This window comes from Alligator mississippiensis, chromosome 2, assembly GCF_030867095.1.
Source record: "Alligator mississippiensis isolate rAllMis1 chromosome 2, rAllMis1, whole genome shotgun sequence".
Taxonomy (NCBI): domain Eukaryota; kingdom Metazoa; phylum Chordata; order Crocodylia; family Alligatoridae; genus Alligator; species Alligator mississippiensis.
Window position 1 is genome coordinate 165,344,263 of NC_081825.1, and position 144,179 is coordinate 165,488,441.

The 144,179-nt window shown below is 45.2% G+C and overlaps 2 protein-coding genes across 8 annotated transcripts; both read right to left on the reverse strand.

The window, feature by feature from the left end:
- Positions 1-14,369: 14,369 nt before the first annotated feature.
- On the reverse strand, positions 14,370-37,077 carry EPGN (epithelial mitogen). 2 transcript variants are annotated; one of them, XM_014611562.3, is made up of 5 exons: positions 35,290-37,077; positions 34,660-34,749; positions 23,624-23,741; positions 22,603-22,755; positions 14,371-22,197 (listed from the first exon to the last, which is right to left on the reverse strand). In XM_014611562.3, exons 1-5 carry the CDS (start codon positions 35,324-35,326, stop codon positions 22,143-22,145), a joined length of 453 nt encoding a protein of 150 aa, XP_014467048.1. In that variant the 5' UTR covers positions 35,327-37,077; the 3' UTR covers positions 14,371-22,142. The 2 variants fall into 2 exon arrangements, with proteins under 2 accessions (XP_019349044.1, XP_014467048.1); XM_019493499.2 differs by having other exon boundaries at positions 14,370-22,755.
- Positions 37,078-39,492: 2,415 nt separating this feature from the next.
- Positions 39,493-106,620, reverse strand: MTHFD2L (methylenetetrahydrofolate dehydrogenase (NADP+ dependent) 2 like). 6 transcript variants are annotated; one of them, XM_059722360.1, is made up of 9 exons: positions 106,011-106,619; positions 91,526-91,710; positions 89,766-89,888; positions 78,313-78,465; positions 77,584-77,691; positions 65,377-65,469; positions 57,300-57,425; positions 42,755-42,838; positions 41,568-41,652 (listed from the first exon to the last, which is right to left on the reverse strand). In XM_059722360.1, exons 1-8 carry the CDS (start codon positions 106,136-106,138, stop codon positions 42,792-42,794), a joined length of 963 nt encoding a protein of 320 aa, XP_059578343.1. In that variant the 5' UTR covers positions 106,139-106,619; the 3' UTR covers positions 41,568-41,652; positions 42,755-42,791. The 6 variants fall into 6 exon arrangements, 4 of the variants coding, with proteins under 4 accessions (XP_014467046.1, XP_019349085.1, XP_059578343.1 ...); XR_009459954.1 differs by lacking the exon at positions 42,755-42,838 and adding an exon at positions 55,025-55,110 and having other exon boundaries at positions 41,570-41,652; XM_014611560.3 differs by lacking the exon at positions 42,755-42,838 and having other exon boundaries at positions 39,493-41,652; positions 106,011-106,616.
- Positions 106,621-144,179: the final 37,559 nt, after the last annotated feature.

Below are 144,179 nucleotides of genomic sequence, written 5' to 3' on the forward strand. Positions count from 1 at the left end.
AGGGACCTCGTGAGATCATCAGGTCCAGCCGCCTGCTGTGCTCAGGAAAGACTGCTGGGGTCAAGCAGCCCCAGCAAGGTATGCGTCCAGTCTCCATTTGATGATCTCCAGGGTAGGTGCCTGCACCACTCCTGCTGGGAGTCTATTCCAGAGTGTGGTCACAAGGTAGAGGGAGAGACAGAGAGAAACTCAAAAGTCTCTGGGCAAATAATGCTGAAAATCTGACATAAACCCATAAAAGAAATGGAATTAAAGCTTAAGCTAACCCCACTGCAGGGAAACGTTCCCCCCAAAAACTGTGGATGGAAGAATGTTCCACACACAACTCAAATGAGCAGCTCCATTTTGGGAGTCTCTGTAGCTCAATGCAGCAGTGGAAAATTGAGGCCGGACTATGGGGACTGAAGCTTTTACTACAGTGTTGGAGACAGAGGCCTGCGAGTTTCACAAGAGCATTCCAGGCAACCCGGAGCTGCTTCTGGGTTTAGACTCTCATTCACATGAGCAATGGGAATGGCATTGCTCACCCCATGCTGACAGAGGGCGGGAACAATTAGCTTTTCTCCTCTCATCAAAAGACTCTATTAAGGTTGGTTGTGAAAGCGCTGCACAAGCAAGCAGCTTTAAAACCACTTTATTAATTTAATAACACCCTGAAACTCCCCCTGTGGTTTAGTGATGATGGCAGGGGTGAGAAATATGAGAAGTGAGGGGAGAAAGGGTGAAGAGCTTTCCATCTCTGAAGTGACTGGCTGTGCTAAGGGCCAAGGGAGACAGTTACATCAGTAGTGTCAAAAGACCAGCTCCTGGACAACATGCACTGAGCACTGAAGGAGGGGTTTATCTTAGTTCTGCTGATGAAAATGGTTAGATAAGAGCCAGGTATTTTTAAATCCATGTTACCATAGTATCCAAGTATCTTTAATGCATTTAATTTCACTGAGGGTGCGTCTACACATGCATTTGAGCTGAGATCAGTTTACTTGCAAGTAAACTACTCGCGAATAAATGCTCCCAGGCAGGTGCCTATACATCCATGGACATGGGCACAGATTTGCTGCTCCTAACAGCAAACTACTCCCACTTCCTGCAACCCTGCAATGGGCTCCTGCTGCCACCAAGGGGAGCTTGAGGCTCTGGCTGCAACTGCCAGCAGCCAGTAGTCATTTTGAAAAGCCAGCCCCACTCTCTGCTCCCTGTCCAGCTACTTCCCTGGCTAGGAGCAGCATGCACAATACAGGGGTAGCATGTAGCAGCTGTCTTGTAGCTGCCTCTGCCTCCCCATGCCATGGCTGGTCTAGCCCCTGCCCCTGGCAGTAACATCCAGGGTCCTGGGCTCCTGCTGGCCACTGCACTGGCCCTGCTGGTCCGCCACATCCACTGCCATCTGGGCCTTACCAGCTCCCCCCCACACAGTAACTGCCTCCCTGGCCACATGACACTATCCCAGGGCCTCTGGCACTGTGCAGCTGACACGTGGACCCCGTCCTGCTGGCCAGACCCCCACAGGGATGCCAACAATGGGCTGCTGGATGGCACCCCTGGGGCCACCCTTGCCCTTCTAATAGATCAAAGGAGGTGATGCTCCCCCTCTATGCAGCACTGGTCAGGCCACAGTTGGAGTACTGTGTCCAGTTTTGGGCACCGCACCTCAAGAGGGACACGGGGAATCTTTAGAGGGTCCAGAGGAGGGCCACTCGCATGATTAGTGGCCTTCGTGATAGACCCTACGGGGGGGAGGTTGAGAGAGCTGGATCTCTTCAGCCTTCACAAGAGACGGCTGAGGGGAGATCTTGTGGCCGCCTATAAATTTATTAGGGGAGGACAACGGGGAATAGGGGAAGTGCTGTTTACTAAGGCGCCCCAGGGAGTGACTAGGAATAATGGGTGTAAACTAGTTGAGAGTAGATTTAGGTTAGATATTAGGAAGAAATTTTTCACAGTAAGGGTGGCCAGGATCTGGAATGGGCTTCCAAGAGAGGTAGTGCTATCACCTAGCTTGGAGGTCTTCAAGAAGAGGCTAGATAGTCACCTGGCTGGGGTCATCTGACCTCGGTCCTCTTTCCTGCCAGGGGCCTGGGGTCGGACACGATGATCCATTGTGGTTCCTTCCGACTCTACAATCTATGAATCTTTTGGGCCTCCAGCCCTGACACATCTGAGCCCACCAAGCTAGCCAGGACTGGTAGCTGCACATTGTCCAGCACACCTGGGACAACAGACAGTGGCTGGAGGCATTTGGGATGACCCGGGCCACCTTCCTGGACCTCCTGGAGCACCTCTGCCTGCACCTGGAGTGGCAGGACACTGCCTTATGGCCATCCCTCCCTGCAGACACCCAGCTGGCCCTTGCCCTGCTGAAGCTAGCCACACCTGCCAGCCTCCAAAATGTGGGCCATCCCTTTGGCGTGGGCAAGGCCATTGCCAGGCAAGTTGTCTTGGACATTCTGGCCACACAGTGCTCTCGGTGCACAACCCCCTGGCGGTAGAGGTGGGGTTTGTGCCCTGGGATTCCCCCAGTGCTGCGGGGCCCTGGAAAAGACCCACATCCCTATCACCTGCCTGCCCCACAGTAACTGCCCTTACTATAACCAGAGAGGATTTCACTCGGTTGTGCTCCAGGCCATCATTGACCACCATGACGCCTTCACCAATGTGAGTACTGGCTAGTTGGGCAATGCCCATGATGCCCTCATGTTTCAGAACTCCACCCTGCCATCCCTGGTGCAAAACAGGTGCTTGACACCAGGGGTGCCAGATCTGCAGCTCGGCACCGTGGTAGTCCCGCCTCTCCTCATTGGGGACCCCATCTACCCACTCCTCCCCTGGCCTATGCAGCCCTACACTGGCCAGGTGGATCTCTGCCAGGCCCACTTTAACCAGTGCCTGGGCCACACCCACGCCCTGGTGGAGTGTGCCTTTAGCTGCCTCGAAGGGATGCTGGCGCACCCTCACTGCCTGCTTCATGCTCACTGAGGGCAACTTCCCCTAGGTCATCGTTGAAGCCTGTATGCTGCATAACATCTGTGAGGACCAAGGGGAGCTCTTTTGTGAGGCCTGGGTGGAGGTGTGGTGGATGGAGGACGCCTGGCAGCGGGAACACCAATTGCAGCAGCACTAACAGTGGCGCCCCTCCCCTCCCCTCCCAGCAAGGCCCCAGGTGAGCTGCACACCCACTAGTGGGGCCAGGGTACCAGGTGCGAGAGGCACTCCCCACTGTAGCTCACCTGGATAGCAACCAACCGACCCCCCCACACACACACTCACCCCCAGCACCATACTTATTTTAGACATATCTCAGAACAACAGTTTTTATTCCCCTCACATCAAACAGAACCCCCTCCCCCCCAACAAACAGAGCCCTCTCCCCCCTCCCTCCCCAACAATAGAGTCCTTCCACCACCCAGCCCACCCACCACCAGTAAAACAGCCTCTTCCCTGTGCAAACTATTTTCAAGTGAAGTGCTGTGGTTGTGTGCATGCTCTCCCAGCATGGGCAGCTGTAAGGGCAGAGCAGGGATAGATGGCCAGGACTCTAGCCTCTGGCTGTTCCCCCGTGAGCATGCATTCTGCAGCAAGCCGGGGTGTGGGGGGGAGCTGACCCGGGGCAATGGTGGCTGTTGGTCCCTGGCACAGGCAGCTCTCCCTCTGGTCTGCCCAGTCATGTCTTTGGCATGCCATCTGTTCTGCCAAGTAATCCTCCGCCTGCCGACTCCATGTGTCTACTATACAGTCCTCTAACGCCATCACCAACCAGTCCAGGAGCATGTTCTAGAGGGTCCTGTCCTGGGTCCTCCTGTGCCAGAGCCAGTGCATCTGAAGGGCATGGCCTATGGACGGCAGTGGCCCTGAGACTGCATCCCACCTGCCAACAGTGGCCTCTCCCCTGCATGCAGCTTCATGGCCTGCAGAGCCATGAGAAAGAAGCTGTTTGCGTGAATTTCTGAGATAAGATGCTCTGTACCAGGGCCCATGCCCTGCCTAGCCTCAGATCACGGGTCAGGCATGCACAGGTGCCCATGAACCATGGTAAATTGGGCAGGAAGGCCCAGGCCCTGATCCAGCTGGCCACCAGCTGAGCCCCCTGTCCCTGCTCGCTCCCCTGGGGCTAGTGGATTGCTGGGTGTTGGCCATTGGCAGCCTGCCTCCTCTACTCTGTTCCCAGGGCAGTACAGGGGGGCCTCTCTGGGGATGCATCCTGGGGCCAGCCCCCCCACAGCCATGCTGCACCCTGAGCATGCCCCTGCTACACGTGTCCCGGGAGCAGCACGAGGAGCTGTTTGTGCGGACTGGACTGAGGGGTGCCTGACCCACTACACCCTGCTGCTGTTGATGGCCATGTTGCTGTAGGTGCACCTGCACACCTAGCATGGGATCCTGATCTTCCATGGTGCAGCAGGCAAGCCCACACTACCCCACAACCTAGGGGACTACCTGTGGCTGTGTTACATGCCCCTGCCCACTGCAGCAAAGAAAGACATTGCCACTGGCATTGATGCATTCCTTGGCATGTGAGAGGCCTGTCCTCACCTAGCTTCAGGGGCACAAACTGCTCAAAAAAGTTTTGCGCTTTCTCTCACCTCTGTGTGTGCTGTGCGGGGGAAACCCGGGTGGATTTGTTGGATGGTGGGGCATGGCGTGCGGGTGCCTGGAGGAGCTGGTGGTGCTGGTGGCCAGCAGTGACAAGCTTTGGCTGGAATGATATAGTTGGAGATAGTCCTGCTTTGAGCAGGGGGATGGACTAGATAACCTCAAGAGGTCCGTCCAACTCTAATTCTCTGTGATTCTCTGTGATTCTGTGATAATAAATACATGCTTTATGCCCCAAGGATTTTACAGGGTGCAGACAGAAGTTACATTTGTAATACATGTTGGCCCCCTGAAAGCACTGCAGGACATGGCTGCAGACTGATTTTAAAGTGGCCATTCATACGGCAAAATAACCCTCATCAAATGAGGGATCAGAAGAAGGCACTCCACTTTGGAGCACCTTTGGAGTTAATTTGTTGCATGATTGGGGCAGGGCTACATCAGCCCAGCTTCACTTCTGGGATTGTCTACAGCAAGGGAGTGGGGAGTAGGGAGGGGAAGCAAGCTGTGGACTGGGGTTTGCCTGACCTTAGATGGAGGTGGGGTGGGTGGATTGGAGACCCCCACCTCATGCCCCCCCCCAAGCTTCCCCCCTCCAGCTCAGGCCAGATAATCCCAGTCTGCAGCTTGCTCCCCCTCTGCCCCCTGCCCTCCTGCAGACAACACTAGAGCTGAGAGTTGGGGTGGGGGGCAACTCCTTGCCCTCCCCCCTGACCCAACAGGCAAACATTTAACTCATCATGACACTTTATGTAATATGCCATGAGTTAGAGCAGGGGCCTGCATGTCTGTTGGTGCAGGGAATACAGGTTCAGAGCACACTATGTCGTAAACCACATCAGCTACGTCAGAGCCCACTTAGAAGAGGCAGTGGAATGCACACTAAAATTGGATATTTTGCATTATGGAGACAGAATGTATTTTATTACATTTTTATTATGGATTTGCATGCCAGTGAACTGTAAAAACATAGTAAAAATTCTTTGGCATAGCACAAACTAAATACAAGTGGCATCAGATACTCAAAGTGCCTTTTTCTTATCTATAGTATTCATTTTCTTTTTTGTCAGTGAATATAATTTACTAGTGCGTAGGTTGAGAGCATGGTTTCATACATAAGTATAGTAGTATTTGCATTTTTAGGTTTCCTGAAACAAGTTAATATTTAACAGACAAATTGGTCTCTGACCCTGCATGATAAGAGGAGTTAGCAAAGGCACACAGGGCTACACATATTTTAAAGCTTGTTTATTAAAATGTTCTGGATCAATATGGACTTTGGCATGTTTGTTATTTTTTCATCTGCCTGGAAGTAGAAACTGCAAGTAGTTTGATAGAGGGGCTCAAATATGACTTAGTTGTGCTGTAAATACCAGTATATGAAGTCATATTCAGAATTTCACTGTAGCGGCTGAGGTATGAAAAAAGGGCAAGGATCAGGTCTTCAACTCACATAAATTGGAGTAATTCCACTTAAGTCAGTGGGCCAGACCTGCAGATAGTACAAACAGAGGTAGGTCCATGGAAGTCCCTGGAGCCATGCCTATTTGTACAGGCTGCAGGATCTGGACAATGTATACTCGAGGGTCTGTTTTCTTCTTTCTGTAACAGGATGAAGAATACCATCAAAAACCTGTGCTAGAAAAGATACTTTTTTTCACTAGAACAGATGCTTTTTTCACACTGATCCCAAATAAGTCCTCACATGGATATGAAGAACACGAATTTGTAAGTGCAATAGTAGGATACAGCAACCTTTCTTCATAACATGTTATGGAGCGAAACCCATGAAACTGTACAAAGGTCCAAACTCTGGTGGCTACAATTACATCAGATAAGACTTTACTCTGTTGAAACTGGAACTTATTGGACAATTAGATTCCACTCCAGTGAGTAAAGGAGGCACAATTTGGCCTAAAGCAACTGATTCCTTTAGATGTCTCCAGACTGCAAGAATAACACAGATAATTTTTCAGGAAGGGTCTGATTCAGAGTCAAATTAAGTTGATGGAATGACCGTGTTGATTTTAACAGGCTTTGTCCAAATAGTGTCCAGAAGTGGACACATTTCTCTGACTGATTCATTTTTTTGCCCACTTATATTCACTTAGATGTTTTCTTTTATTGACAGTATTGAATAGCACATTTCCTTGTGTATTGAATAGCACATTCCCTTCCCTTTGCCATTTGCATTTGATATAGATTTTATATACTTTACCAAAAGTTTGGTAAGATTTTAAAAAATTTCAGCCTATATTTTCAAAGGTATTTAGCTTTGTAACTCACATTGATTTTCTCAGTATGGGCCTAATTTGGTCCCCACTGAAGACAAAAAGGAGCTTTATATTTGTCTCCAGTGGGACCAGAGTCAGGACAATGCTGAGGCCCTCACATTCCTAATCAAAAAACCCTCCATAAAAATGTAATTTAAATAACTAGACTCCACAAATACCTACTTATTAAAAGCAGAACAAATCAAACGCAACAAAACAAAAGCTTAACTTGGAATCAAGATTTCAAAACCACCTATCGTTATCCATGCTGCAGTTTACCTCTACGTGAATGCAAGCCCTGAAGTAATCAGAAGATAGCATCAGGGCAGCTGCCCTCTTGTACTGGGACAGAGGTTTCCCTTTATTACAGCAAGCAGAGGGGAGACAAAACTAGTGGAAACTTGCCCAGGAGTCAGAGTAGTGAAGGAATTAGGAACTATATAACCTGTTTTGTCCTTCTTGCCAATCCTAGGAAGCCTCTCTGTTTTTTGTTCCAACAGGGAATGGCTGGGCTCGTGCAAAGGGGATGTGTAGGGTTCACTGCTGAAACAAGGCTTCTCTGTAGTATTCCCCCACTGCTTACCCATGGGGATTTCCTTGTGGCAAAAGGTGAAACTACTTGCCATTGGAAGGGTTGGGCTGCGGCCTCAGTGGCAGGCAGCCAGAAGAAAATGGTTCTGAAAAGAAGCTGCTGGGCCTCAGTGGGGTTCAACACAGTGACCCTCAAGGCCCTCACAGTTGCCCTGATATCCATGGGATTTCTTTGTGCTGTGTTCAGAGGGTCACATATTGTTTCCACTCTCTTTGGAATGATTAGGAAGAAACACTTCTGGCACTTGCTGGCTCCTGCACTTTTTTTTATGCATCAAGGAGCACCTGGCCCTTAGAGAATATTTTTTGCTGCTGTAATCTTGATGGAAAAGCAGTTAGAGATGGAGGGAGGAATTTTAAGGGTTATATTGGGAAGTGCCTGAGGGGAGAGAACATTTTGCTTACGTACATTCAGAAATGGCTGAATGGGATAGCCACAAGTGTGTGATGATGAAAATGCCAAGAAAAGTACTGGTACTAACAGGGGGTGGAGGGAGCAGTTGGGGAAAGGGAACAGAATTTCCTGTTTTCAGACTCAACTTTCACTGCACTCATACTTTCTATAAGCTGGTTCATTTGAGACTCTGTGTGTGTGTGTGCGTGTGTGCGTGCGCACACGCACGCGCGTATGTGTCTGTGTGGTGGGAGCTGTTCTGCGGCACAGACAAACTCTCCATCAGTGGTTTGTGCATAGCTACATTCACAAAAATAGCTTAAACTGTAACTTCTCTGGAAAATGAGGAACAACTACATTTTAGCCTAGACTTGTTAGATGAATACTGTACACTACACAAATCAGAGCCAAATTGTGGGTGAAGGAAGCAAGCTTCTTGCAACTGGTGTAAATCATCTCAATGACATCTCACTGACCTCAGTGGACCTATCTTGATTGACACCGAAGTGAGAAGATGGTTCTAGAACTTTATTTGCCCCTTAGCGCTCCATGACCTTAGCAATACAGGGTTAGCCCTAAAGTGATTGTTGTGGAAGGCTTGTTAAGAATGGATCCATATCAACCAGCAGTCTGCACTCAGTTCATCCCTCTCAGGGAATGTTTTCCCTGGCTGGTTTTAAAATCCAGTTTTGCTTTTTGGCCTAAGTTCCATTTTGGACATACAGTAGCAACCCTTATTACTGAGAACAACATGGCTATTACAAGGATTTTAACAGATAATACTGTGCCTGTTACAGCTACAGGACATAAAAGATCTTATGTGGGGATGCAGTCTTGATCCTGACTTTAGCAGGGGCATATAGCCCCAGTTAAATGCATACAGTGATGCCTGCTGAGCAGTCACAAAATAATGTAGAACTTTTAACACAGTAATTTTCCGAGTTGGAACAAGGAGTCATGCTACAGAGATCCTGCATCACTTAGGCCAAGCCAAGACAATCACTCTTTGTGCATTTTAGCTAGAGCACCTGTGCTCCAGACTGCATCAGGAGCTTCACTTTTGCCCTTGCTGTGTCTATACCAAAGAGCTTGAGAAATGTTTTCCTTCCTTGCCCCTTGTTGCTGAAGTACCAGGGAAGCGTTACAGCATAGTGCACAGGTTAACCACCAAGCCAGAAGCTTAAGCCACAGAAACCTGGTCAGAGCAGGTTATGGTGGTAATCCCACATATAATCTATTCTAGTTTTCCAGCAGGTAGTGGAGTAGATGGAGAGCTATTACAATGACAGACAGGAACAAAGAACTTCTGAAAAGCATAAATGCCATCAAGTCCCCTGAATCCTGCTCCTTAGAGCATCCCTCAGACACAAACAAGAATGCTGAAATATCCTTGAGAGACAGGAGGGGAGATTGACAGTGAAGTCAGCAAAAACCCTATCCCAATTGACTTACCTGGCCTGTAATTCAAGGAACACATTGTCACCCATCCTCCATGGCATGCAACTGACTTGCCTCCACCCACCCTGCCCCACATATAATTTGGCTAGTGCCAGTTCATCCAGGATTGTCTTGCTCTCAGAGCAGGGACCCATTAGAAGTCATGGATCCTCCCTGTTACATAAAGCTGCAGTAGCTGCCTGAGCAATCATCTCATCTATTTGCTGCCTAGCAAGCTTTAAACTCTGAACTACTATCTATTGGGAATGTTCCCTGGAATGTTTGTCATATTCAAATGTTCCCTGGGCCAGATCACTCAGTCAGCACAATAGTTTAGTAACATGCAGTTTCTTATGGTATGAGCTATAACAATAGGCTGCAAACACACTTGATGTCTACGTAGATCACAAAAAATTGCTTTGCCTGTGTTAATTGCAGACTTCCAAAAAGCAAGGCCATTTCTCCTGCCATTTATTCCTGTATGCCTCAAAATTAGCTAGTGAGAAATACTGTAACCATGATGGTTCAGGAAATGTAAGGATTTTTTTGTAAAATGGTATTTACTTGCATACCATGCATGCCTTCCCTTCTCACCACCCCAATATTACCCATCCAAAATTGGGTTGCATGTCTTAAATGGACAAGCTGACCTTTCTGCCCAAAATAGAAGTATGGTGACACTCTAAAATGGCTCCTGCTTCTTTTCCTTCTCTTAACTCCAGCAGCCATGTGGAGGGAGGATCAGAGTGCAGCAGGGGCAGATCTGAGAAAGCAGGAATGGCAGGGGAGGGGGGCAGGAAGGCAGCGGGGCAGTTGCATCCTACATCCTAGTGATACTTGCTCCACCTGAAGTTAAAACCAACTGCCAGGCTGCAGTAGTGGCTTTTGTGTTCAGACAATACTGAGGGAGTCATTTGACTTCATGGCGCATTATAACCTGTCTGATTCCTGCTAATTGCTCTTCACTTCAAAGATGTTAACGCCCATCTCTCCATTTAATGGTTCTGATGTTCTACTAATCAAGTTATTTCTTCACCAAATAATGAGTTATCAAGTTAACTAATCTAGTTATTTCTTCTTTCTTTTGCTATCTGTGAGCTATTTCTGGTCTCTCTTCTCCTATTTCACAGCCCTTCAGACTGCTTTCAGCTCTTTTTAAAATCCTAAATCTGCCCATGAAGTTCAGTCTTCCACAGCAGCTACAGTTTCAGCTTTTGGCTGAGCAACCAAGAACTGCTGTGAAAGGGTTAAAACTGTTTTTTGTTTTTTTGCCTGAGCAGGAAACAGAGGCTGAGCTGAAGATTAAGCTGTGTCCCTGTTCTGTGTGGCTTTAACTCTGGAAAAAACCTTTTCTTCATTCTATCTTGCCCAAAACAAGGTGTCTGTCTTAACTGGGGACATGCAGTATGCAAGAACATATTGTATCTTTTATTGAACGAAATCTGATGGTAACTTTCAAAATGAAAACCTGACTTTGCTGAGATCAGTAAGTTATATCAATCTCCATGTGTCATGTTCTTTCCTCTGATACAGTAACAGGGTCCAACTCAGCAGCCATTAACTTCATGGTAAGACTCTCATTGGCAATTGTACTGTGCTTCAGTTCAGTAAAACAGGTAGGCATGCACATAATTTTAAGTACATTGTTGCATCATATTTATTATATTGGGCATGTCTACATGTGCATGTATACTGCATTAAAGTCACTGCGCAGTAAGTTACTGCACAGTAAGTGGAAATAGGCTGGCATATGCACATGCAGGTATTAAAGCACAGTAAAACTGTGTGTGGTCTGACCTGGGACTAAAGTAAGTCCCAAGTCAGTCCACACACACAGTGTTATTGCACAGTAAGGCTTCTACACATGCGTTACTGCACAGTAACTAATTGGGCATAAATTTACACCCAAGTCGGTGTAAGTTGCCATAGTTACTGCACTTTAACACCGGCACATGTAGACGTGCACTTGTACTGTGCACTAATTTTAGATAATTTAGGTTACCTAAAATTTAGGTAAAGCTCCTTACTGTGTAGTAAATGTGTACATGTAGATGCACCCACTGAGTAGGATTTAAGATCTGTTTAGGTTCTTTGAATGACTAAAACTGAACCCAAGTTGTTTGAGCTATTTTTAAATGATACTGTCCATACCTACACAGCGAACTGAATATGACCTGTAGTGGCACCCGAAAGATGCTGTGCTGCTCTGCATAGGCTGTCCCCTTACCCTCAAGTAGGTTGTGTCTACACAAGACATTCACTCTGCAGTTGACTGATTAGCTGCACAGTAAATGTCTACACCTGCACCCCTATTAGGCTGCATTACAATTTACTTTGCAGTAGGAGAATACTTGTAAATGTAACATAGTACTTGTGAATAGTATTAATTGCATGTCTCATGCTCTGAATCTCACCATATCAAAAACTTGCAGAATATGTGAAATAGAAAATATTTCAGGCACTCTGAATGAAAGAATGAATTGTGTTCAGGAATCAGATAAATGAATGAGATGCCTCACAGACTCTATCATTTCCATGTGCCTAGGGAGCAGTGCAAACATTTGCAAAGTGCCATTAGGTGGGTTGGGCAACATGACTGTATCATGATATTTGCTGAGCTATAGAATGATATTATTGCAATTTTTGAACCAACACAAACTGATGACAACAAAGGCATCAGAGATAAAGCAAATTTCCGCTAGAAAACCAAATGTGATTTCAAATTGATTATTAACTTCATGATCACTGAATCTCTGTTAGGAATTACTCATCCATTGTCCAACAAACTTCAGAAGGTGAATGCTGACGTTGTGCAATGTTATAACCAAGTGAAAGTACCAGTTAGGATGTCTGAAGATAAAATGTTTAACTCAAAAGATGAATTTACCGAAATATTTAATAACGCTTAGTCAGTCATAACAAAATATGGCATTGAGGTAAAATTACCTTGACTTTTAGCCCTGCAGCAACACAGAGGGAGTGTTCCATGGGGCAGTGCTGAGGACTATCTTTGAATTAAAAACTATATCCCATCTTTGGACTTAATGATTCAGGGACTTACACAGAGATTTACATTGTATGGCAAACCTGTAACATCTAAGCATTTTAATACCTCATTTTTCAAGCCAGTATCCATTTGAACATCTTAGCTGTGATTTAGAAACATATGATGAAGACTTGTTAGGTAATGGAAATGTAATTTTGGCAAAATTTCAAATGTAAAAGGGGGAGGGCATGGGAAAAAAGAGAAGTGCCAAGCACAGCCATTGTTAGTCTAACACAGAGCTGTCCAACTGGCAAACTGCGGGCCAAGTGGCTAGCATTCAGCATGCAGGCCGCTGTAGCTGTCTCTTTGACTGCCATGTGGTGGGGGACAGTTCGGGGGGAAACTGCATGTCACTGACACTGCCTACACAGTGGCAGGAAGGGGCTGTGGGCCTCTTGGACAGCCTGTATGCAGGTGGTGCGGGAATGTGCACTGCCCATGTCGAGGTGGGGGGTACTGTCATGCTGGGACATGGATGGCCAGATCAAAGAGTCACTACAGCATTGAAGTGCCAATCAGATTTAGGATTCTGCGGTCGAAACAACTCACGAAGCGAGAGGTTCAGTCCAAAAGAGGGGTCTAGGAGTGAGCCAGGTCAAGAAGCCAAGGGATCAAACAGAGAGTGAAGTCCAGGTGTGAGTCAGGTCAAGAAGTCAGGAGATCAGGCAGAGTGAGATGTTTTTGAACAAGCTGGGGCAAAAAGCTGGGAGATCTAGCAGAGAGCAGAGGTAAGAAGCAAGCCAGAGGAAATGGCAAAACAGACTTGGGTCAGGTTGAGCCCTATTGCCCTGTTCTGGTTGAGGGGTTTGTCTGGGGAAGTGGAGACGCAGCTGACCCTGGCCAGGCATTCCAATGGCAGAGAGCAGATAGGCAGACAGATCCAGCCCGCAGATGGCCTGGGTACTGCACATCTGGCCCGCCGGCCAAAAAGGTTGAGCACTACTGATTTAGGTTCCAAAATCTTTGGGGCATGGACTGTCTTCTGAAAGGATCTTCTAAGGAAAGTGGTTGAGACGATGCACCTGCATCTCTTTAAAAATGAAATGATAAGTTTATGGAAGGGGTGATATGATAGGATAGGGAGTTCTTGCTTACCAGTCAGTGTGTGTGATATGGAGTCATGTGCCTGTAGTCCCCGGTTGGGGTATAAAGGAAAGTGGAAGGTAGAAGCTGGAAAGTGTCTAGTAATCCTATGACTCAGGGCTTTTGTTGTTTGAAAGTTGGAGGGGGAAGGGAAAGGTGAGAGGAGGGGAGTTTGCCTTCCTCTGCGGTATTGAGACATTGTCCCAACAGCTAAGTCTGAGAGGTCGGGGGCGGGAGTGGGTGGACTGATGTGCACTGGTACTCTTCCTGGTAAAGGAAAACCAAAAGGTTCCTGGTTAGAGGATTTTGCTTTCTGCTTATGAATATATCAGATTTGGGATCAGGAAGGAATTCTACCTGTAGGTGAGACTGACACAGACTGTGGTGGTATTTTGCCTTTCTTTTGTAGAGTGGACAGTCCTTTTCCTAGGAACTTCTGAGTATATATGAACCGACTACTTCACGGTTGTTGCATTGGTAGGGCATTGGCAACATCCCTATCTCCCCTGCTTTTACACACAGGCGGTTCTAGGATGCTTGATGGATATTATTCCTCATAGTTGTGGGTGAGAGTTTGAAGGGGCAATTTGGGTGATTCTTCGGGTTAATGACTGCCTTCAAACGTGGGGCTGGACTCGATGGCCCAGGAAGACCTGTCCAGTTCTGTATTCTAGTGGTCCTCTCATGGGATTCATGTAGCATCTACCACTGTGGGGCCTTAATCTTGGTTGGGACTAATAAATGCTGCCTTAATAATCCTTCTGTTATACATGCAGCTTCTGCAGAATCCACACTGAGCCAAGCACAGAGGCAGTCATCCTTGTCTCTGAGTGATGCATTAGTTGAGTGCCTTCAGCAGTGGCGAAGCGTAGGGGGTGCATAGGGATGCATGTGCACCCTCTGACAGGCCTCCCTCCCTGCTTAGGCAACAGGAAGGTGGGGCAGGCAGGAGCACTGTTGCCCCCCCTGCGAGCGCTGCTTGGGGACCCTCCCCCCCCCAGTTGCTGATTGGTTGCTGGGGAGGCATGTGCCCCCCCTAAGGTGGCACCAGTCGCCCATGGCCTTCAGGTTAATGAGGTAGATTCTTATACCACCTTCTCCTGCTTCACTAAGGAGAAGCAGGTCCATAGTCTACTTGTAGTACAAGATTCAGTTGCTGTCATGGTAATTAATGACTGTTTACCCAGAACTCTTGACACAAAACCAATTTTTTTTTCAACCTGCATTGTAAAGGAGTCCCAAAGTAATTTCCCCAGATTTATAGTACTGTAGGGACCTCTGCAGGTGCGAACTTTTACTATGAGCAAAGATAAAAACATGCTCTGAGTGTGATACAGTAGAATGCACAAATGTTATCGCAGTGACAAGAAACTGGGGACACAGGGACCAGGTAAAGGTCTGAGCTGCCAGGTACACCTGAGCCTGCTGAATATAGTGCTGTGTGGGAAGGATATGTACTTCTCTACTGCAGTATCTCTACATATTGGCAGCAATAGGGCTTCATGGATACTACTCAGGCCATACCAGTATTTGTGAATATATAAACAACATTGTCATTCTGTCTTCTGCTGCTGCTATTTTTAATGCTTATGTATTAAGGCAGTGGCTCTTTTTAGACTCAAGGTCCCCCTCAATTGATTCAAGTTCCCACTCAGAAAATGCCAGCTCTTAGTTTTCACTCCTTTTTTTGCCTACAGCAATTGTTCTGCTGCAAAAGAGTTCACAAGATCATGACAGGTTGGAATGCTTTTTGATGCTATGGATTCCTATTTGAAATCTCTGGACCTGTCATAGAATCATAGAAAATGAGGGTTGGAAGGGCCCTCAGGAGGTCATCTAGTCCAACTCCATGCTCAAAGCAGGACCATCCCTAACTAGATCATTCCAGCCGGGACTTTATCTCGTGAAACATGTTTACACACCTAACCATGCTAACGAGGTGTGGCACCTCACAGTACCCCTGAAAGGATCTCAAGGCTGCAGCACCCTGGGTAAGAATCACTGTATCAAAAGCTGGATTCAACCACCCTAATGCAATTTAAGCAGTTCTTTTCTCTATGAGTGGCTGCTGAAATCAGCAGAACTCTGTGAAGATTAGGGCTCAACTAAGGTGAATAAAAGGGGCTGGCTGCAGCTTCCAGCTTAGGTAGTTAAGTCATTCAACTGACAGTTCCGATGTATCATCCCAACTTATCATGATGACACTTTTCCCAGAAATGCAATACAGACAAATACAAATTTCGTAACATAGTGATATGGACCTCACATGACTAATTGCAAAAGGGACCTTTTGTCTTCCAGTGTGTTTTTACCATCAACAATGACCCTCTTACACCCTTTGTAAAATACTTCTTGAATGTTCTACTCCTGTTACATGTAATTAAAAAGAAAATTACTAGAAGTGCATGAAGATCCTGGCCAGGGTGATTGCCAAGGCCTCAGCAAGCCTGAATTCAACCTCTGTTCTTTACCTTGCCTCTGTGCTTCAGTTCTCCACCTCTATGATGGGGATCACAGCATTTGCCTGCCTCACAGGAATGATGTAAGGAGACATATACAAGAAACTAATGCCATTTTCTCACAAAGATGACCCACAATGTTTCTTACAGTGATCCTGTATATTTGTTGGATACAATTTCAAGCATGCAATACTTTGTAGACCATAACCACAGCCGAAAATAATATAGATGGAAAGATCTGAAAAAGACATAAAAAATTGCCAAGAGCTATTTGGCCTTCTGGGTACAATACTGAGTCATAAGCAGGAATAAAATTTCACAAACTGTTCTTAAAGTATCATGAGTCCCCGTTTAGATCAATGGAAAAGACTCCTGCTGGTTTCAATGCGAGTTACCTAAGAGCTTTATAATAATACACTTTCCGGTGTTCAAATAGCAAAAATAAAGTTGACTTATTCAGTAGGTACTGCAATAGCCAAAGCTGTAATAAGTAAATATCCAAAAAATAACTGAGTTTGGGATAGTATATCAACCCTCCTGTGACAGGGTATAATCAAACCTCAAATTTCAGGGACTTAGGAGAAAACTTTCTTGGAGGGGCAGGTTATTTTATACCTGCCTGCTGAGTACTTCTTGATAGCGTACTGGACTAGATGACCCTAATCTATTCTTGCATTTCCTACATCTCCAAAGTTTAAATTGCCTGAATGGGAAGCCACCTCACTGCAAATGAACAGAACATGCACTCAGGTCCAATGCATGCAGTTTCATCACATGGAGGAATACTGGGCACTCCAGTTGTGAATTAGGAATCAGCAATTATTCTATATATATAAAGGGCTTAGTCCGTCTGTCTGTGTATCTGTCTGTGTCTGTCTGTTCATAAGGCTCTTGGGGGGCATGGCTCCTGGGGGGTGGGGCTCCAGCCAGTGCTGCATCAAGAATGCCTGTCAAGAATGACAGGTGGGGCATGGCTCCAGTGGAGCGGGTCAGGCAGATGCGGAGCGAGGTGGGGGAGAGGGGGGGTGACGTGGGGCCGGATGCAGAGTGGGGAGAACGCAGAGTGGCGGTGGAGGGTGGCACATGGCTGCATGTGAAGCAGCAGCAGCGTGGGGCGGTGGCGGCCGCCGTGTCAAAGCTTTTCCCTTGCCCTGCTCCTGGGCGATGGCGGCAGCAGCACGGGGTGGTGGGTGGCAGTGCTCCATCCCTGCCCACCTCCACCACCCCACCATTTTTGATGGGCAATTTGCTAGTCCAAGAATAAAAGCCATGTTTCCCAGCACCAGCAATGTTTTCCATGGGTCTCTATCTGATTATCTTAAACCTACATCATATCTGGATTGGGAAAACTCTATGTCCCTGGCATGCTTCAGAGTTAAGTGGAAGTCACATACAGCACATTTACCCAACTGTAAACTTTTTAATCTTGAGAAGCATAAATATAAAAGTTATAAGAAACACATACCCACCAGGAAAGTTTAAGCAATAGGTGAGAGCAAAGATCACTGAGCTAGAGGAGGCTGGTACACGCTGGGCAGCTGGGACAATGGAGGAGGTGCAAGCCAGCTGGTTTGGAGGAGAAGCACCAAAGGGAGCTGTGCCACGCAGGACCCAGGGGACCAGAAATGCCACAGGTGCCCTATGCTCCTCTTTAGTTTCTGTTCTTTTCTTCCTGGTGCCTTGTCAGTGGGCCAGTACCTCAGCAAACACTCACTCAGTGGATGAGAGCTGTGTATACTGGCATTGGAGATGTCTGGACTTGCTTAATTTGGAAAGTGAAATTTTAATTCTGTCCCCTTTCATTCTGTCACAGAATGACTTCTGTATAGAAGGTGGGAATAGGGAAGGAAATGAAAGGGAAGAGGCTCTTTCAAGTCTTGCTGGTAACTACTTCCTCCCTTGCTGCCTGACAGCAATGCCTTGGTCTCACTTAGATTGCAGTGGAGTAGCAGAACCAGTTGAGCACTGCAGGTTGGCAGAAGCAAGTCAGAGAAAAGAGAAAGGGAGAATGATAGAAATGACTATCTGGAAAGGTAGAGATGTACCTTCCAGACTACCTAGATCGGTTTTTTCCCCAGAGCAGTTAGGGCAGAAGAATTCATGTTGAACATTATTAAGAGGAAGGACATAAAAATAGGAGAAGTGATCAGGAAGATGAGGGGGGAGGGGGATCCTCTGGGGAAAGTGCCTCACTCTATGTGTGTGTGGTAAGAAGTGTGTGTTTGCAGGGGGATGTGGGGGGATACTGAGTCGTCTGATGGATCTGGTGTTCAGAAGGTAAATTTTGGAGTGAATAACTGGCCAACCAGGTTGGTTGTTATTTTGCACTGTGAGTTCAGCAAACCTGGGAAGGGCACTGGTCAGCGCAGCCACCAAAGCAGAAGCATAGTACACCAGTGTCCATGTCAGGGCCCTGAATGCATGAACTAATGTGCCTCCTTCTGCTGATGGGATGATTTTTGAAGTGTAAGCATCTGTAGCAAGGACTCTACCAGCACATCATATTACTGTATGCAAATTTCATAGATTCATAGATTTCATAGACATTAGGGCTGCAAGGGACCTTGGAAATCCAGCCCCCTGTCTCAGGGGCAGGAAGTCAGGTCAAATGATCCCAGCAAGATAGGCGTCCAAATGTTTCTTAAAAGAGTCCAGAGTAGGGGCTTGCACCACTTCTGGAGGCAGTCTATTCCAGGCCTTGGGGGCTCGGGCAATAAAGAAATTTTTCCTTATGTCCAGCCTGAAACGGTCTTGGACGAGTTTGTGACTGCTTGACCTTGTCATCCCGTGGGATGCTCTGGTGAACAGGCGCTCCCTCAGATCCTGATGTACACCCTTTATATACTTATAGGGAGCCACTAAGTCACTCCCACCTGATTGAGGTAGGGGAGCAGACCCTGGTGTCCTGCCTAGAGTCAGGGCAGGTTATGTGAAGGAATTGCATTAGTTAGGCTGAAACACAAAACAGGAGGTCAGAGTATGCAGGCCCAGCATGGCTGACTCCGCAAAGGAATCCATCACACTGTGTACCTCTTTTGTAGGGACCCCAAGTCAACTGCTCAATGACACACCTGTATTAGGCACTACGGGAAGCTGGTGAAATGCCCTGGGTCAGAGGTAACAGCACCCTCTTCTCCCATGCCACCTGCTTCCTCCATGGAGCCTGCTCGTGGCTGTCACCCTCAACCACTGCCATGACCTGCGAGTTTGGGTTAGCTGTGCTTGGGCTCTAAGGAAGTCACAGCACTTGGTTGGCAAGGATGCACTCCTTGGAGGCCTAAGGGCCTTTCATGAAAAGGCAGTGGAAAAATACAGCAAGCACCTCCTCTCCTCATTTCTTCTCTTCCAGACCTGGGTCACCTGTATGCATAAACAGTTCATTTGTACTGAAATATTTATCCAGTTTCTTTAAAGGAACTTTTCTTCCCTTAGCAGAAGGCCTCAGATATTCTCCCCAGGCAGCTTCTCCAGGGCTGCCTGGCACCAGAGAGAAACCTGGAAAAGTACCTAACAATTTAGGTGTGCCCTGAGCACACCTACATTTCATGCCACAAAGTCTCCTTAGCCACCTCCCTGAGCATTTTGTTTATATGCTCAGTCACACCCACAAAACAAGAATTAAGTGTGCACATCTCTAGGCACAGAGAGGCCACCTAGGCACATAATGAGCCTCAAAAATTCCAACCAGGGTGTCTATACAGAGGTGGAACAAAATGTGTCTCTCTGTGTGTAAACTTTTTAGGATTATAAATTCCTAGTGACCAAACTACTAGCATCCCCCCAAAACATGGTGTACAAAAGCTGCATTACTGTAGGGTTATATTCTGGCAAACTGCCATTCAATGCACACAGATTATTCCTACCAGAAACATACATAATCTGCATAATTTGTACCTTGTGTGTACAGATCGCTGTCAGTAAGGAGAGATATTTTGATCCTTTGACCTACTGGAACACCTCCAATTTCTTGAGAGACTGATAGGAAATCCTCTCACTTGCTTTCTCTTGGCTGTGCATGAGGTTCTAGTAGGTGTTCAGTGCAGTAACCCATTTTTATATTTTTCACGCATGTGTGAAACCAGTGTATGTTGGCAAAGCCACTCAGGACTGAAAACTAAATACAGAAATTGCCCTTCAAAGCGTGGAAAAATAAAAAAAATAAACTAATACGTGAGAATATGGACAGTGAGAAAATTTGGTGAGTTTATCTTGAGAAAGAAGAGGACTGGTAGGTCAGGCAGATAGAATACCAAACCAATTCATCTTGAAAAATGTTCACTACAATACCTAGAGAAAATGGATGGCAAGGGAGATCAGTCCAGCTCCTTAATATTGTATTAATCCTTCTGTGAAGGACAGACTGGCTCATTTTTGCTGCTAAGGCACGTCTTACCAACCAGTGCATGCCATACTGTTATTGCATGCATTATCTGATTGTCTAGGAGTCCTAGTTATAGACCTTGACCACACTGGCTGCCTATATATGTGCTCAGAGGTGGAAGGAGTGTGTGTGTGGGGGGGGTGTTTAAATTAGAGTGGTTCCCAGACATCCGCTCTAATTAAAATGTTTCACCGTCACATGTCTTAAGCCCCACCACGTTTCACAATGGCTGCAGGGGTGCTTTAACTAAAGCTCATTTGACAAGGTTTAGTTAAAGCATCCCTGAGGCCATTTTGAAATGCAGGGACTTAATACACATGGTGGTTAGGCGGCACTGGAGCATTCTAATTAGAACTCAAATAAGCATATCTATAGGCAGCCTTTGTGCCAAGTGCTCTATCTCTAGGAGTACTTATGATAAAAGGCTCATTTCTGTTAAACTGGATGCTTTCATATGTACCTCATTCTTAGTATTAGCACTCTCAATAATGTTACAAAAAAACCCATAGCTTGCAGTCCTTGCTTAAAGGGAACACACATAAGTCAGCCCAGTTTTAAAACTGTGTACTTAATATTAGGCATCTAAATAGGGCTTTGTACATCATGATGGACATTTGATCATTTTAATTACTTTTTCTTAGAGGGGTCTAATAAAAGCTGTGAGCCAGGATTAGTGTGCAGCAGCTGAAATGAAAACCACTCTGAGTAATGTTCAGTATTATCAGCACCAACAATGTTCCAAATATCAATCAGAAGCTGTAAAGTCCCTTAATTGTCATGGTCTTCTGAACTCACTTTCTTCCCATAGATCAAGAACAAATCTCCTTGTCTGAAGACATGGCTTAAACCTACTGGTAGGGAAAGGAATCAAAGAAAAGGAGTAATATTACAGTGGGCAGTACAGAAAAGTATACATTCCCTTTCACAATTTTATCCTTTTTTAATGCTGATATTCTAGCCATTCCATGAGAAAGAAGCAAAATGTCTCTTCCCCCTGAGCAGAACTATATTAGTGAGTTCTGATAAGAAATTCCATTTCCACAGCAACAGGAGTCTATGCCTAGCACAATCAGATATCTCTATGCAAGGTGAGGTCTACCTGACAAGCCTGGCAATATGGTAAGTCGTTACAGGATGGAAGGGAAGGTCAAACATTGTCCACTATGAATAGTTAATTGATCCTTTTTTTGTTGTTGTCAAAACCAGAACCAACAATGCCCTGATATCTCATGGTCTGATATTTTATATTATTTTTCCATAACTGGATTATTTCTATTTTCCTTAGTTTAAATGATATCTTTTATGAATTATCCACTTCCCTTCTAAAGCTTTTTATGCTCTTGTCCATTGTGGCAACAGAAGTACAGATCATATTGCATTTAGCACCTGTAGTAGTTGTGTCAGACATTTCCTTTTGGCCCAGAGAATACTGGGAAAACAGAAGATGGCCAGATTGGTTTTTGCCTTCAGCAATGTGTGATATCTAGAACGCTGCTCCATCATTGAGATGTATTGTGCTTTTCCTTCAAAGAGAACATTTCCCAGTCAAACCATGAGAACTTGAAACGGCTGAAAGCATTTCAGAAAAACAGTCTTCCACCGCTAACAAATGAACTGGAACAGAGCAGTGGAAGACAGGAGGGTTTCTCAGATATTTTGACTCAGTCATATCATCCAACAACCTTTACTAAAGCAACAGAGTCGTTCTCCAACTTGAATGACGCCAGGCAGCTCTGCAGACATTCCACTGACATATCAACTATATTCAATTCCCAGTGTTTCAGGTCATCATTCAGGCTCTGGTACATGCTCGCATTGTGCTGGCACCAGTAGTTCTTTCAATTCAGAACCTCTACAGGCAAATTAGGAAAGGTCCCATGTCAGGCTCTCACAATGCCGTCTCCCCAATGCAGACTTTGTAAGGTGATTTTAACTTCCTGCATCTAAAATGGATAACATCATATGAATTTAAGCACATGCTTGTAGACCTGTAATATGCAAAGCAGAGCAAAATCCTGCTCATGGAAGCAATCACAAGGAAATCAGATTTGATGGATAGTTTCAAAACTATTTCATAGATTGATAAAGCATTTAAGTGATGTGTCAAGTCATACAATCAACAAGCAACAATGATAAACACAGATTTCTGATTCTCCTGCTCTAACATGTAGATAATCCTCACCACAATTCGTCACATTATTCAGAGGAATATAATGCAAAGATCACCTTTTTCAATTTTAAACCCTCTCCATGGAACTGGGCCATTGCTTTGAAGTATTCTCAATGATTTAGAAATGTTTACAACACTTCTCATTCTACAGAACATACCTCTACATTTTTCCCCATACCTCTTTCTAAAATAGCAGTAGATTACGCCAACAATCCCACTCAGTAACATTCCAACGCCAATTCCCACTGCAATGTAGTGCTCATAAGAATCAAGCGCAAAAGAATTTAATGTTAAGTGCTCACATCTCTCCCCATTGTAGCCTGCAAGGCACCTATAAGAAAAAAATAAAAGGCTGTTCAGGAAATCTTAAACATGCAACTGCTGTACAATACTTTAAAGTTTGGATAAGTTTTAATTGAGTTACCACTGAAATGAAGAAGTAAACTAACTCCGGATATGAACAGCCTGTCACGCAATCAGAAACCTTAATTTATGAAAGCTGCCAGATGTCTAGATGTGAAGACATCCCTAGCTAGTTTAGGGACTGGCAGCAGTCTTGATGTGGCAGCATGTTGAACAGCAAAGGTTAAGTATAGTCATTCTGAGGGTAGGTTTTGCAGCTTGTGCTGAGTTCCATCCTGGCTGACTGCTACCAGTACCTGAGCTTGCTAGTTTAAGGCTAGATTTGATATGCCTTCACTATGCTGAAGTCACAGCAGGGAGTGCAATACAGACACATCTTTCAAGAGGGAGGGTGCAAGCAAAGACACTTAGCTTTGGTGACCCCATGAGTGGTTCTAATGAGCATTAGAACCATGGTAGTGTTAGAGAACTCTGCAGTACAGCAGGCACAGGCCTGGCATAAAACCTGTCCCAGAACCAAGTATCCCTTTGGTATCACCACTTCCTTGATGCCTCTCAGGTGGGTCACTCATGAGTACACCCTCTCCACCCACTCCCACACACTGAAATGAGGCAGTGAAGCCTTCCACTCTTATGCTCTCAAGATCTCTGTCTCTGGTATGCATGTGAAACATGGCAGGAGGCACCATTGACTTCAGTTGAGCTGCCCACATGCTTAAATTAATGTTCCACTAAAGACCATCTGACACATGAGCACAATAATTACATATAACATAAAATATACAAGCTCATCTAACTGTTCTAAGAATGTGTATTTAAAAATGCCATTTATTTACTTGCATATGGGTTTCTTGAGTTCATTATGAAAAGCACAGAGACCATTAATACAATAACTGTGGTGTTCTTCAAGACAGGATTGCATAAGCTTCAGGAATACAGCTCCTTCTGTATACTCTATCGGAAAGGGAGAAATATGAAAATAACATTTGTAGAAATAAAATTATTTGAAAATATTATTACATACATCAATAAGGATTAAGTATTTGCAAATGAAAATACCACTGCATGCAAGCTTAATGTGATGTAAATATTGCTGACCATAGCAGAACAGAAATACCAGGATGCTTTAGTGTAGAGCCTTTTCAAACATGAGTTTTAAATAAAATATTTTTTCTAAATAAATGTTCATACACATAATTCACATCCTGAATGCCTAGGCTAGAGATAGACATTACACATAAACCTGTGTAAGTAATCAGAAACTGATTTAAGCCTGTAACACAGGGGTGGGCAAAATGCAGCCCGGGGGCCGGATGCAGCCTGCCAGGCCATTCTATCTGGCCTGCAGGGCCCTTAAAAAATTTAGAAAATTAATATTTATCTGCCCTGGGCTGCCTGTCATGTGGCCCTTGATGGCTTGCCAAAACTCAGTTAGCAGCCCTCTGCCCAAAATAATTGCCCACCCCTGCTGTAACAGAACAGATGTTCAGTGCACATAAACCAGTTTGAAAATGGCTGAAACCAGTCTGAGATAAACCTGACTGAATGTAGTATCAGACTTAACTGATTTGGATCAAACCAGTTTATGCAATGTCTGTCCCAGACCCCTTCCTGGTTTAACTTAAACCAGAGTCCTCCAGCATCCCAGATGCTTTGCAGCCCTAGACAAGTCTCTCTGGGCCACAGCAGAGCTGGCCCCTCCTCTCTGCTCCTTAGCTGGAGCTCCAGCAGAGACTGCAGGCACAGTAGCATCTGGCTGGCTTCCCCTTGCCCTGCCCCCGCCCACCCTGCTCAAGCAGGGATTCCCCCCCTCTCCTCTGCCAGAACATGGACCAGAGCCAGCACATGCTTTGCTAGCTAATGCTGAGAGGTGTCTGTGTAAGACAGACAGGATAGTGTCCACTTAGGGCTTTTTGGAGATAAAAGAAGAGCTTTAATTAATGAGAAAGGCTTTTGTTTTCTTGATGGGCTGATAAACACTGTGTAACTCCCTGATGTGCAAGTAAATGCTGTGTAACTCCCTGCTGGCTCTGCTGGTCAGGAGCAGCAAGGGGGTAGTGGGGAGAAACCCCTCCATAATCAGAGAGTCCTGCTGGGGCCTGGCCATGCCCCCCTCAGCTCAGCATTGTTGAAGGGGAGGGAGGGCCCCCGGTTTCTAGCCTGGGCCACTGTAGGCATGTACCTGCATTTCTTCAGTCCATAGGGGATGTCTGTGCAATTACAAACAGGTTCAGCCTGACTAGGTTACACTAACCTGCTTAGATTGAATCAATTCAGGCTCAGGCTTTTTGAATGTCTGCCCCTAGCCCTAAAACAATCCATAAGTACCTTAAGACATTAGGGTCTTAACAAGCCCAGGGACATATAGTTCAATCTCTCAGTCCACACTCCTAGTCTAACTTGGTAGGATTGTTTTTAATTAAAAAGAGAAAATGCTATTGTATTTTTTACTCCTATCTATCAGTGCATTGCAGTGGTAAAGCAAACAAAGCCTTTCTTCTCAGTTTCTGTATACTAATATTTGCCAAATGTTCAACCACAGCTCTTCAGCTTCCACCAATGGCAACCATTATTTTCCAGTGATCTCTCATCCATACACAAGTTATGATCAAAATTGCGTAACTTTGAAGAACAGACAGATCAGGTGCATCAGTCCAGCAGGGCTGTAGGTATGCTGCTGCCTTAAGATGCCTCAAATGACTAGCTGCTTGCTCCCAATAATGGTAATTCAAAATCTGCAATTGCACAAATTAGATTTCATAGACATTAGGGCTGGAAGGGACCTCATAAGATCATCAGGTCCAGCCCTCTGTCTAAGGGTTAGGAAGTCAGCTGTGGTCAAAGGATCCCAGCAAAATAGGCATCAAATGTTTCTTGAAAGTGTCCAGAGTAGGTGCTTGCATCACCTCTGGGGGGAGTCTATTCCAGGCCTTAAGGGCATGGACAGTACAGAAGTTTTTTCTTATGTCCAGCCTAATGGTGTTGCAGGAGTTTGTGACCATTGGACCTTGTCATCCCCTTGGGGTGCTCTGGTGAACAGGTGTTCCCCCAGGTCCTGATGCACACCCCTTATGTACTTATAGGCTGCCACCATATCACCCCTGAGCCTGTGCTTCTCCAAGCTGAAGAGTCCCATAGCTCGCAGCCTCTCCTCATAAGTCCTGTTCTCTTGCCCTCTGATCAGATGCCTGGCTCTTCTCTGGACTCTTTCAAGCTTCTCCACGTCCTTCCTAAATTGTGGAGCCCAGAAGTGGATGCAGTACTCCAGCTGCAGCCTCACCAAGGCTGAGTACAGTGGAAGGATGACATCTTAGGGCCAGTCTTAAGGATTTTTTGATCATTATCTATTGATACTACCCAATTGCCCATCAAGAATGATGGGGGGTGGGAGAAGGGCTGGGATGCAGTGCCACCACTTAACGCCCCATGCTGCCACTGTTCTGCCTCCTGCAGGGAGTGGGGTGGGGGAGCCCAGGCCAGCAGCGCTGGTCTTGCCTCCCCAACCCTCAGTCTGGTCCTTGACATGGCTTTGGAGTCATGGTGGTGCTCCCCCATGCTTAGAGCACTCTGATTGGCTGTTTCTGTCAGCACCCAGTGTGAATAAAGCATTACGGACAGACAGACAGGCAGACTTAGGTTTTTATAATGTTAGAATGGTAGAACTAGAGGCTAATAGGCCTGTGCCTTGGGATGTGGGCAAAGCAAAGGAAGGGAAGGCTCAGTGGCTTAGCAGTCAAAGGATATATATGCATTGCACTGGATTCACTTCCTGATTACAGGAGTCATTGATTGGGTGGAGTTATTTCCAGGGAATTGTTTTAGACATGTGTTTTGCAAGGGAAGTTTAGGTTAGATATTAGGAAAATTTTCTCACTAAGAGGGTAGTAAAGCATTGGAACAGGCTATCCAGAGAGGGTATGGAATCTCCATCCTTGGAGGTTTTTTTGACTTGGCTAGAAAAAGCCTTGGCTGGAATGATCTAGTTAGGGATGATTCTGTTTTGAACAGGGGGGTGGAACAGATGACCTTCTGAGGTCCCTTCCAACCCTAATTTTGTATGATTCTATGATTTTACATGGCTGACTGAGCTTTAAACTAAATATATAGCAGCACTGGCTTTCAGTTATGACCCCAAGAAAAGTGTCATCATAAACAGAGACAACAATTCAGCTTCAGAGTGACTAAGACATAGTACTGGTTTTTCAATGAACGGAAATCTTCTGTCTGAGTAAGTTCTGAGTCAATGCACAAGTGCAATATTTTTGCAGCCTGCATTCTTGGAGGCTATAGCTGAGATGTAAGTGCAATGTCCTCCTGACCCCTTGTGGTCAGTAAGCCCATGACATAATTCTCAAACATAACACTATTAACCCACATATCCTGACCAAATTCCAATTCGAGTCATTCTTCTCAGGCTGGCTAACTCCCTCCATGCTTTTGTGAATTCTTTCTTTTCTCTTCCTATTCTAAAATGCTCCAGAAGGCTATTTTGTGACAATAAATGGCTGCTGTCTTATGAAAGACAAACGTCTTCAGTTTAAGAATGAACATATAAAGGGCTAGATTCTGTCCCAGTTACTCAGTAAGCAGTATTTTTTTTTATGGGATCACTCCTGCCAAAGTCCAAGCTACTACTCAATATGTGTAAGGATAGTCGAATCTGCCTTCAAGTTTGTAAAGAGATTTGGAGTCTTTTAGGGAAAAGACTTATGTGCAGGCTCATATATATATATAGTATCTTATTCTTTGGTCTGTATGTGTGGCTTATTCTTCTCTTTCAGGAAACGTTACTGAGGTGGAAGGAATATACTTTATCTTAAAGTGACTCCATTTTGGGGGTGTGAGGAAGAGGGCTGGGAGAGGAGCGGTTCGGTGTTGACGTAACAACTTAAGCCAGTGGGCCTAAGCCTGAGGAAAATTTTGTCCCATTTTTTAGAGATTAGAGGGGGATATGTCCTATAAACCAAACCCAGGCTGACAGGGACTAGCCAAGCCATTAGATGCTGTCAGTGACAAAGTCTACTCTGCAACTTCGTTTTGCTCTACTAGCATGACCACGCACCTTGTTTTTGCCAGGACAGTTCTGTGTTAAACATCTGTCCTAGGCATCCCATCAGTTTGGGCAAATGAACACTTTTCCCCCCTTTTTAGTGGGATGCCTGGCATGTGTGCTTAACATTGGACCGTCTCAATGCAAATGGGATCGTTCCCAATGAGCGTCTCATGCATTGTGTCTTCCCTCCACCACGCCGTCTTTGTTAGTCTGCATCCCACCCCTCTTCTCAGCTCCCACAATTCAGCATGCTCAGCAGAAGCAGGAGCTCAGAGACAGCTGAGCATGTGAGAGAGCAGCAGGGGAACAGAGTGTTGTATTTCACACTCGGGGAAATAAGGTCGCCCAATCTTGCACCCTAGTCAGCCAAAAATCTCTGTCTTGTGTAGACAATGTACTCATCCTCTGGGTCACAGGCAGTGGCATAGTGATGCGCCCAGGTGCGTGAGAGACAGGGACAGTGGTGACTCCCCATTCCCACTGCACTGCTGGCATGATTGTGCAGATGGCAGCAGCAGCCCCCCACCCCATAAATTCGTGCCAAGAGCCCCAGTCATCCCACCCTGGTTATGCCACTGGTCTCAGGGGCACTTTTTATCACCCTATAGCAGCTCTTTGGGCTGACTTAGGAATTATATTGATTGGCTTCATCCAGAATGAGCTGGTCCCAGGCTTGCAGGCTGAAAAGACCATCAGCACAGAAGCCAGACTGTGGAGGACAGAAAAAAAAGAAAAAAATAGAGGGAATATATTCAGGTTTTCAAAAGAGGCCTGGAGCACCCACCCCTGGGGGAAAACATTTTGTAAGACAATGTGCTGTGTAAACAGAGGAATCAGAGGCACAAGAACCATGATATGTTCATGTTTTCTTCCAACTCTTCATTCAAACACTAATTCAGAGAAACTACAACACAGTGCGGCAACAGACACACATGAAGGTCATGCCTGTGCTGTCTTCTTGTCCATCACTGAGATTCAAGCCCTGGGTACTTAAATCAAACTCAACCCACAAAATCAGCAGTTAGGCAGATTAGACTGCATAGAAGGATGTGCATAGAGACTGCTTCTCTCAGGCTCCCAGGACAGGGAGTTACAACAGTTAATCTCTGCCTTTGATTTTAAATTTCTTCTTATTTGACCACATGTACTTCATTCATATTGGGCACATAGGATAGCTGTGCTACTAGTGCGTATGTATTTATTTGTTAGATTTATATGCTATCTTCTGCCCCTCTCCCTTCCCTCAAAAGAATTGCCAGTCCTGTGCCGTGCCCCTATGCTGGGTGCTGCAGGCAGCTACCCAGGCCCAGCAGTATTTCACTTAAAACTGTGACATAGGATCCTATAATAATTCAAATACATAGAAAACAGATTATTAACATTTACAAATCTATGTATAAACCCCCTCTGAAATCTCCAGTTCTCTTTATCTAAACCGGTTTAAAAATTATCAGTTTTGGCCAAGAGGTGGCACCATCCCATTTTCCTATCATCATACTAAACCTGTCAAACATTAGTGCACCTACTGCTTTCCATATAGTGAAAAGTACAAAATTGATGCATCACACCTATTATTGTTATTTTAAATACATTTAAAACAGGAATAAAAACATGGATAAGAAATATTTTGAGACAAAGCTTGAAAAACAAAGTCTTGTAATTCAAGGGCCCAATATTAGACTTTCTCTCTCTTTCTCATTCTTTCACATGCATGCACACACACACACACACACCAATAGAAGATATGTCTAAATAAGGATGCAAGAACATGTTTTTATATCAAGATGGAAATATTAAAAGCACTAAATATTTGAAAATGAGGGACAATTGCATTAAAATAAATTTAATATCTGAAAAATACTTTCTAATCCAATACTATAATTATTATGCTAAGTTAAATATCATATTTCCTATTTGGATTTGGATTTAGGAAGACATCAGTATGCCCCTTAGATCATATAAAAAGACAATATTCAGTAAAGCACTGTATGTTTATCCATATGTGCATCACACAAAGAAAGAAATTTGGCAAAATCTAACAAGAAATCAGAAGGATGATAACTGGAGTAATGAACATGACAAAACTGACAAATTTTGCAGTGTGAGAAAGCCCAACAAATTTGCTATAAAAGAAAATAAGTGCCTCTGCTGAGCTGTTACCATGCATTACATTCTCTCCTGTGGCTAAAAGTACATGTCAACTCAAAAACTCATATTCATATAATATCCTGAAACATTTCAAGTGCCACAAGAGGTAGATTTGTTTAAATGAATTAAGAACACCCAAGATCAGCTTCAGACTGTAATGTCCTTATATGAAATTACATTTTTCAGGAATCCATAATTTCTTCTAAACTAACTTGGAATGCTATTGCTGGTAAGTACATCAAAGGACTCTTCCTTTTCAATACAACAGTTAGCTCATCAGGGTATTGTCCGAGTTAGGCTGTGTGTGTGTGAACAAACCAGCATCTCTGACTGTTCATGGACTAGGGCAGTTAACTCACCCATCACTGTTTCACTGAGAAGCTGGCATCGCCTCTGTCCCTTTCATGTCCCCCCAGCACTAGTAAGAGCAAAGATCTGTCCCTATTTCCACTCTGAAAAAAGCCAGTAAAACCCTTTAATGCCCCCTAAATTTGCTACCTGCAAATGCAGGTAGCAAATTTAAGCGGGATTACTTACTGCACAGTAATGAACGTGTAGACATGACTCAGGAGCAAGTTTGCTCCCTGGTCTGCCCTTCCACTAAGGGGTTGGCCTCAGGCTAGCCCCAGGGCTCTGGCCTAGGAGCCTCTCCTGCCCCAGAACTGGGTTGCCTCAGGTTTTAAAAACCTGTAACATTTTAAGCCCTGGGCCAGAAGGGAGCCTGAGGGTGCTCCAGGCTGTTTCCCCCAGGCAGGTTGCAGCCTAGCTTTGCCAGCCTGCCTGCACCCCAGCACTGCTGCCTGGCACCACAGTGCTGCACAGCTGCCAGACAGCACCGCCCAGGCCACCAGGGTGCTGCAGGCTGATGCAGCCTCCGGCCAGGTCTGTTAGCCCACAGGCCCAGCTGCAGGCAACTTCTGGCCAGAGGGCCAATGCCACCTGCCCACAGCCCACCCCCAGCAGCCTGTCCTGTGCCAGCAGGTACTGTGGGGCATTGCCTCTGCTGTACAATTGCCAGTCCTGTGCCGTGCCCCTATGCTGAGTGCTGCAGGCAGCTGCCCAGGCCCAGCAGAATATGGACAGCCATATGAGGGCTCAGAGAACTGGCGTGGATCTCTGTGGAGAACAGTGGATCACTGTGACCAACCACAATTATTGGCCCGGTAGTGCCTGTAAGTCCAGGCCCTTTATGTGGCAACTGACAGCCATCCTTATGCCTTGGGACCCAGTCTGCAGCTGTGCTGTCTACAGCAGCACAGGCAGTCTGACTGAGCCGCCGCCCCGGCCTGGCATCTTCAGTGACATGTCACTGGAGGAGGGCCCCTCAGGCATCCAGCACCCTGTCCTGCTGAGCTCCCTGGCTGTAGTCTCCACTAGCAGCTCAGGGAGCCCTGGCCAGCACCTGCCTCACCAACTTCTCAGCTCCACGGCCAGCCACAAGGCAGGGATAGCCATGACACCACCAGCTGCCAGCAGCGCCAGCTCCTCCCTGGGGGCAGGCCAAGCTGGATGTCTGCAGAGTGCATTGGATAGCCCAGAGCCACACACCATCACTGACAGCCAGGACAGAGCAGCCATGCCAGCCCTGGCCACGTGGTAAGGCCCACACTAGGGGGAGGGCCCTCCCTGTCCCTGCACCAACCCCAGCCCCTGCCCCCCATCCCTACCTGGCCCACCCACACTCCCCTGGCCCCAGATTTCCTCCACAGAGCACACAGGGAGGCAGGAGATAGTGCAGAACTTTACTGAGCAACCTGTGCTCCCACAGCTAAGTGGGCACAGGCTTCTCTCATGCCGAGGAACATGATGTTGGTGGTGATGGCCTCTTTGGCTGTGGGGGGCAGGAACATGTAGCATAACCACACGTAGCCCTCAAGGCAGCACCAGAGGTTGTGGGAAAGCCCAGACTTGCCCCCTGCACTGTTGTAGTTCAGGGTCCCATATCAGGTGCACAGGTATACCCAGGGAGACATGGCCATCAGCAGCAGCAGGATGTAGTGGGTCAGGCTCCCCTTGATCTGTGCAAACAGCTCCTTGTGCACTGCCCGTGATGCACAGCAGAGTCATGCTCAGAGCACAGTACCAGTGTACCAGGGGGCTGGTGCCAGGGCGCCTCCCCAGAGAGGCCCCCTATGGGGAGGGCATGGGTGTGGGCAGCTCCTTATCCCAGTTTTTTGGGAGCCCCACACCCGCCAAGACCAGGCACTACTGGTTGGGTGGCAGCACAGGACAGTGACTGGCCTGCAAGAGCAGAAGTGGGGGAGTGGGGTCTGAAGCTGCTAGGAGCCTGGCCTGTCCCAGTCTGGGAATGGGGTGAAGGAGGTAGGCTATCTGCAGCCAGCACTCAGAGGTCCACTGGTCCCAGGGGAGCAAGCAGAGGACGGGGGTCTTGGCTGGTGACTGCTTGGGGCCAGACCTGTCTGGCTGACTTACCATGGTCCCTGGGCACCCGTTCATGCCTGACCTCCAATCTAAGGCCAGGCAGCACACGGCCTCTGGTATGGAACATCTCATCAGATAAATGTTGCAAACTCTCACAAACAGCTTTTGTCTCATGGCTCCACAGGTCCTGCAGCTGCACACAGGGGAGGGACCACCCATGGCAGCTGGGATACAGCCTCAGGGTCACTGCCGCCCACAGTCGGGGCTTTGCAGATGTGCCAGCTCCACCAGAGACAGATGCAGGACCACCCTGTCACACAGACTAACAGAAGTTTAGGGCCGGAAAGGACCTTGTGAGATCATTGAGTCCAGCCCCCCCCTGCTCTGGGCAGGAAAGACTGCTGTCTAGACATCCTTCTTGAAGTGTGGTGCCCAGAACTGGATGTCTCCTGCAGTAGCTGGTGGTGGAATAAGAGGCCCAGCTGGAGGACTCATGGGCCTGGGAGGCAGAGCTAAGGAATGCCTAAAAGATGTGGTCTGATTCAACTCAGACTTTCTTTTCTTTGACCAGATAACCACCATTTCTCACAAAGCATCTCCTAGTAAATTTTGCAGAGTAAATTGCCAGTTCCAACATGGTATTTGCTTGGGAAATAGTTTCCTAAGGGTTTGTTATCAATGTACTTTTGTGATAAACTTCCCTGGTTCAGCATTTAATTGCTTTTCCATCTATTGGAAATGGAGCCTGTAAAAATGGACTGGATAAGTGTGGCCAGTGTCACTTAAGATTCTTAAAGTACTTTCCTTCCTGAAATATTGATTCTAACCTTTGAAGGGTTAAACCTTATAAGAAATAGAGGCTTTCTTGTATATGGCAAACCTTCTGTGAAACTGTATGCTCCCGTGTATGTGTACAATCCCTACAGCTGTGAGAGAAAACATCTAACTGAATGTGCATGTATCCTGTGTATATACACATCTGCATCAGGTACAAATGGAAGTGGCATAAGAATACACATGGGTGTGTTCATGCAAGCAAAACTCTTGTTTTTAAGAATTTGGCCCTATAATATAATTGTCTGTGAATAACACCGACAGTGTCTCAGAGAGAAAAGCTAATTTAATGAATTGAAGCACAAACTGCTATAGACATATGACACATAAGAGGACTATGATTTTTCGTTAACTACATATAGGAGAACAACCATGTCATAGGGAAACATACTACACCAGATCATGGCTTATGCCTACATTGGTAAAAGAAAGAACTGCATGTAGAAAAAAACACAGCTCAAGACATTATGGTCCTTTTTCAATAATGTTAACACTTGCATGCACCCATCACTCGTGTTACCATGACTAGGGTTTGTCAACAGGAGCAGTGTTTTAACTCCTTACGAATGATAGGAGGAGGAAAAAAATCTTACTGACTGACTGAAAACCCCTTTAAAAACACCTTAGATGACCTACTATTACTATAATATATATGTAGACTTTAAAATTACAAATAACATTTTAAAATTGCATATTTTAAAAACCATTCTTCCTTTACAAGCCTGAAAAGTTGTGAGTTCAAGATCTCATTTCCTAAAAACAAGTAATTATATCACTAAAGCCTGAAACAGGACCAAGATGAAAGCTTTCAAGGGAAGCACAAAGCTCTGTACTTCGCATAAAATAGCTTCTTAAGGTCATCTTTAAATTGACCTTTGTTAAGAAAAGAGCTCATCAACTAAGAGAAGGCAAGTTGTGCTAATCAAAAGTGAAACTGGAACACATAAAGAAGCTTTGCAACAGCAATGATGAGTTCTTAATTTAAAATTATAAGTACATCATCTACCTACCTACACTTGAGGTACTTACAATTTTAGATTTAGGAAAGAGATGGTGCAAGTTAGAAATTGAATAATGATTAGGAATGGCATAAATGACCTTGAAGAAGGAACAGAATCTATCCTAGGGAGTTACAGAATCCTTCAAAAAACTATTTAGCTTGAACTAAAGAGCCTTTCATTTCAGTCACCAGTTCACTTATGATGTGGAGAAGTAGTAACTGAAAGCTAGTATCACTGCAGGGGTTTGGAGTTGCAAGTAAAATAAGATGTTGGTCCCAAAAGTATCTTAAATGCAGATACATTTTCATATTCCAATAAACATTGTCATTTGATGCTGGCTAAGTGACAGAATGACATTAAGATAACCACACGAAACCAGCTAAACTAAGAAAAAAGGCTCTTTTTTCAGTCTCTAAATAATTATTTCATGCAATACAGGGCAGAGTAGAAATACCTTCTGCGTCCTTTTTTGTCCAATTATTCCACAGTTCTGTAGTGAGTGATGAAATGGTAATAGCTGCCTCTTCACTCAGTGCCACTGTTGCTGTATAATACAAATACATATATACTTTAACAGAAAACACTTAGCATATCTACACATAAGACTTATGCTATCTGTACAAACATGTCTGCTTAATGCTGTTAAAATGTACTAAATTTAAATAATGAGAGTTCTTTGTCATGTTTTTCCCTCCTTAAACTCCTTTTCCACAGCTTTATTTATTGTTTACTATTTTCAAACTCTCAAAATGCCAATCCATCCTTTTATATACCTTATTGTAATCATCATGTATTGGATATAGCTGGATATTTGCAGTGTGATATACAAAACGTGTCTATTTACTGACAGGTAGACATTTTTTTTAAAAAACAAAACCAAACCTAATTAATCTAAATTAAAAGCATGTCTTCTAAAAAATCAGCAAAGTCAGAAAGCATGCTGCAAATAATTTTGCTTTGGAATAATTTAAGCTTTTCTGAATTTTTTCCACTGCTTATTACAAAATACTACTTTTGAACAAATATATCATTCAAAATTATCTTAAATCCATGAGAAACAAGAACAAACACACAACAAACCTACCTTTTAGCAAAATACATATTAGCACTCCAAATGCCATAGCTAGCAGCAGCTTAACAACCCTTTTCTTTTCTTCTATCCACGCAGCTCGGTAGTTCTGCTTATCTGTGCTCCTGTGTCTTTTATGCACTTATATACCATGAAGCGTCATCTGCTGTTCTTACCAATTAAAAAAAAGTGCAACTGGCAATGACCTAGAGCCTCAGGGAAACCACACGTTTATTTAGGAAACAACCATTATCTGACAATGGGAATAAGCTTTATGTTGAAGTATCTGCTTCCTGTTACCTGTGGGCATGATTGTTTATGCAAGAATGCTATTTTCTGGAGAAATTTAGGATTTGTCAGAGTAGAGAAACAAGATGCAGAAACGCAGAAGTTGGTGAAACTAAATGTATCCACGTGCTGTAAACATATTTCCTATGTGAATTGCATCTTGTTATACTACTTTTAGAGAGGAGGGCTGAGTCAGTGTTTAAAGCATTGGCACAGGATTTTGGAGAGAGAGCTCCAGCTCTTGATTGCACCATAGATTTCTTCTGTGACCCTGGGAATATCATTTAACCTTACTGTGCCTGTAAAATGGGGGTGCTGTGAAAATAAATATTTTAAAGACTATGAGGTATTCAGGTACTAGAGTAAAGGGGATGTTATGTTAATTCAGGCTGGTGAGTAATAGCAAGTGTGCTTGGGATGAAATGAACTTAGGTTCATGAAAGCTTGTACTCCCTCTCTATGTATATCTCATTTAGTTAGTCTATAAAGGTACATATCCACACTGTTTTCTGACTGCCTTTAGACTAACCAGGCTAACCACCTCCCTCTGGGTCTATGGGAAACCAGACTTCACTGTGGCTGGTGGGCATGGTAGACAACTTTTATTTGGGCTAAATGAGTAAATGGGCTAAGTTAAATATCTTTTTACTTGGTGATAGCTGAAACAATGGCAGGGCCAGTGGCCCTGTGCAAGGCCTGGGCAGAGGCTGAGCCGTGTGTGTCAAAGGGCTTCTCCGGAACCCAACCAAACAAATGAGGGCTGAGACACTGAGCGCGTCTACACGAGATGCTAAATGTGCAGTAGACAAATTCTACTGCACATTAGTGTGTCACAGCAAAAGCCGTGCTAATACACTAATGCCCAGTAGAATTAGTTCACTGCACATTTGCCTTACCAAAGAGGTGTGCACTTGTGCTACTGTTCAGTAGCATCAGTTATGGTGCATTGAGCTAGTACCTGTTATTACAGCTACTAAACTTAATGCACAGTAACTGTGGCACATTAATGCACGTGTAGATGTGCCTATTTCGGACGAGGTATCTGTGTGTGTGAGAGAAGAAATGAAAAGCCAGAAAACGTAGTAGCACAACCCAGGCAGGAAGCTAAAGAGTGCTTCTTTTGAGGCAGAGTACTGGCTGGAAAGACAGTCTTGGAAATTATTGGCAAGGAGACTGCCTCCTTCTGTTTGTTTGTACTATATTGAGCAGGACTTTTTGAATAACTTGTGGCACCCCTGTACTTTTATGGGGTTTCAACTTGTGTACAGTTTGGATAGTTGATATTATTTTCTACGTGAGTGGGTAACCTTGACAAGAAATCACAGACCAGGAGGATTATTGGATCAAGTGCATTTTGCTTTTCATACACACAATGGAGAATTAATTCTACCCATATCCACAACAGGTGCATCCCCACGAGTGCACACATTCAGTTTGTGGCACTGCAAAACCATCTGCAGTGCCGCAAACTACACGTACTGCATATGCGCATGTTTGCCACAATGCTAATTAGCATCGCAGCATTTTTTTGACAAAAATCAGACCCTCCTCCCCCTCCCGCCCTAATAAACAGACCCTCCCATTGCCTCCCTCCCCAACAGAACCCCTCCACCACTGACCACCCAACATTTAAACACCCTCTTTCCTGTGCAACTACTTACAAGTGAAGTGCTGTGGTTCTATGCATACCCTCCTGATGTGGGTGGCCATGGGGTGGGGGCACCTAAGGGACAGAGCCTGGGGACAGATAGCTAGCACCCAGCCTCTACCTGTTCCCCTGCGGGTGTACACATTGTGGCAAACCCTGCAGGTAGGGGGCTCACCCAGGGGCAAGTGGCAGCTGGTCCCCCGGCACAGGGAGCTTCCCCTCTGGTAGCCAGTATTCAGGGCCAGCGTGCAGTCCTTACCCCACTGCAGGCAGCTCCAGTTCTGCACCTGGGTGGAGTGGGAGTGAGCTACAGGCCTGGGACCAGGCAGGGGACCTGGGGCGGGGACTGGGGCACTGGCTGTGGGGATGGCACTGGACCTCTACCCAGGCCCATGGGGGGGGCCTGCTACTAAGCAGTGGGTGGCTGCCAGGGGGCAGGCAGGGCTAGGGTCGGGGGCAGGGAAGCAGGCAGAACAAAGGTTACTGCCAGGGACAGGATAGTGTCTAGCACCTGGCAGTCATCCTCTGTGGCCTCCACTGCCCTAGCCATAACTGTGCTGTGCTCCCACAGGGCCTCCACTTGCTCACGCTCCGGGGCCAGAAGCTGTGGCCACAACCAGTTGTGCCTGCATTCCCACATCTGGCCTGACAGCTCCTTGTAGACATGGGTGTTGGAGCACCTGCCCTGCATGAACTGCAACTGCACCTCCACCTCACCCCACAGTGCCACGAGGTCATCAGTCTCCTCCTGCAGCCAGTTGGGACCCCAGGTGGCGGGGTGTGGCGTTGGCAATGATGAGACCATCAGGGCTCCTGTGCCAGCTCTTCAGCCCTCCTTGCAGCTGTCCCTGTGTTTCTGGGCCTGGGCAGCTGCCTGCAGCACGCAGCACCCAGCACAGGGGCATGGTGTAGGACTTGCAGCTATGCAGCAGGGCAATGTCCCACAGCACCTGCAGGCTCTGGGCAGGTTGTTGGGGGTGGGCTGTAGGCAGCTGGAGCTCACCCTGGTAGCCAAGAACTATGCCTGGGTGCTGACAAGCCTGGCAGGAGCCTCGAGCAGCCTACAGAACTGGACAGCTCAGGCCTGGCAGCCATGTGGCACTGCAGTGCCAGGCTGTGGCACTGGGATACAGGCAGGCTGGTGCAGTTGGCCTGCGGCCTGCCCAGGGGGATACAGGGGCCTGGTCTGGCTTCAGGCTGCCTGCTTGTGTCCGAGGGCTCCAAGTACCTGCAAGTTTTTAAGAGCCTGGGCCTGGGGCTGGGACAGAGTTGAGCCATCCCTGGGGCAGGAGAGGCTCCCAGCCCTGGAGCCAGGCTGGTCCCCTAGTGGTAGGGCTGTCCAGGAGCAAATTTTCTCCCAATTGGCATCTACATGTGCATTACTGTGGAGTAACTACTTGCAAGTAAATGAGTGTTGTCATTTATTGAGCAGTAAGCATGTGCACGTATAGATGTGTACACTTACTGCAAAGTAAGCTACGCTGCTGCGCAGTAATGTGTCTCATGTAGACATGCCCCCTATTAATGAAATATCCTCCTGCTCCTAAAATCTTGTAAAAGACAAATGGAAAGTATTATAAACTTATTTATTTGGCACAATGTTTTATTAATTGCCTTGGTTTATCATATTTTTTTATATAATATGGGTGCACCTACACATGAAATTAAGGAACCAAATAAACTCTGGTGCTGTATGAGCCAGGTCAAACTGCTCCCAGGTGCAGCATCTACATGTGGACCCAGGGCAGCATCAATTTGAGCCAAAGGGAAAACAGGCCCACTCTTGCAGGGAGCACAGTGTGGGTCAACCCAGGGCTCCAGGTGGCAGCGTCAGGCAGTGGAGGGATTGGCTGGGGCACAAGGGTGGTGAACCTGAGGTGCTACATGGCTAGGTGGCAGACAGGATTTTGGCTTCCACCCAGTCATCATCTACATGTGTGTTTCAGTTCAGTTAATTACTCTACCGTAAGATAGTACTGTCCGCAACTATACTACCTTACAATGGAGTGAATTAGTATACTGCACCTTAATACTGGTGCACGTGTAGATGGTGACGCTTTACTGAAGAGTTAATTAGTCGATGTCCCAGAAAACACAAAGATATAGGATGCAGATACACCCTATATATACATATGTCTTATAAATATATATAAAATGATGTTAGCAGAAATTTTCATTTATGAATTTTCACTTAAGTACCAATATGCATATTTAAAGAAAATATTGGGTATATGTTTATGTTTATAGTTTAAAATAGTTATCAGAAGAAAAATTAGTACAGAAACAGTTTCTGAAGTATTTTTATTTTATAAAGTACAGTTTTGTTGAATGGAAGAAAAATTAAGCTTTTCCATCTCTTTTTATGGAAGCAAGCTACAATCTACCGGAAAACATCAATGGCTCTTTATTAAAGTAAATGAAAAAAAATCTCAACTGAGATACAGGGCATGTCTACATGAGTTGCCGCGTTGCAGGAGTAACAAGCTACAGTGAAGTAGCTCATTGCTACGGCAATGTAGCATCAGTGGGCATGAACTATGATGCCATTGCTACAGCACAGTAGCTTGTTGCTATTGCACGGTAGGGGCAGAAACAACTCGTGCAGCACCAGGATTGTGCAGTACCAGAGGTTAACGTGCAGTCATTTAGTAGCTGCTAAAGCAAGTACTAAATGACTGTGCAGTAACAACTGTACAGTAGGGCGCATGTTTAGACGCACCCACGGAGATGTAAACATTGGCCCAGTCTGACTTCCTTTGGCTGAAGCTGGAATAAGCCCTGAATGTTAGTAATGCACAAACTCATCATCAAAATGGCTTATTACTGGTATTTATTGGTATCCTAATTTTGCTTTTACACTGCATTGAAAAAAATAAGCGATCATTAACATTTTTATTCCCTCTCTTAACCCAGACAACATATCCTATTTTCTCAGGTTTACCTTTTTATACCAATGTCTTTCAAATATGCTTCTCTCTAATGTGACAATTAAAGTTATCAACAAGAATCTCACAGGAGCAGGACTGGGATTTACCTCAGGGACTGAGAACATAAACCTGTTCTCAGGAGGCAAGAGGGAGAGTAGTTCTGTTTTAATTCATGTATTTCATTTCTGATAGTTTGTTCCTCCTTTTTATTATGTTATCAATAACACTTAGGAGAATAGTGTTATTATATACATATTTATATAAGGCCTGATTCTCATAAATGGTTTATGCAGAGCCACTTTAAGGGATCAGGACATAATATACACAAAGCATGCTTAAAAAGAAACATACATTGCACTTTATTTTTATCAATACATTTGACTAAGATTCTGGATATTGAGAGAAATGTATACTGGCCTCAGTCTTAGTGCACACAGCTCCCACAGATTTCTGGGTGCATACTCAAGGTCAGAATCTGGCTCAGTGTGTGTAAGCTTTTGTTTTCATTTTGTTAAACATACTCACTTAATGTAAGTCCTTTTCATTTCAGCACTACCAGCAAGTCAAATCTTAGATTCCAATCTCCCATTCTTTGTGACTATAAAATTCCTGCTCACAGCAGCAGAAGTTTTGAATTTCTAAGGAATGCAAGTTAATTTTCAAAAGTGCATACGTGTTTTAGAAGCATAAGTCCTGTTTTCAAAAGTGAAATAGCCCTTAGAAGCCTAATTTCCACTGGATTTCAGTAAGATCTGGGCTCCTAATAAATGGAAACTAACCTCCAGCCACGTATGGCACTTTTACACAGGGATGGGGGGCAGCATTTGAAATAAAGAGTGGCTCTGAGAGCCGCTCTAATTAAAGCGCCATCCCGTCTCCTGTATCAGCATCCCCATGCTTAAAAATGGCAACAGGGGTGCTTGAACTAAAGTTTGTTTGACAAGCTTTAGTTCAAGCGCCCCTGCCGCCATTTTTAAGCATGGGGATGCTGATACAGGAGACTCAGGAGGGTGCTGGAGCATGGTAATTGCCACTCTCCAGCAGACTCAATTAATCAAGTCTGCTCCAATGCGCTGGCATTCCAGCATGTTGGAGTGGCCTCCACATTTGTTTATCAGTGCCCATAAGTATTTTTTTTTAATGTTACTGCTAGTTCTTTATGTTAATGTAGATTTACCCACAGAACAATATAGGTGAAAGCTGTAGCTGTGATTTCTTTTACTCACAATTCAGCAATAGGAAGTAACATAAGATAGTGTAACATTTTGTACATAATCCCATTCAAATATTTCACATGAAAAAATAAATAAAATGTCGAAATAAATAATTTGTAGTAAAAATAAATGTTTTGCATATCAATAAATAGAATGACTTTGATTTTTTTTAATGCAGCAGTTATTTTCTAGAGGATGAGTTTTTTAGCAACAAGGAGTGTGTTCTTCAGTAGCATTGCAACAGTCATGGGCCCTACTCCTCCTGGTACTGGAGTGATAAAGCCAGCTTTCTTCTTCACCTCTGACAAAAAAAAGAAGAGAATGATTTTCTGTAAAATTAGTTACAAACTACAGTTTTTTGTTAAACAGCCCCAGATTGGTAAATTGTACACAAATATATAGTATCATCAGCCAGAAAAGTTAGGGAAGGTCAGAATCACAAGTATTTTTATTTGATTGCATTTCTGGAGATTGTTAGAGAAAAGAAAAATTAAATTCCCTGCCCAGCACTTTCTTGAAGCTTCCCCTCTCATAGGTTAGTGACCTACTACTGGATACCCCCTCATATTCCAGCAAAAATAACTCTCTACGGGCATGGACATACGTTCTGTTTGAAGCACTACAAACAGTGATGGATCAGATATGGCACCCACCAAATTACTTCAAAACTGGCTAAACTGCAGAAAAAAATGACCTTCAAGAAAGAGGAACATTTCTGAAGCATTTCATTTTGAAGCGTTTCATGCAATGTGGGCACTCTCCAGCAGAGTGTGATAGGGAGTTTCTCAGTCCTTCAGTATCCCACAGTGATCCAACTCCTTACCCCACTTGGAGTGGGGCAAGAAGTTAATGAGCACTCTCTTGTCTTCAAGCTCCTTCAGGGACTGGAAACTGAGCAAAGAGCTGGGATTCCTGCTCCACCACTACATGCTTTTGGAGCCATTCTGAAGTACTCTGATACATTTGTGTGGTGGTAGGGATGGGAGGGTTATATGGGGCTAAACACCTGTATGACACTGAAGTGCTCCAAGTTTCAAGCAGTACAAATTGGAGCAGAGTTTGGAACACTTCAAATGAATATCTATCCATACCCTGGCTTTTTCACATGCATGAAAGAAAAGGGTAATTTAAAACTTCCTCCTACATCGGGAAGAACATCTGCTCATGCCTTGTATATAGGTAGGCTTGGCAGACTTCAACTTTAATCTTTTTTATAATTTCAACAGCTAAAATCAATGCTTATTTTTAAGCATTTACTTGATTTTTATTGATTTAAATTTTCAGGTTTGCACAAAATTAGGGTGTGGGGGCAGACAAGTTAGTAATGACAGCATACTGTGAAAAGCTTTATAAATCACATTAAAATATATAAAAGTAAACATCCATAAATCAATAAAGCATACCTGCTTTAAATCATTCTGTTCATTCATCAGGAAAGAGTCAGGCACGCAGGGACCAGAAGAGGGGGGCAGTGGCACTCCAGAACTCTGGGAACACAGGGAGAGGAGGTGGTTGCCCAGCATGGGGCAGGAAGCAGCTCCCCACAGCTCCTTAGGGGCAGGCCCCGCCTGATGCGAACCAGCGGAGGGACAGCCTACCCCCTTATCATGGCCTCTTGCCCCTCTGGGCATCATTGGGCCTTGGGGGCACCTCCGCACACCCTGCTCCAAGCACACAGGGGCTGGGCTGGCCAGAAGCTCTGGGAATGCTGGGAGAAGCAGTATAATCGAGGCAGGGCACATGGGGGTGCTCCTCAGGTTCAGATGCTGCTTCCATGCTGCCCGAAGGGGTAGGAGGCTGTCGCCATCAAGTGACTGGACCGCCCCTCCACTGGTGCCTGCCAGGCAGGGCTCACCCACAAAGGGACCACCGGGAATGGAGAGTTGCTTCCTGGCCCCAGGCTAGGTAACTGTTGCTTCTCCCAGTGCTTCCAGAGCTCCTGCCTGGCCTGGCCCAGCCACTGCATGATCAGGGCAGGGTCCAAGCTCCTGGACCCCAATTATGCAGGGGCCAGCCCAGGCTTGCTGGGAGTTTGGTATCCAATCCCTGGCTGGGACCTAGACAGAGCAAGCGACTGGTGGACACAGGACTTCCAGCTGCCAATAGTGCCGCCCCTCCAACCTCCCCTCCCAGCACAGCCCCCAGATCCTGCAGCAGCTCCCCAGAGAAGTGCGCAGGTGGCTTAAGGTGAGCTCCCCGCACTCTACCTGCAATGGCCGCCGTGTGTGTGTGTGTGTGTGTGTATACGTGTGTGTACGTGTGCAAGCATGCATGCATGCATGCTATCCCAAATTTTTTTTTTAACATCTCCTTTCTAGAACTTTCAGCGATTACCAGTGGAAATATTTTTCTGTCGGTCTGTGAGTGACAGGTCAAATCTATATTTATCAGTGTTTATCAATAACAATCATGTCCTGCCAAGCCCATATACAGGGCATGATTTGACTGTCACTGGATGCATCTACACAAGAGTTTACTGCAGCTAAGGCTAATTAGTTCTGCAGTAAATCTTGGTTTCTACATGTGTAGGGCTATTAGTCTGGAGTAACTAGTAAACTCTGCAGCAGGATAGTACTTGTAAATACAAATACTATCCTGCTGCAGAAGTTTTAACTCCAAAGCAGCGCACATGTAAATGCTGACCCAGCTAGCTGGGGCATGAGGGTGCTTCAGTACAGGGGATGCCTACCAGCCAGCCCCACAGTAAGTTACCCTCTTGCCTCAGCAAGCCCCTCCACATTGAGCCAGGTCAGAGCAGCCCCGGCCTGCCAGGCTGACCCTCCCATATCCCTTGCTAGCAAGAGCTGCTCTGACCCAGCTCGATGTTTTGCGATCTCAGCCGCACGTGTAAACATGATGCTGGGAGCAATAAACTCTGGTGCGGTAAGCACTGGAGCTTATTACAACACATTAATATGCACGTGTGGACGCCCACTGAGAGGCAGCCATCCTTGCAGTACCACCAACAGTTTCTCTCATGTAAGGGCCCCATCCTGCTCTGTGTCTATGTAGAGTGCCTATAAAGACTTAAGTCAAACAAAATTCTACGTATACATCAACAATCCAATAACAAAATTGACAGGTTAAACAAGGTTGGGGCGTGCCTAGATTACTCAGGGAGGAATACTAACAACAAACACCCATGGCATTAAAACAAAATCCTTTAAAGGAGTCTAATGACACAGAAAACATGGTAAGCATCGCATGTTAAACTTTTACACTATGAGATAGGATTTCTTGAGACAATGTGCTACTCATTTATCGTTTTTTCATAAAATGTAACTGGAACTTCAGGTTAGCCACTTACATTGGAATTGTGTTTAACTGACTTAAAGCCCATCAAATGAAAGAATGGGATCAATAAATTATCTGCTTTTGTGGTTATTTTGCCTGGCAAGTCTCTTTCTGCACTTCACTGATCAGATTAGGACAGGGCACTTGAGATTTTTTTTAAATTGTTTTCTTCACTAAGGCCATGTCTCCTAAAGAGCTGATATTGCTAACTGAAGAATAATTTCCAGAAAAATCAAACCATGCTTGCTTCTACCAAATACATGAAAGGGAGGAAGTCAACTGAAATTCTGTCACTGAACTGGACTCCATACAATGTCTGAACTTTACATATGTTGGGGAGTAGGGGACAGAGATGGCTAAGAAGAGCATTGCTTTTTACTGGACCAAACTCAAGCCTGGTGCAAGTGAAGATATCTCTACTTGAATCAATAATAGACCATTACATGAGATTCCTAGAGATTGAGGGTTGAAAGATTAGGCAATCAAAATGTGAGAAAAATAAAATCACTTAACAATGTTTCAGATATATTTCTTTTAAATGTCCATGGTGACCCATTGGCAATTAAGACAAGTGATCTTAGAAAAATAATTATCAAGAGAAAAAATGAAAAGCTAAATATTAATTAATATGCTATTTAAAAAATTGCTTTTTATCAAATGAAAGTTTTCTCTGCATACTGTTTCTTCAACTCACAGGGAAAGCCTGATTCTGCATCCACTAAAGTAAAAAACAAAGTTCCCATTAAGTTCAATCATGAAGGATCAACTAAGGAAAAATATATCAGTGGTATGCAAAGCAAAATAACTTTAAGTTACTCAACGTATTAATGCCACCAGTCATGTTATTAAAAGACTGTAGAAAGATAAACTTAATTTAACAATCATCTTAGACATTAGCTTGATAATATTTAGGTTTAGAATTAGACCATCTTAGAAACACAAATTATCTGGTGTCTTTTTACTAGTATTATAATTTGATTAATTTACAGAATTTGGTATGTATTCTTTTATTTTCCCAGATAAATATCATAATTATTGAATGGAACTGTGCCCATGCCTGATATTAGCACATATCAGGACTGTTATACTATTTTAGAAGTAACATAGTATACATTAAAATAAAACACTATTTTAATAGAAACAAATTTGTTTCAAATCAGTAATATTTTAGAATGATTAAGTACATTCTTTGTCATATATTAATGACAAAGACATACAATCCACAACCTGAGGAAATTCTTCTTGAAGAAAAGTCTAGCAATGTAAATCATGCAGAACATTCATTATTGTACTGAATCTTCATGGAAATCTGCCTCAGAGTAGGACACAGGCATCTTTTTATATTGGTTTACATATAATCATCAACATATGGTTTATTTGGAAAAGGTAGTCCAAAGACCAGGTGCCTAAGTATGCAAATAATATCCTCTAAACATAAGTGTGCATTTGCAAAATGGTAATTTCAGCCTGGCAAGTCCCTAGTCAGAAAAATAAAAATGAGCATGATGAATGCATATTTTTTCAGAGCTGCAGGGGTGTAGGTTGTAGCCGTGTTGGTCTAAGGACATAGGCAGACAAGGTTCCTTGGGTGAATTTGATATCTTTTATTAGACCAGCCAAAATAGTTGAAGAATAGTTATTAAGCAAGCTTTCGGGTTCAAAAACCCTTCGTCAGGCTAAGGAAGTTTCAGCAGTTGCTGTGCGCTCTTCCTGGATGGAATGAAAAGTAACCAAGCCAGGGGCTGGGCTGGGGAGTCAGTTGCCAGGCAGATTATAATGTGTCAAAAATCCAATGTCTATGTTTAGTCCATGATCTCTAGTATCCAGCAGGTTGATGAAATGGAGCTCATAGGCTTGTCTCTGGGAAGTGTTGTGTAAGTTTCCCTTGAGGATCAGGACTGAGAGATTGGAGAGAGTGGCCCTCCTGTGAGAAATGTGCCCCCGCCGGTAATTGGGTATTTCTGTCTTTGATAGATTTCTGGTGTGCGTTCATTCTGGTGCGCAGTTGTTGCTTGGTCTCTCCTACATATTTTCCATCAGGGCATTTGGTGCACTGGATGAGGTATATTACATTTCTGGAGGTGCAGCTGTAAGATCCTGGGATGCTGATGGCTCTGTTGTGGGGTGTAGTAATAGTGGGGGTGGTGGAGATGTGTTGGCAGGTTTTGCATTTCTTGTCCTGGCACGGTCTGGATCCTTTTGGTGTGTTCTGGGCTTGAGGAAGTTTGCTTCTGGTGATGAGGTTGGCGAGGTTCGGTGCTTGTTTGAAGGCTAGGATGGGTGGCTCTGGGAAGATCTTTTTAAGAATAGGGTCTCTTTCTACTATGGGTTGCAGTTGTTTGAGGATTTTTCGTACAGGTTCAAGGGAGGGGTGATACGTCATAACCAGCGGTGTGCGGTTTGGGGGGGGGGTTCTGTACTGCAGCAGTTCTTCACGTGGTATCCGGGTGGCACTCATCCTAGCCTTCAAACAAGCACTGAACCTCGCCAACCTCATCACCAGAAGCAAACTTCCTCTAGCCCAGAACACACCAAAAGGATCCAGACCGTGTCAGGACAAGAAATGCAAAACCTGCCAACACATCTCCATCACCCCCACTATTACTACACCCCACAACAGAGCCATCAGCATCCCAGGATCTTACAGCTGCACCTCCAGAAAGGTAATATACCTCATCCAGTGCACCAAATGCCCTGATGGAAGATATGTAGGAGAGACCAAACAACAACTGCGCACCAGAATGAACGCACACCGGAAATCTATGAAAGACAGAAACACCCAATTATCGGTGGGGGAACATTTCTCACAGGAGGGCCACTCTCTCTCCAATCTCTCAGTCCTGATCCTCAAGGGAAACTTACACAACACTTCCCAGAGACGAGCCTATGAGCTCCATTTCATCAACCTGCTGGATACTAGAGATCATGGACTAAACATAGACATTGGATTTTTGACATATTATAATCTGCCTGGCAACTGACTCCCCAGCCCAGCCCCTGGCTTGTTTACTTTTCATTCCATCCAGGAAGAGCACACAGCAACTGCTGAAGCTTCCTTAGCCTGACGAAGGGTTTTTGAACCCGAAAGCTTGCTTAATAACTATTCTCCAACTATTTGGGTTGGTCTAATAAAAGATATCAAATTCACCTAAGGAACCTTGTCTGCCTATTTTTTCAGACAAACTTAGGTACTAGATTTATACATTTGGCTCTTAAAGTTCTAAATAGATTTGTATAGCATAAGAGTCCAACATACAGTTTGAGATAAAGTTTATATATGACCAACCTTACAGTATTGAACAAGGTATAGCACTGTCAATTACTTTAGGTTATTTCATTTCCACTTTTAGATTGTGTAGAAGCTTTCTCCTCTGAATGTCACTCCCCAAAGACTGCTGAAATACTGTCCTAAGTATTTGACAGCTTGGAAAACATAGCCTTCAAACTGAGTGCCTAAGTGGGGTTAGTTATTATTTTGCAGCTTCTTCAAAGCCTTAAAGATCTTTCTTTGATTCTTCACAAGAAATGAAATGCAGGTAATTTCCTTGACAAACAGGATACTCTGGTATGGAAGTACTCTTTATTTCTAGGTTTCTCTACAAGTTAAACACTTCAGATGCTCAATAGGGGCAATCTCTCATATTAAGCACATGTCTAAACTTGCAAGTTGTTGTGGGTCTCGTGAATTTATTTTAAATAATCAATAACAATTGTTGCCTGAGCAGTGTATCCACACTGCCTTGCAATCAATCAATTGGCACCATTGCTCTTTACAAAGCATGGTGTAGGCACCAATGAGTTCTTGATGGCTGCTGAGTCCAATGTGCAAGTGCTCTGCTACCCCAGTTAAATTACTTTACTTTGAGAATACTACAAGTACACAGTAGGGCTGCATGAAATTTTGCCCAGTGTTTCATTTAAAAGATGTTTCAATGAGTTTCGAGCTCAAAACAGCAAAATCAAAACAAAACAAAAGCCTTTGAAACTGCTTCAAAATGAAACAATGGCACTTGAAATGTTTCAAAAGTTTTGAAACATTTCGAGTTTCGAAGCCAGGCTTACTTGGCTTCAATGCTGGTCCCAGCCAGCAGCACCAGCCTCATGTCATCCGGCAGGCAGATCGGGGACTTGCCCACACCCCTGGGAGAGCTGTGGGGGTTGTGTCGGATGCCTCCTGGGGGTGTGAGCCCCTGATTTGCCTGCCAAATGACAGGAGGCTGCTGCTGCTGGCTAGGAGCAGTGCTGGGCGCAGCCCACACCCAGCACCAGGAAGATCGGTGCTGCTGCTGGCCCTAGCCGGCAGCAGCAACTTCCGTCATCCAGCAGGCAGATTGGGGACCTGCCCGTACCCCTGGGAGGAGTCAGCAGAGCCCTGCAGCCCTCCTAGAGGTGCGGGGGCCCCCAATCGGCCTGCCAGATCACAGGAGGCTGTTCCTGCTGCCTGGGATGGCACTGGGCACAGCCCGCACCCAGCATCTGGAAGATTGGTGCTGCTGCTGGTCCCAACCAGCAGCACCAGCCTCCTGTCATCCACCAGGCAGATCAGGGGCCTGCCCACACCCCCAGGAGGGCTGCAGGGGCTGTGCTATACTCCTCCCAGGAGTGCGGGCCTCCATCTGCCTGCCAGATCACAGGAGGCTGGTGCTGTTGGCTGGGGCCTGCGGCAGCACTGATGTTCCTGGCGCAGGTTGCAGAATAGCCTATGGGCGAAATGTCGAAATAGCAACAAAACAGCGAAACAGTTTCGACGAAATGAAATGGAACAATGCTTTTGAAATGAAACAAAACTTGAAACAAAACAGTGTTCTGTCAAAAGAGGAGTCGAAGCGGAACAGTGCTATTTTGCGCAGCCCTATAGTATTAAATTTTTTTGAAACAAGTGCTCGGCAGAGATCCCTGGGTGCTAGCTAGTATCATCATAAGCGTTATGGGATTCTTTTTGCAGTGCATTGTAAAGTACATAAAAGAAGGAACTGAAATTGTGGGATATGAGATCACACCACATAATCCTCATGATTCCTTTGCACATTCCAGCAACCAGGCCTGAGTTTCCAAATATCTTAGCACCACCCAAATTAATATCGGTGAGTCTCTCACAGTGATTCACCAGGCCTTGCACCATGAGACGGCAGAAGTGCATCCTCTTGTTGGCAAAGTCTACGATCTGGAGCGGAATGCAAAGAATAGGTTGCCAAAAGTCTGTCTGTGAAAAGCCGTCAGAGGCCTCTTTTGTATTGCCAAGCTTTGTGACACAGCAGAGCAAAAGCTTCCTCACAGTGCTGCAAACCTTAATGATAAGAGCCCCAGTAGCTGATCTGTGAACCCCAAACTGGTATTTATAGACAAATAGCAACTGCAGGTGGCAATGGCAACATCCTTCGCCATACTGGCAGCAATTCTCTCATGCTGGTGTTCCTCAACTGAACTTCCAGGCTGAATTGCAAGCTTAGATTTCTAAGAACCTTTTCATCCTGAAGTTCTGCCACTACTTCAGAAAAAGGGAAAAAGAGGTTTATATTCCTTGTTAACTTTGTGTGTGTTTAGTTTACCATATAATCTTATATTTCGTATAGATTATATCACCTTCATATTTCTTATGAAGTTAGGCTGAGAACCATGGGACTCTTCTGCCTGGAAAAGTGCAGGCTCAGGGATGACCTGATGGCTGCCTATAAGCACATAAGGGGTGTGCATCAGGATATGGGGGAAAGTCTGTTCACCAGAGCGCCCTGAGGGATAACAAGGACCAACAGTCACAAACTCCTCCAAGACTGTTTTAGGCTGGACATAAGGAAAAACTTCTTTACTGTCTGAGCCCCCAAGGCCTGGAATAGACTGCCTCCAGAAGTGGTGCAGACACCTAATCTGGACTCATTCAAGAAACATTTGGATGCTTATTTTGCTGGGATCCTTTGACCCTAGCTGACTTCCTGCCCCTGGGGCAGGGGGCTGGACTTGATCTTCAAGGTCCCTTCCAGCCCTAATGTCTATGAAATCTATAATCTAACCACCACTTGCTATGGAAGGTGAGAGACATGAGTCATTCAGTGAAAGACATGGGCCATTCTGTTTTTCTCACTGCTCCCCCTGGAGAAAATAAGTCTACAGATGTTCAGGATTTTTCTCTCAAAGGAAAAATACCCACTCCCAGAAAAAACAATTTAGGAGCAATCACAGTTAAATCACTCCCAGTAGAGTTTCTTCTGGGGAGACTGAATTTCTGTATAACTTATCCTTCTGAGAGAAGCTGCAGCACAGTTCTCCAATATCCTGGTGTGTTTTGCTCCTACCCAACTATCTCTCCCCCTGCAGAGACAGTGTGTCACTCAGGCTGGACTCTACCACTCCGGCTAAGGATGGAGCAGAATATTCCCCCTTCATAATTCCACAATGTGCTACAGGGAACCACTGGCTGACTGAACAATTTGGGGCAGTCAATCAGGGCAGCCCTGTGCACTACTGCCATCTGTCACCAGGCAGACCAAGGAAGACTGCAGAGCATGCTGAAATAAGTCAGGGCCCCTTGGCTGTGCAGCATCAGCACTGCAACCTCTCTGCTCTTCAGGGGTCCAGTATCTGTCTGTTCAGGCATCTCTCTGTTTCTTTTCCTGATAATTCTCCCAGGTCAGCACTTTGCTGGTTGAGGCACACCAGTATTCTAGTTAAATACTCCTAGCATAGAACCACAGAAGAATAGGGCTGGAATGGACCTTAGGGGTGCATCCAGACAAGTATGCAAGTGCCTCTTGCAGTGTCTCAAGCCCCTTTGACACGCTTCAAGAGGCACATGCGGGAACAAAAAAACATTCCCCGTGCTGCAAATTTATAGTCTGGGGGCAAAATTAGATACCTGGCTATCCAGGGGACAAAAAATACCCCAGGGGAAAAAAGCAAGGCAGGACATGGTCCCTGGACCATGCCCTGAGGCAACTGAAGGCTCAGTCCTCCACAGAGACATTCCTGTTAATGCAGCCCGGTATGCTTTTGGCTATTTCTTTTCTTTTTTGCAACAACAGCACACTGTTGGTTCATATTCAGCTTCTGGTTTACTATAAACAGGGTGGCCATATTATTTTGAAGGAAATCTGTGATGGGGTAAGTAAATCTGGGCTGGTGAGCACCACACAGGCCTCCCTCCCCCCCCCCTCCCCCGACACCATGGTTCCCAAAAGGACTGATGGAGGAGACGGGTGGACAGCACAGAGGCCTACAGCCAAGCTCCATCCCCCACGCACAGAGGCTAGATTGAGTTGGGTGTGGCAGCTGTGCAGCACCTCCCAGACTGCCAGTCTGTGCTGCACAGTCACCTAGCTCCTTCTCACTATCACAGGTAGCCACCTGGGGCTGGCACATGCAGTCCGAGTATCAGCACTGGCTGCAGCAGCAGAGCACAAGGATGCCGACAGCAGGCAACCATCTCAGCTTGATCCACATAGGTGCCTGAGTCCCAACCCTGGCCCACCCCATTCCAGCTGAACCCTGCCCCAGTCAGAGCAGTGCTTAGCCCAGCCTACCCACTGCCCCAAACAGCTTCTAGCCCTTGCTCAGAAAGAGCTGGGTCAAGCACTTGCGGGTGGAGTGTGCCACCAATCCAGGACTTTTGCTTCAATTTTAGACAACCAGCCAGGATGCTGGGATGGCTTATGAAATCCAGGAGTGTATTGGCCAAACCAGGATGTATGGTTACCCTAACTATAAATCCCAGGTCTTTTGCAGTACTGCACGCCAGCCAGTTATTTTATCCCAGCTGAAAATGTAGGGCATTTCCCTTTGTCCTTATTGAATTTATTTAGGATTATTTTCTAGGCCAATCTAAATCCTAATCTTATCCTCTAAAGCAATGGGGACCAATCTTTTTGGCAGGCATGCTACAAATTAAGCTCCACACCCTCCGCAAGTGCAACGCTAAACCTCTTCCCCTGCCTAATGTGTTGCTATGTTTTCTGTTCTCTACCCTATCTTCCCTGCCTGATCTGCTCCATTAATTTCTGCTCCCTGCCCTCTCCCTGATCTTCTGTGCCACACAAAGAGGCTACCTGTGCCGCTTCTGACAAGTGTGCTGCAGGTTGGGCACTCCTGCTCTAAAGTATCTGCAACTTTGCCCTGTTTGGTAAAGCAGCTGACAATACAAAGTGTCTTTGCATGAATAGCACATTCTAGCCCCCCTCTACTACAAGTGAAATCAGCTACTGCAGCAAAAAAATGCAGTTTGCTGAATACAACCACATCTGCGCTATTAGCTTTTGCCAATGCAGCTATATTGGTCAAAAATCACAGCACCTGCCTAACACAGCTATGCCAGCAAAAAAATTGGGGCCTGACATTTCAGAGATGCTCAGGAGCCACATATCTCATTCCCTTTAGTAGCAGTTGTCTCTTGTTCAAAAGGGAAGCTCTACACATGAGAGGACAGCCAAAGTATATGAATTTGCCTGGTGCTAGTCAAATGTCCGAAGGTTCCCTTGACTTGCAAGACCTGAATAAAGAGTCCACTGGTTATTCAAATTGTAGGTGAGTGCACTGGGAATTTTGTTTAGGAGGGATTCTGGTGTGATTCACCATACAGCTTTTGCCACTGATTGCCTGCCTGTATTCCTGCTGCATTTGTGCTGCCTGGAACCACTGGCCAGCTTTTAACATCATCAGCTACTATAGATCTGTACTTGCAGGTCCAGCTTTTGTGAACTAATGAGGGAGACTAAGTGGAAAAGGCGACAATGGTGAACCCTGATGAGACCCCTAACTAATTTTATTGGCGCCAAGAATGATGGAGCAGTACTTGTTGGGGAAAATATTGCATTTGCACTCTCCCAAACAACAGGTGGACCATGGCTATGTCTGGATCCTTGTCTGTGGCAGCAGCTGCTCCTCTGAAGATTTTTTGGTTGCAGATCAGCACACTATGGTCAGATAGATGTGGGAGAAACTCCAGACTGTGCAGTGGCATTTGTGGGAGTGGACTGTCATGGCCACCTGGGACACCAAGTAGTAGTGGGCAACTGTATGCCCAGGGGCATCTTCATAGATATCTGCACCAAGCTTGGCCCAACCATACAGCAGTGGATAATGGTGGCACAAGTGCTCTCATCTGTGGAGAAGTGCATTGCCACTGCTATATGAAAGCTCACAACCCCAGATAGCCTCTGGTCTATAGTAAACCATTTTGGCATAAGCAAGCCAACAGCTGGAGAAGCAGTACGGGTGTACCTGGCAATCCAACGGGTAATGGCCTCAAATATCATATGCCTTGCTGATCCACAGAAGGTTGTGGATAGATTTGCCAGCCTGAGTTTTCCCACTGTGTAGGGGCAGCCAGCATAACACACATTGCGACCATTTCCCTTGTGAACGATGGTCTTGAATTCATCAACCAGAAGGACTACTTCTTGATCATACTGAAGGGACTTGTGAGGGCAGGGGGAGAGAACACATGCAAAAAGCAAACAGTCCCTCCCCTATCCTGCACCAGGGCATTCTGCCTAAGGCAGCCAGCAGCTTCTAAGCCCAGGAAAAAGCCTCTTACCTTCAATGGATAGCAGCAGCAGCAGCCCAACCACATGGAGAGGCTGACCACACATGTGATTATAAGAGCAGCCAGTCAAGGAAGCAGGAGGCTTTTGGTGCAACTATTCAAGCAGCTACATCATTGCCTGCCTGCTTCCCTGCTCCAATCATGCTGCTCTCCACCTTCAATAAGAAGAAACTCAGGCAAGCCAAGAACATCTCATCCCAACCCTACAGGAACCCTCCATGTTGACTGGCTGATGCTAAGCTCAGCATCAGATTCCCTGCTGATTGGCTGGGAGCCTAGCAGAGCAGAGAAGCATTTTAAAAAAAATGAATTTCCTCCCTGCCTGTCAAGAAACAACAGGAGTGTGTGTGTGTGTGTGTGTGTGTGTGTTGGGGGGGGGGGACAGATGGCTGCTACTGCTGTTTGTGCCTATTCCAGTGAGGCAGGGGGAGGGGGGCAGGGGGGGATGGCCAGAGCGTGGGCTTTTCAGCAGTGATCAGAGGCTTTGGGAGCAAGGCCTCTGCTGCTGCTATTAAACCTGGCCCTAAACCTACCCCTTCAGCCAGTCAGGGTGTGTGTGTGTGGGGTGGGGGTACATTATGATCTGGGAGTGAAACTGGCAGCCCTGCCACAGTCAGGTTACAATATTAGTGACCTGGGCCTGCGATTTAAGCCAAGGGAGGGGAAGGGAGCAACCCAGAATATATAAACACCCAAATGACTTCTGATCACCTCCCTGTTCACTCATGAAGCTGAGAATGCTCGTTGTACTATAAATGTTTTCCCGAGCCAGAAGAAACATTTTAAACTATCAAAAAACAAAAATTTTAACGTTTCAAAAACAGTTTTGGACAGCCATCTTAAATACCTTCCACCTGAGATGGAAATTCATTCCCCTTTCCCATTTTAGAGCATCAGAAGCTTTAGTTTGAAACTGCATCTTTCAAGTATTGTCTGTTCCAAAAGAAGCAAAGTCAAATTAAAAACAAACATATGAAACAAATAATTCCACTGTTTCAAACCCAACCCTAGGGAGTGGAGCACAGAATATAAGATATTACATGTGAAGTGACAATTGAAACAAGATTCCACCCACCCTACTGTTAAACCTTATTAACACCCTAGAAGATCTCAAATCAGCTTACTTGATTAATGTAAGCCATATTCATCGTTCTCTCTGATAAAGGTAATTTACACTTGGATTGCCCAAGTGTAAATTGATGTCCAGGTCTTCATCCTGGTGTCAGTTTGCTATATTAAGGATGGCATGACAGTAGGGATGGCAGGGCTTGAGGAAGGGTGGCAGGAAGTAACCATGTCACATACAAAATAGACACTGTATTAGTAATTTTAAATGTCTGACCTCAAGCTTTAAAAAATATCAGAGGATAGAAATAGAAATTCAGTCAAATAATAAGATTAATATACCAAATAACTATATTCTTTTCCACCATTATAATGGCTTGTTTCATTTCTTAATTGCTCAGCCAAGTAATTTGAAAGTGTGATATATTTCTAAATATTTCATTTTGTAGCCTGTACAGATCAGATTGCTTTGTTTTCATTAATGATTTAGTGAAACTTTCACCGATACTAATGAACCAGCAACAATTTCCCTTTGGCAATATGAAGCTAAATGCTACATGGAACTTTAGTGGCATAACCTAAGTTAAAGTTCCTCCCTTTTTCTGGGATCTTCCCTCACCCCAGGTAAAATCCTGAGGAACAACCCACAGCAGAACCTGTTGAGACGCATACAGTAAAGTAATATGTCTGCATTACTGAAACCTTGAATCATGACCTGGCCATCTGTATATAGCTTTATATTTCTTTCAGAGTACCAGACAAACATTAAAAAACCCCACAAGAGACATGTAGCAAATTAATTTAGTGTGTTATATTTCTGAAAATTATAGTGAATTGTACATTTTCTTAGTTTGTGGGACTTTCCTCTTTATCAGTTTAAGTTCTGAATGTTAATTTTTGTATCTTTTATGATCTTTTTCTTTTTGTTATTCAAAGCAGAAAATGAAGAGAGTTTTGTTAGAACTGTATATCTACAGTAATTTCCTATCTATTGCTTATCTTACTCATGCAAATATCCAAACGCAAAAGATTTCTCCAATACAGGGAATGTCAAAACCCACTTGCTCTACTCATATTAATAATTTCACAAACTTTGATAGATTTATATATATGAATAAGACAGGTTTGCCCCACCAGGCACCAAATAGTATTATAACCTTTTAAAATAATATTAATATAATTGGGATTCTAGACTGAGAACTTACAGGTCAAGATTTTAGGACATATATTGTTTTACAATGTGGGTTTATTTCATGAATATCAAAATAAGGAACTATGCCATGAACCAGTAATAATGTGGGTAGGTCCTGTGTGAGCTTCCCACACACAGCTCTGCCAATAAACTCTAATTTTGAACTGCAACAATCCTGCTAGTCCAGTCTGGATGGCCCCTTGAGCCGAGATCTTTAATCAAGTTATATTGTGTAGTTGTTTCTGAACACAGAGCACACAATAAGAAACTAAAGCAAAGTCACAAATGACAAAGTGTATATTGATGTAAGACAAGAGAGCCTGGAACAATCAAGATTTTCAGAAATAAATTCACATATGCTAAGTCTTGGCACATAGAAAATTTCTAAAGTGAAAATTGTTAATGTTTTCAAACATGAGGTTAAAGTCAAAGTGCAGAAAAGATCTTGATGACAGCAGCTTAACTAGTGGTGATGTAAGACATGCTATACCCAGCTGGAGTCCCTATGCCAGCAGTAGCGTGGGAACTGCTCTTTCTTTCTCAATGTTCCTGGGGCATAAGATACCTAAAGGGGGCAGGGAAGTCTGGTGAGAGGAGAGAGCCACAGCCTTTCACCATCACTTCCAATACATCTGTCAATATAGCTGGCAGGCTTTTTGTACTTAACACAGCAGGTTCCTTTAAAACACTCATATTTTCTTAGTATATGAGTTGAGCCTAGATACATTAATTTTTTGATTGTCCAGTGTCTGTCCTCAAATGATAAAGGGTTTATTTGATAACTTCTCATTGATCTTTATCAAATAACTTAAACCCTAAATATAATTATGCAGCAGTTTTCTATCAAAAGAAATATTTTACTTACCATCAAAGTCCACATCCCCTACTAATTTGGTCTTCCCTGTAAGAGGGTCGTGGATGTGGTTGATTCCTACATCAATCACAGTGGCACCTTCTTTAACCATATCAGCTGTAATCAACTTGGGAATACCTGAAATCATTAAGACTTATTTGATTAGCAAAACCATGCATAAAAAATATGTTTTCAGTTGTCACTTATATTAAAAACAGAAAACATTGTGTTAGTCTCTCAGTAGCTTTTTTTCTCCTATGTACTGTACGTAGAAAATATTCAACAATTATTTTGTGGTCTTGGATTTGCATTATGAGGGTCAGAAGCAAAGCTGCTCACAAGACTTGAGCCTAAGAGAGTAAACACTCCATTAGGCCATGTAAGATACTATCTCTACAGCAAATTCTTTGTTTTTTTATATTTTAATATGCATCTTACCTTTCCTTTGCTGATTTCTTGTTGGAGTGAATCTGTAGCTGTGATGGTCCAGGAAATATTTAATAGATTTCATAGACATTAGGGCTGGAAGGGACCTCGGAAGATCATCGAGTCCAGCCCCCCGCCCAAAGGGCAGGAAGTCAGCTGGGGTCATAGGATCCCAGCAAGATAAGCATCTAGTTTGCTCTTGAAGGTGTTCAATGTAGGCGCTTGAACCACCTCTATATTCATAGATTGTAAAGCCAGAAGGGACCTCAAAGATCATCGGATCCAGCCCCCTGCACCAGGCATCAGGTGACCCCAGCAAGATGACTATCCAGTCTCCTCTTGAAGATTTCCAGGGTAGATGATTGCACCACCTCTGGAGGGAGCTTATTCCACTGCCCGATATAGCAGTAAACTCCTACCAAGTCCCCTCTCAGCCTTCTCTTTTTCAGGCTGAAGAGTCCCAGGTCCCTCAGCCTTTCCTCGTATGGCTTGCTGTGCAAGCCTCTAATCATCCGGGTGGTCCTTCTCCGTACACTCTCAAGTTATACCATGTCCTTATTAAAGCGTGGCGCCCAAAACTGGATGCAGTACTCTAGTTGGGGGTCTCACAAGTGCCAAGTAGAGCGGGAGAATCACCTCCTTGGTCTTGCTGGAGATTCATTGATTGATGCATGCCAGAGTATTGTTTGCCCTGCTGGCAACAGAGTCACATTGCTCGCTTATATTCATACTGTGGTCTATTATTACTCACAAGTCTCTTTCATTCATAGTGCTGGTCAGGTTGGTGTTGCTAGGCCTGTAGGTGTACATTCAATTGTTGGTCCCCAGGTGAAGCACTTTGCATTTCTCAACGTTGAACTTCATCTGGTTCTGACTGGCCCAACTTGCTAGCCTGTCTAGGTCCACCTGTATCTGAAGCCTATCTTCAAGCGTGACCACACTTCTCCATAACTTGGTGTCACCTGTGAACTTGGCCAGTGAACTCTTCCCCTCCTCATCCAAATCACTGATAAAGATGTTGAAAAGTACAGAACCAAGCACCAACCCCTGAGGGACACTGCTGCCCACTTCTCGCCAAGATGACAGTTCCGTTCATTAGGACTCTCTGGGTCCTACCCCGCAGCCAGCTTTGTACCCACCTAACTGTCTCGCAGGTAAGCCCACTGTCTTCCAATTTTCTTGTTAAAACATTGTGGAATACCAGATCAAAAGCTTTTTGGAAGTCAAAGTATACAACATCCACCACTTCTCCCTTATCCAGGTGGCAAGTCACCTGATCATAAAAGGAGATGAGGTTGGTTAGACAAGACCTGCCCATGATGAATCTATGCTGGCTATCATTCAGAATCCTACCTTCTACAAGCCTATTGCACATAGACTCCTTAATTAATTTTTCCAGGATTTTCTCTGGGATAGAAGTTAGACTAATTGGCCTATAGTTACCTGGGTCCTCCCTCCTCCCTTTCTTAAAGATGGACACATCAGCCCTCTTCCAGTCCTCAGGGACTTCTCCGGAGCACCACAAGTTTTGGAACAGTTTCGCCAGGGGCTCCACGATGATGTCGGCCAGCTCCTTCAGCACCCTCAGATGGAGTTCATCCGGTCCTGCTGACTTGTATATGTCTAATTTTTTTAATTGATCACACACCAGTTTTATGGCAACAGTAGGGAGGCAGTCATTTCTGCCCTGCTCATTCTGTACCCTATCTGGCATGATTTTCCCCGTGGCCCAGTGAAACACTGAGGCAAAGTAGTCATTCAGGAGTTCAGTTTTCTCCTGAGTGTCTGTAACCAGCTGTCCTGAGTTGCTGAGCAGCGGCTCCACACTCCCATTTGCTTTCCTCTTGTTCCCTACATACCTAAAGAAAGACCTTTTGTTGCCCTTGATTCCTGTTGCTAATCTAAGTTCAGTTGCTGCCTTAGCCTTTCTAATTTGTTCCCTACAAGTGTGGGCTGTTGTTTTATAGTCCTCCTTGGGCCTGTCTATGCAAGATGCAAGAATTTTTTAGGGTGGTATCTTATTGGGCCAACTGCATAGTCGGGAGAGATCTTAGACAAGATTTCTGGCAGAAGGTACCCTTCCTCAGAGACAGTCTCATTTAGTGGTGGATGAACATAGGAAGTAGATGGTTTGGAACTGCATCACCACAGGTAACTATACCCTCTTGCATACCCTGGGGTGCTATGAATCCTTTTAAGGGTGCCACACAATATTAGCACAGTTAGAAGTGCAAACACCTATACAATTCACAAGATAAACCCAGAGATTCCAAAAGGAATGCATAGTGTCAAAAACATTTTGACCTGTTGAGGTCTTATAATTCTTTGAGACAGATTAATTCCATTATGTTTCCCTAATCAAAAAAAAGTGAAAGCTAAAAGCTGACATTTTCCAAAGGGTGTCTTGAGTGCAAAAAGGTTGAGAACCACTGGCTTAATGTACAGCATCATATGTGTAATGCTGCTGTTATATGCTTTCCAATTTATAGATTCATAGATTAGGAAGCAGATAGTGGATAAACTGGCAAGACAATTTTGGACTCAAATGCTAGTGATATGTAGTAACTTTCTCTCTTCTTTGCAAAACGTGGAAACACCATTAATAACACTAAAGTATACTAATGTTTGACCAAGATCTGTTCTGCGATGAAGAATGGCTAGTTGGGGCTGAACCCGAGTAAGTCAAGGTTACTCAGAAGGCCAAAGTAAACACAAAGGAGTCTGAAGCAAGAAATAGTCTTTGACTGAAGATACACACCCATAATTTGTAACTCTGTTCACAAATTAGGTGAATGCCTAGATTCTTTGCTGATACTAAGCTGCCACAACGCAACCTTGATAACAAAAAAGAAAAACAAATGTCACTATCTACGACTAGTAAGGAGAATATTCATCATCCTGACAGATGATGACCTGGCCTAAGTAATACCTACACCTCCTTCAACTTCCAGCTGGACTACAACAATGCAGCCTACTAGGATAAGAAGCCTCAGCAGTAAGAAGTACAAACAGGTATAGAATAGCAGGTCTCTTCAGCTACTGTGTTAACAAAACTTTTTCTTGGGTCACTATGAAAGATCCTGGTAACAAAATTCATTAAAAAAATATAGGGAGCAAGCAAGAAGTCTGCCTTCATATCTACTGGTTATAGCAGTTCTGGTCTGTAATCCCAGTACTGGTTTGTTTTATACTAGGTAGTTAGAAACCATGTAGGCAGCAAGGACCAGGACCCACGACTTCGTCCTCCCAAAGGAGTGTTATAACCAGTACAAATCTACAGAGGCAGATTACCATTTCCTTGCTCTTCTTTTGCTCCTATGACCCAAACTCTTATGGTATTCTTACACATTATACTAAACCTGCTAACTGCACTTACCACACTAGTGTCCAAGTGTTAAAACAGTAAAGCATGTGCTGAATGTCATCATGGCATAGTACCGTTAGCCTTTTCCAGAAAGGAGTATCACCAAATCATATTACCTAATGTGTTAAGCTAATGTCCAACTGCTCCACAGAGACAGTATGATCAGGAGACTCCAGTGTGATAGGGGGTGGGAGCCTGATAAGCAGTTGTTGCCTCCTGCTTTCACTGCTCAAGAGAAAACTGGCTGTGGTGTGGTAGGGCTGAGTGGGAGATACAAACAGCTCTGGGGCTCCAGTGCCCCACATTGCACAGAAGTCAGTTCAAGGCCCCCATGCAGAGTGGGCACTCGGTCCAGCTCTTGTGTGGTACCACAGTTGCTCCCAGCCACTGCACCACAGCACACTAGAGACTTGAACTAGCTCTGGTGTGGTGTGGGAACTGGCTCCCTTGCGGTGTCAGGGTCACTTCCAGCCCCCATGCCATATTGGAACTTTGAACTGGCTCCAGGTGGGGAATGGGGAAGAGGAAAACAGACAAGCAGCTCTTTGTCCAGCTCCCAGCTTCCGTACCATATTGGGCCCTTGAATTGGCAAGGATGAGGTGCTATGCGAGGGAGTTGGGGAGTGGGATTGCAACAAGCAGCTGTTTGTCTGGCTTACAGCCTCTTTAATGCACCAGAGCCTTGAACTGGCTTCTGTGCAATCCCAGAGCCAAGACTGAAATTCATCAGCTTTTTGGACTCAGCCCTGGGACCCCACCAGAGCTGGTTCAAGAGCCAGTGGGGTACTACGATTTATATTTAGATTATAGTAAGCATTAATGTGCAACTGCTCAGAAAACTTTCTAAGTTATATTAATACGATCTAACTATAACAACACATTAAAAATAACATGTAACAATACCCTTAGTGGCACTGTGGCACAATTTCAAAGGAAAGCAGAAAGATTCCCCTCACCCAGACTATTTTATAGCCTAGTGATTAAGGGCTTTCTCCTAGAAAGAATCTGAACTTAAATCTTCTACTTTCTGGGTAAGGTGAATCTAGAACCTTAGCTTTGCAAGGACTTAGGCAGAGCTAAGATGCTTCCTAGGAACAATCTGAATTGCAGTGAAATTTAGGTAGGAGTTAGGTGCTATGATGTGCCTGAGCCTTCCATCTGAATGACTCCTGGACATGTTCAGAAGCCCTCACTTAAATACTTAAACAACTCTGCCATCCAAAATGAATAAACTTAATATATATAGTAGGTAATGAGTTTTGTAGTGACTGGCCCAGGGTCACTTTGAATCACTCTTTGGAATTTAGGCACCTAAAATCCCCATAAAGCAGTTAGACATCTAGGCTAGGGACAGACATTCAAAAAGCCTGAACTGATTCAATCTCTGCAGGTTAGTTTAACCTGGCTAGGCTGAATCCGTTTGTAACTGTACAGACATCCCAGAAATGCAGGCACATGCCTGCAGTGGCTCAGGCTAGAAGCTGGGGGGGCGCTATAGCACCCCCCCCTCCCCCTTCCACAGTGCTGAGCTGAGGGGAGCATGGCCAGGCTCTGGCAGGACACTGATTAGGGAGGGGTTCCCCCCCACCCCCACCAGTCAAGGAGGGAACTGATAACACAGTGTTTATCACCCCTAACTCAGTGTTTATCAGCCCATTAAGAAAACAACAGAGGGATATTACCAACTATGTGCTGATTCTGCGTTTTTTCCCCCCATCTGCTACAGCACGGACCTTAGCCAGTATGTAGTCTGCTAGCTAATGCTGAGAGGTGTCTGTGTAAGTCAGAAGGGATGGGGAGGGGAGAGGAGGGGGGGAGCAGGGGGAAGTCAGGCAGACGCCTGCAGTCTCTGCCAAGTTCCAGCCAGGGAGCAGAGGGGAGGGGCCAGCTCTGCTGTGAAGCAGAGAGCCCAACCCAGCCCAGAGAGCATGCTGGGATGCTGGAGGAGTCTGGTTTAACTTAAATCAGCAAGGGATCTGGGACAGACATTGCATAAACTGGTTTGACCCAAATCAGTTAAGTCTGATACTATATTCAAACAGGTTTATCTCAAGCCGGTTTCAGCCATTTTCAAACTGGTTTAGGTGCAGTGAACATCTGTTCTGTTACAGGTTTAAACCAGTTTCTGATCATTTAAACCAGTTTGTGTGTAATGTCTGTTCCTAGCCTAGACTAGAGAGCCAATCTCAATGTGGCCTGCAGTCTTTGACTCTTGGGAGTTGTACACTAAACCCTTATAAAAATGACTTTAAAATGGACCCAATTAGTTGGGTAATACATAATAATAAAAAGTCCCAAAATTAAATAAGTAGGGATATTTTCCAATGCCTGCTTACCTACCAACTCAGAGGAGATCAGCATCTCAGTTACTATTCCTAAAAATGTTTACTTTTAAAATGAGTAAATCTTCTAAAGGTGTGGTATGGAATACATGGAGTGCCTCCTTTGCCTTGCACATCACACATATGGAATTATCACAACTGTAGTCTCACCACAAAGGCAATAGAGAGAAGTAAGGAAGAAGCAGGTTCAGGAACCTACAGCCTCTGCTGCACTAGCAGCAGAACAGGTCAGGCACACTGGACCATCCCAGGGAAAATTAAGTCTGAATATTTCCCCTGATCTGCGAAAAACTCACTGGGATTACAACTTCATGAAATGTAGTCTCTCCCTGAGTTTCCATTGGGTCTATGCAACTCTACACCACACCCAATACTGATCTATGTGTAGTTTGCACAATTTTGCCTGAGGATTTTTCATCACGCCAAGTATACCTCATGTTGTGTAATGAGTGTTGTATAATACTCCTTTTACAAGTACCAAGAAGAAAAATTAAGAGGAAGAGGTACTGATGAATTGGTACTAAATAGTTTCATTGTAAGAACAATTTTTGCAATGTTCTTGGTTATTTTGTCTATGTGGGTATCTATTCTGCAAGAACAGACTGTTCAGAGCTGCTTCAGAAGCTATGTTAGATCCTCACACTAGGTCCTAATGTATTAGTAAGAAGCATTACTTACAGAGGAACATTTAAGAAAACAGTTCAACATCCATTATTTTTTTCTATTAACATAATGTGAATTCTAGTTAGGCCTGCATTCATGTGAGAGAGCTAAGCTTAAGACCTGAACTCTTGCTTGCTCTTAAATTGGCACATTAAGGAAGTAGCACATTTAATCCATGCACCCTTGAAAAGGAATGATAAGTTTTAGACTCTATTAAGCCTCTTCAGCCAGAAGGATAGCTAGCAAGGCTTGGGGTTAAGAACATGGAAGAATGACTTGAGTCCTATATGCTCTAAGGGAGACTCGAAGAACTGCTGTTGTAATTGTGTTTTATTATATTTTTAATAGATATTTGAAATAACAGCATGTGTTGCACAAAGTCTGAACTCTTTCTCTTCATTTAGAAGTCAAATCTGAAACATAAGTATTTTTGTCTACATACATTCAAGAATATCAAATCACTGAACCTTGGTAATTCATAACTTGGTCAGTTATGAATTACAGAAACTCCATTCTTTTGGCAAGTACCCTGTTTACTTCTGCATACTGCAATCATATGAAGCAGAGATGAACAATGCATATATATAGTATTAAAACACCTGCATTTGCCAAGGTTGTCCTTCATCTGAACAGCAAGAAAGACATTATTGTTATCTGACTATGGCCTCTAGCTGATATAAGGAAACCCTGCTGTCAGAATCTGAATGACTCACTACTGTACATAAAATTTTTAGTTTACATAATTACACCTGTATAACCTGTGCACTGACTGGTTCCCTTTCTTGAGTTCACTCTCAAGTCTCCCTAAGGGAAAGGTGTCATATGTGATGAGACAACAGTTTATGAATCTACAAATTTGAAGGGCAGGAACAGAAGGCCAGATTTCATCTTAATTATAATAAGTAGTCCCACTGAAACACCTGAGAGAGCATGAATGCCACCTATTTAGATAGTAGGACTGGTATGGTGCTGTAGCGGTGATGGTCCAGGGAATACGTAACAAGATTTTTTTTAACAACATTTTTACTGGGCCAACTGTGTAATTGGGAGAGGTGTTTAGACAAGCTTTCTCTTCCCTAGAGTTGAAAAAGGGCACTCTATGTCCAAGAAGTTGTCTAACACCTCTCCCCACTATAGTGTTAATCCAATCAAAGATACCACCCCCCAAAAACCTTACTTTTCACCTACTTAGATGATATATTTAAAACAGCTAGTGATATAAGAGTTGTGGAAATCAAGCACTTGGCTAGATTTTAACAGCTGCCACTGTAGTATCAAGGATACTTAGTATTACCTGCAGCTACTACTATAATGTCTGCCAGTTGGGTATGGATCTTCAGCTGCTCTTTTGGAGTGTATCTGTGAGTAATCGTCACTGTAGCATCACCTGTAATGTACAAGCATTGAAGTTAATTGACATTTATAAAATCATTTTCCAGAACTTATTAACTTGTGCAAATGATTAATTACAGAGGTAGCTAACAAGTGGCATGGACAGCTTGTGTCTGTGGCATGCAGCAAACTGGGGAGAAGGGATGCAGGACAGTGGCAAATAGGGCAGGAAAAGGAAGCAGAACTGCAGATCTGGCAGGGGAAGGGATTGGAGTGACACTTGGGGAGGGCTCAGAGCTAATTTGTGGCATGCCTATCAAAAATGTTGGGCCCCACTGATTAATTAGACTTTGATGGATTAAAACAGTAGGGACAATTATATACATTTTTCTCTTATGCTACTAATTGCCAGGACAAAACTAGGGTGTAGTAGACACTAACCTGAATGAAAGAGATTTAGGCCTGTCCCAGTAAGTCAATATTATCAAGTGCAGGAAATGTTAATGCTCTTGGGCAACTGGAATTGTGTAACAGAACTCATACAAAAATAAGTAGCTTCCCAGGTGAAATGTTATGACCACTGATCTTAACTTTCTTGTAAAGAAGAGAACATTCAGTTGTCTGACATATTTGTGGTATACTTTCAACTTTTTTATTTTGGCCTGCAAATAAAAGACTAAGCGTGTCTTCACTTCTTTAGCATTCCAGGATGCAGACATTTTAAGACCAGAATCTGCACTGTTTAAATATGTCCTTCTTCTCTGGTCTGATGGAAAGATCAGCAGAGGCCACAGAGAAGATAATTCCATAAAATAGCTGTGGTGGACTGTTCTATTTTTCTGATTATATTAGTTCTCATTCCCCCTCCAGGAAAAGAACTAAGGGGAGGCTGATGCATCATAGAATCGTCAAATTCAGAACTAAGAGGCTCACACGTTTAACCTCTGAAAGAAAAGCAGTCTTTGTGACAGGAAATCTAAGTAGGTTTTTTTTTTCCATTAGAGTAGAAGGAAAAGTTTGTTTAAAGCTGAAAAGTGCTTCAATGCCAATTTCATCAAAGATTTCCTTCAAAGGAAAGAAGCATCTGCTTGTTTAAAAAAAACCCTATTTTAATCATGCATATAACCACATAGTTCTTTGAAATCATGAAAAAGATGAGTGAATAAAGAAGAGTAGGCCATAGGAATCCACATTCAGTGCAGTGGTCATAGGCTTTGTACAAACCTCAAATAAGGGAGTATTTCTTTTTATCTGTGATTATGCTAAAATAGCATCTGCTCCTCTCTATATATCACTACCTCTGACTCAAGAATAAACGTGGAGAAAGAGCTCTTACTAATATTTTTGTGTGCTCCTGCTGAATCATCCTACTTGCTTGAAAATTTAGTAGATATGTGGAGAACATAATCTCCTCTCTGAGGAAACCATCAATTTCCTATCAAATGGATCAGACAAGGAGGTGTTGCCATCTACAGGAGAAAAAAAGATTTCTAAAAACAAATTACCACAGCTGAATCAAACTCAGTAACCCAATGCCAAAATTCAGATTTGTTAAGAAAGAGTTTGTACAATTTTCCAAATAGTTAAAAGAAGGAGATTCTCATCACAGAGATTCCAGCTTCTGATAGCATCTAATTGGATAAAGCTAGGAAGGAAAATTCTCTCAGAGTACTTAGGACTTTTCACTCATCTTTTCTTCTGTTTTTACAAAATAATTTAAAGAAGCTATGGATGCCATCTAGTTTAAATCTTCATCATTTTGATTATTTGCATTTAACATTTCTATATTTCTTTAGTGTGTGTGTTGCTTACTTCTTGGATTTTTTTGGTGGAAGAGTACTCACTTTAGAGAAAGAAGCTTTGAAGAGATATAAAATGGTGATTTAGGTTTGATGAAGAACAAGAAAAGTTACATCAGGAGTTCATAAATATTTAAAGTATGGCTCTACTCTGAACGTGATTGTAAACAAGAGCGTGTGAGGTTCTATGTTTACATTCTGAAGTCAATGAAGAACAATAATATTTTTAAATTTTACAAATAAATCTATATCATATACATAAACAATGTATTTTCCACCTTCACATTCTCCTTTCAGCTGGTCAAGCAAGTCAAGCTGTTTTTTCCCCCCTTTTCTCACATATCAACACCAGGAAACCTCATGAAAACTGTATCTGGTTGGGCTATAAATGCTTTTTAAGAACACCCAGAATACACCTCAACGTATTCTAGAAAGGACTGGTGTGAGTGGCTTGTGGACATCATTATTGGTTTGTTGACTTGGTGTGGACAGGTAAAGAAATGGAAGAAGGAAATGGCTATTATAGAAAGTCAGAAAGATAAAAGAATTCTGATTTACATATTACTTTTTGGAAGTCAGGTAGTACTTGGCTAATAGGTGGTAGAGTCAAATATGGTATAATTCAAATTATAACATTTAAAATAATCAGGACAACTGCGCTCTTTTAAAATTGTTATTAATAGGAACAAAGTTTTACAACTAATATCATTTATTAATTTCCATTTTATCTAAATAGGATGTTCCATTTTTTTATTGCAACAAAAGAAATTAAAGTCTTACCTAAGTCACCAAGACACTTCATTTTCCAGTTAAAGACATAGCGTTTTAACAATATTTTAACTTTCCATTTTGATGTTTTAACCAGAGGCTTCTCAGTTTCTGTTTATAGCTAGTTTGTACAGGAACATGAGAAAAGCAGATATTCTTATGCATTTCACCTTTGACTTGAGATGGTGCCTTCACTGAATTTATCAAGAAAAACATACCAGCGATAATAGTTTAATCCTTAATGTAGCAGGGCAAATGTCAAAATAGGGAGAAACACCATACATAAAATTAGACTTTCAATTTTTTTTTTAAACGAAAAATATTACAAGTTATGGCCATGTTATAATTATTACCTGGATTTAATAATAATTAGAAAATTCAGGAAAGCTTCTCATAGCAGCTTAAACCTTGTCTCCTTGCTCTAATTAATAAGCTTGTTGTTCAGCAAATAATAAAAACATTATAAAGGAAACTTCATTTGACTGCAAATATTGCTACAGATTACAAATAGCACTTAAGCCTTTATGTCTACACAGTGTGTATACAAATTATTTTTAACTTTTCTTTCTGTTTTATTGTCTTCATATAGGTTAAAGTCTTAACACACAATTTCATATTTCCTGTCTATACTTTAGCCCATATTTTTATTTAAAAATTAATATACATTAATATTTATAGTTAATTTATTTCAATACATATATATAAAGCAGCAACACTCCCCTTGTTTTACAATTCCCCCTAATTAGGGACCTAATTTTTGGCTATGCTTGAGGTGAATTTGAAGGAGGCCAATAGAAACCAACATGGCTAGCAGCCACTGGGTGCATCAGATGTAGCTAGAGATCAAGGCTCCTCTAAATAATATTCTGTGCCTCATGATTTCCCCCCAGAATCACCTAGCACAGCACCAGCTGTGCAGAAGCAATCCAAGACTATTCTGCTTGACTACATGCCATAAGGAATTCCCGCCTTTGCCTATGGAGCCAGAGTAAAGGGGCCACAGCATAAGACAGAATCCAGTCCTCTGTCCCTGTAATTTAATCATCTAATAAGAAACTGTTATTAGGTATGGAGGGAAATCATTCTGTGTGATCTACTAGAAATACATTACAGTAATATCTTAGAGTCCAAAAGGCAAACCTACAGTTTGCCAAACCCACAGAAAAAAAAAGCAGAGGGGACAGCATGCACCACTCAAAACTTGAGCCAAAATAGAGGGAGCCATGCTCCAGCTGCAGGCCAGACTCGAAGCAGCAGGATCATTGCTGCTGCAGCACTAGGAGGCCCCCAGGATCCTAGGCAAGGCTCCTGAAGCCAGCCCAGTGCTGGCTCCAGCCTCTCCCGCCCCACCTAAGGTAACTTGTCATGCACCAGAGGGCACATGACACATGCATTCCCTTGGGACAACTAGTGGTGGCACAAGGTATGACGCTGCTAATTGTCCCTGGGGAACCAAATGTCCATGCTCATAGGAGTGCGGCCATACAGGGTAAACATTGAAAGACCAAATAAGATAATGCTTCCTTTCTAGAAGGCTTAACTGGATAACAATATATTATGTAGGGTACAGAAGGGCTGTGCGAAGCTTTGGGCAGTGATTTGATTCAGAGGAGATTCAGCCCAATTCAGTGGCCGAATCTCCAAATCCGAATTGGATCAGGGGACCAATAAAAAGGTCCAAATCAATTTGAAGCTCTCCAGATCTTAGGAAAAGATTCAGAGAGCTTCGATTACTTGGGCAGTCCCCAATACTGCTGCAGCAGGGAGCTGGAGCCGAACTTGAAGCTGGTAAGTAGCGGGGCGGGGGAGCGGGGGCTAGAGGAGGGGGAAGGGGACCATGGGGAGATCCCTGCCAGGCCCCATCCCCTGCCTGCTCTCCCAGCCCCAACCCCCGTCCACTCTCCCCCACAGCTGCCCTGCCCTGCCCGCCCCAGGTCTGGCCCTTTAAGAAAAAAAACACTGAAAAAAAACCTGGTACTCACCAGCTCCTGCAGTGGCCTTGGGGCTCTGGGGGGCTTGTGCAGAGGCCCCCACATGGTGCGGGGTAGTGGGGGCAGCAGGGATCATCCCCGCCAGGCAGGAACTGGTGAGTTCGGGGTTTTTTTTTCCTTAAAGGGCCAGAGTTGAGGTGGGCAGGGCAGCCAAGGGGGGGGGGGGGGGCTAGGACAGCGGGGGGTACCATAGTCCCTCCACACAGCATGGGGCAGTGGGGATCGCCCCCCACCTGACAGCACCCAGTAAGTTGGGAGTTTTTTTCAAAGTGTCGGGAGTTGGGGCCCAGTAGGGAAGTCATTACTGGGGCTGGGAGAGCAGGTGGGGGATGGGCCTGCATGATTCGGCCGAATTGATTCGGAACAGTGATCGAATCACCGAATCGAATCACTGTCCCTCGAATCGGCCGAATCCAAAGCGAATACTAGCTGTTTCACACAGGCATACAGTACAGCATGAAATACCACATTTTACTTGAATACTAAGGTGACAGATATTCAGTTTTTGAAGAGAATACAAGAGATGGCAAAATCATTCACTGGCCATAAAAAAACATGTTAGCAACTTAATATTTTTTTTAATTTAACATATTATGTTTTAAGAAAGTTGCACAAAGGAAGTTTTATTACAATGTACAAATATTGTTGCCATGAAATCATGAAACAGGTAGAGTCTGCATGAGGAAATTTAAAGAACTGAGTAAATACCGAAAAAAAATGTAAAACTAGCCCTTTGTTTTTTCACTGGAAACTCTTGTGCCATGAAAGGGTCAGTATACAACTATTCAGTTGTTTATGCAGTTATCTAAATGCTACTTTTTTTTTCTGGTATGATTTCAAATATTCTGCATCAGTGACAAAAGTGACAATGCTGGTACATGAATAACAATGTCCAGGAAATAGTGCTGTAGTACAAATACGCTAGATTTTAGACACAATGCCTAAATTTAGACATAATGCTTTATTTTTGCAACATGCTTCTGTATCCAATATGGCTTGCAAATAGCTTCTGCACTAATTTTTGCACATAGATTAAGGCCTGCTTAACATATAAGACTGTCTCAAGTGACCTAGAGTTACACGAAGGCAGAGGGTTACTAGAGGCCAAGTTTACCGCAGTACCCCTGTGCAACACACACAGGTGCGACCACATATCCCATAATAAGTTGAGCATAGCTACCTTTGAACTTTGGCATCCTGTGGAAACTTAGATATGACCATGGTGACGTCTTGATATGAAGCTTGTAGAAATTGTAAGACAACCAATAGCTGCATAACACGACAAGGTTCTTTGTTTAGGTAAGCTATAAAGAGACCCCCAGACAATACCTTGGGGTCGACTCTGATTTGGGTTACTTAACCCCTTTGTTGATCGATTGCACAATCAATAAACTTATAATGGACCCAGCCTGAGCGTGTGACTCCCTCCTTGAGGTATTTGGATTAAGCCTCCAGGGGCACGAAACTAGCAATTTGTGCAACAATTTGGCGAGCCAGCCAGGAGACGCTTCTGGCCCACTCCGAGGGTCGGACGACGAGATCGGTGAAGGGGGACGTGGACGTGGCCACCAGACCACTTTGGAGTCTGCCACGGTCTCCGGGTATGTGAGTCGGGACACCCGGAAGGTTAAAGGCTCTCCTTCAGAGGAGTCAGCCAGGCTGAGTGGGTCTGAAGAGAAGGCGCTGGGGTGTTGGCAGAGTAAGTATTCGCTTTCTTGTGTCACTTGGGTAGTCTGCCGGGGAACTCGGGAGTCCGGACATCGGTATTAGCGTTCAGCATGTTGGTCTGAACTTTGGAAGTCCGGACATCGGTATTAGCGTTCAGCATGTCGGTCTGAACATCAGCGCCGGGGACTCTGTTAATGGGAAACATGAGCCGTTGACCAGGTCTGAGACTAAGGTTGAGCCTAGCCTCCCTGACTCTGCCTGACAAGGTAGTGTCGAACGCAAGGGGGCTCAGCTGGAACCTCATGACCCAGTGGACGTTAGACCCGAAAACTTCCCTTAGAGACATGAGCCACTGACCAAGTCTGAGACTAAGGCTGAGTCTAGCCGCCTCGACTCTGCCTGACAAGGTAGTGTCGAACGCAAGGGGGCTCAGCTGGAACCTTGTGACTCAGCGGACAGGACTCTGAGTGAGTGTGTATACTGGTTGACACAATGGGTTCGGGTAGCTCCCGAGAAGAAAACTCTGCAACCCCATTAGGATGCATGCTAAGGAACTTTAGTAAATATAAAGGGGAATATGGGATAAAGATGACGAAGGATGACTTGATTAAATTTTGTCAGTTAGAGTGGCCGACTTTCGGAGTAGGATGGCCGGAGACCGGTTCTTTTGATGTAAAAGTGGCTAATGCAGTGTTAAAGGTGGTGACGGGGGATGGTCATTGGGAACAATATCCGTATATAGATTCCTGGGTTACATCTGTAATGACTCCCATCGCCCCGTGGGTCCAAAAATGTAAAGGAGAAATGTGTAAAATGTTGCTGGCAAAAGACACTGGGAAAAAGCCCCGAGTCCTTGTCAATTCTGGTAGTGAGGTAGATCTGACTCAGGGACTAAGGCGTAGGAATAGAGCACCGTCTCCAGCCAGTACCGACTCTTCGAGAGGAGGAAGCTCGGAGAGTTCCCTGGCGTCATCCCGAACTAGCTCCAGCAGCCCGGGGACTAGCTCCACCAGCCCGGGACCGGAAAGCTCAGAGAGTTCCCCCGGGACGCCTCAAGCAGACCCTAACACTTTGAGGAGGGAGAGAGAGGGAAGCCCAAGAATTCTTGTAGCAACAGACCCCCCTGCTTATAAGGTGAGAGAGAAAGACAATCCCCAGGATCCGAACCCGGATCGCGATCCAGATTACCCTTGGCCATCGGGTGACCGGCCCCCAGGTTGGTGTCCCGAGTACAGGGATGGATGGGCATTGGCACCACCACCACCACCACGCCGACCCATTCGTAGCTCCCGCAATCAGTATCCTCGATACCAGTGTCCGATGAGACAAGTGGCAGTTCAAGGAGAGGAGCCCACCTTTGTCTATGTGCCTTTCCACACATTGGACTTATTTAATTGGAAGAATCAAAATCCTTCTTTTAGGGAGGACCCCGAGAAAATGCAGAGCTTGTTCCAGTCAATAGGGCACACTCATCGCCCCACCTGGGCTGATGTTCAGATGATGTTACATACCCTTCTGACCTCCGAGGAAAGGCGATTGGTACTGGGAGCGGCAGATCGGATAGCTGAGGGGCAAGCAGGGCCAGGAAGGGATATAAGGGACATATGCCCTATTGAAAGTCCCGATTGGGACAACAATTCGCCGGAGGGAAGAGACCGAAACAGCAGATATTTGGGAATTATAGTGGAAGCTCTGGGCAAGGCAGTACCGCGAGTAACTAACCTCTCTAAATTATATGAGGTCCGTCAAGGAAAGGATGAATCTCCCTTGAGTTTTTTGGAACGGTTGTATGATGCCTTTAAGAAATTTAGTAGCTTGGACCCTGAGGCCCAAGAGAATCAGCGCATGGTAAACATGCTGTTTATTGGGCAAGCAGCCCCAGACATAAGGAAAAAGCTGCAAAAGGCTGAAGGAGGACCAGGGAAACCTCTTTTGGAACTCGTAGAAACTGCGTACAAAGTTTATAGAAATCGAGATCAGGTAGCGGAGAGGAAGGAGGAAAAACGCGGGCAGAAGCAGATGGCAATGCTAGCAGCCGCCTTGAGCAAAAATCCGAGTTCAGGCAGGGGACGGAAGGAGATACCTGAGGGGGGGCAAAAGAGAGGAAAAGGCCGACTTCAGCCTGATGAATGTGCATATTGTCGAGAGAAGGGACATTGGAAAAAGGATTGTCCTAGAAAGGACAAAAAGAAGGAAACCCAACCCCTGATTCGCCAGATGCGGGTGGAATCCTCAGGGGAAGACTTTAGTTGAAGGGAACCGGGTCCAAGACCACCACCCTGCGGGCAAATGCCCGAAAGGATCCCATGGTAGAAATAAGGGTTGGTGGCAGAAAATACCAGGCTCTAGTGGATACCGGAGCAACCTTTTCCATGATTCCCGTAAAACCCCCTCTAGCTGAAGAAAGCGGAAAGCGGGTGACTGTAGAAGGAATAGAGGGAAGACAAACCCGATTGCCAGTATGTAAGCCCCTCCTCACAAAGATTGGGAATAATATGTTGGAGCACGCTTTCGTAGTATCACCTGCCTGCCCAGTAGCTCTTCTGGGGCGAGATTTGTTAACAAAATTGCAAGCTGAAATTTTCTTCCGTGAGGATCAAATTGTGGTACAGCTGCCAGTAAAGCAGGGCTCAAATTACCAAATGGCCCTTCGAACAGTCAAGATAGAACCCAAAACCAAAAATTTTGAGACTTTAGAGAATGTTGATTCATGTGTGTGGGCAGATGGGACCCCTGCCCGAGCAAAATGTGTAGATCCAGTCAATAAACTTATAATGGACCCAGCCTGAGCGTGTGACTCCCTCCTTGAGGTATTTGGATTAAGCCTCCAGGGGCACGAAACTAGCAATTTGTACAACAATGCCCACCCATCAAGTTCACAACAGAACTGTGGAAGATTATCATGAAGTAAAACAAGTCTGCAAGGTACAAATAAACTCAAGGGGTTGTTTCTACAAACTTCACATGGCTAGGTTTGTTTAAATTAAATATCAATTTCTATCAGGGGAGAATAAGCACTAATCCAAATTACAAGTGAAAGAAAAGAGGATGTAGGACTCAACTGGCTTGAAAGATAAAGTACCTGTGAACGAGTGACAGAGAGTAAACAAAAGCGCCGAGGTGCCTTACATGCTGGGCAGGGTAGGTTAGGAGAAGAAAAGCAGCTGGCAGCAACAGACAGGGAAAGCGAAAGCAAGCAACACATACAGCATGGATGGCCGGCAGGGCTGCAGCTGGAGACCGGAAGGGAAGAGAAGCAATCATCACACTTCCAGAGCAGCATCTCACTCCAGATTGGAGAAAGGAGGCTGCTCAGACGTATTTCCGGCCCCGGAGAGGGGTGGGGGGGGGGGGGTGTCAATTCTCTGCAAGCCGCAGACAGAGGAGCAGCTGAGCATCCCGGCAGGCAAGCATTGTGAAACTTGCCGGAGAAATGCTGTGGGTGTGACCCTGAGAAGGAGGCAGGCAGAGGCCTGCACACACAAGGTTTCTGATTATCCCTGGAGTGGAGTGACATCTGAGGATCCAGGGGAGAGGCCAGAAGAACCACTGTTCCAGGTTAGAGCCTCACTGCACATGGGAGAGATCCCATTGGGACTGTGAATGCTCATGAGTAGGCCTGTTCAGAGCAATGACTGGACTGATTTTTTTTGTTGTGATTGGGACATGAGAGTCTGACCCCAAGTGAAGAGGACATGGACTGAGTCTGACAAAGAGACTGAGAGCAGTCAGGTTTTGCTTTCTCTTTTTTGGGGGAGATATTTGATAGCAGGCCAAGGCCAGCCCTGGAAGGGTGTGCACCTAACCAAAGCCGATGGTCACCCTGGTGGCTGAGGGCAGAATAATAGACCAACAGGCAGCATTAAGATCTGGCCACAGAGAACTATGAGTGCCACCTGGAGAGGCTAATGTGGGGGTAAAGGGGAGGTTTGGAGCCCCACAGAAGAAAACAAGGATTGAGACCAGGTAGGATCATCTTGGGCATTGCTTCCTAGCAATATAATATCAGAGTAGTGGCAGGCGAGAAACATAAGACCAACTTCCTGGCAGATCAGGTTATCTGAAGCCAAGGTCCACCCTGTCACCGCCTGTAGGAAAATAAGCTCAGGGCAGTGGCAGTAACCCTACAACACCTACAGTTGTCACAGTACCACATACTAAAACTGTACTACAAATCATGACAAACTAATTTCATAGAAATTATTTTTGATTTTATAATGAAGCAAAGAGCATCAGATCACTAATTCTTCTGAAATTTCTGCTAGATGCTGAAGTATTGTATAGGACTTCTGAATATCAAAACTTTGCTACTCCAATTAAATCAACACTGTAAGTAGAAACTTAGAAAGTTTGTCCTATTTAATTAAATTTCATAGCACACAGTATAATGATCTAATTCTTCTTCCAGGGCAGTGAATGGCAAAAATCTCACTGCTTTTCATGGGAGCAAGGTTGAGCCTGAAGTTATTTCCTGATTATGATAATTATAAACATGCAAAGAAGTTTCAAATATCAACCTTCCCACAGAGGCTGAATAGAAAAACTAAATATATGATTAGTACAAAGCTTTCAACATTTAATTACATTAATAATATGTGTCACTATGCTCCTATTAAATATGACTGAAATTAACCGCCACCCATGTTTGCCTCATTTATAAACAATACCTCTGCAGTTTCTAACATTGAACTGATGTTGCAATATCATAATATCTTATTTAAGAGTAAGTAGCATTTGTTATTCTTTCTATATTACAATTATAGCGGCATATCTGTGCCGCTATGATAAGGAAGCATCAGTATTTCCACTATAATCTCTTATTTTAATGAAGAGTGCAATTGGACCATAAACATTTCCCTCAAACTACAAGTTAACATAAACCTTGAAACTTAAAAGTTATTTTGGTTTTCAGTCATAAGAAGGATTTGGTTTTTCCCTTTACAAATTTTCATAATCACACACTAGAAGAAATAGGTCTAAATAAGGGAAGAGTGAAGATAGTGAAAAATGTACATGAGGGGTAGACCCAAGAGACTAAAAGGGTTCTAATGCACTGTGTAGCAGGGAGCTTGGTGCTCCTACTACTTTAAGGGAAGGCAGGTGCAGGAGAAGCAGTGGGAGCCACATGGAAGGGACTGGGCTTGCAGGACATAAGCCCAGGGCCTGAGCTTGGCAGGCAGTCTGACCTGGAAATCATGGAGAGAGTTGATCCTGAGCATAAGCGCTGGAGCAAGGCTCCTGATTAACACCTGAGCTGGGGTAGGCAAAAATTGGTGGTTTAGGGATTGAGACTGTATGGGCAGTGGAGGTATCAACTGGCCTGAGAGCAAGACCAGGGCCTGAGGGGCCAAGGCCAAGAGGCACGGCCACAGCTGCAGAGGGTCAGGGACCCATAGCTCATGAGGGGCAAGAACCGGGGTCAGGGATCCGTAGCTTGAGTGAGCAAGAAGCAGAGTCTGGGACCCATAGTCCAGGAGGAGTGAGAACTAAGGTCAGGGACCCGGAGCCCAGGAGGAGTGGAGTCTGTTGGAAGACAGAGGCCTGAGCCCAAGATGTGCAGAGAATGCAGGCCTAGGCCCAAGATGGGTTAAGGTTGGTATAAAGGCCTGAGCCCAGGAGGGGTCAGGATGGTTAAAGGCACCAGGGATAGAGTCTCCAACAGTGGCAGAGACCATTTCAGGTATGGAGACCCATACTGAACTTCTCAAGTGTGAAAAATAAGGTGGAAAATTTTGCAAATTTTTTCTTAGGATTTCTGGTATGGAATCTCCTATATAAAAACTGGCAAATAATTCTTACCCAAATATTTTAGGAGTTATGAAAATGTTGTTTAAGTATTGGTATGATGATGTTAAGGATGAGCTTCATCTTTTGTACATCTTTTATTTTGGGTCACTTCACTGATCAAGTTATTACAACAAATAATAATAGTCTCAGACATACCTCCAGGCCTTTCATGCCCTCCATCAGTATGTAAAAGCATTGAAATAGGCATTCCTACATGCTTAGATCTTCCAGCTACAAGAACATTTTTTCCAAATGTCTGTATTCCTTACAAGAAAAAAACAAAAAACATATTCAACTAGTTTGAGAAACCTAAAAAAATCTGTACATTTTAATTAGATCTGTCATCAGTCTCAAACACCAAGTAAGTTTTTACTTAAGGAAAGTTTCTCTCAAACGTTAAATTGGTGTATTAATTAACAGAACTATGAAATCACCATACTGTTGAAACTACTCTTTATTCTTTCCTATTGTAGAATAGGTTTATTCAAGAAAGGAGATTTTTGTCCATAAGTTTATCTTTTTTACAGCTTATCACTAATATTATTAATCTTTACAAATAATTAAGCCTCAATCGAGTTGTAGTATAGGTATTTGCTTTCAGTATTATAAAAAAGGTACATATTATATCAATCACCATAAAAATGTATTATAAACTAGAACAGAAGGTATGCACTCTATATAATAACTATTCTCTGTGCTCAATTTTTCACGTTTCCTTCTCACTGTTCTCTAAATATTCTTTTAACCATTTCTTCTGCAATCAATCAGATATAGAACCTAGCCTGTATCTTACCATATAATTTCCTTGACATTTATATATGCTTTCTCAGCATCATTAACCTTTCCCTCCCACCCCAAACATTTCAATAAAGATTAGTTTCCTACCTGTTCGTTTGATAATTTCCCAAACAGCAGCAGCTGTGGCAGGTATCACAGAAGGCTGATCTAAACAAAGTCGTCCGATGTTGATAACGTGAAATCCATCAACATCTTTTTCAGGAGCAACAGCATTGCAGACTGTTCTCTCATCTATGTGATCTGGAAGATTGTCATTTCAAAATTATGATTCTTCTCAGTTGTCAACCAAAGTGGGCTATCCCAATGCTTTAATTTCAAGGAATGCAAAAATCTAGAACTCTTGGTTCAGAAATTATACCTTTTATTACAACAAACTAGGAAATTGCAAAAAAAAAAAAAAATCCTGCAAGCTTTTGGGCTCAAACATCCTTCATCAGGCTCTGAGAAAATTAAAGATGGTAAAAAGTCCCCATAGGTAGGAAATAAACTTCATTTTTGCACAGAGGGAGCTGGAGATGGAAAATCTGTCCCCCTCCATCCAGGAGAGTGTCTCTGTGAGTTGTTGAGTTGCTCTTTGTTGTGTAGATCTGGTAGCATTCCTTCCCTGGAGTGTCAGATGGCAAGCAGGGAGGTTTAATAATCTTTCTTGTTGTTCTGAAATGAAGTTTAACATCCAAAATTGGCTAAAATTCAGCATCTTCCATGTTTCAGGGATATATTTGCTAGCCGTGTTGGTCTGATGCAAAAAGTAATGCAAAATATAGAACTCTTGGTTCAGAAATGATCCCTTTTATTAGACCAACTAGGAAATTACACAAAAATATACATTAGAAAAAGATTGTATTGTGCAATTTCCTAGTTGGTCTAATAAAAGGGATCATTTCTGAACCAAGAGTTCTAGATGTCTGCATTTCTTTTTGTCTCAGACCAACACAGCTACCAAATACATCCCTTATTTTCAATGAAAATTTCACAATTTTTATTCAATTGAGTAATTTGTAGGGTCACAAACTTGTATCCATTAAAACTAAACTGCATTTTTAAAGTTCTACTTAAAATGGACTTTTCTAAGCCAAATGCTGAAAGCTAAGTGATACCATTTTTGATGCTCACAGCATTGGGGCCTTATGGAAGATATTAAAAACATATATCAAACTGAGAATATTTACTGTTAGCAAAAACGAATATATAAGACAAGCAAATAGGACATTTTTCCCTGAAATTCTTCACAAATTTAAGTTACCATATGGAACAAAGACTTCATAGAAAAAAAATGTGTTCATCCAAGAAACAAAGGATATAGGGCCAGATATATTTGAAAAGAATTTGGACACCTAACTGCAATTAGATTAAAAACTCTTCAAATATACCCCAAGTTTTACTTTGGCCCCAGAACTTTTTCTTGCCCCCTCTGTAAAGACAGTGCTTACCAAAGCCCAGTTTCAGCCATAACAAGTATCACTGTAGGATACATATAATGGAAAGGAAGCAGTGCTTCCACATGTTCAATCTAATACCCAGTCTACAAGAAAACTGAAAAAACAAAAACAAAAAACAAATAAAGGAAGAGAAGGCTTAACAGCCTTCAATCCTGACTTTCAGTGCAAAATTTATTTTGCCCATGTGATAAGAGTAATAACCTTGACTTTTAGAACATGTGTGGAAAAATAATGTGGATTTATTTTCCATATTGGAAACAAAAAATAACAGAAATAAGGAGACATCAGAACTGTTGGACCTTAACAGGCAATTAGGAACCTATAATTAAGGTGTTTTAAAATAGTGAGAATCATATTAGACATCATTTGTTTTAACAGAAACATATACAATATACACATTAAAGTGTATATGAATATGGAGATAAAAGAGGCACTTTTATGTTTAACTTATCCAGAAAGGAATATCCCTCTTTGATTCCTAAAATGAAAGATTGATGGCAGTGTACTTTAGTAATACACCTTGTGAAAATTAAGATTTGAAGCACTGTCACACATCCGAGTTCCAGGGATGGCCATGATGCCCCTAGAAACTCCGTGACCATGCCCACTCTGCCCCTAGGGTGCCTTCTTATCTTTTTTGCCACGCCTTGTTGGAAATATAATGATAAGAAGGAGGCTGCCCTGATCTTATTGTAATGACCACCCCAGATTATGGTAATGGATTTGTGGGCCCATTGTGTAGGTCCATACATCCCCTACACCATGTCTCATGCCTTGTAGATATTCTGTCAGTCTTTCCTCTGGCCCCACTCCAATTTCTGGACCCCTCTGTCTCTCCTCCAGACCCACTCTAAGGTGTCAGCTCCTCTGTATTCTCCTGGCCACTCTCCATGCCCTTGGCCCCATCCAGTCCTGTGCTCTATTCCTGGCCCCTCTCTGGACCCACCTGGTCCCTGCTTTTCTCGGCCCCTCTCTGGGCCTCTGGACCTACATGATCCCCTGGACCCACATGGTCCCATTCTTCCCTGGGCCTTCACTGGGCCTCTGGACCCATATCAAGTGCTATGGTGTCAGGGTGTGCTCCCCTAGCCTTTTGCCTCTGCAGGGTCACGCACAAGGCAGTGGGAGCTGACACTTTCTGGCACCCTCATCTTCCCCTGGAGTGACCCATGTGTGGCATTTTATTGAGGCTGCCCCACCACAGGCAGCCCCACCACACTGACCAACTCCAGTAGGGTACAGTTTTAGGTCTTACCCAGGACTGGTCTTCTAGCCTACCTGCTCTTGCTTACCCTTCTCTGAGCTCTCTCTAGATATCCAGTGCCACTCCTGGGCTGCTAAACACAGGGTTCCTTGACCCTGGCTCCATCTCCTACTTTCCAAGTCCTTCATCTCTGGCCCAACTCACTCTCAGACCCAGCAGCCATTGTCATTCCAGAGCTGATCCCTTACTCTCTCACAGCTGTGGCCCTCACCATGGACCTTTGTGCCTTTCCTAGACCCTGGCCCCACCTCCAAGCCAGTCAAGACTTCAGGCTCTCCCTTCTCAATGGGTTCTCTCACCCTTTGGCCCCTCCTGGGTCCTGGACCCAGCATAGGCCAGTTGAGATTCTCAGGGTCTGTCCTCTGGCTGTCAGCCCCCTCATCTCTGTAGATCCACCTTCTCAGGCCCCTCCATGAGTCACTCTCCCTCTCCCCACAGGCCCAGACCCCTCCCTAGGTCTTGCTACAATAGTGCCTTTCTTCCCTGGGCACAACTGGACCCCTCAATAGCCCCCTGTACTCTGCCCCACTCATGGGGTACACCCAGACCCTCCACCAGGTCTCTCAGACACTCAGCCCTTCTCTCAGGGCTAACCTGGCCCGTCAATAGACCCACCAATACTCGGCCCCTCTCCCAACACTCACCTGGTCTCTCATTAGGCCCCTGTGCACTCGGCCTCTCTCTCTCCAGGCTTGTCTGGCCCCTCAACTGGTCCCAGGCACTCAGCCCCCTTCTCAGGGCTCTGGACCCCAGGAACCTCCTCCATCCCCTTAGTTCCTACCCAAGCCTCCAGATGTCCTATTCCTTGTTGGCACTTGGGAGCTGCAGCCTCACTGCTGGATGATATTCCTGCACTAGCCACCAAGATGTTACCACCATCCCTGCTCTCAGGGTCTGGCCTTATACCCTGTTTACACCCAGCCCTCGTCCAATCAGGATACTCCCTTACAATCAGATGGCTCCTTTGATCAGGCCTAGCCTCACCTGCCAGCCCCCAGGTCAGCTGACTCCCCAGTTAGCCCTAACCCCCACCAATCCCTGGCTCAATAGGCTGCCTGACCTCTTAAAATGGCAGGCACATCAAGTGCCCTGCCACAAGTATATTTGGAAAGAGCATATTCTTTTAAAAAGTAAGCAAGTATAATTCAAATCTAAGACAACTTTGATCAGATTTGACTTTAAAAAATATGAAACTTGGAGGGATCTGTTAAAACAGTCTTTAGAAAAATTGCTTATTTTCCCTAAGTTAGGCTTCATACAGATTTTACAGTTAATACTTTGGGGAGGGTTAGATGGGGTTAAAAATGGCCCATGATATAAGATGATGTACAAGGAGGGGCAGGCAGGATGGGGGGCTAGCAGGTGGGCATGGGGGGTGCTAGTGGAGTCTACAGGGAGGATGGGGAGGGTTGGCAGGATCAAAGAAGCTCTCCAATCCTGCTAAACTTCCCTGGACTCACCCAGCCCTCCTGTGATACTGCTAAATCACCTCCAATCCTGCAAACCGCTCCTGGGTTCAGGTTTAATGGAATTCACTAGTCCCGGGAGCTTGACTGGAGTAAGCTGGGGTGGAGGGAGATGCAGGGGATCAGGAGGGGCTGGCAGCTTGGTGGTGGGGTTCACAGAATAGGGGGAGCTGGTGGCTCTGTGGCAGGGGGTTTGGGGAGATCGGGGGGGGCTCTCTCCCCACTTGGACCAGGAACTATTCTTCCCGACTGTCTCCCACCCCAAGATGAACAATCTCCCTGCTGAATGAATCCCCTTGATTCCACCTGCCCCTCCCCGCAACCCTGACTTCCATTGGCTCCTGGCTTTGGCAAATGCCAATAAAGCCAGCCCTGGGAGCGACTTGCAGTATTGGGGTTTTGCGGGCTCAAGGTGTGGGGTGGGCCAAGCTGGATACTCCTTGGTAGGGGGGAGCATTTGTCTGTCTGGGGGTGGAGGGAGGAGCCAGAGGGCTAAAAATAGCCTGGTACCAGACTGGGAGTAGTAAAAGCGCAGCTCAGAGCTGGGGCTAGTGGTTGGGCTTTCCCAGCCTAGGGCTGCACGGGGGATGTGCACAGAATTTCGGTTAGATTGGTTTACTCATACCCATTCTAACTTAGCACACCTCCAAGGTACAGTTAAATTAGACTGGGTTGGCCATTTTTGACCAATCTAACTTTCCTCAAACTTCTGTACAGTTTGCACTTACATCAACTTAACAAGGAATCTAAGTGTAAGGTCCACACATGGATAAAGTAAGTTAGATCAGGTGGCCATTTTTAATGCAATCTAACTTCCTCCTAATCTCCCCAAATGTCTGTTTGTACCCTAAAAGTAGTCAAAGATAAACTGACTGATGCTTTGGTGGTTCTGCTTTCTTTCAATCCTGGAACAAGGCAATTTCTTATACAAAACAATTATTCACCACCAAGTTCCTACTTTCCTGCTTCTACTTTGCAGAGACAGATACTCTCTCTTTCATGTATAGACAAAGGAGCTCTTGCTCTACCCAGATTTCTTCACTCAAATATGTCTTACAAAATCCCAGGGTAGAGGAAAAAAGGAATGGCTCTGGAATGGAAAAGAGGCAAACTATCAGGGAGCAAGACTATATCATCATGGCAAAAGTAATGACTTCAAAAGACGCACAGAAGGAAACAAAATTATCCGAAAGGAAAGAGGACAATTCATAGAATCATAGAAAATTAGGGTTGGAAGGGACCTCAGGAGGTCATCTAGTCCAACTCCCTGCTCAAAGCAGGACCATCTCCAACATCATCATCCCAGCCAAGGCGTTGTCTAGCTGGGTCTAAAAACCTCCAAGGATAGAGATTCCATAACCACACTGGGTAACCTGGTCCAGTGTTTTACTACCCTCATAATGAGAATGTTCTTGCTAACATCTAACCCAAACTTCCCTTACTGCCACTTGAGACAATTGCTCCTTGTTCTGTCATCTGCCACCACTGAGAACAGTCTAGCTCCATACGCTTTCAAACCATCCTTCAGGTACTTGAAGACTATTATTAAATCCCCTCTCAGTCTTCTCTTTTCTAGACTAAGTAAGCACAATTTCCTCAGCCTTTCCTCACAAGTCATGTGCCCCAGCCCCCTCACCATTTTTTGTTGCCCTCCTCTGGACCCTCTCCAACTTGTTCATAGCCTTTTTGTAGTGAAGGGCCAAAAACTGGACACAGTACTCCAGATGCGGCCTCACCAGTGCTGAATAGAGGAAAATAATCAGTTCCCTTGATCTGCTGGCAACACTCCTACCAATACAGCCCAGCATGCCATTAGCCTTCCTGGAAACAAGGGCACACTGTTGGCTCATACTCAGCTTATTATGCACTGTAACCCCCAGGTGCTTTTCTGCAGAGCTGCTGCCCAGCCAATCAGACCCCAGCCTGCATGGGATTCTTCTGTCCTAAGTGCAGGACTTTGCATTTGTCCTTATTGGATCTCATGAGATTTTTTTTGGTCCAATCCTCCAATTTGTCTAGGTTACTTTGAATCCTAACCCTACCCACCAGCGTATCTACTACTCCACCCAGCCTGGTGTCATCTGTAAACTTGCTGAGGGTGTACTCTATGCCATTTTCCAGGTCACTGATGAAGATACTGAACAAAACTGGCCCCAGCAACAATCCCTGGGGCACTCCACGTGATACCGGCTGCCAACTAGATATTGAGTCATTGACTACTACCCTCTAAGCCCGATGCTCCAGGCAGTTTTCTAACTCCCTCAGCACCCTTTGAAAGTTAAATAACCCTGACTCACAAAAATGATTACTTTAGAGCAGTGGTTCTCAACCAGGGTGCCAAGGCATTCTGGGATGCCTTGAAATCCTTTCAAGAGTGCCATGGGATGCCACATAATGTTAGTACTGTTAGGTCTGCAAACATTATTCATAAAATAAAGCCAGAAATTTCAGATAGAAATCCATTGTTTCGGTCTTTGCGAGTTCTTTGCAGCAGAAAAATTGCTCTATTATTTTTCTGAAGTAAAAAAAGTTGTAAAAACTGGGTTCATCTACACGTGCATGCAAAGCCATGGGGGGGGGGGGAGATCGGGGTTACCACCCCAGGCCCTGTGCTTTAGGGGGCCCCGTGGAGCTGGGGAGAGCAGCCACGGCAACTCTAAGCCACCGCCACCGGATTCCCGTGCAGCCACTTGCTTCCCCCCATCCCCCCGCCGCCAATGCACCACTGCCAATGGCGGTGGCAGCTTCTTCAGGTTCAGGGCACATGGGATCGGGGTGGGGTCCCACATGGGCTGATTTGCCCTGGGCCCCACACCCTGCTTGGGTCGGCTCTGCTGCATCCCATTATGCAGTGGGTACTGTGCAGTCATTTAATATTTGCTTTAGTAAGTACTAAAAAACTGTGAAATACCCACTCCTACTAAGCAGTCCCAGTGGCGCATGGGTTGTTTTTGACCCTACTGCACAGCAGCAACGAGATATTGCACTGTAATTCGCTGCTACTGTGCAGCAGCAGCAGTGTCACAGTTAGTGTCTGCTGATGCTACATTGCTGTAGCTTGTCACTGTAGTGGCATAGCATCTAGTGTAAATGTGCCCACTAAGAGCTAGCATTTTCAAAGGGTGCCAAAAGTCTATCCAGGGGTGCCTTGAATATAAAAAAGTTAAGATCTACTGCTTTAAAGTATCATATTCCCCTCCAGAAAGGTCATCTCAAAGCCATCTTCTTCTTCTATGTTATCCAAATGCTGTACTACAGCCAAATTAGGTGGCTGCTTAAAAGAATATAATGAAAAATATCTGATATAAACAACAATTACTCATCATGTTTCTCCATTTCAACTTCCAGGTTCTTCTCTTGCCCTTAAAGGATAATTTAAGTGAATTTTGTAAATTAAGGAACTTCCACCTCTCTTTCTTCAAAGCACATTTATTGTGGAACATTGGCATAAGCAAACATAGAAAGTGTTCTTAAAATGACAAAATTGCACAGTATTCAACAAGTTATATTTGAAACCTCTTAGAGAAACACCATCCCACCATACGTTTAAATGGAAAGGGCTTGCACATATAACTCCAGTATATAGCTTTTAGTGTTTCCTTATTTACACACTATTTAGGCAACCAAATAAATAAAATATATAGCAGAAGGAAACCCTGTAGCCAGACCCCACACTGAAAAGTTAGAGAGAGTCAGAGGACAATTAATTAGAAATAAGGTATTCATGTATGAAATTGCTGTTGGAAGCTAACCCAGTTTAAACTGGGGTTAAACTGGTCTAAGTGCATCACCATCACTGATTTAACTAGACTGGCTAAAATAAAATTAGATGAACCACTACAACTCTGCTAATATAGAGTAGCATAAGAATATAACAAGTGCCATACTGGGTCAAACAAATGATCCAGCTAGCCAAGTATCCTGTCTGCAGCAATGACAAGCAGTAGATGCCTTAGGGACAGTATATGAATGGTGCATATCTAAAGTGTTCCATTTCCTGTCATACCCTCCATGGGATCAACTTTCATTAGTTTGGGAATGTCAGAAGATACAACCCCAAAATACAGTTACTGTAGTTATAACATAAAACATGACTGGTCTGCAAACTTAGTGCAGTGGCTTAAGCCTAGCGGCCTGATATCTACACTGAAAAAAAATACTACCGCAAGTAACAACCAATAACATACTGGTTGACAATCTTAGAAGAATAGCCAAGGACCAAACAGGAAAGGAGAGTCAACTCCTGGAGGTGGTCTCTCCAAATCAGTGCAGAGGCAAACTGGTCAGGCTATGGAGTGGGGTGGGAAACTGTACAGGCTATTACCTATGCTATTCCTGTTTTGAGTCTACACAGAGGACATTGGAACAGAAGCTGTCAGTGTGGCGCACTCTCACCAGCAGTAAATTCACAGGAAATTTTTAACAGTCCCTTAACACCTTGAATCTGTAAGTATTCTGGCTTCTAGTGTTACAAACAAAGCAATATCTCTTGTATTACAGGTGAGCACATACCAAACAATCCTAAAAGTAAATCATCATTCAGTTTATCAGATTTTTCCTCCTTGCTTATATTATAGTGCCATCTTGTGGCCATTTTACTTTATTCACTGAAGGCTGCAGAAATGATGGACTGTTATGACTAACAATACCACTCCAACACTACCATGACTATTATGGACTAAAACTAATATTTTGTACTGTTATTACTTTCCAGTCACAGAACAAAGCATTCTACAAACACTAAGCCTCTAAACACCCCTGCTCTGTATAGGAAATATGATTTATGTCCCTTTTACAGATGGGGAAAGGATGGCAGAGAGCAAGACTCACAATGATCTGGCACACAGTTGTGTTTTTGTATTATAATTTGTATTATAGTAACCCCTAGAAGCCCCAGTCATGAATCAGAGCCTTATTGTGCTACGCACTCTCTGCACATAAACCAAAAAGACAGTGTTTGCCCTTAAGAGCTTACCATCCTGGAATATGAAGAAACAACAGGTCAATACAACCAAAAGCTGGGGAAAATCTGTGGAGACCAGACCTATTAGGTCTTTACAAGGACTTAGATGTCTAAGTTTGACTCTATACCACCTTGTTCAAGTCCCTGAAAATCCATTAATGCATTCAACAAGGACAAGTGCAAAGTCCTGCGCCGAGGAGGGAGCAATCCCCTGCACCAGTGCAGGTGGGGGGCGACGGGCTGGGCAGCAGCTCTGCAGAAAGGACCTAGGGGGATGGGGGACAAGACGCTGAACAGGAGCCGGAAGTGTGCCCGTGGTGCCGAGAAGGCGACCGGCATCCTGGGCTGCATTGGGAGGAGCGTTGCCAGCAGATCGAGGGCAGTGATTCTCTCCACCTCTATTCAGCACTGGGGAGGCCACATCTGGAGTCCTGTGTCCAGCTGTGGCCCCCCATTGCAGAAGGGATGTGGACACGGAGAGAGTCCAGCGGAGGGTAACAAAAGTGGTTGTGGGGCTAGGGGACAGGACTGGTGAGGAGAGGCTGAGGGAACTGGGCTGATTGAGTCTGGAGAAGAGAAGACTGAGGGGGAATGAATAGCAGTCTTCACCTCCCTGCAGGGGGGCTGTGAAGAGTATGGAGCTGGGCTGGTCTCAGTGGGGGCAGATGACAAGGCCAGGAGCAATGGGCTCAGGCTGCAGCAAGGGAAGTTGAGGTTGGATATTAGGAAAAGCATTCTCGTGAGGAGGGCGGTGAAGCACTGGGACAGGCTCCCCAGAGAGGTGGTGGCATTGCCATCGTGGTGGTGTTGAAGACCTGGCTAAGACCAAGCCTTGGCTGGGATGAAGAGCCACGTGCATGATCAGAGGTCAGGGAAGCAGACCCTACGATGACAGGCTGACCACCAGTATCTGGGGGAACGTTTGTTCACCAGAGCGCCCCAAGGGATGATGACTAGCTCGAATGGTCATAAACTACTACAAGACCGTTTCAGGCTGGACATAAGGAAGAATTTCTTTACTGTCCGAGCCCCCAAGGTCTGGAACAGCCTGCCACCGGAGGTGGTTCAAGCGCCTACATTGAACACCTTCAAGAGCAAACTGGATGCTTATCTTGCTGGGATCCTATGAACCCGGCTGACTTCCTGCCCTTTGGGCAGGGGGCTGGACTCGATGATCTTCCGAGGTCCCTTCCAGCCCTAATGTCTATGAAATCTATGAAATCTACTTCCATAACACATTGTCATCTTACCCTTATGTCTGAGTAACAAAAAAGCATTGAGGAGGAAGATGCCACACCCACCTCTTCTATTAAGTTTTTCAGGGACTTGGGCAGGTTGGAAAAGGATTGCACTTCCATACTTAACCAGGCAAAATTTTTAGGAAAGACTTAATGATAATACAGGAGAGGCTCTGGGGATTTTTGCACAGATCTCATATCATGCAAAGGAATGGCAGGGGGGAAAAGCATGAAGGCATCTGAAGGAAAATCAAAGTAATGAGAGACACATTCTGGCCTGATCGATAGAATGCGAGTTCTAGGGTCAACTATTGGATAGCATATAAGACATAATAAACAGGACAGAGATATTTCATAAAGTGAAGACAAACAGTTTGATGAGGTGAAGAACAAGGAATTCAGGAAGAAAAGCAGTAGGAATGCTTTGCACAGCAATAAGCCAAGAATTTTTTTCTTTGTGGCAGTGTTTTGAATACATTTAACACATTTAGAGGAGGATGACTTTTATCAAGGCTGGAAAAAATATGTTGTAAGAGTCAAGATGTGAGATGTTTGGATGAGAATGTTAATAATGGTCTAGACAGAGGAAAAGTTGAAAGTTGGAGCTGTTCAGAAACAAAAAAGTTTATACCTGGCTTGGATAGGGGGGCCTGACAAAAAGGCAGAATTCAAGATGATTCTAAAATAATGTACCTGGGTGACAGGTAGGGGGCAGCTTTCTCCATGACAATAAAAATGTAGGTTTGTAAAGAGGTATTTGGGGAAGAAAGATTAAAAGCCTCAATTTATCCCAGTGATTCTCAACCGGAGTGCCATGGTTGAGAACACAATATATTGACAGTACTATTTTGTAGTATAGAAGTACTGTAAACAACATGAAGAAAAACTAGATGGAATCTCAAAGTTTCCTGTTATCTGTGCTTTGGATGAACAACTTAAGCTTCAATACAAAAAAATTACTATTATTTAATTTGTGAGCTGTGAAACAAAGCCATCCAGATTACATGATAGGCGCAAGCATCATGTTAGCCATCCTATTACAAACCTCACTTTCCTCAAATGAGTCATCTCCCAAGAACCTGTTATGCTATGAGCTTGTACATAAAATATGTTTACAGTTTTTTTCCCCTTAATATTGTTAAAATTTGCATATAAAATGTAATTGCTTACCTGGCAGAGGTAGTTGGACTAATATACCACTAACTTTTGAATCCTTGTTTAACTGGAGAGTCAAATCTAAAAGTTCTTCCTGAGAAATGTCTTCAGGCTTCAGAATTATCTCACTATGAATACCTGATAGAAAGAAAGTCAAACAAAAGACACTTTGTGCTTTCCTGCTTTTCCTAAGTTGAGCTAAGCTTTTTGAGGTGAAATTCTCAAATGTGATAAAGATTTGTTTTCAATGGACGTGAATGCTTTTTAAAAGTCCACCTTTTTCAACAGTTTGCACATATAAATAATTTGTAATCTTACAAATGAATTCAGAGGAAATTAACTATCTCACTTCAATACATCTTAAAAATTAAAGAAAACAAATGTTTACAAAAACAAGATATGCACTATTTTTCACAGGAATATACACCTGAAGATTCTGAGTAAACCTCTAGGCCAGGGACAGACATTACACATAAACTGGTTTAAGTGATCCGAAAGTGGTTTAAACCTGTAACAAAATAAATGTTCATTGCACATAAACCGGTTTAAAAATGGATGAAACCAGTTTGAGATAAACCTAGTTGAATGTAGTATCAGAATTAACTGATTTGGCTCAAACCAATTTATGCATTGTCCGTCCCAGACTCTTTCCTGGTTGGTGGGGCGCTCTGCTCCAGCCGAGCCAAGCTGGCCCTGCCCCTCATCTCCCCAGCCCAAGCAAGAGCAGGAAAGGGTGGAGGTCTGGCCAGAGAGGGGTTTAATTCCCCCCTCCCTGTGCCACCAGCAGGGACTGGAGCCGGGTCTGCCTGGCACTCCCCCCTTGCTCCCTGCCCAGAATAGGCCCCCAGCTGTCCCCTCCACTGGAGGGAGGAGGAATAACCCCTTCCTTGCGTGATTGTGCCTCTCCGCCCTCCAACTTTGGTGTCTGGCTGGCCGTGAGCCCCACCCCCCACCCCCTCCCACCTGGTGTGCTGCGGTGCTTTTTTATTTAGGTAAATGTGCCTTGGGGCGAAAAAGGTTGGGAAACACTGCATTAGAGCATCATAGCAAAAGCCATGCTAACATGCTAATGCCCAGTATAATTAGTCTACTACACATTAGTATCACTTAAAAGACGTGCACTGGTGCTACTGTGCAGTAGCACCAATTACTGCGCATTAAGTTACTAAGCTTAATGCACAGTAATTATGGCACATTAATGCACATGTAGATGTGCTTACTGATTTATGAATTCCCCTCCCTCAAATTCTAGGACCTGAAAAAGTAAACTCTTACATTTATTTTAAATGTGAAAATAAATAAATCCTAGAGTGGCTTGCAAGGATAAATAGTAATTGAAAAGTGAAATGACTTCCATTTGTCTGCCTGTATTCATCTGACCTTTTCAAAGCATGCAAATATTGGACTGCCAGAAATCATCATATACAAAGTTGAGAAGCCATAAGCGTTTCAGTTTGTGCTGGCCCCTTAAATACTAATCTCTGAGGAAACAGAAAGTATTTTTTTTCTAACAGTTTTTTTTAAATAAACAAGATTTATTCTTTGAATGCCAAGGCTACACTTGTCCCTAATGTTCATATAATATGAAAAATTTACTTTGTTTGCATTTTGACTGATATTTTTGCAGCACAATATACTTCTACATTTTATAGAAGTCATGCATGTTGAAGGAACAAATTATGCAATATAAAGCTAAGATGTACTATATATTTTAACAGGATAACATCTTGTGCTTAATATCAAACTACTACTGTACGGTTCAGATAAATACATACCTACATATGCAGCAGCTTTTATCTTATTTTTTACATATGTATGACTGGCTGGGTTGTCTCCTACTAAAATGACAGTGAGATGAGGTCTCTTGTTCCCAAGGGATATCCATGATTCTACATCCCTTCGAACTTCCTTATGGACTTGTTTAGCAAGCTTAGCTCCTGAGATAACAGTTGCTTCATCACTATATAGAAAGTGAAAGATTAGAAACCACAACAGTTGTTAAATCTAAAATTGCATAATCAGAATATTTAAAATATTGTTTTTTCATTGACCACAATAGATATCAATCTACTTCATTCAAGTATCAGAAGCACTTCTAACCCTTAAAGATATGGAAAATTCCTAGCATACACGTAACAGTAGCTCAGGTCAGCTTGGCACTGTCACCCCAACTTCTATGCACTGCAAAATGGCCCTGTCTGGTGAATTTCTGGAAAAACATGTGATTGTGGGTAAAACCAGAAACCCTTCTTTTCTACATTCTCCTAAGTTTATCCAGAGTAAGGAATGACCCTGCCCCAGATTTTGTTCAAGGTTATTTTAACTATCCACACCACTCTTAGATCTAGATGTTGCCATTTCTTTGCTTTCTTGAAGACTAGTTGAAATAAGCCTGTGTTTGACAATTCCAACTCAGGCTTGGTACAGATAAAACATGAATCCAGGGCAGTCCACCTGCAGCACAAGTGCAATAGAGGGCATGGGCAGTCCCTGCGTGAGGCACATGGAAGGTAATGTATGGAGTCAAAAGTAGAGCAGCTTATTGGGGAGGGGAAGGGAATTGGGGAGGCACTCAAAGAAAGAAGGGGATTTAATTTGTGGCATGTCTGCTAAAAAGGTTGGCTCCAATTGACATAAGAGATGCTATTTCACAGGATGAAGCAACTCAGGAAACTGACATCTAACAAGCATTGAGTCTGTTCCACATACAAAAAATAATTACTTCATGAAAGTTTTTCTTGATTTATAAAGCTTATAATGTTGATGCATTAACAGCTGACAGCTGTCATCAGTTCTTAAAATATGCTAAATTATGAAGTTGAGGTTATAGGTAGTATTAGCAATGCTAGAAGAAAATTGTTGCCACTCTATTCAAACTTCTTATAAGCTAATTTGTTTATCACTAACAGACTTTTTCACAGTGCTTTACATCTGGGCCAGCAGGTTGCAGTACATCTCAGGCACTTATTACATTTTTATACTTTCTTTCAAGCATATTTTTGTTTCTGTTTAGAAAAGCTCAAGGACACATCATATTCAAAATAAGATTAATTTTTTGTTGTTACAGGCAATTCAGCAAAACAAAATGAAACACACTTGCATCAATGCTCTGGTCTGGAAAAAAAATCTGGCTAGGCTAAACCAGTTTGTAACTATGCAGACATCCCCTCTGGACTGACAAAATGCAGGCACATGCCTACAGTGGCTCAAGCTAGAAGTTGAGGGGATCTAGAGCAGCCCTCCCTTCCCTTCCATAGGCCCTGGCAGGACACTGAGATTAGGGAGGGTTTTCCCCCTCCTGATCAGCCCAGCAAGGAATTAATAACATAGTGTTTATCACCCCTAAATCAGTGTTTATCAACCCATTAAGAAAACAACTGAGGGACATTGCCAGTTATCTGTTGATTCTCCCTTTGTCCTGTCTGCCACAGCACAGACCATAGCCAGTATGTGGTCTGCTAGCTAATGCCAAGAGGTGTCTGTGTAAGTCAGAAGGGATTGGGGGGGGAGGTGGAGGGGCGCCAAGCAGATGCCTGCTGTCTCTGCCAAGCTCCAGCCAGGGAGCAGAAGGGAGGGGCCAGCTCTGCTGTGGAGCAGAGAGCCCTGCCCAACCCAGAGAGCATGCCGGGATGCTGGGGGAGACTGGTTTAATTTATATCAGCAAGGGGTCTGGGACAGACATTGCATAAACTGCTTTGACCCAAATCAGTTAAGTTTGATACTACATTCAACCAGGTTTATCTCAAACTGGTTTCAGCCATTTTCAAACTGGTTTATGTGCACTGAACATCTGTTCTGTTACAGGTTTAAACATGTTCCTGATCATTTAAACCAGCTTATGTGTAATGTCTTCCCTAGCCTTTGTGGTTCTCAGTCCAGCTAAAGGGAAAAGAACCCTACCGGGAGTCTGCTAGCAATCTGCTCCACTTGATCAGAAAGACAGTAGTATGATTCTAAGCAAGATTCCTTCTCTTTCACACACTTGATTTCCTCCTCCTGCAGGAGAAATACCTTTAAGATATGTATGATATGATATGCATAAGATATGTGTTAAGATATGTATCAGCATAAATGGAGCCAGATATAGCTGGTTTTCTTCTTAATTAAGTTGTTTTAGCCATTTTCTTTCACTGTATTGTGTGTGTGGAATTCTACTCATCCTTAGTTACTGAAGTTAGAGTAGAGGACATGTGTATTTCATTCTTCTCATTTGCCAGTAGTTTCACTTGGCTCTAGCTCATCCTGCATATCATATGCTTTCACAATTATATATTTTTGGTACTGTTTTTTCTTCACATATTCATTATGCCTAGCAAATACCAATGCTCACCTATGCCTAGGAATGCCACGTATGTTTTAATCTGTGGACACGCCGACACAAGATGTTTACTTGAAAGCTGCCTAATTAGCTCCTCAGTAAACAGCTCAGCATCTACATGCTTATTAGGCCACAGGAAATGAATAAACTCCGCAGCAGGTTGGTACTCGGAAATACAAATGGTATCCTGAAGCGGAGTTTTTTCATGTGCAGCAGCACACATATAGATGCTGACCAGGCTGGCTGGGACACAAGGGTACTTCAGTGCACGGGATGTCTTCTGGATACCCTGTACTGAAGCATCCTCATACCCCACCCAGCCCCTCCGCAGCATGTTGAGCCAGGCTGGAGCAGCCCTAGGTTGGCAGGCTGACCCAGTGGACCCCCTGCCAGCCAGGGCTGCTCTTACCCAGTTCAACATGCTGCACTCTCAGGCACCTGGAAGCAATAAACTCCAGTGCAATAAGTTCCAGATTTTATTGCATCACATTAATATGCATGTGCTATGTGTTAAAACATGCAATTGTCAGGAAGTTTTTATTTTTTATGCAAGTGAAATCATGTTTTATTGCCTCCTACTTTCATTTCTTAAATTATCAAAGGGACTCATTTTCCTAATATTCAGTATATAGTTTAAATGCAGGCAAGGTTCTTTGGGTAGATGTGATATCTTTTATTAGACCAGCTGAGTAGTTGGAAAAAAAGTTATTTCCAAGCTTTCAGGCATAAGCGCCCTTCTTTAAATGCATGCTTTTTCCTCAATCAGTAAACCAAATCATAGCAAAAGTCACGGAGGGCTGCCATCAGTCAAATCTGACCTTAGGCATAACCCTGCACTTAGGAGTCCCAAGCATATATCACCAGTATCTGCTAGATGGAATCTCAAACATTTTAGACAAGAGATTATGAAGTGCCAAATTCAACAGTGCAATAGATTAATGCAGAATACTCTTGGCATGAAGAATAACATCTCAAAGCTGGCAGGTGGGCATGAAATGGCTTTACTTTATTGTTCTTTCTAAATACAGTAGAATATAAACCAAATTATGCAAGCATAAGCATGAGATAATTGGAAATGCCAGCAGCACAACTGAGAATTATATTACTATTCAATATATTTTTATGACTAAGACAAAACAATTTCTGCCTAGTGACTGATTTTGTTGAAGTCACTGTCATTCAGAATATTATCCTTTCACATAAAGCATGAATAATCTTACAGAAGTCATAAGCACAATAAGGTAGTGGCCTGTGAAAAAACTGATGGATTTTAATATAAGTAACTGTAAGAGTCTAAATTAATTACTTAAAAGTTAAAAAAGGTAAAGATCAAGTAATTGCCAATATACATATATTTCATTTAAAGCACAGAGGACCAAAATGATGGCCAGTAACATCAAAAGGTGTAAATAAATATAAGGACGCAAGGAAAATTATACTATTTTGGAAAGTGTAAAGTGATGTGCATGGGCAAAAATAACTCAAACTATACCTATACTATGATGTGCTCTACATTAGCTGTTACTACACAGGAAAGAGATCTGGGAGTCATTACAGATAGTTCACTAAAAACATCAGTTCAGTGCTCTGCAGCTATCAAGAAGGCAAAAAAAAGTGTTCGTATTAAGAAGGGACTTGTAAACAAAGCAGGAAATATCACTATGCCCCTTTTATAAAATTATGGTGTGTCCACACTTCGAATACTGTGCCCAGTTCTAGTCCCCACACCTCAAAAAGGATGTAGAAGGACTAGAGAAGATAAAGGGCAACAAGGATGATTAGTGGTTTGGAGGGACTTCTACATGAGGAGGGACTAAAGAGGCTATGCCTATTCAATTTAGAAAAGAGATGCTTGTGAGGACATGATAAGGGTTTACAAAATACTGAATGATGAAGAGAAAGTAATTAGGGATCACAATAGAAGAACTAGGAGTCACAAAATGAAACTGGTAGGCAGTGGGCACATCTATATGAGACATTTACTGTGGAGTTGTCTAGTTAGCTCTGCAGAAAAGTCTCAGTGTCTACGCATGCAGCCCTATTAGGCCACTGGAAACTAATTAAATCCAACGTAGGTTAGTACTTGTAAACAGAAGTCCTATCCTGCAGCTAATTATCTAGAGTGCCACAATGCATGTGTAGATGCTAACAGAGCTGGCTGGGGCATGAGAGTGCTTCAGCACTGGAGCTGCCTGCCAACCAGTCCCACACTAGAGCACCCTCATAACTCAGTCAGCCCCTTTGCGGCACATTGAGCCAGGTCGGAACAGCCCCGGGCTGGCAGTTTGACCCCTTGGGGCCTCTGCCAGCCAGGACTCCTCCAACCAAGATCAAAATGCTCAACGCTCAGGTGTAAAAGTGATACCCAGGAACAATAAACCTTGGTGCGAGCTGCACCAGAGTTTATTCATTTGCATTAATAGCATGTGTAGATGTGCCCAGTAAGTTTAAAACAAGTTACAATTTCTAGTTCTGAGAGGGATTCACTTACATTGCTTTAACATTACCTTAAACACTACCTTAGCACATATATTTGTTTATACTTAGGGCTAAGTACAGACATTTGGGAGCATTACAGGGAGGTTAAATCAATTTAAAATGGCTGCCCAATATCAGTTAAGTCAGGAAGGGGGACAGCTAGCCACTGGGTTGGATGTCCAGCAGGCTGGAAGAGGTCAGGAGTCTGCTGGGGAATGGTGGGAAGCATGACCTGCAGATGGGGTAGTGGGGCAGGTGTAACTCACAGGTGGGGTGGGATGCAGGTGCAATCCACAAGGGATAGGGTAGCATGTGAGACCTGTGGGTGGGGTGGGGTGGGGTGGGGTGGGGGGGGGGCAGGCGCAGCTGCAGGTGGGATGGAGGCATGGCAGGGGCTGGCATGACCTGTGGGTGGAGTAGAGGGAGCTGGCATGACCCGCAGGTGGGGCAGGTGTGAGCCATGCATGGGGTTGGGTGGCATGCATGACCCATGAATGGTAGGGGGAGCAGGTGCAACTCACGGGAGAAGTGAGGAGGCAGACACAACCTGTGTTGAACAGTTACAAATGTCCAACTCGGGATCCTTAAAATTCTAGTTCATTAGGCAGATTGAAACACTGTAATCATAAACCTTGGGGCTGGTCCACACACACACATGCACACACATACACACACACAGTAACAGGCTACAGAGTCAGGTATACCTATCCTACAAGCGCTGGAGTCTGTCGTTGAGGCTTCTTTCAGTGTGGCGTTATCTTCCAGAAGGGGGTCGCCGGCTGGTCCTTCTGGCTGGACAGGTCTGGTCGAGTTGGAGATCAAGAGGGCGCCACTGAGGGTCACTTTTCACTGCCTTTTATCTGTCCCTGGCAGACTTTGGTGACTCCCCAGTTTTCTGGTTTGCCCAATCCAGGGGTCATTGACCCTCGTGGGACTTCCCCCCCCTCGGTGGCTACTGGACAGCATCTGTCAGCCCCAGGGGTCGTCCGCATGTACGTGCAGGTTTGGGAGTCCGTTGATGAATTTAGAATAGGGCTCTGGGAGTGGTCGATCTGGAGATATTCAGCCCAAAAGTTGGTCTCTGGTGTTGATTAAGTCAGGCCAGGGCTTCTAGCCCTTGATCAGTGAGGTATAGAGATTTCCCGGTTGTTACACTGTCTTCTATTGAGTTCAGCTTCCAGGTGATACTTGCTGCCTGCTTCCATGTTACACAGTCAATCACTGATTCACTCACTCTTTCAGAGGCCAGCCTGATACAGGGAAAGGCAGTTTGATTCCTGCCTTTGTTAACAATGTTACAATGTATAACTTACTAAAACACATTTAGTTGAAAGTTGAAAGGTGAGGAGTATAAAATATAAGCTACAAATGCCATGGCACACAAATAGATAAAAATACCAAACTACAAGGGGAGATACAAAATGCACACATACAAATTTTAAAATACAATTCCTTATCTTAAAGTGAAAGAGAGAGGAAGGAAGAAAAGGTAGAAAAAGAGAAACATATCCAAAGAGGGGAGAGCAAATCCAGGCAAGAGGAAAAGGGGGCTTTCTGCTACATTAGAGGAAAAGGGGGCTTTCTGCTACACCTGCAAGAGGTAAGGGGTAGGTGCAACCCATGGGTGGGGTAGGGGAGGCAGATGCAATCCATGGGTAGCATGAGGGGACAGATGCAACCTGCAAGGGGTGGGGGAGAGGTGCAAACTGCAGGTGGGGCAGGCCAAAAGCAGCATGTGCTCAGCAATAGAAAGCAACTATGAAGTTGACTAAATACAGCCAACATGGCGCATGACCATAAAATGTGCGGGCAAACATGCTCATGGGAACCTACCAGTTCCAAATTCAATAACATAAGGGTCAAAAGTCAAGTTCCAAAACTAAACTGGTTCAACCACCAGCAAGTATCCCCCCTTCCAGATCCATCAACCTGGGGCTTCAGATACTCCTCAAATCCAGGGAAGCATCCTACCTGCAAGCCCCAGGCCTGGAGACCTTGGAGTTCAGATGCTCCCCCCTCCCCCCCCCCCCCCCCAGCAAACCTTGCTTGACCTTAACCAAAAGGCAGCCTATCTGAAGAATACACATGATAATGCCCATTAGGTGTAGTCTTCTTCACTGCTGACTTTTTCAACTTGTGAGCCAAGTTGTAACTTCCTCTTCATTTCCACAGGTGAACTCTGCCTTTCCTTCCCATTTCCTATGATTCATATTTCTTCACTAGCCTTAAATGCCCAGCAAACATCACCAAACAGGGCCCCAAACAGTTCACCCAGAATCCCTGTTGCCCCCTCTCCTAGCCTGGTGCATATGATTAGTATGTCCCTGCTCTCCATGAAGTGAAACCAGACCAGGTTATCCTGTACATCACCTGGTTCCAGTCATGAGAGGGCATGATTAGCACATGGATCTTTTTGGGGAGAGTGGGGAGCGGGTGCTACACACACACACACACACACACACACACTGAACAGTGCTGAGCTGTGGGGTCACCATGACTTGAATTGCTGTTGACTCTGGTGGCACCCTGCTCAAAGAACTGCATGATAAATCCATGAGCTTTTGGCTTTGGTTTAATACCATGCATGGTTTGTACTACATATAAGTGAATGTGGCAAAGTGCTGCTCAAAAGCATGTTTATGGAGTACCTGTACTCCAGCACTTTCAAGTACTTGCAGCTACTTTCTAAAAAAGTAACATGCACCAATTTTGGATAAGCTAAATGCATGGCTACCATGTGCAAATTGCTAGTTGTGTTTAATTTCAAGATTATTGCTTTTAAATTTGCTCCTCACTTCAATGTGCTCACAGAGAGCAGAGTTTGACAACAGGGAGAGGTGGAAGGAGCTGTGAGGGGAAACAAGTGGGGGAAGCAGAGAGCAAAGGGGCTAGCTGACCCCTCATATTTATTTTCCCTGCTGTAGCAGTGGGAAAGGGACAAATTCAAGCCATACCTCCAATAATTAAATTATTGGAGAGGGGTCATTTTTAGGGGTGCACCAATATTTTGGGGGCTGATACTGATAGCTTATATTTAAGGAGGCATATCCAATTTTAGATACAACTGCGTGCAGCTGGTAAGTCTGTTGTTGTGGAAGGAGACAGGGGATGGAAGAGGTATGGGGGGGGGGGGAAATAAATGCCCCCCTCAGTGAAGGAGGGAGGGGGCAGGGACAGGCACTGCCTCGCTGAGGTGGGGCAGGTGCGGGACAGAGCCATGTCTTATTGGGAGGGGCAGCTCTCGCCGCTGTGCACATGCTGGAAGGGCATTGGGGTGGGGTATATCCCTGGATCTGTGCAGGGCAGGTGGGCTGCAGCTGCGGGCTGGAGCCACAGCTGTGCCAGGGTCTTCTCATCAGGAGCTGGGCTTGGGGCAGGTGGCGACAGCACTGGGAGGGGGGCTACGGAGAGGGCTACAGCCACCCCAAATTTCAACGTAGATCACCCCCTCCCATAGCACTGCTTCCACCTGCCTAGCACAGCCCTGGTTCAACCTCCCACCTCCACATGCCGAGAAGAGCCGGGGCTGTGCCAGATGGCAGTGCTGGGAGCGGTGCTATGGGGGGTTGGGAGCTAGGGAAAATTTGCGGTGGCTGCAGCCCCCACCATAACCCCCCTCCCAGCACCACCACCACCCCCTGCCCCAGCCCAGCCCTCACCAAGAGCCTGGTGCAGCCTCGGCTTCAGCCCACAGCTACAGCCTGCCCACCTGACCCCACGCAGGTCCAGAGGCACATGCCCCCCTCCCTGTGCCCTCTGCGGTGGGAGCCACTCCCTGCGTCCAACAAGCCACTACTCCATCCTGCACCCCAACCCAGCTGGGCAGCGCCTGCCCCCTCCCTCCCCTCACTGCAGGGAGCATTGATCTTCCCCCCTCACCAACCTTCCCTTCCCCCTTCCCTTTCACCACAACAGACTCACCAGCTGCACGCTATTGGGCTCTGTTTCTCGCTGCCTGTGTGCTGTGCTGCAGCTGCGCGCACACACGGGCATTTATGGGCCACATTATCGGCCACTTCAAGCCAATTTCCGATACAGCCAATTTTCTTTATATTGGTACCGAACCATATCAGACTGATGTATGGGTGCACCTCTAGTCATTTTATAATCAATATAATATACATTATATATTTTCTAATCTAACCATATTGCCTACATGTGAAGACATCTTAATTACAAAAACAAAAACCCTCAGATTATAATAGCAAAGGTACAAAGAATAAACATCTTGAATCTAACATGAGCAAACTTATTTATTTGAATATTAAGAATTAATAGGGTTGTACTTGTCAAGTGTCAGTGCAGGAAAGGAAAAAAATTCTTCATTTGTAGGATTGTTTTACAATGAATCACACCACAGCTGGCTATTTCAAGGGTTTTTACTTTATTATTCCTTAAACTCAACACTCTGACATTTTCTTTTTTTATTTAGGTTTTGTTTGAGACACAGAACTAGTACATTATGACAAGAGAAACATTACTGATAATATCTTGGCCTTACATGGCTTCAATGGAACTAGGATTTACCTTGGCGGTCCAGAAGTACTATACAAAGTCAATATATATCAGAAAGCTGTACTATTAATCTGATTTGTACAATGTATATTTCAAACTCTGGTTTAAAATTGCTTAAAAGGAATTTGAAAGAAAAATAGTGACTTAATTTCTGCTTTTTATAATATTTGGTGAAATAAATTGCTTAGTTTCTTGTGGCAGGAATTTTTTTGTCCTAATTACTCCGCACATCTGATATAAAACCACTCCCCAGTTTCTTCTGCAAATATACATGAAGAAAAATGAAAAAATCCCAATGCAAAATATAGAGTAATTTTTTCAATAGCAGTATTTAAAGCAACGTTAAAAAAGGAACACCGGGTACGTACATCTACACGTGTCCCTGACCGCGCAATTGTTACTATGCAGTCTTGCGCAGTAACCAGTTACTGCCCAGTCCCGGCGGCGCATAGATCTTTTCCGACTCTATTGCGTAGTAGCAACAAGTTACCGCGCAGTAGCATCACTGTCATGGTTTGTGTCCACTGTAGCAACGAGCTATATCACCGTAGCTCATCACTATGATGACATGGAGTCTCACGTAGATGCGCCCACTGTCAAGGTCTTTGGATTAAAAAAAAAAACAAAAAAACAAAAAGAGATGGATTTTAAATAGTCTGATAGTAGTAGTCTGATGATTTTAGTCTTTTCAGTTCAGTTTCTTGTTTTGGAGTCTCTCCGTTGAAAGAACAAGGTATTTATTTAGAAAAAACAATTATTTCCTCTAATATTGTAGGCTCTTTGTTCTATAGCAGTTACTTATCTATCAGACACCTTCACTTAAATTAAATATTAAATATGCTTGGAAAAGAAGGCACTTTGGTATGACACTAAGGACCCTGGCAAATGTTATGTTACAAATATATTAACTGTGCTATAAATTGTAACATGCTACCCACACCCCCCCTACTATTGACACACTAACAGGGCAAACCAGCCACAAAGATGTAACATCTTTACAGCTGGCTTGAATCATACCTTATATTGAACGTTTAACATTTTCTGGTTCAACTCAGCTGAGTGCCTCGATAATCACGGGGCAGGCCCAAGTCTTTAGAAATCGACACAAGAACTCAAGATAAGGAAGAGCTTTCTGATCTTGGGTCTCTGCACCCCAGGCTTTTAATTCACAATACCTTCAACCTATCTGGGCAGCACATGGCAATTTTAAAGCCTCCAGGGAGGCTCTCCCCATCCTGGTTTCCAGCACCTGGTGATTTTATAAACCCATGTGTGAGGATTTAAAGGCATGGAGCAGGCAAAAACACATGGGTTCCCCCTGCTTGGCACTTGCAGACCTGTGCCCCAGGTCTCCCCTGCAGGGGCTGCTTAGGGCACATGTTTAAAAGGTGCACAGCAGAGGAAACCTATGGGCTACCCCCACTGTGCATTTGCTGACTTGGCCCTGGGCAGCCTGTGGGCATGGGTTTGCAAGAGCCAGGCAGCAGTAGCCCATGGGCTTCTCTCTCTCTGCACCTTTAAAGGCACACCCTAGCCAAGTGTGGCGTGGCAGGACATGTGATTATGGGGATCAGATCCCACTGCACCATTAATATGAAAATTGTCGATAATTTAAGGGACAGTGAAAAGCACTAAAATCAAGAAAGACTATAGATGCATGCACAGATTTCTATTAAGATTAAGCCAAACTGAATGCAAATTAGGGGTGTGCAGGGTTAAACGATTCACCATTTAACCAATAAGCCCAGTGATAACCGGTTATTTTACCGGTTATTATTTAGTGCTGGGTAGGGTGCACTCCAGCAGGTAAAGGGCGGGGGGAGGGAAGCTATGCTGCCCCTCAGCAGGAACCAGAAGATGGCAGGACAGGAATGAGGGAAAAGCAAGGAGGAGTGGTGAGGGGGGACCAATACCCATAGCCTATGAGGTTAAAGAAAACCGTGGGAAGCCTAATGAGCTATCAGTTAAGTAATTATCTGCTCTTTCAGTAACAGCTCGCAGCAGCCATATCTGAGCTACTGTGTTATCGAGGGGGTTATATGAATAAAAATATTTACATCCCTAATGCAAATGAATAAAATATTTTAACATATTTTATATTACTACTTGACAATATTCCTTTAATTATCAAAAACAAGTCTAAGAACATGTGGGGGAAGGACACAGTGGTGAATTCTGGAAGATGGAATCTCTTCTCTCTGCTGGTCCTAGAAGAGAAAAGAGAAACCAATAAGCATAAACAAACTGCTTTGTATCCTTGCATAACACACCATTCAATTTGGAACCTGATAATCTGCTTCAAGGCAACTATTTAAATGAATGATGTTTTATTCAGAAATACACCACTGTTATCACTACTGCATTCTGGAAATTCTCATGATGAGGCATTTTTTTTCCAAACGTATCTAAACTGACAACTTATGAGCCTCTCACTAAGGTCTATGAACTTGTTGCAAGTGAGCCTTCAAAATTATAGTGGTTTAAGCAGAAATTGTAAGTCAGTTCTTAGATTTTCATATCGATATAAAAATCAGAAAACAGTATTATTCTTTAATATTCAGGAAAAGATATAATTCTTCTAAAATGTTTTTCATTTGACACATATTTTAAGATTAGTCTATATCCCTTCCCATCTGCAGAAAACATCCTGGAAACACTGCAAGGAAACAACTGCACTAACAGCAAAAGAACATAACTTTTAGTGTTCATCTAAAATAGGAAATGTATTTTGGTTTTTGGTATTACTTTAAGAACATGCTTTCTGCTAATTACTTGCCCATGACTTATAAAACAGACACTTACGGAGCACATTCCTTTGAATATGTGACTGTTGTTAATACTAAAAAATGATGAGAGATGGTAAGAAATAGGCTACTGAAAACATGCACCACACACACACATGCATTACTTGCCTTCATATAAAAAACCATTCAGAATTAGTTCATCTTCTAATATGACACCATAGGAAAGTAAATCACTTAAGTAAAATATAAAGCATGGGCTGCTGCTGAAATATACTGGGACTTTCTGAACTTAAGTAGCATGACTTTTTAAATTATATTCCTCTGAAGAAGCCTAGGTTTACCCCATAATTGAGGCAATGACTTGAAAACTACAATAGTCAGCAAATACTGTCTGTCCTTCATGACATCTGAGCTGAAAAAACCCTATTTTATCTCAGTTGGCCATTTAATTCGAACTGATGAGTGCCTTCAGGGTATTGTTTAAATAGAAAAAACTTACACTGAAAATTCTAATATATTGCCATCTTTCTGCAGCACCATGATACTCTCAAAGTATTTTCTTCCTTTTAATGTTAGAAGGTAGGGTAGGGTGGCACCTCAGAGACTAACTGGGTCAGAAAGGCTTTCATAGGCAACAACCTACTTCATCAGGTGCTGAAATGCTCTCTCTTACAAGCAGTTTCTTGGACTTTTCAACAGGAATGGGATATTGTACAGTTTTGTTTTTTTTAAAGCATAACAGCAGTTCAACACTTCCTATTCTGATCAAAACCTAAACAATTGACTCCTGATATTTAAATGTACATATTTTGTAACAATCAAGACACGCCACAAAAATATCAGTTCTTCAAAAAAGGAATATCAAATTTCACTTGTACACCCTGAAGAAGTCATTTAAAACTGACAATCAAAGAAGCCCTTCTGTTAGGCTTTAATCTACATGAGACAGCTGTGCTAGTGATAGGGTAAAAATGACCTCCTATCCCATCCTGCCCCACTCCATCACATGCTGATATGAGAGGTGTTTTTTCTGCTTGCCTGAAACCCTTTCCCAAGTAAAGCAAGTTAAATCAAAAAAAGCTACTTCAATACTGGACAAAATTTATATAGTCGCTATACCAATGTAACTAGAACGGTTTAGGTTCTGCTGAAATTAAAAAAAAAAAGTCCATGTAGACAAGGACTCACTTCTTAGAATTTGGAGAAAGCCCAGAATGGGGGGAAATGTTCTCTTAGGTTTGGAAAGGGTGTGTAATTTCACAGCACTGCTAAACATGCCCTGAGTGTTTCTTGTTGTATGTAGTAACTCCAAAACAGTATCAGAGAGAAAGGTGAGTAGGGAGTCAGAGAAGGACTAGAAATCTAGGGGCTCTCATGCATTTGACTGTGTCCCCACAGGAACTGTTTCTGATTTACGGTGGCATGAACCAGGGAACCCCATTTGCCAATGCCAGTGCTTAAGCTACAGGGGTGTAGGTTGTAGCAGTGTTGGTCTCAGGACATAGACAGACAAGGTTCTTTGGGTCAATCTAATCTCTTTTATTAGACCAACTTAAATAGTTGGAAGAAAATTTTTTGGCAAGCTTTCGGGTTTAAAAACCCTTTGTCAGGCTAATGAAGTCTCTGCAGTTGGCGTGTGCTCTTCCTGGATGGCATGAAAAGTACTTAAACTAGGTGGGTCAGAGTGCCTTTTGGCCCCTGGAATCGGCGCACTGCAATGCTCGCCATGTTATTATACGTCTCGTATCTGAAGCGACTTTGGTGGTTGGATTTATTGGGGGGGGGGCGTGTGTTTCAGCCTCAATGCCTCAGCTGGGAGAGTCAGAAACGCACAGGAGAGTTTGGCTTCCAATGACAGCCGTCCAAGCCTGGACCTGGCCGAGGAGCCGGGAAGGACAGCAAGCCGGGCTGAACACCACCTCCGGGCTCCTGTGCAGAGACCAACAACGCCGGGCTTGGGCCCCCACTCCCGAGGCTAGCACGACGGCCCCGGGGCAGCCGCCGAGGGGGCGAGCTGGGAGCGAGCGGCCCGGCCCGGCCCGGCCCGGCCCGGGCTGGGCTGGGCTGGGCCCTCCCCTCCCCTCCCCTCCCCCCGCGCGCTCTGCTGCCGCAACGTTCCCCGCAACCGTTGGCCGTTAACAGCCGCCCGCCCAAGCAACGGCCACGGGCCGGGCCGGACTGGAGCAGGCCCCGCGGGTGTCGTACCTGGCGGCGCTGCGGGCAGCGCTGCTGCTGCTGTAGCCGGCAGCCCTGGAAGCTCCGGGGAGCGCGCTCCATCGCCGCAGCCGCAGCAAGCGGGAGCGCAGCGCAGAGGAACCGGCGGCCGCCGCCATGTCCGCCCCGCCTCTCGCCGCCGCATCCCGCCGCGCAGCTCAGCAGGAGGAGCTGGGAGCCGGGACCCGCCCCTCCCCGGCCAAGCTGGGGGGCCGTTGAAGGCAGATCCCGGGCGGAGGAGAAAGAGGAGGGATCTGCTGTGGGGGATGCCGCGATGTAATGAAAAGCCGCCGAAAAAAGGGGCGAGGCGGGCCCGGTGACCTTCAGGCGCGCTTTCCTGTTCCTGGGGCCTGCTGTTTACATGAGGCTCCTCATTCCCGGTTTCCCAGCTCCTTATTCCTGCTTCCTTTCCCAGAGTCGCTCTTGGCACCCGTACAGGTTGTTACCAAGGAACTGGCCATGCCAGAGCGTTAGAGTTTCCTCCAAAAATGCGAGTTTCCTAACAAAAGCATAATAGACTATTGCCTGTCAAGACCATTGTTCAGAAACAGCAGCTGGGAATCTTTGGTGACACATAGGGGTGCACGTGTGCCCCCCCACCCCCCAAGATTGGCTACTGCCAATGCTGCCAGCAGCGCCTGTGGGCGGTCACCCCTCCCCCCCCTGTCCCCACTGCCACCAACACCACCGGCAGCGCCTGCATGCAGCTGCTGATCACCACTGGCCATTGCCAACACTGCCAACGGCGTCCACGGATAGTCACCAGTCGGCGCTTGCCATCCCCTCCCACTGCCAACACAAGCTGCAGCCGCCTCGCTACACCACGCCACTGCCACCTATGGGCGGTCGCTGTTCCCCCCCCCCCCCCAGCCTCAGGAGGCACGCGACATTCATGGCTGGGATTACGGTTCAGCTCCATATCTAACAACGGCTTCATTGTACCCTGTATGAACCTGTCTCTTTGCCCTTAGGGCTGTAGGCCAACAAATTCTGGTTTTAGACAATGCTGTGCCCCCACATCATTTGCATCCCACACAACAAAGGAGAAGGGTGGGAATTCAGTGGGGCTGTGTTCTTCATTTGCAGAGGGATTTAGCTGCCTTAATCTGGCTTGTTTTGCACAGACAGGTTTGCTGTGCTCAGTGAACCTGCACTAGGCCCACCCAGGAAACAGCCTGAATGGCCCTGGCTCAGCCCATGCAGAGCGCAGCAGGCCAGATGTAATCAATTGGTGGGAGAGATCCAGCCCATGGGCTGTATTTTGCCCACACGGCTTTAGAGAGGTATTTGATAAGACAACCACCAGCAAGTATCCTTCCTTCCCTGGTGGTTGAACCAGGGATGCCTGCAAGCTATTTTCAAAACACTTTGTTTTGCTTGTTTTTGTATCACAGTGTTAGTAAATTGGTGTGTGTGGGGAACTCCATGAGGCATTCCAGCTGGAGCTTCATTGGCCAGTTGGGGTGCGTCAGGCTGGCCACACATGGGTGCTTCCTGATCATCTGGGAAGGACAAAAAGGTCCCTAATTAAAGCTGTTTGGAAAACTTTATTTCTGACTTGGACCCTGGTTTTGTAACTCTGGTGCCTGGTCCTGGCCTGTCTCCTGGCTTCCTGGTTCTTGGTGTTGGCTTGTTATGACTTAATCAGCTTCCAAACTTCAGCTCTTGCTTTTGAATCTGACCACCTGCATCCTTGATTAACAGAAATCAAGAACTAGTCAAACCCTTAAAAATACCATGTGTAAAAAGTAACCACCAGAGGGCAGCAAATACTTCCTTTCATGTAATCTGCTAATTAAATGTCTTGGGCCAAGAGTCAGCACTGTTTTTGAGCATTCCCAACCTCAATGTTGGCATACCAAGGGCGGATGGTGGAATGGTGGAGGAGCCATGAGGGGACTGATCTTTGTTGTGGCAACGCAGCCTCGGCCCCTTCCCTGCTGTCCACCCTGAGGCACATGCACCAAGCAAAATGCCTTCAAATGACACTCTCTGGCACCTGTGCCGGGGATTGCCTACCTGTCTTAGGTCCTCACTTTTGTAGGGTTGGAACCTCCTTGTAGCTGGGATGGTCCAGGAACTATAGGAGAAGCAAGGGATTTTTTTTCATGATATCTTTTACTGGGCCAACTGTATAGCTAGAAGGCATGTCAGAAAAGCTTTTGGACACAAACTGCTCTTCCTCAGATCTTAAAAGAGCTAATTGTCGGAGAAATTATTCGCTTAAGCTCCCAACCTGGAAAGGGAACACTTGCGAATACTCCTGACCCCAACGGGGCTCGTTTCCCAGCTGAGACTCAAATAAGCAGGAGAAGAGGGTGTGGTCTTTCCAGTTTATTTGGCTGAAGGTCCCCCCACCTTAGAAAGGCAGAAGGGCCCCTGGTTGCACTCTCACACATGTATTTATATTCTCTGGTTACATGAGATTTTCGCATGCGCACAGCTTTAGTGGAAAACTACTAGTACTGCATAACTCTTCTTTCACCTGCGGCATAAGCTCCAATCAAAATACAATTTTAAAACGTTTTACCAAATAAGACACAGGTCTGCTGTTAAGCTTGTCTATCATGCTTAGTTACTATGGGGGAAGTTGTGGGCACCTGAAGGTACAGGCTGTGCTTCCTGTATTGCTAAAGGAAACCCCTTTCTCTGCGCACAATTTCTAACAATCCCCCCTTATGGACAAAGGCCTATGGCCTGCTGGCCATTTCCCAGGTTTGCATGACATTGAGATTAATTACTTTTTGGGTAACACGAACTACACATGCTTTAATTACAGCAATTACTAAAATAATAACTAAGAAAATTCCTAATCCCCACAAAATATATTCTAAGATATACCTTCCCCACATTCCTAGATTTGAGGCGATCCATTCCATTACTGACCAACTTCGCAAAGAGTTTACCCGCCGTGCTGTGTCTCGAATTGTTTTTACTACGGCAGTTATATTGTCAGAGTGGTCAGGAATGTAGGTGCAGCAGGGTCCTCCTGTGATTAAAGCACATACCCCTCCTTCTCTAGCTAACAAATAGTCTAATGCTAGGCGATTTTCTAAAGTCATAGCACAGTTGGCAGAGGCCTGTCCTTGCAATAATTCAATGCTCTCTGCTGTGCTATTGGCAACAAGCTCCAATGCATGTGCTATTTGGCTGATGCGGTGATCTAAATAGAAACTTCCAAAGAAAGGAGCCTAGACACCTATGAAATGGGCTACACCTTGCCAAAAGCTATTCCAATCCCGTTTTTGTCGTTTTGGCCAGACAATTGGTAGTTCTGTACGGGTAATGATAGCTCCGGGCTCAAGGAAGGCTCCTCCAAAAGTACATCGCCCTGCCCACAGCCATGGTAGGCTGGTGTAACAATGCCGCAGCTGTGACGCGGTTGCTAGAAGAAAGGTAACAGCTGCCGGGAACTAAGACAGCCAGGAAGTTGCTGGGTAGCCCCAGGCAGCCAATAAAAAGCTGGAAAGGTGTAATAAAAAGGGGAGGAAACTTACCAAGGGCGCCTTCGGACATGCATTCATGGAAAGGAACCAGGAGAGACACTCCAAGACGGAAGTAGGAGTTTTGAGGGGAATTGAGACATCCTTCCCCTGATCGCGTCCTGCTTGATAGAAGACAGTCTCGGGGGTGAGTTATCCACAGAGTGGCGGCGCAGAAGCCAACTGCAGCTCCAAGCGGGCTCAGCGTGGGACTTCCCCGAGCGAGGGGGGGAGAAGAGAAAAGAAGAGACAGAGAGAAAAGGGCAGAGAAGCCCTGGCAGGGTCCTGTAGCCCCAGTAACTCCAGGCTCTCCTTGGAGGAAAAAGGGAAAGCCGAGACGGCAGAAAGTGAAACAAAGAAAAAAGAGAAATTGACGAAGCCGGGCTTTAGAAGCCGGCACAAACCTCGCCGAGGGGAATCCCTGTGTCGGTGGCCAACAGGCGTTAATTAGCCTTGTTGGGGACGGGTTATTATGTAACAAGCAAACCAGTAACCCTACGTTACTCCAAGAAGGCAGACCGTGGGAACTGCAGCAAGACAGATCAATCCCAGCCAAAAGGGAGAGAGAGAAAGCCAGATTTACTCTAATAAAGCAACTGCATTGAAGATCTGACCCATGTGGTTATTACCGGGGTACCGGTATCTAACAACTATTACTTCCCCCCCTCACAAATCTCATTTAGATCAAGTCGTGGCAGGCAGGAATTGGGGGGAGTTATCTGATTACGGGATACCCAGGACGGGCACACGCTCACAGTGGTGCATTGGCCGGGAATCTGGCAGAAGACGGACCCGGAGGCCATGAATATGCCAGAACCTACGACCTGGCAGCAGGCTCATACCCTTACCTCACACCTCCTACAGGGTCAGCAGGCTCAATTGGAGGAAATGGTGAGACTTCGGACGCAAGAGGCGGAGGCCCGGATACAACTGTGGTCTAGACAACAAGACCTCTATGAAAAACTCGCCGAGCAACAAACCTTTGGGCCGAGAGAAGGAGGTATGACCGGACTTCCCTGGATGACCAAGGAAGACGATGTGGAGGCATACCTCGAGGCCTTTGAGCAAGCCACAACGGTGGCGAAGTGGGATCCAGGGAATTGGGCTGCTAAGTTGGGCTCCCTTCTGATTGGTCTGGCACAGGCGGCCTATAATGGCCTTAGCCAACTAGAGGCCCAGGACTATTCCAGGGTAAAAGCCGCCATACTATACCGATTGGAGATTTCCCCGGAAACCTACCGGAGCAGATTTAGGGCCAGGAAGGGGCCCGAGTTGAGCTGGCCCCGACTCTTAGTGCAGGCACTCTGGGACCTCGCAGCACGATGGCTACAGCCCGAAGAACGCACGGTAAAGGAGCTAGTGGACCAGATAGTACTGGAACAAATCCTAACGGACCTGACAGGTAACACCCAAAGGTGGGTTCGATGGCATCAACCGAAGACCGTGGAGGAGGCGCTTCAGCTGGCAGAGGACTATACAGTAGCTGAAGGAGAAGGAGAGAACTCCAAGAGAGAGAGGGGGGGAGGACCGCCCGCCTCCCATAAACCAACCAGCCTACCAGGACCCTTTAGAAGGGGGGAAACGACCCACAAGGAGAATCGCCCAGGGAAAACACCAGAGGTGACCTGCTACAGATGCAGGGAAAGGGGTCACATCTCATGGTTTTGCCCCCGAATGACCCATGAGGTGGCTCCCCGGGTGGAGGGACACGACAAAAAAATGGACTGTAGTTTCGGGCGGCATCAAGGGATTGGACAGAAAAACAAACCCATGGTAGAGGTCCGTATGGGCAATACCATTATCCCGGCAATAATTGACACAGGATGCTCCCAGTCTATGATCCATGAGGATTTGGTACCTCCACATTTAGGGACCCCGAGTACGCCATGTCCATGGTATGCATGCATGGGACAGTATACACCTACCCAAGGAGGAGGCTGGAACTCTCCGTGTTGGGGAGAACCGAGGAGATGTCGGTGGGGCTGACTAAAATGCTCCCCTGCCCGATGTTGCTAGGGTTGGATTGGCCTCACCTGAGAGAGGTAGTCCGCCAAAAGATGAGCGATAGCTTGGAGACCCGGGAGAGGAAGTCCCGGGAACTGTATTTTGGGGACGAGGAGGAAGAATTAGGAATCAACCAGCTGATAGAAGGGGGAAACTTTCGTCAAGAACAACGGCAAGAACCCTTGTTTCAGAATCTATAGAAGGCCCAGGAGGAAGAAGCTACGAGAGGAGCCGGACCCGCACCAAACCCCCCCCCGAAGCCCACGATATGAGGTAAGGAGGGGTCTGCTCTATTGAGTGGAGGATTTGGAAGAGGGAGGCGAGAGAGCACAGGTCCTGGTACCCCAAAGGTACTGGGAGGGCTTACTGCGGGTCGCCCACACCTTACCCATGGGAGGGCATCTGGGGCGCAATAAGACGGAGGCCTGTCTCAAACGGCGGGTTTTGTGGCCCGGAATATTTAAGATGACCGAGAAGTTTTGCGCAGAGTGTCCTGAATGTCAGAAGACAGGGGGAGTAAGACCAGCTCGGATGCCACTGATCCCCATGCCCTTGATTGCCCGGCCCTTTGATTGGATAGCCTTCGATATCGCAGGGCCTTTCCCACGCAGTAAGACGGGCTACCAATTCATCCTAGTAATTATAGATTATGCGACAAGGTTCCCTGAGGTGATCCCCCTAAGGTCCGTGACGGCCCCTGCTATAGTGACCGCCCTGCTACGATGGATAGCCTGGGTAGGAATTCCCCGTGAGATCCTAACTGATCAAGGGAAAAATTTCATGTTGAAAATCTTCAAGGGAGTGTGCAAAGTCCTGAGAATAGACCAGTTACGCACCTCGGTATATCACCCCCAAACAGATGGGCTCGTCGAACGGTTTAACCATACACTTAAAGGGATGATTAAAGCCTGCGTACAGGAGGGACGCCCGGGAGTGGGACGTACTTTTACCCCCGTTGCTATTTGCAATAAGGGAGGCCCCTCAGGCCTCCACGGGGTTTGCCCCATTCGAGCTAGTCTACGGACACAGCCCTTGGGGCCTGCTCGACCTAGTGTATGAAGGGTGGACTCAAGAACAGGGGGAGGAACCTCAAACCCGAGTAACAGGAGAGTTCCAAGAAAGATTGCAGAAAGCGGTGGAGATTGCCCAGAGGCATCTTAGCCAGAGCCAAGAAAGGCAACGGCAACAGTATGACACAAGGGCCGTGGCCAGAGAATTACAAATAGGAGATTGGGTGGTAGTACTACTACCCGACAGCACCCATAAATTAACGGCTCGATGGCAAGGACCCCTTCCAAGTGACAAGAAGAACAGGGCCGGTGAACTATGAGGTACTACGTACCCACCCTACGCGCCAGAAGCAAATATATCACATCAATCTCCTAAGGAAATGGCAACAAGGGGAAGGATGGTTAGTGGACCAGGAGGAAGAGGAAGAAGAAGAGGTTACGACAGTAAGGTGCTTAACGGGAAAGACAGAGGCGCCCCAAGTAGATGACCAATTAGAGCTAGGCCGACAGACCGAGGTGAAGGCCCTAATCAGGGAGTTTCAAGATGTGTTCCAGGAGACACCGGGGGAGGCAAAGGGGGTCTGTCATTCCATTGGTACCCCTCCGGGAAGAATAATAAGGGATCATTGGCGGAGATTACCATGCCACCTATGGCCCATGGTCCACCGGGAGATCCAGCAAATGCAGGAAAAAGGAATAATTGAAGAATCCCAAAGCCCCTGGAGAAGCCCCATAGTAGTGGTACCCAAGCCAGATGGATCTATCCGACTATGCGTGGATTATCGAAGGCTAAACGAAGTAGCAAGATTTGATGCCTTCCTGATGCCCCAGGTGGACGATATGCTTGAAAAAATCGGACAGGCACGATTTATATCCACCTTGGACCTTACAAATGGTTATTGGCAGATCCCCATGGCAGAAGGGGACAAGGAGAACACAGCGTTTGGAACCCCATGGGGGCTGTTTCAATTTAGGAGGATGCCCTTTGGATTACATGGAGCAGCGGCATCCTTTCAACGACTCATGGAACGAGTCTTGGCCCCACATCAGGGGTATGCCTCTGCTTACATCGATGATATTATTATATTCTCCCCCAGCTGGGAAATGCACTGTAAACATCTTAGGCAAGTACTAAGCAGCCTACGGCGGGCAGGACTGACGGCGAATCCGCGAAAATGTGCGTTGGGGAAACGCGAAACCCAATAGATTCATAGATTCATAGATGTTAGGGTCGGAAGGGACCTCAATAGATCATCGAGTCCAACCCCCTGCATAAGCAGGAAAGAGTGCTGGGTCTAGATGACCCCAGCTAGATACTCATCTAACCTCCTCTTGAAGACCCCCAGGGTAGGGGAGAGCACCACCACCCTTGGAAGCCCGTTCCAGACCTTGGCCACTCGAACTGTGAAGAAGTTCTTCCTAATGTCCAATCTAAATCTGCTCTCTGCTAGCTTGTGGCCATTGTTTCTTGTAACCCCCCGGGGCGCCTTGGTGAATAAATACTCACCAATTCCCTTCTGTGCCCCCGTGATGAACTTAAAGGCAGCCACAAGGTCGCCTCTCAACCTTCTCTTGCGGAGGCTGAAAAGGTCCAGTTTCTCTAGTCTCTCCTCGTAGGGCTTGGTCTGCAGGCCCTTGACCATATGAGTTGCCCTTCTCTGGACCCTCTCCAGGTTATCTGCATCCTTCTTGAAGTGTGGCACCCAGAATTGCACGCAGTACTCCAACTGCGGTCTGACCAGCGCCCTATAGAGGGGAAGTATCACCTCCCTGGACCTATTCGTCATGCATCTGCTGATGCACGATAAAGTGCCATTGGCTTTTCTGATGGCTTCGTCACACTGCTGGCTCATGTTCATCTTGGAGTCCACTAGGACTCCAAGATCCCTTTCCACCTCTGTGCCACCCAGCAGGTCCTGTACCTGGGGTTCATGGTAGGCCAGGGAACTATAAAGCCCGTAACGGAAAAAGTGGCGGCCATAAGATGACAGCCTCTCCCTAAAACACTAAAACAACTTAGATCATTTCTGGGATTCACCAATTATTATCGGCGATTCATCCCAGACTTCTCAGAGAGGGCCACCCTGTTGACCGAGTTGACAAAAGGACGATGCAGCCTGGTAACCTGGAACCCAGAGGCTATACATGCCTTTGATCAGTTGAAGGACGCCTTGGGCTAACACCCCGTCCTATACACCCCAGATTTTGAGAAGACCTTCTACCTTCAAACCGATGCCTCGGCAGTCGCACTAGGAGCAATATTGTTCTAGAAAGATCAGGAAATAGAGCGGCTGGTAGCTTTTGCCAGCTGGAAGCTTAAACCGGCAGAGACACGATACTCCACCATAGAAAGGGAGTGCCTGGCGGTGTGCTGGGCCATAGATTTGTTTCAATATTATTTGTTAGGACGAAAATTTGTGCTTATCACAGATCACGCCCCCCTGCAGTGGTTGAGAACCGCCAAATTAAATAATGCTAGACTTATGAGATGGTCATTAGCCTTACAACCGTTCTTTTTTTCAGTGGAACACCGAGCCAGAAGAAGAAACGGAAATGTAGACCTCCTATCACGTCCAGGAGGCTGTCGGGAGGAAAATACAACAATACCAATGGGACACCAGGAAAACATATACCAAGCACGAATCTGCATGACAACGAATCCAGGAAACAGGGGAACTGCTTAACTGAAGGGGGAGGTGTGTAACAGCGCCGCAGCTGCAACGCGGTTACTAGAAGAGAGGTAACAGCTGCCAGGAACTAAGACAGCCAGGAAGTTGCTGGGTAGCCCCAGGCAGCCAATAAAAAGCCGGAAAGGCGTAATAAAAAGGGGAGGAAACTTACCAAGGGCGCCTTCGGGCATGCATTCACAGAAAGGAACTAGGAGAGACACTCCAAGACGGAAGTAGGAGTTTTGAGGGGAATTGAGATGTCCTTCCCCTGATCGCGTCCTGCTTGATAGAAGACAGTCTCGGGGGTGAGTTATCCACGGAGCGGCAGCGCGGGAGCCAACTGCAGCTCCGAGGAGGCTCAGCGTGGGAATTCCCCGAGCGAGGGGGGGGGTGGGGAGAAGAGAAAAGAAGAAACAGAGAGAAAAGGGCAGAGAAGCCCTGGCAGGGTCCTGTAGCCCCAGTAACTCCAGGCTCTCCTTGGAGGAAAAAGGGAAAGCCGAGATGGCAGAAAGTGAAAGAAAGAAAAAAGAGAAATTGATGAAGCCAAGCTTTAGAAGCCGGCACAAACCACGGCCGGTGGGGGGAATCCCGGTATCAGCATCAATCAGCCGTTAATTGGCTTGTTAACAGCTGATTATTGCAGAAGAGGATAGGAAATTGACTAAGCCGGGCTTTAGAAGCCGGCACAAACCGCGGCCGAGGTGAATCCCTGTGTCGGTGGCAAACAGGCGTTAATTAGCCTTGTTGGGGACGGGTTATTATGTAACAAGCAAACCAGTAACCCTACGTTACTCCAAGAAGGCAGACCGTGGGAACTGTGGCAAGACCGAGCAATCCCAGCCAAAAGGGAGAGAGAGAAAGACAGATTTACTTTAATAAAGCACCTGCATTGAAGATCTGACTCGTGTGGTTATTACCGGGGTACCGGTATCTAACAGCTATTACTCCCCCCCTCACAAATCTCATTTAGATCAAGTCGTGGCAGGCGGGAATTGGGGGGCGTTATCTGATTACCGGATTCCCAGGACGGGCACACGCTCACAGCTGGTATAGGCTTTGGTACCACAAATAATAAAATGTCCCATCAGAACATAATTGCGGGGGTGAGGGTTTTCAGGGCAATAGATTGAGCTACTTTGGGAAGTAAGGCTATCAACATATGAACAATTCTTTTTTTTTCTTTTTTTTTGAAGGGCCGTGTATGCAAGATAGGGCACAGTTATGGCTCCAAGTCCAAGTTTTATTAGAAGTGGAACATCCTATAGAACCTTCTATAAACCGCCATACATAAGGAAGCTGTAAGGAGCTGCAGGGGGCAGAGACATTCCAGGGGAGGTACCCTTTTCTTTCAGCTTCCTTGGCCCCTACTGCAGTATTGTTTGGCCATATTAGGTGTGTGGTGTTAATGGTTAGCTTACAACCTGGTTGCCATCCTAAAAATCTCTGTCCTTTTCCACAAGGATTTTCCCAACACACTTGGGCCGATAACATGGCATCTGAGAGCACTACTTCTTTAAAGTAAGGGTTACTTTGCCAGGTACTCACTCCAATCTTATCTGTATCAGCCCATTCTGGACTAGAGAAGTTTCCTTCCCAGGGGATAAAAGGATAGGGTGGAAAGTTAGTGGAAGGGGGCTGTTTGCCACATATCCAGCAATCAGATAAATTTAGGGCCTGTGCTATGGCTATAGTGGAAATCAGGCAACTTTTATCTTTCCACTGACCTTCCTGTTCTGTATCACTTTCCCACAAATAGGCGTTTGTCCTATGCGCCCCGAGCAATAATCCTGTCAGGATAACCCACTGAAATGCCATTATTAACTTATAATTTCCCCTGCTTCCACAGTGAAATACAAACACAAAATATGACAAGAAAGGTAATACAAAGCAATCCTAAAAACACATATATTAAATGTTCTTGCATGCCTGTTAAGGAGTCTGGACAGTCCACAATTCTCCGATTCTTTTTAGCCACAGAGGTGGAACAGAGGTCGGTTGGTCGTGACTTGCCAATGTCTCGTTTTCAGAACTGGGTTTGGTGCCAGGTTTGAGGTGACTGTGATGAATCTAGCTTTCTTTCTCGGCAATTTTCACAGCAGTGTGCGTAGTAAGGAGAACTTGATATGGACCTTCCCAGACTGGAGCCAAGGCGTTTTTTTGCCAATGTTGTTTCACCCAAACCCAGCTTCCTGGTCAATAGGAGTGAAGATTACAGTCCAAAGGTACTGGCTGAGCTAAAGCAGCTGACCTGTGTAAACTCTGGAGAGACTCCTGTAAGGATAAAACATAACTAGTTAAAGCTTCATTCCCACCGAGTAGACTAACATGCTGATTTTCCCATCTTTTATATGTAATAGGAGCATGACCAAACAATAACTCATAGGGGGAAAGGTTGAGTGGTCGCTTGGGCTTGGTTCTTATAGCGAACAGCACTATTGGTAAAGCATCTGGCCATTTCAATTTGGTTTGGGAGCAGATCTTTCCTAAAAGGGATTTTATACTCTGATTCATATGCTCTACCTGACCCGAGGACTGGGGGTGATAGGGTGTGTGGAAGTGCGCTGCTATTCCAAGAACTCTGTAGACTTCTTTTAAAACAGTTTCCGTAAAGTGAGTTCCTCGGTCAGAGTTTATCTCTTCTGGAATACCGAAACGTGGAATTATTTCTTTTAATAAGTGTTTAACTACTGCCACTGAATCTGCTTTTCGAGTGGGGAAAGCTTCTGGCCATCCTGTTAGTTGATCTACTACCACTAAACAGTGCTTGAAATTTCCAGCTTTGGGCAAATCCATGTAGTCAATTTGCAGTTTTTCAAAGGGTAAATATGCCCACGGTCGGGCCCCTCATAGTTTTTTGTGCCCCCCCGTATTTGCTGAAGGCTCTGCACTCCAAACATTGCAAAGTTATTTGAGCAGCTTCTAAATGTATACCTGGGGCAAACCAGGTGGATAGGACCTGTTCTGCTATTTCTCCTTTTCCAGAGTGGCTGTATCTGTGGGCATCTTGAGCCAGAGTTCGGAGCAAGGTGCGAGGAGCAATTGGTCTGCCATCTGGCACACGCCACACTCCATCCTTTCCTTGCACAGCTTGCCACTTTTGGGTCCATGTGGAAATTTCATCTGCTGGGATTTTGTCATAAACAATGGACAAGGGTGGAAGAACAACTAGAGATGCGAAGAGGCTTTCTTTAGTCTGTAATGCAGCAGCTCTAGCGGCAGCATCTGCGAGATGGTTTTCTTTAGCAATTTCGGAGTCCTCTCTGGAATGTCCGGGACTGTATTACTGCTATTTCAGCCGGTAACATGATAGCCTTTAGTAGCTCTTGGACTTCAGTAGCATTACTGATTGCATGACCAGAGGACGTGATAAAACCTCTTTGTCGCCACAACTGTCCTATCGCATGACAGATCCCAAAAGCATATTTAGAGTCAGAATAGATAGTGACCTGGGAGACTGTGGCCAATTCGCATGCACGTCGGAGCGCCGTTAGCTCAGCGGCCTGGGCACTAGTCCCTGCTGGCAGAGGTTGCGCTTCCCACACCCAATGATGGGTAACAACTGCATATCCCGCGTGCCGAATTCCTTCTCAAATGAATGAAGAGCCATCAGTGAAAAGCACATAATCAGGATTACTTAAGGGGACGTCTGATAAATCAGAACGAGGTTTCTCTTGGGCCTCTACCAATTGACAGCAGTCGTGATGAGGGTCCCCATCCTCAGGATTCGGAAGTAAAGTGGCTGGATTTAGAACTGTACATCACTGAAGTTGCACACTTTCTGCTGCTAACAGCAGTACTTCATATCTGTTCAGACGCTGGTTAGAAAAGTGTTGGGTGTTGTGTTGTAATAGGAGAGCTTCTACCGCATGAGGCACTTGAACCACAAGAGGGTGTCCTAACACTAAATCTTGAGCTTTTTGAACTAACACGGCGGCAGCTGCGACTGCTCTAAGACAAGGAACTGCTGCCCTCGCTACAGGGTCTAGCTGAGCAGAGTAGTATGCTATGGGACGGTTGGAAATTCCCCACGGCTGAGTTAAGACACCTGAAGCAATGCCTCGATTCTCATGAGTGAATAAGGTAAAGGGTTTCTGGTAGTCTGGTAATCCTAGGGCTGGAGTGACCATGAGTGAATGCTTAAGCTCATGGAATGCTTTATTTAAAGCAGGAGTCCAAACAATCACTTCTGGGGCTTCTTTTATCGTAGCTTCTACTAATAGTCTGACCATCTCTCCATATGCTGGAATCCACTGTCGGCAGAAGCCCGCCATGCCCAGTAAGGCTCGCACTTGTCGTTTATTTTTCGGTATGGGCAGATCTTGTATTGCTTTGATGGATTTAGGTGATAGCTTACGGACACCTGGACCAATAATATACCCTAAGTACTCCACTTCTGGCAGACAATACTGAAGTTTTGTTGGGGATACCTTATGACCTCTGGCAGACAATCCCTGGAGTAGAGTCAGCGTGTTGCGCTTACATTGTTGTTCCGACGAGCAGGCTAAAAGCAGGTCATCAACATACTGGACTAGAGCAGAGTTGGGTCCCAGAGTAATAGTAGATAGGTCTTTATGCAATATCTGTGAAAACAAGGTGGGGGATTCCACGTATCCCTGGGGAAGGCGGGTCCAGCATAGCTGCCGGTTCTCCCACGTAAAGGCAAATAGATACTGAGAGTCTTTATGAACAGGAATGCTGAAGAAGGCTGCACAAAGATCAATAACTGTAAAGTAAGTAGCAGTCACTGGGATCGAAGTAATTATGGTGGCTGGGTTAGGTACTACTGGGTGCCTGGGTACCACATAGTTCTTGATAACTCACAGATCTTGCACAAAACAGTAGACAGGGTTTCCTTCTGCATCAAGCTTAGGCTTCTTTACTGGCAATACTGGGGTATTGCAAGGTGAGGTACATTCTCTCAAAATGCCTTGTTGCAGATAACTGTCTATAAGTGGTTGTAGACCCTTTATTGCCTCCTGCGGTATCAAGTATTGAGGGACTCAGAGCGGCGGACCAGACTTTACCTTGATGCGAACAGGCTCTGCAGACTGCAGGAGACCTACCTCAGTAACTTCCCAGCCCCACAAGGAACGCGGTAACCCATTCAGATCCGACGGGAGTGGAGAGTTCTCTGGGCTGGGCAACAATGCCATCTGAAGATGCTCCATCCGATGCACCGGCAAGGTGAGAGTGATACTGTTTGGAGAGCATTTAATGGTAGCCTGCAGTTTACAGAGTAAATCTCTTCCCAGAAGGTGCACTGGAGTTCCCTCAGCTAATAGGAAGGCATGATTAATAGTCAAGGGTCCTATCTGCACTTGCGTCTCAGTGCCACAGGGCACTCACATACATTTCCCAGTTACTCCCATAATTTTTTCAGTTCCTGAGACAGCAGTTCCCGCCCTTTTTGGAGATTCTCCCAGTGAGGATAAATCTGCTCCCGTATCTATAAGACACTTATAAATTTTTCCTGCTACTTGAAGTGGGACATAAGGGGATGAAGGGGCACAGGTATACTCAAAAGATGAAGATTCCCCTCATCATCATGTGGAAGAGCCCCTCCTCATTTCATTGGGAGTCATCTATGTCCTGTTGCAAGCCTTGGATCCAGGGGTCTGTAGGATCGGTGCTTGCAGCCCAGTTATTTCCCTGGGTTCCCTCCTTTTTTCCTCCGTAAGCGGGGGGTCCCCTAGGGCAGTTCAGGCACTCTCGTTACCAATGCCCCATTTGTTTGCAATAATTACACATATCATCGGGGGCCGATTCCCTTGGGGTATTAGGCCTCCCTTGGTACTCCCTATAACTTCCTCTGCCTCTTCCTCTTTTCTTTGACTGGAACTGAGAGCTGAGAGCAGCAGCCAAAAATTTAACTTCTTGTTGTTTCATTTTTAATTTTTCAGCCTTTTGAACTTCCAGTCTCCAATCGAAGGCGTGATTAGCTAAATCTACTAATTGTTGTATAGTTTTCGTGTTCCAATCACGGTTATATTTGACTATGTATTTTTTAATATCTGATACACAACCCCCTACAAAAGTGGATGCTACAATGGTTTGATTTTGTGGAGCCTGTATGTCGAAACTTCCTCCATGGGTTGCAATGGCTTTCAGCAGCCTGCTGTAGAAATCTTGCGGATGCTCGTTTGGATCTTGTACCACAGAAGTCACCTTGGTCCAATCAGTGGTTTTGCGTCCTGCCCTGTTCATTCCTTCTAATAAGGTCTGTCTAGCTAATTGTAATTTTCCTCTTTCATGATTATCTCCGTTTATTTCCCATTTTGGGTCAACCAACGGCCAAGGGACTCTATTTTCCAAGTCTTCCTGTTGCCATTGGTTTCCTTGATTTATTATATCTAATTTCTCGGCAGAGGTTAACAGTGTATCTAAGAGTTGATTCATGTCTACCCATGTGGGGTTGTGTGTGGAAATGATGGTCTGTATCTTCCGTCTAACGGCCTCCGGATCGTCTCGGAACTTTGGTGTCCCCAGTTGCCACGCCTGAAGATCTTGGGGAGTAAAGGGAATATGGGTATACAGATACTGGATCCCGTCGGCGGTGGGCACAGGATACTGCCTGAGAGGCATCTGTAAACGCTGCCTAGTATGTCCTGCTATGGGACTGAAAGTAGGCTCCGGGGGTGCAGGTATAGACCCAGACACTCCTATTGCAGGAGGAGAGGAGCCCGATGGAGGGGTGGGAGGTGACGGAGGGGCCATGGCCAAGGCGGCCGGGTTTATTAAGACTGGTCCCTCAGTCACAGGTGGTGGCATAGTGGGCCGCTAATCATCTCTTTCTGAAGCAGTGGAGTGAGGGTAAGGGGGAGGAGACAGGTTTGTTTGGCATTTCTGGGCGGCTAGAAAGGATCGATTCACTTGTGGGATCAAATCCGTCAGATCACGCCAGAGATACCAATAATCCATTTGTTGAGGATGGGGTTCCTCCAGGAACCCCTTCAGGTACCTTAACTTATCAACACTGAGGGATCCCAACACTGGCCACTGGAGGTCAGGGTTCTCATAAGTATAGCCAGGCCAGCCACTAGTGCATAAGGCTATAGCGCGCTTCTTACTCAATTGGCCATGTCCAGATAACTTATTCCAGTTACTTAACAATTCTCCAAGAAGACTACTAGCAGGAATTGACTGTTTCTATCCCATCATCACTTTTGGCGGACGTCCCTTTTCCCAGATAACCTGATACACTATAAATCTCCCCAAGGACCCTGCTTTCTTGGCTACCCTAGACCTAACCAATCTGGAAAGGCAGGTTCTAGGATGCCTCAAATAGGTTGGAGGACTTATCCAGTTAGAAGGTCAGAGACAGAGACAGTTCCTCAGTGCGCGAATGGAGACATAAAATGCACCACACAGATTTATTGGTTCAAAAGAGTCAAACGGGCAATTAACTAAAATTGCCTGTGTGCCCAGGTTTGAGGAACCGGAGAGCAGACTGGCCTATAACACATTAGACAAAACATACACAACATATAAAAGACCACACCATGCCAATAAAATTGAAGGAGTCACCTTATCGTCCTGCCGTGTCTGCAGCCTCAACCCAAGATTCTCATGGTGAACTCACCTCTGTTATGGCCAGCCGGGGGTTGGGTTCAGGCAGCAGCGGCGACGTGACGAGCTGGGTGCTCCTGCCTGGCTTGCCAAATTTGTCAGAGAAATTATTCGCTTAAGCTCCCAACCTGGAAAGGGAATACTTGCGAATACTCCTGACCCCAACGGGGCTTGTTTCGCAGCTGTGACTCAAATAAGCAGGAGACGAGGGTGTGGTCTTTCCAGTTTATTCGGCTGAAGGTCCCCCCACCTTAGAAAGGCAGAGGGGCCCCTGGTTGCACTCTCACACACGTATTTATATTCTCTGGTTACATGAGATTTTCGCATGCGCAAAGCTTTAGCAGAAAACTACTAGTACTGCATAACTCTTCTTTCACCTGCGGCGTAAGCTCCAATCAAAATACAATTTTAAAACATTTTACCAAATAAGGCACAGGTCTGCTGTTAAGCTTGTCTATCATGCTTAGTTACTATGGGGGAAGTTGTGGGCACCTGAGGGTACAGGCTGTGCTTCCTGTATTGCTAAAGGAAACCCCTTTCTCTGCGCACAATTTCTAACATAATCAAAACAGACCCTAAGTGGCATATGAACAGTTCTTGTGGAATTCTCTTCATAAACATTACTGCTTTGAAAATCAAAAACCGGATGAAGGGCACAAAAATGGCATTTATAAGGTCATGCATGTCCATTGTTATATAAGCATTAAGTTTAAAAAAATAGAGAAAATCACAAGAAATTAGGCCCACACATAACATTGCTAATGCTGTAAGAACATTTCCCAAAGGACCCTTTTGATAGGTTCTGGCAGAATAGTATAGCTAAATGTGCTTGCAGCTGGAGATCTCATGACATACAAAATATCTGAAGATTTCCAAAGTAGCAAATAAATCTCAAGTTCCTCCACAGGAAGTGAAATATGACTATACAGGAAGTCCTCAGAATTACGACAATTGGCTCCTGAAAACCAAGTCTTAAGTTGAAAAGCTGTAACTTGGAACCGATTTTCCCATAGGGAACAATATTATAAATGGGGGACGGGTTCCTGAACCAAGGCTAGATACCCTATTTGCACCAAAAATAACCCAGAGTTTTTTACTCAATCAATTATAGATGAGTAATATAGATACAATTATGTATTTATATTGTAAATAGCAATCATATTGGTTTGGAAGGACTTCTTTGAGGTGACTTTGCTGGACTTTTGGAAGGGTTCTTTGTTGGACTTTTTGAAGGGTTCTTGGCTGGAGTCTTCTCAGGAGTCTTGGCTGCAGGTTTTTCTGGAGTCTTGTCTGCTTTCTTAAAGAAAGTACCCAAGGAAGTTTGGACAGATGTTCTCCAGGGAGATGGGTGATACAGTGAACTTGTTCGCTCATCTGGCATCACATCGGATCAAGTGTTGTAAAGTCAAAACTGTTGTCAGAAAGTTGAAACAGGTTGTCAATTTATAAACGTTTTAAGTGAGAAACATTGTAACTCGAAATGTTGTAAGTCAAGGACTGCCTGTATTCATGAGGGAGTGACTGGTTTTGGGGGGGTGAGGGGGCCCCATAAAGATACAGAATGTAAAGTTAAGGTATCTTTCTTTAAAAATCTTTGCCTGTTTTTAATGTAATCACCAGGTGTCAGTTCTCTCAAAAATACATACTGCAATTGGACTGTCTAGTCAAAATATCTGATCTCATTTTTATAATTGTTTCTTAATTAATTTTCTGCATTTAACAATAATAAACAATGCAGGCACTACTTTAAGCCAGTGGTTCTCAACCTTTTGGGACTTGAGGCACCCCTCCATAACTTTTGTGAATTGGGTGGCACCCAATTTCAAAAATGAATTTTTATATTTTAGTGCTTCCTTCTGTACACATGGGTTGAACAGTAAGGGTGTGGGATCATCCAGGCAGGGACAAGCCTGAGCCAGGCTTACCTGCTTATCTCCTCGCACCTCATTCATTTTCTCATACCTCATGGCTAAGGACCTACCTAATTCATGGGCCCCAGTGACTGATTACACAGCTGAAATACAGCTCCCCCCCCAAATTTCATGGCCATATCATGGCTGGGGCTGCCATTTTGAAGGCAGAGCAAAGCAGCCCTCCCACCCCATGCCTCTGATTGCCTGAGGGGTGCTGCAAGTCCCACCCCTCTCAGTCACTGATTGAATGCCATAGTTTAGGAGCAGGCAAAATACAGCCTACAGGCTAGATCCAGCCTGCCAACTGGCTGGATCCAGCCCATGACTGCCCCTTCAGTGCTCTACATGGGGATGAGCCCCACCTGCTCCCCCTGGGGCACCCAGCACTCTACTCCTGCCAACCCCAGCCCCAGCCATCACTCGGGTTTTGGCAGGACTATCCCCGGCACGGCTGCAACGAGCCAGATGTTCTTGTGCTCCCCTCACCTTCAGCAGGAGTCATTGGGCTAAAGCTTCTCCTCCCCACACCTGGGCAGGGGAAGGAGTGGGAGGAGGAGCAGTCACTGGAGGCAGAGGGAGCACAGCAGCACTTGGCTGGCTGCTGCTACACTGGAAGCAGCCCCACTGGAAGCTGGTCGGAGCCAGCAGAGCTGTGTTGCTCCCTTAGCCTCCAGCTTGGCTGTTGCTCCTGCACTGCGCTGTGTCACTCTGGGTGGGTGCGCAGGAGGAGGACCTGCAGCTGGGCACCTACTGCCCAATGCATGGAGATCCAGCTCCAGCTGCTGGCCACCTTCTACCCACTCTGCCTGCCCGCAGGGGCTGCTTATCATGCTGGGTGGGCCGAGTGGGTGGAAGGTGGCTGGGAACTAGAGTCAGAGCTCCATGCACTGGGCAGGATCCTCCTGGCTGAAGCTTCCCACACACCCACCCAGAGTGGCACAGCAGAGGCAGGAGCAGCAGCAGCCACAACTACAGGCAAGGGGAGCAGAATAGCCCCACCAATGCTGGCCAGCACATGGTTTCTGGTGCGGCTTCAGCCAGCCGGGTGCTGCTGTGGTCCCCTTGCCTACTGGTGACAATGTGAACCCAGCCAGCTGCAGCCACACTGGGAACAGCCGGGACCTGGGCTGGGACTGGGGCTGGTAGGTGTGTGTAGGAGCACAGCACTGGTTGCCCTGGATGGGACTCAGACCCACGTGGAGCACTGCAGGGACAGCTGCCAACAGGGCAAGCTCTACTGCATGTGCCCCCTGCCTCCCTCTCCCTCCCCTCACCCCTGGCTGACTTCCAGACAACCCCCCCACCCAAACGCACACACTCCCTCCACATACCCCCATACACTCCCCCCCTTTCCCCAAAGCTGGCTCCCAAGCAGCCCCCTGCCCACACATGCACACACCCCATCCACACACCCCCTGCTTCCTCCACTGGACAGAGCATGCAGGGAATGGATGCCATCTCTCTTGCTCCCAAATACTGCTTCTCACCAACCCAAAGTCCCATAGGGAGTTTTGGTGAGTTGTTGGGGGATGGGGGGTGACCCCTCCCATTCTGAAGACAGAGAGATGGGAACTTTTCCTGCCTCTCTTTCCCCCCTGCCCCCCACTTCAGGAGATGGGTAGTCTGCCTTTTTTCCCCTTTCCTCCCTCCCCCTCCCCCTCCTCCCCGCACCCTTCTAAGAGACAGCTATCTGCCAGCTTTCTGAACATAGCCCGTTCCCCACACTTTTTCACAGGGAACCAGCTATTTCACTGGAGACTGCCAATTACACAATTTCTGTGAAATCCATGAAATCATGTATCTGTCAGGCAGAGCCATCCCCAGGGGTATGTGGGGCGTGAGGCATATCAGCCTGTGCAGGGCTGGGGGGTGGCAAGTGGCTGGAGCACGGAGCTGATGGCACGTGGCAACCGCAGTGGAGCTGGCGGTGCGTGGAAGCTGCAGCAGGGCCTGTACAACACTATCTGTGGGGCCCCCCAAAGCGTGGGGGCCCGGGGCGCTTGCCTCGATTTGCCCCCCACCCCCTTCCAGGGACAGCCCTGTTGGTAGGTCCCTACTCATGGCATCCTTCAAAGGGTTTGGTGACACCTGGGTTGAGAATCACAACTTTAAGCACTTGGTTGAATTCTTGGATAAAATGATGCAAGATTATCAGATTCTTGCAAGGATTCAAAAGTTACTTGCAGTGTATCTTATGGTCCACTTTATTCTCCAGAATGGCTTTTCTGGAGATTATTTCACTTTAATCATGACATCTTCCTTTTATATTATTCAAGATTACTAATACACTTGTGTGTTAGAGTAATGACAGCAATGTTCTGTCATTGACGTTTGCTAATAGAAAAACATGGAAAAGCTGTCACCAAGTAAATACACATCAGAGTTCATAACTAGTTCATGTACTAGCAAGAGATTATGTAATTTACATCCTACTCATTTTTATTATCTGCAAACCCTTATTCACTTGTCACTGATTTAGCTTTATAAATCAATCTGAGGGCCCAAAATTTCTGTGAAAATACTCATTTCCAAATTAATTACATGGTTTTGCTATTAGAAATAGCTTACTATCTGGGAAAGCCCCATTGCCATATCTGTTCAACTCATGATGCTCAGCGTGCACACAGAACAGCTTCGTCATGTTGTTTAGTCTGTATGTGCCTACCCTTCAAGCTATCAGCAAAGTCAAAACCATTCTCTACCAACAACTTGAAGAAGAGATTGAGAAAACTCACAGAAATTAGACCATTGATGACTTCAATGCAAGAGTTTGATGTAGTTTTAAGAACTGGCCTGGTATTCTAGGCAAACACAGAATATATGAATTACCAACACCTACTTTGCTGGGAAAATCCAAAGATATAATGGAAATATCCAAGATCAAGGCACTGGCACCAATTAGATGTAATACTGACCAGGCATAACTGTGAAGCAGAAATCAAATACCAGGCCAGTTCTTAAAACTACATCAAACTCTTGCATTGAAGTCATCAGTGGTCTAATTTCTGTGAGTTTTTCCTCAAACTTTTCTTCGCGTTGTTGGTAGAGAATGGTTTTGTCTTTGCTGATAGCTTGAACGGTAGGCACATACAGACTAAACAACGTGATGAAGCCATCCTGTGTGCACGCTGAGCATCATGAGTTGAACAGATATGGCAATGGGGCTTTCCCAGATAGTAAGCTATTATTTCATGTAATTAATTTGGAAATGAGTATTTTCACAGAACTTTTCGGCCCTCAGATTGATTTATCAAGCTAAATCATTGACAAGTGAATAAGGGTTTGCAGATAATAAAAATTAGTAGGATGTAAAATAAATAATCTCTTGCTAGTACATGAACTATTTATTAACTCTGATGTGTATTTACTGTGACAGCTTTTCCATGTTTTTCTATTAGCAAACGTCAATGACAGAACATTGCTGCTATTACTGTAACACACAAGCGTATTAGTAATCTTGAATAATATAAAAGGAAGGTGTCATTATTAAAGTGAAATAATCTCCAGAAAAGCCATTCTGGAGAATAAAGTGGACCATAAGATACACTGCAAGTAACTTTTGAATCCTTGCAAGAATCTGATAATCTTGCATCATTTTATCCAAGAATTCAACCAAGCGCTTAAAGTTGTGATTCTCAACCCAGGTGTCACCAAACCCTTTGAAGGATGCCATGAGTAGGGACCTACCAACAGGGCTGTCCCTGGGAGGGGGGAGGGGGCAAATCGTGGCAATCGCCCCGAGCTCCGCGCTTTGGGCGGCCCTGCGGAAAGTGTTGTACAGGCCCTGCTGCAGCTTCTACGCGCCGCCAGCTCCACTGTGGCTGCCACATGCCGCCAGCTCCATGCTTCATAATTCAGTGCTGTTCAGACCAGCAGTGGGGTGTCAGAGGCATAGCATGCCCTGGGCAGAGTGGGACAGGGCGTGCAGAATATTATGCCAAATACCGGAGAACAGCAGTTGTATTACCTGTTACGCCTTTTGCTCCCCACACTCCAGCTCCTGTTGCTGCAGTGTAAATGCAATCACAGACCCTGACTGGGGGATGGGACCCCCTTGCACCCAGGCTCCCTGGGGGCCACCAGTCAGGCATTTGGGCTCACGTCCCACTCACAACCCCCCTCTCTCCATCCTCCCCACCCCACAGATAAGCCCTGACTCCTGTGGTGCACCCCAGGGCAGTTGAACCTTCGATCTGTCCATGTCTAAGCCTAAAACTTACTGACATCAAAAGATTCAAATCTTTATATGAGAAAGCTCAGACTAGATAGCAGCTGTTCAGAGACTAATGTAATCAGGGTGTTGGTGTTATAAGCATGAGGACAACTACACTACATCATTTGCTGTAGTGTATATTATTTATTATAAACCACAGCAAAAAAGCCACTGCATAAATACCTTCTTATGATATAATACTCACAGCCACAGGATGTTTATCGTACACTTTTCTGAATTTGAAACATTTACAATTTTGCATAATACTTCCTTTTTATTAAACAAATCTTTCCAGAGCAGTGGGGGATAGAACTTCCTTGGTCTTGAGCTCTTAGGGAGTGACTAATGGAGACCCTGTTTAAAAATGAAACTAGAAAACCGCCTCATAATCAAGTTAACTGGAACTATATGAAAAAGTACTTCTTGAAGTAATGAGAACTCCATGAAAGATGGCCTTAGACATGGCACTACTGTTCTTAGTTCCCACAGATGTAGGCCTTTGGTAAGTGGATTAGAAAGCTAACAATTACAAATGTACATATAGCTCTTTAACAAAACTGTAGCGAGATTTTGATCTCAACTACAAAAGTGTAAATCAAGAGCAGCCCTAATCATGGTTGACTGGTGCTTCCTGATCCTTGGGAGGGGGGGGAAGGGGGCGGGCACCAGATACCAATCATCAACCACGGGGTGGGAGGGAGGTCCCCCAGCCGCCAAACCCAGAAGTGCTGCTAGCGCTTCTCTCAGTGCCCCCAAATTATCAGCAGGGGCACCGGCCATTGCCCCCCACTCAGTGGCTGGCAAGGGCCAATCTCTACACGTCGCCTATGGCCCTAACGAAAAGAGTGCAGGCCAGCATTCCATTCACCTTCTTCTAAACAAGGGCACATGGTTGGCTCATCTTCAGCTTATTGTTTACTGTAACCTCCAAGTCCCTTTCTGCAGAGCTGCTGCTTGGCCAGTCAGGCCCCAGCCTGTACCGGTGTATGGGATTGCTCTGTCCTCAGTGCAGGGCTTTGCACTTCTCCTTATTGAACCTCATGAGATTTCTGAATCCTAGCCCTACCCTCCAGCATATGTACTACTCCCCACCTCTGCCTGGTGTCATCTGAAAACTTGATACAGGTGAACTCCATCCCATCTTCCAGGTCACTGATGACGATATAGAACAAAACTGGCCCCAGGACCGACCCCTGGGGCACTCCACTTGATACCAGCTGCCAACTAGATATTGAGCCATTGTTTACTACCCTCTCAGCCCAATGATCCATCCAATTTTCTATCCACCTTACAGCTATTCATCCAACCCATCCTTCCTCAGCTTGTCTGCAAGAACGCTGTGGAAGACAGTATCAAAAGCCTTGCTAAAGTCAAGGTATATCATGTCCACTGCTCTTCCTGCATCCATAGAGCCAGACAACTCATCATAGAAAACAATCAGGTTGGCCAGGCATGACTTGCCTTTGGTGAATCCATGCTGACTGTTCCTAATCACCTTCTTCTCCTCCAAGTGCTTAGAAATGGATTTCTTGAGGACATGGTCCATGATTTTCCTAGGGACTGAGGTGAGGTTGACTGATCTGTAGTTCCCTGGATCTTCCTTCCCTTTCTTAAAGATGGGTGCTATATTTGCCCTTTCCCAATTGTCAGGACCTCTCTGGATTGCCACGAATTTTCAAAGATAAGGGCCAGTGGCTCTGCAATCACATCAGCCAACTCCCTTAACACCCTCTGGTGCATCCCGTCTGGCTCCATGCATTTGTATATGTCCAGCTTTTCTAAATAGTCACTAACCTGTTCTTTTGACATAGTTGGCTGCTCACCTCCTCCCCAAACTGTGCTAACAGGTGCAGTAGTCTGGGAGCTGACCTTACCTGTGAAAACTAAAGTGAAAACATGATCTAATTCTTGCAATTTTCATCTTATCATTATTAATTTTATCATGTCAAAATTTTACATGCTGAAATTATCCCATAAGTACTTTTGGGATAAGTCTTGGTATGCTGGCAGAATTAAATGTAATGATCAATTTAAAAATCTTATAGTCTAAAATAGGATTTCCTTTCCTATGCATTTTTGTTTATAGCATACATTTAAGTTTTGAAAACTCCTTTTTTATAACACTATGCTTCACAGGAAGACAATAACTAGCCTTCCCAGCCATTGGCCTTCATGCAGAACCTATATAAACCTGAACCTCTTTGATGGAAGCCTATTGAACACAGTCATCTAAATAGCCAACAACAGCAGTCTCAAACTTAGATCAGCCTTCACTTTTAGATGCAACTATTAAAGCTGTTCTCATTCAGAGCCCATGAGCTAAATGCAGATATTTAAGATTTAGGGTAAAAGAAAGGCACAAATATAGGTTTCTAATTGCTCTTAAAAGTGACATTCTGCTGGCCTATATAGGGAAATAAGCGGCAAAATTATACTGGTGCAGTTATGGCTGTGTAATTCATATCATCCATGACAACTCTCCCAGGTTGGTTTTCCTTAGAGAAATGACCTGTCCAGAAGTTTAGAGAAGCAAAGAGCTTGCAGTGTGGATGCTGGGCTGCCAGGGGTCCCTTGAGTATGCAGTCCAGAGAACTTTGCAGGCTTTAAAAAAAAAATTTGAATGTAGGCCAGGGTCTGCGGAGTCAGGAAAGGTGGGGGTGGGGTCTGTGCCATGCACAGAACAGTCCTGCAGCCTTCGCTCTCCCCCCATGCTGTGCTGGAGCCCAGCTAAGGCTGGTCACAGCATATGCTTTTATGCTTCTCTGAACCCAGATGCTGTAGTGTGTCAGGCAGAGAACAAGCCAGGAGCAGATCACGTCCCCTAAGTGCTTCAGCACTGGGTTTTTCCAGCCCAAAGCACTCAAAGGGTGTTTGAATGAGCCTGACACATGCTCTATGCAGCCAGAATTCTAGCAAAATCTGTTTCTTCATTCTGCCTTCCTAAAAACAAGTTGTATATCTTATTTGGGGGTATGTCTTAAGCAGGAAAATACAGTAGTTATTTTTCACTTGCTAAGACAGCTATATTCTTTTGAATTCTCAAACTCTGCCCACTTTAAAGCTGCTCGTTTCAGTCTCCTTTTAGCTTTCTAAACAGTACTATTGATTGGAACACATGGCAACTGTCTGTATATTGAAATAAAATAACTCAAATATGAGTGAGATGATGTGGCTAAAACTTTCCACACATAAAATAACGCCCAAAACAAACATGAAAAATGTCTCCCCCACATTAGTTTATGTGAGGACATTATGAGCAAGAAAAGAGAAATCTGAATAAAAATTGGAGTTCCCATTTGGCTAGAATGCACATTACTCACTTCCTCTCCAACACGGGATCTACAACTGATAATGAGTAGTTAACTTTGGAATATATTAGTTGTAGTACACTAGAAAGAAAGACTTTTCAGTGGTAAAGAAAACAAATGATTATTAAACTGGGTGTGACTGCATAAACCCTGAAACTTCGTAATCATAGGAAAATAAGATAAAGGACATTTGCCATAGTGTCAAACCTGTCAATTGTGATGTAAATAGCGAAGAATCCTAGGGTCCATTTTATCACCTATGCAATCCACCAGTTTTAATTGGGTAACTTTAGGAATGAAGTTGACCTCTAATATAATATAATAGAATGCTTGAGACTATGTTTATAATACAACTTTACCACATCAGGCCTTGTGAAGGAAACAGGAAGGTTGGGGGATGAGGGTGAGGGTTCCAGGAAATGGTTTAAATCATGAGAAATTCCAGCGTACATTCTAGTAGATGACAAGATGATGTTTAGTATGCGAGAGCTAATTGAGGAGAGATTCATAGTTTCATAGTAGCTAGGGTCAGGAGGGACCTGAACAGATCATCTAGTCTGACCCCCTGCCACAGGCAGGAATGAATGCTGGGTTCACAAGACCCCAGACAGGTGATCATCCAACCTCCTCTTGAATTTGCCCAAGGTAGGGGCTAGGACCACTTCCCTGAGAAGTTGGTTCCAGATTTTGGCTACCCTAACTGTAAAAAATTGCCTTTTGATCTCTAACCTAAACCTATTCTCCATCAGCTTATTACCATTGTTCCTCGTCACCCCAGGTGGTGCTGGGGAGAAAAGGGCTCTGCCTATTTGCTGTTGATCTCCCCTGGTGAGTTTGTAGGCAGCCACCAGGTCCCCCCTCAGCCTCCTCTTGCTGAGGCTGAACAGGTCCAGGTCCTTCAGTCTCTCCTCATAGGGCCTGTCCTGCTGCCCTCTCACCAAGCGGGCGGCCCTCCTCTGAACCCTTTCCAGGCTGGCCACATCCCTCTTGAAGTGCAGTGCCCAGTACTGGAAACAGTACTCCAACTGCGGCCTGACCAAAGTCGCATAGAGGGGGAGTATCACCATTCTGAACCGGCTTGAGATGCATCTTTGGATGCATGACAAGGTATGGCTGGCCTTGCTGGCTGCAGTCTGGCATTGGCGGCTCACGTTCATCTTGGAGTCAATAATGACTCCAAGATCCCTTTCCGCCTCTGTGCTTTCAAGAGGGGAACTCCCTAGCCTGTATGTATGCTGTGGATTCCTTCTCCCAAGGTGCAGCACCCTGCATTTGTCTACGTTGAACCCCATCCTATTCTCGTCTGCCCACTTTTGTAGTCTGTCTAAACCTAGTTGCAGCCTCTCTATCCCTTCAGGTGTGTCCACCTTGCCCCACATCTTAGTGTTATCAGCAAACTTGGACAGCGTGCTTTCCACCCCCTCGTCCAAGTTGCTGATGAAGATGTTAAATAGTGCGGGCCTGAGGACCAAGCCCTGGGGTACCCCACTGCTCACATCTCACCAGGTTGAGTACAACCCATCCACCAGTACTCTCTGGGTGCGCCCCATCAGCCAATTTTTTACCCATCCAACTGTGTAGGCATCAATGCCACAGTTGCTTAATCTATTGATGAGGAGGGTGAGAGACAGTGTCAAAGGCCTTCTTAAAGTCTAGAAAGACTACGTCCATGGTGACCATCATCCAAGGATTTAGTTACTGTCATACTGAATGAAATAGTTTGAATGTTTGTAAAGGTTGCCCATTAGCCAGTTTCAGGAAGAAGATAAGATTTATCTCCTTATCTAAGTCATTGTTTTGGGACTACGTGCAAAAGGTCCTGACTTTGCTTAAAGTCTTAATTTAAATTTCATCTTTAGAAGTCTTTTACAAAGAGAGCAAATAACCTGAATTCCGAGAGATCAAATCCTAAGGCCTTTTGACCAGATTGGTAAGAAAAGGGCATTTGCAGTGATATGGAAGTTTCCTAAAGGTAATTTAAAATGCTCAACAAAGGCAAAAGAATCTGTTGAGTAAGATCCGAGCCCAAATTTGGAGGTAATGACAGGTTGAGTAGGAGGAGCCCACTGACAGCAGCTCACTCAATAAAAACTGTAACTTACTGTCCCAATTCGGAGGTGACTATACTTGTAGAGCAACGAAGGAAGAATCGCAAGTATAGCCCGGGTCAGACAGATCACCTGAACCAACCTCTCCGTGAACACGAATCTCTTAGTTCACACTGAAGACGCGGAGCACCTGAAAGGGACTGAAGGAAGGGGACTTAGTCCTATCACTGCTGAGGCCAGCCTATTGAATTGTATTGCTGAGGTGAGCCCATTTCATTGAACCGTACTACTGAGGCCAACCCATTGAATCGTACTACTGAGGAATGAAACCATTTTTTGGTATTTGGCTTCTCGGAATTCTAGGATTGTAAGTATAATATGAAAAATAATAGTATTGATTTAAATTTAACTTTTAGTTGTAATTGTAGTTGTTTTTGTAACACTAATTCTTATGGTATTGTTTGGGAAGGAAGTGCATTCGGAGCATTGTTTCTGATATATGTAATTATTGTGTTTTAATGTTTGTGGTGTTTCTTAAAACTAATCAGTGTTATATACGTAGCAAAGAGTTTTAAAATAAAATTGTGTTGTATAAATTAAGTGTGTAATCATTGTGAAATCGTGCAATCAGTTCACTACTCCCCCAGCCAGTGCACCAAAATGAATCAGTAAATTGTGTGGGATTTTCTCTATTCCATAACCCACTAGAGACAGTTACTTGGTCATAAAAGGCAAACAGGTTGGTCAGGCAGGACCTGCCTTTGGTGAACCCATGCTGATTGCCCCTGAGCATGAGCTCCCCATCTGGCCCCCCACAGATATGCTCCTTGATGATTGTCTCCAAGATCTTCCTGAGCACTGAGGTGAGGCTTACAGGCCTATAGTTACCTGGGTCCTCCCTCCTCCCTTTCTTGAAAATTGGGACCACATTAGCCAGTTTCCTATTCCCCAGCACCTGGCCAGATGACCACGAATGCTCATACAGCCAGGCCAAGGGCTCTGCGATGACCCCTGCCAGTTCCCTCAACACCCTTGGGTGGAGGGCATCTGGACCTGCAGATTTAAAAATGTCTAGCCCTTCCAGTAGATCCCTAACTACATCTGCACTGATTGAAGGCCTGACAAAGCTAACCCTGAGATTGTCCCTACCTCTGGTAGGTGGGATGCCTTGTTCAAGAAAACAGAAGCAAAGAAACTGTTAATTCCCAGCCAGTTAATGTGGAACACATTTTTTAAGATGGCATGTTTCTTAGTATAGAGTTGTCCGACATAGCAGGCAGGCAGATGTCTCTCCCAAGCAGGCAAAAAATGCATAGAAATAGCCATTGAGGCCATGCATCTGAAAATGAGACTGTGAAAAATTGACTTAAATACAGGCAGACAAAATAGGCGCTTTTACACATGCTCCAGGGGTGGGGTGGAGGGCGGCATTTTAATTAGATCTGCTTCAAGGGCTGCTCTTATTAAAGTGCTGCCACGTTTTGTGTATCAGTACCCCCAAACTTTAAAATGGTGGCAGGCAGTGGCGATGCATAGGGGGTGTCCAGGGGTGCATGAGCATCCCCTGCGAGCACTGGTGTACGCCCTGACAGGCTGTGCTCCCTACTTAGGCAACAGGCAGGGGGGCAGGTGGGAGCGCCGGATATAGTGCCACGGCTGCTTCCCGGTTAACACGATTCCCCTGCTGTTGGAGAGATTGACTATGGGGAGACCCCCCCCCAGTCGCTGACTGGTCACTGGGGGGGGCACGTGTCCCCCCCCCCCCCAAATAAGGTGGCACCAGTTGCCCATGGTGGCAGGGGCACTTGAACTAAAGCTCATTCATTTGTAAGTACAGGACACTGATATACAAGACACAGGAGACTGCTGGAGCACAGCAATTGCCACGCTCCAGCAGACTCAATTAGTTGAATTTGCTCCGACACACTGGAATTTCAGGCCATCAGGTCAGCTTCTGTGCTTGTGTATAGATGCCCAGTAAGACTCACTCTAAGAAAAAAGATGGGCTACCAAGCAGGAAAATGTAAAGATCAGAAGAAGAGAGACATGAAGGCAGGTATAGTTAGATACTTTGTAAAATGTTGTATTGTTTCCTTACTTATGCAATTTTTTCCCAATTAGACAAAAGCAAAAAATGTTACAGAAAGGATGAGAAGACTAGAAGCAGCTGTGAAAGGAAGCTTGGAGGCCATGGTGCAAGTGCCTTGAAGTCCTCTGTGAGGTTTTAACCCATTTGAGGCTACAGGGCCAGAGAGAGGAGAGTGAGCACTGCAAGGGCTGGGAAAGTCCATGGAGTTCTAATGCCATTGAAGCCAGTGGGCTAAGTGGAGGGAGAAAAACATTTGGGGGGGAGGGCTAAGTACATTTGGGGGGAAGGGAGAGGGAGAGGAAGTGGGAATGGGGCTGGGACCAGGCGGGGATCGGGAGGGAGTGGAGATGAGATGGGCCTGCGGCCCGCTGCACCCGTACAACTGCTCCTTCCCGGGCCTGGGGTCATTGCCCAGCGCCAGCATCAACAAATCCACTGCCCCACAGCCTGGCCCTGGCCCCTGGCCCGGCCCTGGCCCCAGCTGCCTCCATGCACCTGGCCCGCGCTGGGGGGGGCCCAGCTCAGGGGCCTGGAGTGGGGCCAGCCTCAGTTGCACAGCCGGAACAGAAGGGACGGAGCTACCTTGGGACCCCCACACCCACCCTGCCAGGCCCTGCACAGCCAGGGTGGGGCAGGGCATAGGATGGAGCTGTGGCTTGTCCAGGGGGCGTAGGTAGGGGGTGGTGGCTTCCACCGCTGCATGCATCCTGAGAGGCATGGGGGGTGTGTGCCCCCAATTTGCACAGAACAGGGTGGGCAGCCACTGTGGGCCAGGGCTCGGGCTGTGCCAGGCTCTTTCTGGCAGGGGGGCATGCTACGCTGGGGGTGGGCAGCGGTGACACTGGGAGGGGGGTCAGGTGGGCTATGGTGAATCTTGGGGTGGCTGCAGCTGCCCCTCCACACCCACCACACCCCTGCTGCAGCTGCCAGAAGCCCTCAGCCAGGCTTCCTTGTGGCCCTACCGTCGCCCTGCATTTGCGGGGGCTAAGCCCTGTTAGCCCCCGCTTCCACCACCTATATTCAAGAAAGGGGAATGAGCACTGCAAGGGATGGTCATCTTCAGAAAGAGTTGAAGCCAGAGGGCCAGAGAGGGAAAAGTTACCCTGGAGAGGGCTAGAGGATCCAGGAAAGAGAGGCATGGACCATGTGGAGCTAGGGGGACTAGACAGAACCTAGTGGAGTGGCTGCTACTGATAATTTGAGACAAGAATAAGGGGACCCAAGGCTGAAGGCTGCAGCCAAAGTAAATGGGCCAAAAAACAGAGGGTTGATGCCTAGTCAGGTAGAGCTTCCTAGACCAAGTGGCTCTACAGAAGAACTATGGCAGAATGACACTTGTGTCAAGCTCGGTTGGAGTTTGCTGTTCTAGTAAAGTAAGGCTCGATCAAGGTAAAAATACTATGCCAGGGTTCTGGGAGCCTCCTGAAGGACTATTTATCCCATCAAGGTATGGCAGGAAACACCAGATGGCAGTCTGGAGAAGATGGAGTGGGGCATACAGACAGACTGATTGCTAGGGGCATTGTTAGTCCCTGCCACAATGGAAGATATATTTTGGGGTCTATTGTTTGAATTGCATTGCCACAAAGTTGTTGCATAGCTTCTGCTAGGATGCATTTTGTGTTTATTATGGTAATGAAGCTCTCCATTTTTCAAATATGGGCTGTATTTGCTGGCTTAATAAAGAGGAAGGAGATAGTGCCTTTAAGTGTCTTAAAGGAGTAGAATCAAACTACACATTCATGAATGTGCAGTAGTTAGTGCGCATTTAATTTAGTAGTTGTATAACCAAGTACTTAATAAATGTACACCAACCAAAGTTACTTACTGCGCATTAGTGCTGGCAAACACCTTTTTAGTGATACTACTGCGCAGTAGCCTAATAATACTGCGCAGTAGTGTATTAGTGCTGTCCGTGCTGTGATGCACTACTGTACAGTGTTATAAGGCTACTGCACAATTAGCATCTCATGTAGACATACCTCATGACTTTCAAAGTAGGCCAGAGTGGGCTCTGTTTCTATTCCCTGAAGTACAGAGGGAATGAAGTCATCTAGAGTTATAGAGGACACAAATTCAAAGGGAAAATAGATTAGGTGCTTTGTTCAAGGCTCTTTCTCCAGCTGGGAAATATTATTTGACCTATCCTTAATAGGTGTACTTACGCTGTTAACCTGAAATATACAGATGATGAAAGACAGGAGAAGTCACAGTTGCAGCTGTCTGTCTTATTAAGTATTATTGCCAAGTCTTGTAGAAAGATCTAAAGGTTGAAAATATGTCTTTGTAAATATGTGAATTCTTACAGCATAAAACAATAATCAATTTAAAACAGAAGCATATATTAAGGTTAACTTATAGCTTCTGAAAACCATGTATGTTTTCCAGTGGGGGTGGTAATATGTCTTTATTGTGCGTAGAAGACTATTTCCAAGCATAGAATCATAGACAATGAGGGTTGGAAGGGACCTCAGGAGATCATCTAGTACAGAGGTTCTCAAACTGTGGTCTGCGGACCACCACAGGTCTGCAAGCTCCATTCAGGTGGTCCACAGAAAGGTGACCTAAGGCTAAAGCTGACAAACATTACACCTGACTTCCCAGAACTTTGCTAAAAAAAACAGGTACATTCATTGCGTTAGAAAGTTAAGACTACTGATATTAAAATATGAGTTGTGTGCTTTGATTTTTAGAACAAAAAAAAGTTTAAGTGGCCCACTGAGACCCTCAGCAATTTTCAAGTGGTCCATGAAAAAAAAGTTTGAGAACCACTCATCTAGTCCAACCCCTTGCTCAAAGCAGGACCATCCCCAACTAGATCATTCCAGCCAAGGCTTTGTCAAGACAGGCCTTAAAAACTTCCAAGAATGGAGATTCCACCACCTCTCTAGGTAACCCATTCCAGTGCTTCACCACCCTGCTAGTGGGAGTTTTTCCTATATCCAACCTAAACCTCCCTTGCTGCAACGTGAGACCATTGCTCCTCATTCTGTCATCTGCCACCACTGAGAACAGTCTAGCTTAAGATCAGGCAAAGTCCAGCCCATGGGCCAGATCTGGCCAAGAGCGGACTCCATTTCCCAACAGCCTCTGTCCGCATAGCTGGGGCCAGACTCCATGGAGACCCCAGCCACTACACTGTGATAATGCAAGACTGGGGTTGCTGTGGAGACTGGCCCCAGCCATGCTGGCAGGGCTCAAGGCAAGGCAGGGCAGGGAACTCTGGATTGGCTGGGCTCTTGTGGCAGGGGCAGCTTGGTCTGGGGCCAAGGCACAGCTGCAATCTGCCTCCTGCATGCTCCGGGCAGAGGCATGCAGCCAGTGGATCATGGCTGTGCCCTGGCTTAGGACCAGGCTGTCACAGCTGCAAGGAGCCAGGGCAGAGCTGTGATCTGGCATCTGCATGCTCTAGGCAGGGGTGTGCAGGCAGCACATTGTGGCTCTGCCATAGCTCCTTGCAGTGGTGACAGCATGATCCCAAGCCAGGGAAGAGTCACAATCCACTGCCTGCACACCCCTGCCTGGAGCGTACAGGTAGTAGATCATGGCTCTGCCCTGGTCCTGGACCAAGCTGCTCATGCCACATGATCCTAGTGGTTCTGGAGCAGCCCCCTGCCCTACCCTGCCATGTGCCCTGCCATCGTGCTATCACAAGTGGTTGGGGTCTCCATGGAGACCAGCCCCAGCCACGCAGGAAGGGGCTGCTAGGAAATGGAGTCCAGCTTCCACTGGTTCTGCCATTTTGCCCACCCCTGGTCTAGCTCCATCTTGTTTTGAACCCCGCTTGAGGTACTTAAAGGATGCTATCAAATCCCTCCTCAGTCTTCTCTTCTGCAAAATAAATAAGTCCAGTTCCCTCAGCCTCTCCTCATAAGTTACATTCCCCAGCCCCCTAACCATTTCCGTTGCCCTCGGCTGGATTCTCTCCAGCTTGTCCATCACTTTTTTGAAGTGGGAGCCCAAAACTGGACACACCACTCCAGATGTGGCCTTACCAGTGCAGGATAGAGGAGAATAATTACTTCCCTTGATCTGTTGGAAATACTCACACTAATGCAGTCCAGTATGCTGTTAGCCTTCTTGCCAATGAGGGTGAACTGTTGACTCATATCCAGCTTATTTTTCCCTGTAACTCCCAGGTCCTTTTCTGCAGAGCTGCTGCTTAGCCAGTTGGTCCCAAGCATATAGTGGTGCATGGGATTCTTTCATCCTAAGTGCAGGGCTTTACACTTGTCCTTGTTGAATCTTATGAGTAGGGACCGACTGAATTTACAGTGCTCAGTCATGTGAGCCCTCCCACCAAGCCTCTGTTATTCCAATCATGTCATAGTTCCTTGACTGTGCAAGGACTTCCAATTCTTCCTGCTTGTTTCCCAGGCTCAGTGTATTCATGTACAGACACCTGAGGTAACTAGCCAATTGCCCTACTTTTTGAAGAGGAATGAGGAAGCCTCCCCTGTTTCCCCCTCCTCCATGTGCTTCCTCCAGGTCTCCTGCTTCCTTACTTATCTCAGGGCTTTGGTCTCCATCCCCTGGTGAACCTAGTTTAAAGCCCTCCTTACTAGGTTAGCAAGCTGGTATGCAAAAATGCTCTTTCCTTTCTTCAGAAGGGGGATCATGTCTCTTCCTAGCAATCCTTCTTGGAACAATGTCCCATCCCAGCCTCCCATATTGGGACTGGGCTCTGGGCCGAGTGTTGCCCATACACACCAGAATTAGGCCCCAGGGCCCAATGCCACCCCCACCCAGCCCTGCATCCTGGGATCAGGCACCCAATCCAACACCGGGGCTCCCCATGGGTCTGGAAAATTGGTAGCAGGGGAGTGAAGGCATCATTCTTCCACCACCAAATTTCTGGATCCATAGGAAGTCCCATAGAGAAGATGATATGGTGCCATAGGCCACATCTGGTCCATGAGCCAGGAGTAGAGCACTCCTGCTCTAGTTCTTTCCAGTTCAGTGCTCTTCTTCTGGTATCTACTACTGCCACCTTTTGAGACAGGCATGAGTGGATTCAGGAGGGTTGCACTGGTGCACTTGCACCATCCTTTGATTTCTGGTTTACCCAAAGTTTAAAACCAACTGTCTGGCAGTAGCAGTAACATTTTTAGTCAAGAAGTGCTGAGGGAGTAACTTTACTTCATGGCTCATTATAATCTGCCTGATCCCTTCTAAACTCTGCATTCCACAGGTGCTAACAACCCTCTTTTCTCTGTAATGGTCTTGATGTTCCACCAGTCAAGTTATCCTTTGTCCCACAGTTCTCCTGTTTGTTAGCTGTTCCTATTTCACAGCTATGCAGATTGTTTTTAACTCATTCCAATTAATTTATATATGTTTTTGCTTCAATCAAACTGAGTAATACAGCCCTAGAATCCTACCGTATTAGTAAAGCTTCTAATTTATTTTTACCTGGAGAAAAATATGTGCTATTTTATGTGTGATAATGCACCTCAACATATTCACCCCCTTTTCAAAATTCTAGATCCACCCTTGGAGGCAGAATACTGAGCTAAATGGACTGTTGGTCTGACCTAATATGGTACTTCTCAAGTTTTTATCTTATCTGTAAGATAACAACATGTATTTTAACTGGCTAGGGAACCATTAGTGAATGAAACTTTGATATGAAAACTGACCAGAAAAAGGAAAAGTGGAACCATAAAAAGTGAGAGGTTTGAAGGTGAAAAATTTAAATGGGGATAGGAGTCCAAAAGGGAGGGTGGAGAGAATTTTCTTTTTATTTATGGCCCTGTGTGATGGTGCCAGGGAGATATATATCCTCCTTTTTTCCCATGTAAATCTTTGGGACCCATACCCACTCAGTAGCCTTTTAATGATGGTTCTGCCATACACAGAGTCAGTAGGTCTGCCACAGTCTTGTCTAACAAATCTGGGCCTTTTATCTCGGGTAATAAGGACTCATGCTTTAACATCCACAGATCTTCGATTGATTCACTGATCTTTGCTGGTCCACCAAGGAACACGTATTTTGCTTTCTTGGTATCCAGCATATTCTATACAGTATAACAATTCTGTACAACACTTTAAATCCCCAGCAGAGGACGCTGTATGACATAAAAAGATTCTATTGTCTTGGCATGCAAACTCATACTTTTATCTATTTTGTGGTCACAGATTTTGTGACTTCTGCTTCTTTTTTTTCATAGTTGGTCATCATGCCCTGTTGTTACTCTAGAAGTTCAGAAACGCAACCAGAGCTGAAGTTTCCTAACACCAAAACAGACTGTTCCCCAACAGGAAATAAAACTCTTGATTGGGTTATTTGATATTGAGGGACAGGAAACCCAATGTTGTGCTCACCGATTTCACTGTCAAGGACAGAAAGCAAATGACAGATGCCAACTCCAAAGAGAAATCATGAAGGCCTTAATTTCTGTAGTTCAAAAAACTATGCATATCATTAGACACTGGAAATTCAGGAGACCTCTTCAGAATAGTGCACCTTTTGATTTGCAGATCTGGTTCTGGGTAGGTATATGTGCTTTTGGTAAATATGTCCAATATCTCACAAATTCCTAAGTTTTATCATAGATCTCTTCACTGCTAGCTGCTCTGCTTCTTGATTCTGTCCCTAGCATTTCCTGCTATTTCTGTACTAGATAGAACATCTGTGTCTGACAATAAGTGAAATACTAGCATGAGGTATAAACCATCTGAAACTGTATTGTCCTAACACACTCAGCTATAATACTGGTTTGTGTTTGAAACAATACATTTGTCCTGCATTCTCATTTCCTGCTGCATGTTGTGTCATCTGCTCAGAAGGGGTTGCAAGTATTTTGCGTCAATGAAGAAGGAGGCTTGTCACGTGTTAGCTTTTCTGGTGCTGAGTGACCCAGAGTAGATGACATGTTACAACCAGAAATGCAGTGTGTTATTTATTTCAGTTCACTGAGTGGTAAACCACATCACAGAAGAGTGTTGCAAACCTTATGCACACATCCTACCAATAGAATGAAAGCTATTTTCATTTACATTGTAATCTCTGTTCAGTTAAGATTTAATGTAGTAGTTATTCTTCCTTCTCTTATACTCAGGACCATTTGCAATGCAACTATGCAGCCATGCAAGCAGCCATGTAATTGTAGATAATTGTAAAATTAGGTTGCATAATTTTGAATAAAAGCAGGGCTCAGGTTTTATTCAGAAAATGTCTCTGTCTCATTTAATTGTGATGATAATCCTCAAAATGTGCCAAAATCAGCAATCGACCAAAGAAAGAAAAAGGTGAGAAAGGTGAGAAAGTTTCATGCTCATCTAAATGGGGTGTTAATACTCCAGTCTAACAATGATTATTTAAATGTCATATTTACACCAGTTCTACCATTTCAGAAGACAGCCCTCCATTGTTGTTAGATGCAAGAAGCTATTAAGATGGACAGTAATAGGCCAGTTAGTACCTAAAAAGACTTGCTGGTGTGGGGTAGATTTTCTGTCCATAAATACATAAATGAATGCTTTTACTGTCCAAGTGATAAGGCAGAGAAGAGAAGACTTCTTTCCTCGTATCACAAGGCCCATACTGGCTGTTGGTAGCAACAGCCATATGTCCCTTCCTAGATGCTGGAAGCATTGATTCTCAAAACCTCTAGTTTTCCTATAACAACTTTGATGGTGAAGTTAATTAACTTTCATTTCCATAACACGTAGCTTGTTCAAAATTTGGAAGCAGTCTTCTTTGGCAGTCCTTCATAGTTGAGGATGATTGTCTTCCATGATTGCTTGCCTCCGTGTTTCTGAAGATGGTTGATCAGCATAGGCGGCAAAAGGGGGGGTGCTAACAGGGCTTAGCCCCCACAAATGCAGGACAGTGGTAGGGCTGTAAGGCAGCCCT

What these genes read in the sequence shown, in the direction of transcription:
- EPGN (XM_019493499.2), bottom strand. Translation starts at nt 35,326, where the DNA reads ATGGCATTTGGAGTGCTAATATGTATTTTGCTAAAAG. An exon ending in AATATGTATTTTGCTAAAAG is followed by an intron (nt 34,750 to 35,289) that starts GTAGGTTTGTTG and finishes TGTATTATACAG; the next exon opens with CAACAGTGGCACTGAGTGAA. An exon ending in CTCAAGAAACCCATATGCAA is followed by an intron (nt 22,756 to 23,623) that starts GTAAATAAATGG and finishes TTTTTCTTATAG; the next exon opens with GTGCCTTGCAGGCTACAATG.
- MTHFD2L (XM_014611560.3), bottom strand. Translation starts at nt 106,138, where the DNA reads ATGGCGGCGGCCGCCGGTTCCTCTGCGCTGCGCTCCCGCTTGCTGCGG. An exon ending in AGGGCATGAAAGGCCTGGAG is followed by an intron (nt 65,470 to 77,583) that starts GTATGTCTGAGA and finishes TGTACATTACAG; the next exon opens with GTGATGCTACAGTGACGATT. An exon ending in AGGGGATGTGGACTTTGATG is followed by an intron (nt 41,653 to 57,299) that starts GTAAGTAAAATA and finishes TTTTTTTGTCAG; the next exon opens with AGGTGAAGAAGAAAGCTGGC.